Source organism: Pelobates fuscus, chromosome 3 (assembly GCF_036172605.1).
Source record: "Pelobates fuscus isolate aPelFus1 chromosome 3, aPelFus1.pri, whole genome shotgun sequence".
Classification (NCBI taxonomy): Eukaryota; Metazoa; Chordata; class Amphibia; order Anura; family Pelobatidae; genus Pelobates; species Pelobates fuscus.
This window is the reverse complement of record NC_086319.1, coordinates 90,902,977-91,047,155: the sequence shown is the minus strand read 5'-3', so window position 1 is coordinate 91,047,155 and position 144,179 is coordinate 90,902,977. Positions and strand designations below refer to the sequence as shown.

At 40.8% G+C, this 144,179-nt stretch overlaps 1 protein-coding gene across 2 annotated transcripts; it reads right to left on the bottom strand.

Annotated features, from left to right (window-relative positions):
- Positions 1–32,639: 32,639 nt before the first annotated feature.
- SH3TC2 (SH3 domain and tetratricopeptide repeats 2) lies at positions 32,640–134,408 on the bottom strand. 2 transcript variants are annotated; one of them, XM_063447344.1, is made up of 18 exons: positions 134,320–134,408; positions 123,881–124,006; positions 111,425–111,520; positions 105,188–105,315; positions 77,581–77,686; positions 74,195–74,338; positions 72,882–73,092; positions 70,675–70,751; positions 67,430–67,625; positions 62,613–62,746; positions 53,238–53,279; positions 44,899–46,602; positions 44,263–44,443; positions 42,772–42,922; positions 41,416–41,538; positions 40,048–40,198; positions 33,293–33,489; positions 32,640–32,875 (listed from the first exon to the last, which is right to left on the bottom strand). In XM_063447344.1, the coding sequence occupies exons 1-18, from the start codon at positions 134,369–134,371 to the stop codon at positions 32,684–32,686; spliced, it is 4,011 nt and encodes a 1,336-aa protein (XP_063303414.1). In that variant the 5' UTR covers positions 134,372–134,408; the 3' UTR covers positions 32,640–32,683. The 2 variants fall into 2 exon arrangements, with proteins under 2 accessions (XP_063303414.1, XP_063303415.1); XM_063447345.1 differs by lacking the exon at positions 134,320–134,408 and adding an exon at positions 124,120–124,293.
- Positions 134,409–144,179: the final 9,771 nt, after the last annotated feature.

Here is a 144,179-nt window from a genome sequence, read left to right as displayed (position 1 = left end):
GTCCCGTCACAACATTTCGGTTTTGAATTGGGCAGTTAAATATTTCTTACAGTACTTTCATGAACAGATGGAGTCCTAACTAGCTCCTTATTACCCTCGAAAGATGCAGGGCACTCACAGGATCCATCACCAATGCACATCAGTAATTCCAGAAATAATTTGTAATGCTAATTGTGTTGAGTCGCCCTAGAAGGTCCTGTCTCAGGAAGTCCTTTGTTCCCAGGGGACTCTTCGTGCATCATTTGTTGTGAACCAACAAATTTTGAACCATGGAGAAAAAAATGAGAAAACGCTTAGAAAGTCAAGTAAATCTGTGCATGGAACCTGAAATATAATTAATCACTTAAGTAAATATTCATATTTGTATTCTTATACTGTTCTTGATTAACTTGACAATAAGCTACTAATTATTTAAGAAGGTGTATATAGGTATAAACCTTTTTGTATTGAGGCAGCATAAAATGTTGGCTTTATTGTCAGTTATATTAGCAGTTGCCAATATATTCAGCAGTTCTTTACCGTTGTTTAATTACCTACAGACCTTGCTTAGCTAAAGGTTTAGGGAATCTTAATCGTCTAAAGCTAGGATGTTTTGCATTGAGGGCCATTCTCACATATAAAGTACATCTAGTAAAATATATATTGGTAACAACAATATCAAATTATCAAGATCCATTCTATCCACCCTGGAAGGCAATTATAGACTGAGGGCACTGGGGGCATCCAAATTAGAAGGAAATTATAGTGATAATTCTGAAGTACAATTATCCCACAAGGCTGTAGTTAGGTTACTGGTTTGGCCACCCTCTTCATTCTTCACATGTGCATGGTGAATAGAGCCAAGCAAGTTTGTGGTTCTGGAGCTCTGGTCTCCCAAGTTCATCTTACATAGTTACATAGTTACATAGCTGAAAAGAGACTTGTGTCCATCAAGTTCAGCCTTCCTCACATTTGTTTTTTGCTGTTGATCCAAAAGAAGGCAATAAAAAAAAAAAGCCAGCTTGAAGCACTTCCTATTTTTTAACAAGCTAGGAAAAAAATTCCTTCTTGCCCCCAGAATGGCAGTCAAATTTATCCTTGGATCAAGCAGTTATTACCCTACATTGAAAGATTATATCCTTGAATATTCTGTTTTTGCAAGTATGCATCTAGTAGCTGTTTGAACATCTGTATGGACTCTGATAAAACCACTTCTTCAGGAAGAGAATTCCACATCCTGATTGTTCTTACAGTAAAAAAACCTTTCCTTTGCCTTAGATGAAATCTTCTTTCTTCTAGTCTAAACGCATGACCTCGTGTCCTATGTAAAGTCCGGTTTGTGAATAGATTTCCACACAATGGTTTGTATTGGCCCCAAATATATTTGTATAATGTTATCATATCCCCTTTCAGGTGACGTTTTTCTAAAGTAAATAGGTTTAAATTTCTTAACCTTTCTTCATGGCTGATATGTTCCATTCCTTTTATTAATTGTGTAGCCCGCCTCTGCTTTTTCTAGTGCCATAATATCCTTCTTTAGAACAGACGCCCAAAATTGCACAGCATATTCAATATGTGGTCTTACCAGTGATTTATAAAGAGGCAAAATGATATTCTCATCCCGAGAATGAATACCCTTTTTAATGCATGACCATACCTTACTGGCCTTAGCCACTGCTGATTGACATTGCACATTGTTGCATAGTTTGTTGTCTATAACAATTCCCAAGTCCTTTTCATGTGTTGTTATCCCTAATTCGCTTCCATTAAGGGTATACGTTGCTTGTGTATTCTTTACGCCGAAGTGCATAACTTTGCATTTTTCAACATTAAATTTCATCTGCCAGCAAAGTAATATCTTGCTCACATATCTTATGCTGCTGGAGGAGAGCGACCTCTAGGGAACGGGAGAAATTAGTTGTTGTTTTTTTCCCAAACCATTCCCATGGATGGTATACTATGAAAGCAGTCCAGGTAATACAAGTGACTGATGTATATTTATTGGTAGCATTTCATTTATTGCACTTGTGTGTGAAAAGAGCCAGACCAATATAGGGTCTATTGGAGATAAAGCTCCAGATCCACACATTACAATAGACCCACGCTGCATGACTTAATTTATTTATTTGCTTTTGAAATCTGTTGCTGCTTTCAAATGCTCAATTCCATATCCAAAGCATGTGATCACAGAGGCACAGATATCCTCCCTGGCCTAAGTGATCAAGATGGAAAAAAGTGTCATAAAAAGTTTAAACAATGTATATATAAACCTGTATCTTATATATGAGGGCCATGCCCATTACATATAGTTGATTTGTGTCCCATAACTGATTGGATTGATACCCTGTGCCCCATGAACCACAGGCAGTGACCCCACTGTTCTCTCAGATATTTCTCTGTGCATAAGCCTTCTTGTGAATATTAATTATATGCTAAATATTTCCAGTTTATAAATGTATATGATGATGATATTTATAGTTGCTACATCTAGTTGCAGATCAAGATCAGGCTCATGATCTTTTAAGCACAGGTAATTTTCAGCTCCAGGCCCACAAAGCCACTAATTCTGCAATCGGTGTGACATGACTGCGGCTTCTCTAGAGGAGTTGCAGACTGTTATTGGCATTTAGAAAAGCTGTGACATATTTTCTGCAGAATACTGGACTTCAGCTATGTAGAAGGCCTGCTGTAGAAGCTCTAAGTTCTGTCTTCTGAATACTTGTAGTTTCTTCATTGCATTGAATTGTATTACAGCTTTGTGTGATTGATTGTTCTTACAAGTATCTACAGAAAAACAACAGTGAAAACCTATAGCTAGCAAGGTGTTGATTGTGTTTTCATGATGTAACTGTCTTTGTAGAACTATTCCAGTGCGCGGTGGTAGGTAAACGCGTTATATACTCAAGCTTGGATAAACCTGGGGATGACCACTAAACTTTTTTTCTGCATCACTAACTAGATGGGATTAACCAAGGTTAGTCAAATCAATTAGTCCTTATTGTCTCACAGTTCATTAAAACCTACAAATACTTTGAATTTTAAAACTAAATAGCTTATTGTGTGTTAATATACGAGGGTCATCAATTTCCTTGCAGGCGTAATTTGCTAGACAAACTCTAGGTGGTGTATCAAGTCTAGTGGCCTAGTGAGTTTTTCTTCTCCTACGGGATTGTTTGATTGTCCTATGATTTCGAAAGATGAGTTAAAATGCTGGACCGCTTTAACCAGCGCAAACGTTTTTGTTTTCTTACAAGTGTGATTAGCACCTGAACTTCAGTTGATAAAGTGCAGAAATATGGCTCAATTTACTAATTGTTTTCTCTTGCTTATTTTATCAATTTGCTTAAACGAGAGCACCTTTAGCAAATCCATGTTTACTTAATTGATGTATTCCATTTGTATGCAAATATGTGCAGAATTATGTGTATTACTCAGAATTTTCCAGGCTTCAGCTGTTCCTGTATGAATGAGATATTGTGTATGCATGAAGAGTGTCTGAAAGCCATAAATAAAGATTAGATTGCAAAGGTGCAGAAGAAAATAATTCTAGGTAAATAAATTTACCTAGTTTTGCTACTTAAAATGTATCCATGAGGAAAAACGATTTTGTGGCATTACATTTATTTATATATATATTATATAAAAATGTATCTATACTATGTGCAATTTAACCTACTAACAAAAGTATAGATTTTATTTTATTCTAATACTTGACTTCACATGTGGTCCATTGGAGGGTGGTTCTTCCATTAGATAAGGATTAGATATTGGCTGCATTGATCAAGAGTAGCATGCATGGCCTAATTGCATTGCAGTGGGTTAGTGCTATTCATGGTTGTAGGGGAATTGATTGTAGAACAGCCTCACCATATGTGCAGGAAGGTGCCATCCACTTGGCATTAATGCCAACAAAAGGGGCTCATTGAGGGGAAGGTCCTGAGTAGGATTTGTGGAACACTATACTAATAGGAGATTATCCTACATGCCTTTACCTGCAGTTTCGAGCATATGAATCCGTGATTCATGAGGTGGGATATGTGTTCCCATTGGTGAGGAGGTAGACTAATCAAAAGTTTTCACCTAGTGTCAGAATGACTAAAGAAGTGTTAACTTCTTTAGGCATTCTTGCTCAGTGTTTCTTGCTCAGTGATGTTATGATTCTATGTCCAACTGATTCAGACTCCTGTAATTAAGGATTGTCTACTTAACCATTGTCCCTTTCTTGTCCCATTGCTAAATTATTGAGTTGCTCTAGCCTGCCTTAACATGTGTAACCTGGTTACCTTACAGCCGGAAGTAATCCGTCCACTTATTCTGTTCATCATTGGCTAAAGATCTTGGTTCGTATTCCTAACTTCTCAACTCTCTCTACTTTCCCAAGGTCTGTGAGCTGGATAAAGCATGTGCCACCATTTAGGTGGAACGTGCAGACGATCTTTATGGGTTCTGTAACTTCAGATGGTTTGAGTTGGAGGCGGTAGAAGAATGAGAGGGATTATTTAATCAGGGTCAATGGCATTGACAGACGTAATGAAGAGAGGGCCTTGGTGCCAAAAATATTTGTTGGCCCTCTTTACGTTAAGGAAAGGCAAAGGGTAGATCTCCACGTGTCGTACAACTCCCATGGTGCTATGCCAGCTGGAAATGTACCTTTTACCCATCCTTGCATGAATGTATTTGTGAGCAGTTATGTGCTATTGAATGTAAGCATGTTTTTGTATAGATTATTATACCCCTTACCTAAATCCCCCATGAGTGTTTTATAGAGCTGTGCATATAAGTATATTACAGAGTTCCACAATAATATGGTATGGTCAAAGGAGCACCACAGGGTATTTGGATTTACCACCTATTATCGACTATTATCTGGCTGTCCCCGCCTGAGATTGAGCTCAGATCCCACACCTGGCTGTTTGAGAGTTAACCTTTCTTTAAATAAATAAAACAATTACTGATAGTATAACATGCACGGTGTTGTATAAACATAGATCTAAGTGATATGAATACTTTATCCCAAAACAAACAATGATATCAATAAAACTGCCTCATGTGAGTTCTGCTATTATGATCTCATTTACAGTATAATCTAATTCACTTTTACAATACATAATCTCAAAAAGGCAACTGTACACACACAAAAAAATACACTGCAATGTTTATATGATGGCTACCCAGCAGATCATTCTCCACCTGTGGATACAGTGCCAGTTTTTGCTGATCCAATTTTTAGCTCAGAGCCATGTGTCTGTAGTTAAACAGCTGTAGCTCGTGTTTGTTGGCTACCTCTGGTCTGTAATATACAAAAGTAATTCTTGGTGGTTATTTTGGGGGAGTCAGTTGTAATTTTATAAAGTTCCCTAACAATTAATAATAAACCAAAAGAGGCCAAAATAAATGGAAAGATCTTAGAGTTTACCACAGAAATTCCAGATGCCATCTTTAATTGCTAAGGTAGACCATTTTGGTCTTTAATTTTAGTTGCATTACAAACAATTTGAAGAGAATTTTGTGTGCAAAATGTAAAATGGTTTATAAACATTCCTAAAGACCAGCATAAAAAAAACACAAAGGTCGCTAGCATTTGTAGGAGGGATTTAAGTCAGGCACAACTTACAGTCTTAAAAAGTCACTCCAGCACCATGACCACTATTAAGGTTAGCTTTTACTGCTCTAGGCTAAGGGGGCTGGGGTTGAGGTATGTGATCTCTCTAACCTCGGGATGTCAAAAATATGATCCGCTAAAGACATACATTTAACTTACCAGAATTCTAGTTTTCTGATCTCTTGTTTGCTTGGAGAGGAACCCAGTTGAAGTGGAACGGCAACAACTTGCAGACACAGCCTTCCCAGATACCTGGCAGTAATACAGGAACCCGGGAGATCTATGAGGGCATTGGTGTCTTTATTTACAGAAGAAGCAATGACACCATATGATTTCGATAAGATTAGGCAAAAAGAGGCTAAGCAAGTTATAATGGCTTCCAAATCACACACAGAAGAGAAAAGAGCACAGTCAGTAAAAAAAATGGGACTAAATATTTTTTGGATACATAAATGAGAAAAGGGAAGTAAAACAAGGATTAGTTAGTAAAATGAAAGAAGGAAGGTCTAGCTGACTGCCTCAATTAATATTTATGTTCAGTATTTACAGATGAAAATGAAAGAAAGGGGCCTCAGTTAGGAAAAAGGACAAATTAGTAATTTGTTACATGTGAGTTTACAGAGGAAGAGGTTATATTTCAACTGTCAAAAGTAAAGACAAATAAGTCAATGGGCCTGATGGAATACGCCCAAAGTTATCAAAAGAGCTCAGTGGTGTACTAGCAAAACCATTAATGTTTTTTTTTTTAACAGGTGTAGACCCAGAAGAAGGTAGTAGGGAGGAGTCAAGCAATTATAGGCTAGTAAGCTCAGAGACAACATGGGTTTACTTCAGGGAGATCATGCAAAACTAATCTTATTGATTTTTTTGATTGGGTAACTAAAATAATAGATCAGAGTGGTGCAGTAGACATTGCTTATCTGAATTTCAGTAAGGCTTTTGACACTGTTGCACATAGAAGGCTTATCAATAAACTGCAATCTTTAAGTTTGGATTCCAATATTGTTGAATGGGTAAGGCAGTTGCTGAGTGACAGGTAACCGAGGGTTGTAGTCAATAGAGTATATTCGAAGCATGGGCTTGTCAACAGTGGGGTACCTCAGGGATCTGTACTTGGGCCCATTCTTTTTAATATTGTATTATTGATATTGCAGAAGGTCTTGATGCTAAGGTATGTCTTTTTGCTGATGATACTAAGATATATAACAGGGTTGATGTTCAAGGAGGGATAAGCCAAATGGCAAATGATTTCGGTAAACTAGAAAAATGGTCAGCTGACATTTAATGTGGATAAGTGCAAGATAATGCATCTTGGACGTAAAAACCCAAGGGCAGAGTATAGAAAATTTGATAGAGTCCTAGGAAAGGGATCTGAGGAAAGGGATTTAGGGGTAATTATTTCAGATGACTTAAAGGTAGGCATACAATGTAATAGGAAACAACAAAAATAAAGGGTGCGCGAGGTGGAATGGGAGGTAATAAAAAGACAAGTCTCTGAAAATACACAAGGGGGTCTTGGGTAGATCTCCTTAGGTTCTTGATGAGGTCCTCAGTGGTTGATATGAAAAACAAAATTAGACAAAAAGGAAGACCAATAGTGCACAATCGTTAAGGATAGTGTCACGGACAACACAGAAGAGAAAAATGCCAACTCACAATCAGTAGAGCTATGCCCAGCTCTAGGTAAAACAGCATGCAGTGGTACTTTGTACAACGACTCAAATGCGTGTCAGCATATAAAAAACATAAAGGAAAAAAGCGGACCAATGGTACAATAACGTATGACACCTGCAGCTACAGACAAACACTGAAGTCCTGAGAGTGCTAACTTATAATAAAAAGAGCTATAACCAGCTCTGAGTAAAACAGCATACAGTGGTATTTAAACTCCCCACATGTAGGATATCCTTCTGGTGATGTATGGAGTGCAGGATTTATGAAAGACAAAAGCACAAAAGTGTTCTCAGTGAATAAAATAGTGCAAAAGGTAAAAATGAAACGTACTTACAATAAATAGAGCAGCCACACTGCTCTATGAACCAGGCGTGAGTGGAATAATCCCCACCTAAGTATTTCTTTGTAGTACTGGATCTTTAAAACAGTAGAAAACAGCCATGATAAAAGTAGCAAAAAATAAAAATAGAAGGACTGACCATAAGAATATAGGTAGTCTAAAAATACTTTAATAATAACAAATTGAAAAAGCCTATTTTGGGCGAAACGCGTTGTGTTTTTACAAATTTGTTATTATTAAAGTATTTTTACACACACAAAAATTAGGTGAAATGGCGCTAAGCAATATGCACACATAAAATCCCAGTGCGTCTAAAAAACAAACCCGTGTTTTAGTCACCTAAAAACACTTACATATGCAATTTTAGACAAAAGAAAAGGAGGTTCTGCGCACACTGTGGATATTTGATGTACTCTGCGCACTCTCCTTAATCCCTATGTATATTTAGACAAATGGAGGTCATTTAGTTGCTCCAATGGCCATTGGAGGGAATGCCCGCCTGCCAACGTCAAGGCAGACCCCCCTAAGCGGGTCCTAACACTGACCCTTCAGCCTGCTTCCTTGAGCTTCTGGCAAAGATATATATATATAAAGGGTATATATCTTTGCCAGAAGCTCAAGGAAGCAGGCTGAAGGGTCATGCTCCAATGGCCATTGGAGGGAATGCCCGCCTGCCAACGTCAAGGCAGACCCCCCTAAGCGGGTCCTAACACTGACCCTTCAGCCTGCTTCCTTGAGCTTCTGGCAAAGATATATATATAAAGATATATATCTTTGCCAGAAGCTCAAGGAAGCAGGCTGAAGGGTCAGTGTTAGGACCTGCTTAGGGGGGTCTGCCTTGAAGTTGGCAGGCGGGCATTCCCTCCAATGGCCATTGGAGCAACTAAATGACCTCCATTTGTCTAAATATACATAGGGATTAAGGAGAGTGCGCAGAGTACATCAAATATCCAAAGTGTGTGCAGAACCTCCTTTTCTTTTGTCTTAAAGTATTTTTAGTCTACCTATATTCTTATGGTCAGTCCTTCTATTTTTATTTTTTTGCTACTTTTATCCTGGCTGTTTTCTACTGAGGATAGAAACATTTAAATACATAAAGGGAATCAACTCAGTAAAGGAGGAGACTACATTTAAAAGAAGAAAAACTACCACAACAAGAGGACATAGTCTTAAATTAGAGGGGCAAAGGTTTAAAAATAATATCAGGAAGTATTACTTTACTGAGAGGGTAGTGGATGCATGGAATAGCCTTCCAGCTGAAGTGGTAGAGGTTAACACAGTGAAGGAGTTTAAGCATGCGTGGGATAGGCATAACTATCCTAACTATAAGATAAGGTCTGGGAATGAAAGTATTTAGAAAACTGGGCAGACTAAATGGTTCTTATCTGCCATCACATCCTGTGTTTCTATGTTTCTAATCCAGAAAGGAAATGGTGACAGGCAGTAAGATAGTCAGGGCTGGCAGAAAAGGTCAAGAGTCAAACCGAAGGTCAGAAACCAGGAGATCTACAAATAGGAGGTCAACAGTTGAAGACCAAAAGCATTGTTAGTGTCAAATTCAAAGGTCAGAAGCTGAGAAATTTTATCAGGACCAGAAATCAGGAACCAGGAACAAGAACTAAGATGCTAGGAGACTGGAGCAAGCACCAGAACAACCAAGCACTGACCAAGTGCAGTGCTGGAATATTCATAGGGAGACCTTATCATGTGACTAGCCCCCACCTTCTTGTACACGGACCATGCAGTGGCAAAAAAAGGAGGAGCTGGGACCCAATATATATATAGCCTGTCCCTTCAGGAAGCAGCAGAATTACCATGGTCACACTGCTGACCCCTGCGACCGTGAGGCAGAGTAGTCACCTACTTACCTGGATGGCAGACGCCTACTCTGCCGATATATACCGGAAGTGGGTGTAAGGATAGGATGCAGGTGGCATTTGGTGGTGGTGAGGGAGGCTGATCTGTGGTGTGTGTGTGTCTCTCTGTCTGTCAGTGAGTGTGTCTGTCTGTCAGTGTGTGCCTGTCAGTGTGTGTGTCTGTGTGTTTTATTGACATATGGAGTGGTGAGAGAGACATATGGAATGGTTGGGGGGTTGTAAGAAACATAGATGGTTTGGGAGAGACCCATGGATGGGTTGGGTGGGAGAGACACATGGAGGGTCTGGGGTAGGGTAAGAAACATGAAGGGATTTGGATTGACACATGGAGAGGTTGGGGTGTGGGAGAGATACTTGGGGCGTGGGAGAGACATACGGAGAGGCTAGGAGGTTGGAGAGACACATGGAGGAGCAAGTGGGTGAGACACGTGGAGGGGCTGAGGGGGAGAATGAGACATGGGGAGGAGCTGGTGGGGGGGATGAGACACCTTGAGGGGTTTGGGGGCAGAATGAGAGATGTGGAGGGACTCGGGATGGGGTAGAATGAGGCATGTGGAAGAACTGGGGGGGGGGGATGTGACTCCTGGAAGGGCTGGCAGAGGAATGAGACACATGGGGGGTCCCCAGTGCAGTTTTCACACTGGGGCCCTGGTGGTTTCTAGTTCAGGCTTTTCATAAAAAAGGCAGTGCTAATATTTCTGCCTAGTTACATCTCTACTAGCCATCACTCAGATGGCCACTCGAGGTGCTTCCTGGGGCAGTGCTACACAGTGTGCAGCATCTATGTTCAGCTTCTCCATGCTCTGCATGCGCCTGGCTCCATTCTGCACCATCAGCTGCCTCCGCTCTCCCATAGATGGCCAGCCTCCTCCATTTTTCCTCTCCACCTGTACTAAACAGCCCTTGGTTAGGTGCTTTAGTGGGGCATAGGGGAAGCAATTGGATGGTTAGAAACTGTAATAGGGTATAGGGGCAGCACTTGGGGGATAGGGTCTATAGTAGGGTATAGGGGCAGCAATTGGGGGTTAGGACTGTAGTCAGGTATAAGGGCAGCAGCTGGATGGTTAGAAGTTGTAGTAGGGTATAGGGGCAGCAACTGGAGGGTTAGCATCTATAGGAGGGTATAGGGGCAGTCATTTGGGTGGTTATGGCCGTAGCAGGGCATAAGGGCAGCACTTTCATGGTTAGAAGTTGTAGTAGGGTATAGGGGCAGCACCTGGGGGGGTAGTGTCTGTAGTAGGGTATAGGGGCAGTAATTGGGGGGGGGGGGTTAGGGCTGTAGTAGGGTATAGGCGCAGCAATTGGGGATTAGGTGCTGTAGTAAGGTATATGGGCAGCGATTGGGGGTAGAAATTGGTTAGAGGCTGCAGTAGATAGTAAAGGGCTGTAGTATGAGTGGGTTAGGGGCTGTAGTGGTAAGGGGCTGTAGTAGTAAGGGGCTGTACAATGGGTTTAGGGGCTGTAGTAGGGGTAGTTTAGTGGCCTTAAGTAATGGGTTTGAGGGCTGTAGTAGGGGTAGTTTAGTGATTTGGGTAGAAATTGGTAAGTTAGAGGCTGTAGTGGAGAGTAAGGGGCTGTTGTATGAGTGGGTTAGGGGCTGTAGTAGTGGGTTTAAGGGCTGTAGTGGTAAGGAGCTGAAGTAGGGAGTTTAGGGGGTGTAGTAGGGGGTTAAGGGATATATTAGGGCTAAGGTACTGCAACTCCCCCACCCTGAAGCTTACCTTGGGGGAAGGGATGCAGGCAATCCTGTTTCTTGATGATCCCAGGCGCCTTGTGAGCAAATCAGAGCCTCATTTAGGGGGTGGAGCCATTTGTGAGGGGGCGGAGCCGCCTGCAGCTACAGAGCGCCTGGGGGCTGTGTACCCCGTCACCTGCCTTGCCCACACCCTCCTACTCTATTCTGAGAGGCACAACACGCTGGCCCTAACTTGTAAATATGTACCTATTTAGTCTAGCCTAACCCTTTTTCTGTTGCCAAGGATTATAGTGAAAATTACTGTGTGAAAAATGTTAAATGATCATTACATCTACTTTTAATTGACAAAAATAAAGAGCGAGAATATAATAGGGCTACTATAAATAATAATTATACAAAACACAATCTGTAAAACATCACTTGCAAGAAATAGCTTGTTTAACAAAATATATTCTATTTTACAATGTTGTCTGGTTGTCAGAATGTCTCCCAACTAAGGGTTAGATTTGCTTACTAAATCTCAAGTGATGATGTCATGCTGCTTTTTGTGTCTTAAAGGGATACTATAGGCATCAAGACATGTTTAACTTAATAAAGCAGCTTTAGTTTATAGATTGTGCCCCTGCATTCTTAATGTCCAATTCTCTGCCATTTCAGAGTTAAATCACTTTTGTTTCTGTTCATGCAGTCCCAGGAACAGCTCCCCTGGCTGTGACTGACAGCCTGCATGAAAAAAACAATGCTTTCACTTGCAAACAGAGGTCAACTTGCTTTAGAAGATTTTATCTCCTGCTCTGTAAATTGATCATTTATCACACACAGGAGGCTCTTTCAGGGTCTAGGAGGCTATTCACAGAGCAAGAGATAAGAAATTCTAGAGTAAACAGACTGTGCGATAAAGGAACTTAAAATATCTAGATTCCTTTTCAGAAAGTGTTTAGGAAGGCTGTTCAAGTCACATGCAGGGAGATGTGACTAGGACTGTATAAACAAAGTGATTTAACTCCTGAGTGGCAGATAATTGAGAAAGGAGATTGCAGGGGCATGATCTATACACCAAAACTGCTGTATTAAGCTAAAGTTGTTTTGGTGCCTATAGTGTCCCTTTAATTAATTGATCAGTTATTTAGCCCCCTGGTGTAATGCCTTTCTTTTTAAGATTAGTGTTCTTGATTAAGATTAGTGTTCTTGATTACTCCAAGTAAGCCGACTGGTACCGTTATTCTGCTCTATTGACTTCTGACCTTGGCCAAAAAATACTGATTACACTCTTGCTGACTCTTTATGCCAAGTCATTGGCTCCATTATTCCAACTATGCTTCCGACACAACGCTTCATACTCTGGCCCTTCTGTGAGATTTAAGGTTGCCCATCTTACATCTGCTTCATTTGGACAGATTCCTCTTTAACAAACCTTGCTACATATAGGACTTTGCCTTCTGCTACAAACCAGACCTGCAAGTATATATCACGGTAAACGCTATCACTCACTCAGCCTCTGCTCTGACCGAGTAATTTGTTCTCTATCCAGGACTTACGCTGATCCACCCAATTATGACCTCCATTAATATATCCTTACCGTTGGTCTTTAGTACAGCATAACTTATCAGTAATTCTGCCGATTCCTTCACTGTTAGAAACCAACGTGTTCTAATCAATATCAAAGGAAGTTTCATACTGTATATGTTGCGTATATTTATATTCTGTTTGTTGCATTATATCGAGTGTCTTATTTAAGTTATATTTTGATCAAGCCAAAACTCCAATTATGTATGGGCTCAAGTGTCACAGTATGTACCAAAAGTGAAAGTAAAGTCTTTTAATTTACTACGGAAATCATTGTGTCCTTAACACATTAACTACGAGGAAACATGACACTGATCTATAGTTTTATTTCATGAATAAATTTGCACAGTAAAGATGGTATAAGCATTTGTTAATGTCTAGATTTTATTGCGATTTGTACATGTGTACCGAAGTACATCCAGCATCTGTGACTATACATCATTCTTACCGTGGGATTCATTTAAGTCAAAAGGTGGATATGTTTTACAATCTCAGCATTTTATAATATAGCTATAAGGGAATGCTGTTATCTTACAAAATAGCTATGTACATATTCATGTTCTCTAAACGGAGTGCGTGGGTCGGTAATCCTTAAGGAAATGAAGAATAAAAGAGAATATATATTTTTAGCGGTGGTATTGATAAATTTATGGCCGGCTCTTGGATTGAAGAAAATGCCTTTACTGGAAATGGTAAAACGTGGGGTTTACTGGACTAAAAAATACCAAAGTAGAATAGCTGTTGAATGAAAATACATAGACTGCAAGGGTGTAGACCTAATATGCCTTGTGCTTAACAATGTTTAATCATTGGTTTGACATTTAAAACATAACGCAATTGGAACAATTTCTTACGTCCAGCATAATCCTTCCATGCTTAAGCTTTATCTGCAGTGGAAACATCTACATGATAACATTACACTTGAAGAATTTTCACAACTCGTGGAAGAACATTTTCTACCTCTGTTCATTTCCCAAAATGATAGCAGCCAGACAAGAAATTGTAAGCTTACATTTAGGAGTGCACTTTCCCAATAAATCTGTCTTGTTTCCAAAGTATGTATGCTTTATTTCTCAAATTCTCCCAAACACAACCAGATGCTGTGCATCCAGAAATAATCTCTGATACAGTTACATATTTAACTTAATGGGTCCCTTTGTTTTAGCCAAATAACTAACCCTATAACACCCTCCCTACCCCAACATTCTCCTTGAAAAGAATAACACAAACAACATGCTGGGGGGTAAAGCCATCGCTGGCTGTATTTATTCAATACATCACCATGGCATCATGGCAGAAAAACCATTCAAACAGAACGGCCGTAAAATATAAATAATAACCAAATTTAGCTAGGGTGGCGGCGCTGAGGGCTAAACTCCTCAGCCCACAAGAGGATGCAGCTTAACCTAATCCTGCAGCGGAGCAGAGGCATAAGAACGGCAAGGGAGAATCTTAGGTATGGCAACCTTGAACGCAGATTGCAGGCGGGCTCCCCAGCCAGGCCACTGCCTTAGAGGGGGAAAAGTCCAGCCTCCTTGCCACCGTCACTGCCACACTCTCTCTCTGCACCATGCCCTATAGCCACACCCTCTCGCCACAAGAGATACAATCTCTTGCCGCCAACTAACAGCCTTTATAGTATTTTGTGTTTTGGGGTTTTGTTTGCAGCCCGGGTTAGATCCGGGGCAACAGAGCATCATGATAGTCAGCCAGAAAAAGGTCCAGACCAGCAGCGCTGAGGTGGACCCCATTAGGCTTAAAAATCTCAACCAGGTTGGCAGAAAGGCCCAGATGTGTAATGATGAACCCATGCAGCTCACAACAGCCGTCAGGCCAGCCTATTAAGTTTCTTCCGAGCAATGTAAGCGGCGCCTGGAGAAGAAAACCTGCTCAGCCCACAAGAGGATGCAGCTTAACCTAATCCTGCAGCGGAGCAGAGGCATAAGAACGGCAAGGGAGAATCTTCGGTATGGCAACCTTGAACGCAGATTGCAGGCGGGTGCCCCAGCCAGGCCACTGCCTAAGAGGGAGAAAAGTCCAACCTCCTTGCCACCGTCACTCCCACACTCTCTCTCTGCACCATGCCCTATAGCCACACCCTCTCGCCACAAGAGATACAATATCTTGCCGCCAACCAACAGCCTTTATAGTATTTTGTGTTTTGGGGTTTTGTTTGCAGCCCGGGTTAGATCCGGGGCAACAGAGCATCATGATAGTCAGACAGAAAAAGGTCCAGACCAGCAGCGCTGAGGTGGACCCCATTAGGCCTAAAAATCTCAACCAGGTTGGCAGGAAGGCCCAGATGTGTAATGATGAACCCATGCAGCTCACAACAGCCATCGGGCCAGCCTATTAAGTTTCTTCCGAGCAATGTAAGTGGCGCCTGGAGAAGAAAACCTGCTCCACTGAAGCCTGGGCAACACATTGGACCACCCAATCCTCACACCAGATAACCGAGCAGAAAGCCAGCAGAGATCCAAGTAGACAACCTGAGCCAGAGGCCGAGAACCAATTGATGGCGTAAACCACCGACTGGTCAGTCCAAAAAACAATGGACCAGTCGTGGAAACGTGAGCACCACAACTCCACTGCCACCAGTATCGGGAAAAGTTCCAAGAGAGTAAGGTTTCTCGTAAGGCCCCTAGCCCGCCACGAAGGCAGCAAGGGGGTGGCACTCCGCGACCCCTGAAAATAAGCCCCATAACCACAAAAACCCAAAGCGTCTGTAAACAAATGGAGAGACTGGTTGGAGGAAGGACCCGACTGCCAAAAACGGACTCCGTTGAAGTCCTGCAAAAATCACCCCAGATGTATATATCTATACTGGCAAGTGTAGGAGGAAAAGACTCACCGACTGGCGCAGCCACCTGCAATCCCATGTCCGGAGGAACAGTAACACCCCCTTGAGACAATCCAGCCACTGGGGGAAAGGGGCAAGCTGTACCAGTCCTCTGTGGCAACGTAACTTGACCTGCGGACCCTCTGGATATGGTGCAAGCGGAGGGATGTTCCATGTTTCTCAGTACCTCCTGCAAAACAGAAGATAAGATGGGAGTACTGAGAGTAGAGGACACGGCAGCAGCTGGATCAGCAGAAGTAGAGGCATGAGAAGGAGGAGGATTTGCAGTTAATGTAGGGTTAACAGGGTTGAAAGTAGAGACAGAAGACATGCCAGGAGCACTGCTTGGCGCATCTGCCCCAAGGGGAGTGTGAATGGCAGTGATGTTATACCCTACTGCGTGGGGGCCACCCATGCCAGCAGCTGAAGACAGTGGTGCAGCGTTGGACCCACAAACAGTCTAGTTTATAGGGGAGAATGGAGCAAGCGAAGGCAGAATAACAGACATACACCCCCTAGACGCTGCTTGAGAAACTGGCAATGATAGCACTGGTATGCCCCAGCACCCACAATTACTGGACACCCCTAGGCCCAGATCCAAAGGCAAAGGAGAGTTAATGGACCCCACAGCCCTGTGACCCTAAGAAGTAGGCTGCAAAATCTGAGTTGAAGAGGCCTGGGGAATCCTGGACCCAGTAAAGGTGAGTTTAGGCTTAGCTCGCAGCAGCTGGCGGCATATGCCACCCCTCCTCCCCCAGGAGCTCCCAGTTTACCATTTTGGGCCTGGAAGAGTGCGGGAGTGCCGCGTCGAAAGATGCGCACGATACCCTGCACTGCTCAGCATCAATATCATCATTCACAGATCCCCCAAATGGGTAGGATAAATGATTAATCAGCCTAAACTTGCCCGGCTCTTTCTTAGGGTACCACACAAAGGGAAGACCCGAAGGTTGGGAATCGGTGGAACTGAGCACGGACTCGCCATATGCCCCAATAACAGCTCCTTGTTGAGCTTGTCTTCCACCACGTCTGGGTGGCCATGGACCGACTTGATGTTCTGACAGACCCAGGTGACTCCCTAGCCCAATAAGAAATCCAAAGCCCATCGCGGAAACCCCTTAGCAGCAGTTCCACTGCCTTGCGGTTCCTTTAAGGTTTAGCCACGGGAGCATCGCGCCGATGTCCACCGGCGTCCTCACCCTTCGAGACCACGGTATCCCCCGCTCACCTGCTTTTCCCTGCTTAAAGCAGCGGGCTGAGGAGTGGTAACCCTACACCAGGAGCATTCGTGCTTAAACTTACATCCAGTGCCCCACTTGCAATGGCTTTTGTTGAACTGCCAGCAGCAACCCAAGCACCTGGGCAAAGCCAACGTGGAGGGGTGTCCCACCACGCCGCCCCCCCTAAGCAAGAACAACATACCCCCTTGATGCGAGACTGGGCAAGTCTTAATCGCCAACCACAAGCCAATATCCATCTGAACCCAACCAATGGATGGGCATACCGCCAACCTCTGGTGAAACTGCTCATCGTAGCCCCACTAGCTCAACCCCCCATACACCCGACATGCATTCCACACCATATCCTGGTAACAGAATAGGGCCGAGTACTTATCCGACGCCTTTTCCCCCCAGTGAGAAGATTTCTACAAACTCCCCTATTTAGATTTTTTCACGGATCTCCTGACACAAATGCAACCCTAGAGGACCAACACATATAGGCCACGCCATGGGTGGCCAGCGCAACCTCCACGCTCGTCAGAGCCGCTGGTGGATCCACCTCTCCCACCGCGGAGAAGGAAGATTCAGGGACAAGGGCCATCGACATTCCTCCCAGAACGGATGCCCCAGTCCCCCAGAAGGAGTAACCGGAGAAGCATCCCACCCCACCCAAACCTGCGCGTCCAAAGAAGAGCTACGGTCCCACTGATCCAAGAAACCCCAGAGACACCCCACCAGAGAACCCCAATCAAGTTAAAGCTAGAGCCACCCCCACCGAAAGAACAGGTAAATTCATATCCCTCCTCCCCAGACCCGGAATGGTAAGCCCACCCCAGGAGGAAGGGTAGGGCAAGGGGAGCCCGGTAGGCCCAGGCGAAACACCCAGGGAAGGAAGGGGGCTAGCAGAGCTACTACAGGAAGGGGAAGGAGACAGCTGCCTAATACTACTCCCAGCCATCCCCCCTACCTCTGAAATGGGAAACCTCTTCCCTCCCGTGAAACACGCTGTGGCCTACTCACCCACCAGGAGGCCCATCCACCACTCCACCTGCCGGTGCCGCGGGATGCACATGGCGGGTCCACATTAGATGATCGGGCGGAGATCCCGACTGCACAGGAGCGGCATCAACCTGCATAGCCACGGACCAGCCAGCCTGGGAGGTAGTGCTGCTGCCCCTGCTGCGAGGGGCTGGAGAGGAAGACTGGAAACAGGCATGGGCTGCAGCGGACCACCCCGCTGCCTGGGTAGTAGCAGGAGCCCGCAGGGGAGGTGAAACAAGTCTCAACATATCCGAGAGGCCCGAGCCTGTGCTCCTGAGCCCAGAAAAGCCTGTAGTCTCCCCAGGAGTGGTAAAATATTCAGGTGGCTGAGCTCACGACCATGGGGCGGGAGGCGGCAATCACCGCGGAAGCCTGAAGACGAGCCAGCTGAGTCTCTAGGTGCAAACCCCCATCTTGTAAGGCCTCAGCCCTCAGGGAGGAAAGGACAGCCTCGACATCCATACAGAGACCCTGGCCAAAAACAGCACTTGGCAAGCAAATACACAAGGAGCAATTACCACGAAATTACCAAGCTGTTAGAAATTACTCCTCCCACCATTCAACGACCGCCTTACCATTCTATCTATACACTCTACCTCACACGCACATGTCCATGTTCTGTCAAGGCCTTGCCTGACTATTCAGGGTCTTGAATTGTGTAAAATGTATGCAATCTATTAGAATAAGTTAGTGGTACCCAAGGACGGGGAAGAGAGTACCAGGGCAAGTGTTCCCCCTGAACTGTTTTGGTTTGCATCCTTCATCCTTGTTTTTTTTTTTTTTTGTTATGGAGCTGTTCAAATACATACATTAGTATGATTTTGTTGTTTTTTGTTGTAGATTTCTGTTTTACACACATGTACATTACACCTTTTATTTTAGAATTGTTTTGGCATTCTGTGACAGTCCACACGCTGTGGCACATATATTACTGTAAGACTTATTGATGTGAGATGTGTGATATCGTAAAGAATATACATTATTATATCACAAAGGTCCACAGTAATAAAAAACACAGAAATTTGTAGGAGAGCTGTAATATAGAACACACTATCTCTCTCTGCTGCCACAAAATCTCACAGTATTAACCCCGAGTTTTGGCTCTGCATCCATCCCTGGAAGGAGTGGCATAACACAAGTACTAAGTTGAGATGTTTAGATTCCTTTCAAATCCAATTTTGAAATATTAATTAGTTATCCACCTCAATGGTATCATGACACAGAAGGGTTCAATGCTCTCAGATGGTCGTTTGACGATAGGGATTTCTTGAGAGCGGAAGAGTATTGTTTGTTGGTTGAGAGCTACAGGAAGGAGCTGTTATGCGCTCTATGGATAATGCATTGTGTTAAGAATATTAGCTGCGAGAGCAGAATATTATAAAAAAGCATTTGGCATAATAAGGACCGTGCGTAATTGTCAAATCTTAGAACAGGAAAAGGGCGAGGAAAGAATAGACACTCTACTTAGAATTTCAAAAATAATTCACATTACACATTTTTCTACTCTGAATATATCAAACCAATTCTGGGTCAGTATCGACAGCAGGAATTTCGTTTGTTGTGTTCCTCTGTCTCATTTAAGCATTTATTTCTTGTACAAATCTGCTTCCTAGTGTCATGACTTTCATTTTTTTAATGGTGCAATTGTTAACAGCAGAATGACAATATTCCATTATATTTTTATATAGAATGCCAAGAACATTTTTCATACATTGCTTGTGCCTGGAGACCTTTTTTTTTTTTTTTTACATATATTAGACTAGAAATGGAATTCAGATTTATAGGGTAAATTATAAATATAGAGGAAAAACTAGGGGTACTATGGTATTATGCAAAATTGGCAAGGTACGTCCCTGCATCGAAACAAATCCATGCTATTGGAGCTTCATACACCGCCTGACAGTCATGTCCTTGTGGTTTCACTTCATGACTGACAGCCGGTAATCCACGGCCCCTATGCTCCCATAGGTCCTTGATCGGAGGTTAACACCTGTACTACAGCCATCCAATTAAGGCAGTGCTATTTAAACTCACCCGGCTAGACTACACATTCATGTTTGCCCCTGAGGACGGCGTGGTTATATGCTCAAATGCGCGTTATTATCATTATTATCTCCCTTTTAGAGCACTTCAGCACTATGCACCGACACACGATGGTTACATTTTTACTTTTGCTTCTATTTTTGATACTGAGGTAGCATTATAGGCTTGTCACCTCAGATTCAGCATTTATATAGAACACCCTTGAAGATGTTTCCAGGAGTTATAGGGTTTATCAATAGGGATGCCCCATTTTTGTCTCTTCAGTACTTAGAGAGGATCTTACTTGATTTACTTTTCTGACAGAGACTCTACTTATATTATTGATTTTGTCAATATAGTAGTAACTTATTTACTGCTATCCTTGTCATACCTTTTTCTCCTTTTATAACTCTGTAGCTGTTGCTGTTCCCTGTGGGATTGTTTGCTGCCTTTTCTACTTACTATTGGACTTTTGTCTTTCTATACTAGGCTATTTTTAGCCAGGGTTGGGTTTTACTTCCCTATATTTAATAAACATGTGTCTGTGATGGTCTGAAAATTTAAATTAAATGTAGAAATCCACACTTTTAGTCTGGAGATGAGCAACTATATTTTGATTTGCTTTCAATTGTTGTAAGCTCTATCCATTTCTGTCATTCAGAACAAAACCAAAAACCTATTTTACCCCTGTCAGTCACCATAGACTGAGATTTTCCCACTACTTACATCAAATATAGGAATGAACTGGATCATGACGTCAATTGCTAAATCGTACAATTTAACAGATGCTTTGCAATATTGGTCACTAAACTTTCCAAATTTTGCAAATGAAAACTGAATAGCATAATTGAGGCCAGAGTAGCTGGTTTTGAAAAATTCTCTAACTCAGTTTTAGTCAAATCTTGACTGTTTTGTCTATATCCCAAAATAAAGGATAACGCTTAGGGGACCAGTGTGGGCATCATAACAACTTTATTGAAATTAAGGTAACACTATAGGGTCATGTAAACAAACATGTATTCCTGACCCTATAGTGTTAAACCCACCATGTAACCATTAGCCCTCTTAAAAGGAATTAAAACTCACCTTATTTCCACCGGCGCGCAGGTTCCCGTCTCTGACCGCCTCAGTGATGATATTATCATACTTGCCTCCTTTTTTTGCTAGGAGGCGGGGTGGGGCAGGGCCAAACACCGTTTTGGCCAATCAGCACCTCCTCATAGAGATGCATTGAATCAATGCATCTCTTTGAGGAAAATTCAGTGCAGTGCAGCACTGCCACAGGAAGCACTCCCAGTGGCCATCTTTGGAGTGGCCACTTGGAGGTGTCCCTAAGGGCAATGTAAACACTGACTTGTCTCTGAATAGGCAGTGTTTGCATGAAAATGCCTGCATATAATGATTATACTCACCAGAACTACATTAAGCTGTAGTTGTTCTGGGGACTATCATGTTCCTTTAAGTTGTTATAGTGCCAGGTGGTCCCTGGCATTTGCTCAACTTTATGGGTTGAATGGTTGACCACAAAGTCCTCAAGTGCTAATAAAAATCTGAATAATTATTAGAACTTAAAAATGATCTTGAAAAAATTATAATGAAAATAAGTAACTTGTAAATGGTTAAAAGGTTTATAAATAACTAAAAAGCTATTTTCCTAGCTAATCATGGCAGCATCACTTAAGGGTTAGCTCCACTCCCAACAGGAACAGGACAGGAAACAATTAACTAATTAGAACCAGACTGTAGGCGTAAAAGGTCCCTCCTCCCTCTACCCCACAGTCTTTTTTTCTGTCCTTAAACAGGACAAACAGGAATTTGTCTCCTAAGACAATTTCTTTTTTTTTTTAGGTCACCTTCCCATGTGCACCATGGGTTTTTCCAGATGAAGTTCAGCTTCTCTTCATCTGAAGAACTCAGTAATCAGCCTGCAGGAGCAAGACTGCGTTAGGTACATATTGGTATTTGTACCACAGCATGAGGTATCCTTTAAATGGGCTGTAAACAATTATAATGATGTGGGGTTGGTGAAACTTACAAAATTCCCCTTATATGCATCAAATAACCACCTCTGATCCTGGGGAAGAGAATTGGGAGAAGCCTGGGTAATCTCTTAGCCTTCATATGTATCTGAATCATGGGGCTTTCCATGTAAAACAAGAGAGCATGTGTCAGGGTGCCTTCTGTGGTAACCAGAAATGTCCTGCATGGTACTCATCTCTTACAGGAGGAGAAGGATACTCTCCAGCATCCTTTTTCGTTCTCTAGCCGGCCACGATGCCCTGCCCACTTTTATGACGCAGCACGGGTGTGACATCGTCATGATGCTAATGACACGGCCTGCCAAGATGTACGAGTACCAGTGCAACTCATATCTGGTATAACAGTAGTGTACATTTAAAAAAACAACACTTTTTTGACTGTGAAATAATAGCAGTCAGTTTCCTTCACACGTGTGCGTTTCAGGGCCTGCCAGGGCACAGTGTCACACCAGTGCAACTCATATCTGGTGTAACAGTAGTATACATTTAAAAAAAAAAAAAATGTGACTGTAATAGATTGAATAGCAGTTAGTTGTCTGCAAGCGTGTGTGTCAGGCCTACAGCGTCTACTCTGCCAACTTCTGCCAGTGCACAGTGCCACTCATATCTGTTGTCACTGTAGCTTGCACGCATAGTACCACTAATCGAAAAAAAAATGACAGGCAGAGGCAGGCCACCCCTCAGGGGCCGTCGTGGTCGTGGTGCTGTGATTCCCTTTGGCCCTAGAATAATGCCCAGTGTTCAGAGGCCACGTACCCTGAACTCGAAAAGTTCTGAGGACATAGTTGACTGGCTAACACAGGACACCCAATCTTCTACAGCTTCCGCTCGGAACCTTGACGCACCATCCTCCTCCAGCTTAGCTTCGGGCACCTCTCACATTACCACTCGCCCTCCTGCCGCCACCACCAACACTAGCACCGCAGCCACTTCACTTGATATGTCAGAGGAGTTATTTACACATCAGTTGGTAGAAATGAGTGATGCGCAAGCATTATTGCCAGAGGATGTAGATAACAGGGATATTTCTCAGTCAGGCAGCATTACACACATGGACGTACGGTGTGATGATGATGATGTTGTATCCGCTGCTGCTTCCTTTGCTGAGTTGTCAGATACAAGTGAAGCGGTTGATGATGACGATGCGTCTGTGGATGTCACATGGGTGCCCGCTAGAAGAGAAGAAGAACAGGGGGAGACATAGAGGAAGAGGAGACGAGTTGCAAGCAGGGGGAGGTCGTCGCAAGTGGCACAGTCAGACAGCATGCATTGGCACCCAGGGTCAGCCAGACAGCATGCCAATCAACGCATGATGTTGCCACCACCAGAATGCCGTCATTGCAGAGCTCAGCAGTGTGGCATTTTTTTTTTGTTTGTCTCTGACAACAGCGATGCCATTTGCAACCTGTGCCAAAAGAAACCGAGTCGTGGGAAGTCCAACACCCACCTAGGTACAACTGCTTTGCGAAGGCACATGATCGCACATCACAAACGCCTATGGGATCAACACATGAGTACAAGCAGCACACAAACTCAAAGCCGCCAGCCTCCTCCTGGTCCAGCATCTTCAGCCACGTCAACCACTGCTGTCCTCCTTGCCCCCTCTCAACCATCCGCCACTCCGTCTGTCGCCTTGAGCAGTTCCTGCTCATCTGCCCACAGTCATGTGTCTGTCAAGGACATGTTTGAGCGTAAGAAGCCAATGTCACAAAGTCACCCCCTTGCCCAGCGTCTGACAGCTGGCTTGTCTGAACTTTTAGTCTGACAGCTTTTACCATACAAGCTGGTGGAGTCTGAGGCGTTACAAAAATTTGTAGCTATTGGGACACCGCAGTGGAAGGTACCTGGCCGAAATTTCTTTGCACAAAAGGCAATCCCCAACCTGTACTCGATTGTGCAAAAGGAAGTAATGGCATGTCTGGCACACAGTGTCGGGGCAAGGGTCCATCTGACCACTGATACCTGATCTGCAAAGCATGGTCAAGGCAGGTATATCACCTACACTGCGCATTGGGTAAACCTGCTGACGGCTGCCAAGCATGGAATGCGTGGCTCTGCAGAGGAGTTGGTGACACCGCCACGACTTGCAGGCAGGCCTGCTGCCACCTCCTCCATCCTCTTCCATAACCTCCTCGGCTGAGTCCTCTTCTGCTGCTGCGTCTTGCTCCACATCAACGCCCCCCCCAGCTCCCAGGTACTATTCCACATCCCGGATACGGCAGTGTCACGCCGTCTTGGGGTTGACTTGCCTGAAAGCAGAGAGTCACACCGGACCAGCACTCCTGTCTGCCCTGAACGCACAGGTGGATCAGTGGCTGACTCCGCACCAACTGGAGATCGGCAAAGTGGTTTGTGACAACGGAAGAAATTTGTTGGCGGCATTGAATTTGGGCAAGTTGACACATGTGCCGTGCATGGCACATGTGTGTAATCTAATCATACAACGCTTTGTGCATAAGTACCCAGGCTTACAAGATGTCCTGAAGCAGGCCAGGAAGGTGTGTGGCCATTTCAGGCATTCCTACACGGCCATGGCGCACTTTTCAGACATCCAGCGGCAAAACAACATGCCAGTGAGGCGCTTGATCTGCGACAGCCCGACACGTTGGAATTCAACACTCCTAATGTTCGACCGCCTGCTCCAACAAGAAAAAGTCGTTAACAAGTATTTGTATCACCGGGGTGCTAGGACAGCCTCTGGGGAGCTGAGAATTTTTTTGCCACGTTACTGGACGCTCATGCGCAATGCCTGTAGGCTCATGCGTCCTTTTGAGGAGGTGACAAACCTAGTCAGTCGCACCGAAGGCACCATCAGCGACATCATACCATTTGTTTTCTTCCTGGAGCGTGCCCTGTGAAGAGTGCTGGCTCAGGCTGTAGATGAGCGTGAAGAGGAAGAGTTGTGGTCACCATCACCACCAGAAACAGCCTTGCTTGCTTGCTGGACCTGCGGCAATGCTGGAAGAGGATTGTGAGGAAGAGGAGTCAGAGGAGGAATGTGGCTTTGAGGAGGAAGACCAACCACAACAGGCATCCCATGGCAGCATCAGCAACCCTCCCATGTTTTTTGTTTTACAGCTTTAAACTAAACTGTGGGATAAAGGGAGGAGGGACCTTTTATGCCTACAGTCTGATTCTGATTAGTTAATTGTTTCCTGTCCTGTTGGGGGCGGAGCTAACCCAGAAGTGATGCTGCCATGAATAACAGCCAGGAGAAGAAAATTACGGTCGGTATAGAGAAAATTTTCTATATTATTGAATGGCATCTAGTGGAAAAATTGTCACATGAATTTTAGGCCAAAATATAATTTGGAGAACATTTAAAAGTTGTCTCTTTCAATGCAATATTTCCAATTCTTTTGTAAATTTTCACCCATTTAATGGTCAGTAAAAAAAAACTTTTTTTTTTCTTCCATTAATTATGAAGATCTTCTGGTCTTGCAAGGCTACTCTACAAAGAGAGACAAGTTCTTGTCACCCGAGGCAAGCCACCTCGCTTATATACTACGGTCACCTGATGTTGTAGAACTATAACAAAATATCAACTAAATAGTTCTAAAACATCCTACAATCTATCTCGTGGGCACCTCTTTTTCTTTACTTACTATTGTTTAAAATATTTTACATTATAGTTTTCAGTTTAATAATAATCTGAACATTTTGTGTTTTTGCAAGTTTCAAATACTGAATTCTGAAAATTAGTGAAAATATTAATTTCATAACCTTTAATACTGAGAGGAAAGAATTAAAATACTTTAAAAAGGCCAATTCTAAAATAGTTCAAATGTCTACTTTTCTAGATTCAGTTAGGTTGCACACTATTATGTATATTTTTCAGCAAGATTGATTTTTTTAATTTTTTTTTTTAAATCGGCACAGCAAATCACAGACCTTATTTCATTTTAATTTAATACAATGGAGATGTTCTCATACAAATATAGATTTGTTTTATTTATACAGATATCAAAGGGATGACACATCTCGCAAACATATACACATTACATAATATAATTACGTTTACATACATTTATAATAATTTATACATGCCACTGCGAAGTCTTATTCCATTAGACCCAAACTAGGTAGAATGTAATAGTTTCTGTTAAAAAGTATAACTTATTTCATCTCCACGTTCCACTATACACTTTAATACAACATGGAGATAAAACAGTCATATGTGTTTTAAAAAGCAGTAAATGTTCTATCACCCCTTTACAGGTTCCTCAGGTTCACTGGCCAGAAATGACAAAAAGGAAAACATTGCATGTTTTTTTTTTTTTTCCGTTGGTTTCCTCGGGTCGTTTGCCGGTTTGGGACTTTTTTCCTTCGCTCCTCTTGCTGGTTGGGTCGGGCACACAAATCACTCTTTGGCTTACACATGCTTTACGTTCACCAGAAATTAAAATTCGGTCCTTCTAGAACGAACCTATGCAGTGTCATATACAACAGCAGTCTGAACAACTGAATTTTTAAGGACCATTTAGAGGTTAAGACCGAGCGTTAGAATAGTGTGAAATATTTTAGTTTGAGTTTCTGTTGTGTTAGAGGAGAGTTTAGTTACAGCATAGTTTGCTTCAAATATGCAATGGAAAGAAAGTCAGACATGATAAGTAGGAAATTGCCTATTTTGATCATTTGAAGTAATAGAGCCAACGTGTGTGCAGGTAATTGCTGTAACATTTGAGTTGGTGTACAGTAACCGTTCTCGCTGTATGTCCTCAACACCTCTTGGATGTAAAGTCGCTGAAACATCTCTCACATCTGACTCTGCATGATCGCATCACCAAGTCTCTGCTGCACTTGTTTCCAGGAACGAGTTTCCCACGAACGTCCCGCTGGCAATTTGCAGCACACGTGCGATAGGCGCTTGGACACCGTCTGCTTCATTGTCTGAGAGGCGGATAGCACTAGTCCAAGCCTCCTCAGCTCATGCCTTGGCTCGGTAGCCACACGCCTCTGGAAGGTACCCTGGGGGGTAAACACTACGGTCCGTGCTTATGTTCCCTCTGCATTCTTTTTTCACTGCGGTCTTCTTGCAATTCCCCCCCAAATATATGTGTACAGTTGGCCTATTATGCTAATTCCTTGTAATTGTACAGACTTTGCTTGTAATTCATTCACTAGGAAGAAGGCATTCCAAGGAATTCAGCCATGTTTAATAATTAATTGATATCTGGGCCCAAATTATACTTTGGACTAGCTTTTGCACAATCCAAAGTGTATATTGTTTCTTGGGAATTAGATTGCTGTTCCTGTGTATATATCTAACTAAACACGTCAGTACATTTTCCAGCAGTACATAAATAGGGCCATTTAATATTAGTAGCCTGTTCCATCAATCGTAGATTTTTGCAAATTTTAGTGTTTGTATGTTTTAGTTTTTTTGTTACAGTAACTTATAAGCTGTAAAGTGTTAGGTTTCAGTAAGTGGCATACAGTGCATAAACACTTTTAGCTTATAATGGTGTATTGGTCTCACTGTCTGTCTTCCCTATTTTCAATTATTATGGTCTGGGGGGGTATTCACTAAACAACCACATCCACATTTGGCACGATCATATTTACTAACAGCAAATTCGTTTTTTGTTTTTTTTCTTCGTCCCCCGATACATCCTAAGTAAGCTGTGGCTGGCTGTCAGGGTCATAGGTGCCCACTAGTTGTAAATTCCCCCCTGACTTCTTCACCTTAGATTAGTGGTCCCGCGACACCTGGACTCTGATGTGCTTACTCGGCACTCCAGTTACGGTCGGCCTGCGGTACTTCCTCTTTCACCCTCACGTTTTCGATGTACGTTCATCAAATCCGTCCTCTCACACGCTACCTTCCCTTCCCCCTTAGCTGTGGCTGGCGGTCAGGGTCCTAGGTGTCCACTAGTTGTAAATTCCCCCTGGCTTCTTCGCCTTAGGTTAGTGGTCCTGCGAGGCCAACACCCATCCTCATACTTGGAGGTACTACGCCCCTCGGGCCAAATCATAGAGAGGGCCTCACCTGCCACTCCCAGTCTATCTTATGTTTAACTGTGACCGAGAGGCCAACACCCCGCCACAACGTTCAGTGGCCACGTTATCCCCTCGTGCCATTGCATAGATAGAGCCTCTCACTCCGCTTGGCATCTAGCAGGGCCTCACCTGTCACCAAACCTAGTTTTAATTGTTTCGCCTTTTGGCATTAGATAGTTTGCCAGCACGCACACATACATTCACCCACACGCACACATTGGGTCGATTATGCGCTGTTTATTCGTCTCGTTTTCTATTAGGTGTCCGCTGCTCGGCGACTGGCTTGGTTTTTCTCTGCCTGAGCTCTCTGGCTAGGTCTGGTACTCATCGCGCTGTGCCATTTCGGTTACTCCTACTCTCCCATAGCTGCCGCCGTTTCCCTGCGTTTTTTTTTTGTTTGTTTGTTTTTTTTAGGGCCCGATCACGGGCTGCCAGCCTTGTTAGCTCGTGGTCATCATCTTTTTTCACATCTGGCTCTTTTTCCACGCCTGCGGTACGTGTGTTAGGGCCTTCTTCTCCTTTTTTGAGGCTCCTTCTTCGAGTATACCGATACTGTTCCTGCTATGTTGTCTGTGGTTTTGGTTTTGCTTCTTTTGCCACCTCTAACTTGCATCAACTCTACCTATCCGGTTTACAACTCCACATGTTGTACAGGTTTACCATTCATACGCAGTTTCATGTCCTCATACTATACTCAAGGCGTTTAGGTTCCGTAAACTTCAAATTTACAGATTTCACATTAACATCCAAGTATCTCAACCACTATCAGACCTATTAAATGCCTGACACTACGAACCGGGCATCAACTTTCAAGGTACAGAATAGCCGCTTGATCCAAGGAAATTCTGACTGCCATTATAGGGGTCAAGAAGGATTTTTTTCCCAGCTTGTTGCAAATTAGCAGCGCTTCAAACTGGGTTTTTCGCCTTCTTTTGGATCAACCGTTTTTGTCAGTAAGGCTGTACCTAGTGGTAACTAGTCACTTCACTATGTAATCTAGTTTTTGAGCCGCTATACCTGCATTCTTAGTTTTGGGTATCACATACTTTCCCACAGCCACCACGTCCTTCTTGTAGCATTATCTCAGGAAGTCTCACCTATCCATGCAGTCTATTTTACTTTCTCTACCCCCACACTTAGTCTACCCTAGAGAGCCAACACGTTTAACATACCTTACTTCCCCTTGCACAATCAAGAGTGCCGGTTCAAGCGCCGGGCAACTATTTACGTGCTTGGCATTTACCATACAGCTAGGCAATTAGGTTTTGTTGATTGTTTCATTTCTGACAAGTATCCAATTTTTGCCCTCTTTTATTACAGGCCTACCACGACGTCTGTTCCGGCACACCCCAACCGACTTATTTTCCCTTTAATTCTTATACGGCTTTATTTTGCCCCTCACACAAATGTTAAGACTTGGCCTGCAGTTGTGGGAGGGGCATGTTACCCTATTTAAACCCCCTTACTCACCTTCCTCCATCCCGTACGTTTTTTAGCGACTTGCATGTCCCCACCCTCCACTCCCTCTATCTATACTTTCATTACACCTCATGGGGGGGGCCCTCTTTTATTACAGGCCTACCACGACGTCGGTTCCGGCACACTCCAACCAACTTATTTTCCCTTTAATTCTTATACGGCTTTATTTTGCCCCTCACACAACCTAATTTTAACATGAGAGAGTAATATGCACTTCTACTTTACTATTTAAACTGTTCCAAGAGGTTCATCTTTAATTTCATATGTTTCATAATTTCATATGTTTATTTCCAATGTTAAATTTAGACCAAACCACTGAATGAAGCAACTGGTTGTTTTGTGATCTTAGTGATCAGATCTCAAATATAACTTGAGTGATGCTTAAACAGTTAATGTAAATATAATTTTATGAAATGGCATAGTATGACAAACTTGGACATCCACTGACTTGCTTGTTTTTGCATTTTTACTACTGTATGAAGACGTGAAGTTTTGTGTTTTTAAAGAAAGTGATATGAGATAAAGAGATTTTTTAAAAATTTCAGATAGTAGCTATAATGAAAGTTATGGTGAGTAACAAACACATTGCAGTTATCTTTAGCACTCAGACAAAAAAAAAAATAATATTATCCAGAAAGTTACACCTTTTATATACTACAGATTTCAGTTAAATATATACTAACATATCGTGTTGGAGAAAAAATAATAACCAAAACCATTTACATAATTGTCCAAATCATTAGTATTTTACAATTACCTAATTTTGTTTTTTCAACTTAAACCATACAAAAATACAAGTAAACAATTATTCGGTTAATCAAAACAAATGAAGAGTTTTTAGCAGAAGAATACAAATGGGTTTTAAAAGTGAAATAAAATTTCTGATGTTTGGTGTAAATAATACAAAACTATATGTTGTTGTCATTAACAATGATTATGTAAAAAGAAATCAGCTAAGACTGCTCAGAAAAAGAATAACTATACATTGTACTCCTAGTAATTTCAGCTCCATCATGTAGGCGTAAGATGAAATGTTTATAAAGCAATATTAATATATTATACACTTTACACGGGAATAAATGATGACAGACATTTGACATAAAGCAAAATAATTAAAATATTAATATTGAAAATAAATAAATAACAGAACTGTATGTGGTAAAGGACCATAACATATCAACAAGTGTGTATGTATATATACATGTATGTTTACAAATGAGTTTCTATAGTAAACATGCTATTGTGCAACAGTGCCTAATGGAAAAGCATTGGTAAAGAAAGATAATTTAATAGATAGTTTCACATTCTATTCATAACATCGTTAAAGGGACATTCCAGACTCCTAAAGCACCTTAATTTGCTGAAATGTTTTATGTCTGAATAGTGTGTCCTTATTAAAAAACAAAAATAAAAAACAGATTTTAATAGAAGTTAGCACTTTACTAAATTGACTAGTCCTGCTACTTCCTGGTTTCGTTAGCTCAGTGGACATAAACTCAAGAGGCAGGAAATTGCCTTGCAAAGACTTCTCATTGAGGTGCATTGGGAAGTCTGTGATTGGACAGCCACAGAAAGTCTGGGCAGAGTTGGAAGGGGAGGGCTTGCAAAGACTACAGATAAGAGGTCTGCCCCTTTTGCAAGATGCTTTTAGATATACCATATTGACAAAATGCATATTTTCATTAGGGGTATATCTACAAAACAGTAGTTGTTTTTGTATTTGAGCAGTGGAGTGTTTCTTTAACATTTGGTTGGATTGACTGGAACTTTGAGTAGTTGACTCTGAGCACCATTACCTGTCAAGATCCTCTGCTGAGCAACAGGAACGGGGTACTAAATTTTTGAATGTATGCTTAGCTCTTGCAGCAGAGTTCCTCTCCAACACAGCTGTCATAGCATAGCAGTGTCCTTGGTACCCAGGGGCCATTTGCTTCAAGTTGCTAAGCTAATCTGAGCTATGACCCAGGTTCTAAGCAATGAAAATCCCTTTCATATCGTGTTTTCCCACCTAAGTTACACATATGCCACAAAGCCCTTTGGGTATAAAACCCTTTTAGGAATTATGCATTCATATCATAGTCAAAAGGGTCTTCCAGTAGATATAGTGCTAGTAGCACAGACTTTAGTTTATTGTTTTTTACACTAGCAGACAATTATAAGTCCCTAAACATAATCAAGGTATTCAAAATAATATTTTATTGGAAAAAAAACATACTAATATTGATAAACCTATATTATAGCTTTAATATAGGGAATGAGAAATGTTATTAAAATGTGATAGTACAACATCCCCAATGCTGTCACCAAGTAGCGTCCTATGCAAATCACAACTGCTGCTCCCGGACAACATTACCACTAATTTGCCTGATTTCGATTTCAATACATATTTTGAGAAATATCTATTGGATATTTTCCAAGCTCTGTATACACACCAGTGACAATTTGACTTGTTTCTTCCCGTAATTGCTCTGTAAGAGATTCTTCATTAATCAGGATTTCAACAAAATGTTTTCACATCTTTGGAACGGTTTAGACCACTTTGTTCATATATCCTGTCTGGCTAAAAAAAAAAAAACATTTCTAAACCATTTATTTAAAACAAAAATATTAGGTGCTTGTTGTGTTTTAGCAACAAAATAAAATACTTTAAAAAAAAAAAAAATCATTATCCATTTACGAGTGACTTTCAGTGCTGGTGAAGACTTAATTTATCTAATCTAATTTAAAAATTGAAAATTACCTAACTATATTTGAAGAGTTCTTTGAGGTCATTGTATTGTACTGTAAGTTTTAGAATAGATTTCAATTCTTCACGTGTGTCTTGCAGGCATGGTTTATGCAGAATTAGGTTTACCTCTGATGTTTCCATAGGTACAAAAGGTGTAGTGCAATCAGAAGCGACATCATAAAAGAATATTACATTTGGTTCCACAGCCTTGTGGAAAGTTGAAAAGGAGATACCATACAGATTCTCTCAGAAGTTCCCACATGCTTCTAGGAACCTGTACATACAGCTCAAAGGGAATTTGAACCATGCATTCATAAAATCATAGATTTCACAGTTCACATACAAACAGTAACTGTTGGACGCTTTGCAAATCATAAAGTAGAACCATCTGTCTTGTTTCCTGGCTCTGTCAGATTGCAAGAGCCTTGTGCAATACATCATGATCTGTAACTGGCCCTTATTAACAATGACTGCTAGTCATATATTCATCATACATTCAGGGCACAGTGCAAGTTTGGCTTTTATTGTCCACTAAAGTCAGTCATCACTGCGTTTATCCCCCTTTTTTTTTTTTCCATGCATCATACACATTTACTGTTATTGCTGAGCTGTACTTTAAGCTTGACAAAGTCGTCGGCCAGTTCCTCGTCCCGCAGGTAGTTGGAATACAAGCTGGCAAGCCGGTCACTGAGCACCAGTTGGAACTCTTCGTTCCCAATTTCGATAGCAGCTGCCAGTGCTAGGAGGTGGTATGTGACTGCGTCTTCTACATCCTGTCAAGAGAAAAGGATCATCAACTGTGGGAGACCAAATAGACTGTTATTCTCTTTCTCATGTAGGTGTGAGTTGTGTTTCCAAACCTGATGCCATTTTTACACTACTGTTGGAAACCAAAATGTACAAATGTTCATTTTGGGGTGGCCACCATCAAAGTTGTTGTGTCAGTTGTGTTACAGCCCCCTCTCCATTGTACATGCAGGTGTTTGCATGAAATACATGAAAGAATGTGTCAACATGTAGCCAGTAGCAACTATCATCGATATTGGTTAATCTACTTATGTTTGATGTACTGTGTATAAGTGTCTACAGGCTGATAATTCTGCATTTTCCTTGGATCTCTGATGTATAGAGGTAAAGGCCATTTAAACTGTGTATAAAGTTGTAATTTAATTTCCAGACTTGGGATATACCTTTCTTCTAAAAAGGGCGATGTCTCCTAAACGCCAGTAGACCTTCAAGTAATACCCAGCTTCAGCCACATGCTCCATGGGTGAGGAACATAAGGACAGTGCCTTCAAGTAGCAGTATTCAGACACCTCATAAATCTGCATTGAATGGTACACCCCTGCCAAGCGGTGGAAGGCAACCAGCTCATGTAATGGATCATCTGGAACGGAAAAAAAAGAAGGCTCTAAGTTTGGAACATGCACCATAATATGCCACACTGCAAGTTAAAACCAAGCCAACCGGGGGGCGGGGCCTGACCGCCGAGCCGAATGGACGTGGGGCACCTCGGCTCCACAACGAAACCCTCAGAATTGGGCAAAAACTACCCCTTTTCAATCGAAACTCACACTTAGCAACTATTTGAAGGCAAAGGGGACTCAAACACCCACTCGCGGTGTCAATATCGGCCCCCGTCCTGCTGGCAATGCTGACTGCTGGGCAGCTGGGATTGAGGCCTGCCGTGAGGCTCTGGCGAGAGAAACGGCCGATCTCCCGTGCTTAGTCCGGCAGGACCTCTTGCACGCCCACTGAGGGCCCCGTTCTCCCCCCACTGTGGGCCGGGGGGGTTATCCCGGACCCCACTGGAGAGGCAGCGACCACTTACACCACCTGAGCGGCGACACGATAAGCCATGGACCGCATGGCAAAATCCAAGATGGCCGCCGCGCCTAATACAAGCCGGAGACTGAACATCCATTTACACAATCGGAAGCTACAACTCCAAGCACTACCAGCAGACCCAAGGGATTCTATCTGGACTCTCACTATGCCCACACAGAGCAGCGGACACGGCACGCAGGCTGTATTTTTGCACCCAAGGCTGATGCTGGAGGAAGCACAAAAACGACCACACACCTGGCTAGCAAGTGCCGAAGCACTCCAGCAATATATGGGACTTGATGGTGGCCAGGATGCCAGCCGAACCAGCGCAGCTGCAGGAGTAACTAAGCGGCTGTAGATATATATAAATATGTGTGTAACTAAAATTCTTGCAGAGCACTGTATATTATTTAGTCTAGCATACCCCTCTTATTATTGTCCTTGATTTTAATACAATCGATAGTATTACTGCTAACCTGCATAGATATCAGCTAAAATTGCCTAAGCCTCCATGAAAGCTAAACCTGGCTAGCTCAGTGACTCGCTTCCCCCTGGTGGTCAATCTTCAGCAGTGTGGAGAAATCTGCATCTGACATAATTTCACATAAGCCTGTAACTTAATAATCGTATCATACCTACTCAATTAAGCATGTAAAGCGCAGCTATCAAGTTTTATCGACGTGTACCAAACCGGTTATATCTAAAAATTTAAATGTGCTGACTACTCTGCCATAACTTTGTATAACGCTATTGTTTAACCTCTTTCACCTAAAAAATGTATGCATACCCAACTTGCCACAATACTGCTATCATATGTCTATGAGAATCGAGCCTGTCAATGCTGTTGTGGCGACACAGGCACTGTTGTAACTACCTGCATACCAAAAATAAAGAATTAAAAAACAAAACAAAAACCCAAGCCAACCACTAAATAAAATCCTTCTTCAATGTGCTGCCCCCGGGTCCCATGTGATATGAAGAAGTTGGAAAATACAGTGAAAATGATAACTCTCCTTGATTCCACTTACTTTACATTTCTCAGTGGGACGGACACACATCGACGGGCAGACGGACAGACACACACACACACACTCTCTCTAAAGGAAATAATGAAATATAATTGTTATCTTTTTTGTTTAAATGATTCTAGAAAACCCAGTTTGGTGAATAACTCGGAATTTTTCCTGTTCATATTAAACGGACCCTTTAAGTAATTTAGCAGTGAGTGGAAGCCTCTTGTAGCATTGAAAGAATAACATGTCCGGGAATACCCTCCTTAATAAAATAAATGTGAACTACAACCACTATAGCATTCATTATATTAAATATTTATAATTGCATTTGAATGATCTAACATGTAAGGGTCTACACACTTATTGATTCTATTAGACAAGATAAGCTTATCTGTAACTGAAAGTTTTTTTTTCCCTGAAGTCAGTGGGGAAACGTTGATACAATTACAAGAGATATGCTTATCTCATCTAATAAATGTTAGTCCTGTGTGAGAATATGTTTTAATGGTTTATACTAGAATGCATAAGAGGCCTATTATTATTATAAAATATTATTTAATATTAACACCATATGTCTAAGCCTCTGGGGTCCAGCTTATCTATGTGAACTGAGCGTCCTCTGGGTAAGTTATTTAAATAGAAATGAGATCTCTTCATTAGATCCTTTTGTAAATCATGTACTCATTGCCACATTCTGTATGTGAGTTTATTGACCTAGACATAGGTCATGAAGACTAAGCAACTTATGGAAACTTTTAAAGGAAATATGCCTTTATGTTGTACATCGAGGAATGGCTGGAATGGATTTCTATATATTGCTATAATTGTTCTGAAATAAAAGCCATTCATTGCAAGTGTATTTATATTGTAGAGTAGAATGCTATGTCAAACATTGCCTAATGATAAAGGACATGATGGATTGTGGGGTGATGCCCAGAGATACATAAATGACAAATGAAAGTTCCTTATATAGTTATTAATCTCGTGTCTCAGAACCTTAAAGGGACACTCCAGGCACCCAGCCCACTTCTGCCCATTGGAGTGGTCTGGGTGCCAACTCCCACTACTCTTAACCCTGCAAGTGTAATTATTGCAGTTTTTTATAAACTTCAATAATTACCTTGCAGGGTTAACTCCACCTCTAGTGGCTGTCTACTAGACAGCCACTAGAGGGAACTTCCTGACTCATAGCAAAGACTTTCTTTGCTAGAGCATCGCTGGATGTCCTCACGCTGTGTGAGGACCTCCAGTGTCGCTCAATTCCCCATAGGAAAGCATTGAAAATCTTTTTCAATGCTTTCCTACGGGGAGCGCTAATGCGCATGCGCGGCATTGCCGCGCATTAGGTCTCCTCGGTCGGTGGGCGGGATCAGTCTCGCCCACTGGCCGACGGAGTCAGAAGGAGGAGCGGCGCAGAGGAGGAAGTTATTGTCCATGCGTGTCCCTTTGGCATGTGTAAATAATCTTTTATTGTATAATGTCAGAGACTCAGCAAAGGTAATAAGGTTTGAATTTATGAAATCAGAACCAGCAGTTCTGTAAAATATGGCCTGACAATTCCTATAGGCATAGTCAAAGGAAAAATGCATGTGCAGATGGGGCTTCACCGGGGATTTCCTGCCTTTCATTCTTTTATGAGCAAGTAAAGGGATGTACCCAGCATGTTTACTCAAAATAAGAACTCCCAGTTTTAGAGATGAGATTGCCACTTTGGTGTCCTTTGCATTTCTTGTCGTGAACAGAGAAATGCCCTCTTTGGCTCCATGCTGTCCCCTTTAAAAACACTATATCTCTAGACAAATAATTAATTCATCTCCTTACTAAGGATTATTTAGTGGAGCAGAATGTGAAAAGAACGTGCTCCATCATTTTAAACTATACAATTATTCTTAAATTTAGATTGCAGCATACATCACATGGATTAGCTAATTGAATGGAGTACTTTCTTTTCTCATTCCGCTGAACTAAATGCTCCTTCGTAAGGAGATAAAGTTATTTTTTTCAGCATATGAATGGCAAAGTTAGTTTTGTGAACTTACATTTTGCAGAGAACGCTTGTTGCCATGGTAAATCGTTCTCTGCTGTTACCTCTTGCGTTTTGAAGCTAATAATAATAAATACTTGTACTATATTAGCATGTTATTTTAATAACAAATACAGAAGTGTGTATGACTTGCACTTTTAGTAACCTATTCACACGTCCTAAAAATGTTTATGGTTTTTTGAATTATTTGTTGTTATTAAAAGCATGCGTTCAGCTCCTTACTTTATGAGTGTACTCTACTTATAATTATACCAACACATACATTTATAGTTATTCTTACACGTGATAATATTCTAGATGGTTAACAACATTGATGCTAGACAGACAAATATTCTCACCCTACACTGTAACACGAAGCGTCCTATAAGCTAAGTAGGCGGCCGCCTAGTGTGCCTACTTAGGGGAGCACCATCAGTGGCTTTACTGCTTGTCTGGCCGCCCCCCTATCAAGTGGGATTGATTATATTTAGCAGGCCGCGGCGCCCACCGACCACATTACCGGGCACTAGGGAGCACTTACTTGAAGACTAGCGCCCGGTATAACGTTGGTCCAGCATTCACCACAACCTGATATGTCAGGAGCCCTCTCCCAGTCAAGCACCGCAGCAGTGCAAGGGTGCATCATTCACTCGCACCTGCCCCTTGCCCTGTACGTGGGGAAAAGTGGGCGGGAGAAAACAGGAAATGGGGCTTGGGAAAAAAGTGTCGGCACAGTGTGTTTCATAGAATGTGTGTCAGTATGTTTCAGTCAGTATATTTGTGTATGTCAGTCTGCTTGGGTCTGTGTGTGTGTGTATGTATGGGACTGTGTGTGTGTGTATGTATGGGACTGTGTGTGTGTGTGTGTGTATGGGACTGTGTGTGTGTGTGTATGGATCTGTGTGTGTGTGTATGGATCTGTGTGTGTGTGTATGTATGGATCTGTGTGTGTGTGTATGTATGGATCTGTGTGTGTGTGTATGTATGGATCTGTGTGTGTGTGTATGGGTCTCTGTGTATCTACATGGGTCAGTGTGTGTGTGTGTGTATGGGTCAGTGTGTGTCTGCATGGGTCAGTGTCTGTGTATGGGTCAGTGTGTGTGTATGTATCGGTCTGTGTATGGGTCTGCATGGGTCTCTGTGTGTATAGGTCAGCGTGTGTCTGCAGGGGTCAGGGTATGTTTGCATGGGTCAGCATGTGTCGGCAGGGGTCAGGGTGTGTCTGCATGGGTCAGGGTGTGTCTGCATGGGTCAGGGTGTGTGTCTTTATGAGTCAGTGTGTGTTTGCATGGGTCAGTGTGTGTGTGGAGGGGGGGTCAGTGTGAGCGTATGTTTGTGGGTCAGTGTGTGTGTCTGTATGGGTCAGCGCGTGTGTGTGTGTATGTGTGTGTATGGGTCAGTGTATGTAAGTCTGCATGAATGGGTGAAACCAATGGGGCGGCAAAAAATGTTTCGCCTAGGTTGGCAAAAATCCTTGCACCAGCCCTGGTTGTACACTAATTTTAACATTACAACAAACTTCATTTGCTAAAAAAAGGTGATTTTAAGTAGTCTTGTAAAATAGAAAAGTTTTTTTTTTAGTTTTTCTTTAGTGTTCCTTAAGCTGCATTGCATATACTTTGTCTGGGCAGCAACACCAATGCTTAGAAATTTATGCTCTAGGCTCGCCAATTCTCTTTTTTTCTACGTATGATTGGAGTCTGGACCAGATTCCTTTAAGGCTGAGCAACCCGCCCCCTGCTTCAGATGCCCCTTTTGAGGTCCAAAGAAAAGTATAAATTTGAGATGGTTTTGGATAGCAATGGCACATATTATTTTGATGTAAATCAGATATATGATATGCATTGTGAGTATATACATCAAAGCACTATCACTTTAATTATTTAGTTCTGACACTGTATTTTTTTTTTATTGTGTTTTTTACCACATTAAAGGGACACTGTAGGCACCCAGACCACTTCAGCTCTTTAAAGGGGTCTGGGTGGCAAGTTCCATTACCCTTAACCCTGCAAGTGTAATTCTTGCAATTTTTATAAACTGCAATAGTTATATTGCAGGGTTATGTCCTCCTCTAGTGGATGTCTATCAGACAACCACTAGAGGGACTGCCGGCTTCTTAGTTGGCTTTTGGTTGTTTAAATGACACTGGACGTCTTTATGCTATGCATGAGGACCTCCAGTGTTGCCCATAGGAAAGCATTGAATAATGCGGAAAGGTGTAATGCGCTCGCGCGGCCAATGTGCATTAGGTCTCCCCCGCCGGCAGACGTCGCTGGGGGAGAAGCCTGGGCGGAGCCTGACCCTGTGCCGAGAGACATTGGCACTGGATTCAGGTATGTGTCTGAAGGGGTTTTGCTCTGCTGCTCTGCTAACAAACAGTGTTATTCACTAGCTGCTCTGAAAATATTTTCCAACTCAGCTCAAGTCAAACATTGACTATTTTGGCCTCAATTTCACATTTTGATTTCATTTGCTAGAATTTAGAGTTTATTAAACGACCCGGCAAATGTGGAGTTGTGATAAATGATTTTACAGCATGATGAACTTGCCCTAAATATCATTTATGTTCCATACCTCCCAAGTGTCCCTATTTAGAAGAGACAGTCCCTATTTTTGGGCTAAATTCCCCTGTTCCTCTTTTTCTATCTTACAGTCCTTCTTTTCTAAAAGCTCCATATTGTTGGTGTATCTGAGTCATGTGAGAGCAATAATACAGTAATGTGTCCTTAAATACAATACATGCATTTAGACATCATTATTTACATTTTTCTTGAGTATTCCTATCTGCAATATTATCTCATCAATGAGTAACATATTAAAAAGGAAGATAATCAAATGATAAAAGATGAAAAAAAAAAAAAAACAATCCCTAAATATAAAAGTTTAATACAAGAAAGAATATTTGTCAGCTATAATAATATAAGATGAATTATTGGTGATCTGCTGTATGGCATGTGATATATGGAAAACATTGTTATTACACATATGATATGTATCATACATGTTTCCTTCTGTCTCAGAGGAAAACACATTTCCCCACTAAGTTAGTGAGTGGGGCCAACACAGAATCTAGAACACTCACCAACAAGAGTGCTCATCCGGACAGACATGGCAGCAAATTCCAGTGACATCTTGTAATTTCCTTGACTGATAAGAAGCTGAGTGAGTTTGTGGAGGAGTCGAAGTTGTGTTTGATTATCCTCAAGCTTCTTTGCTAGTGGGAGAGCATATTCCTAAAATAAGATTTAAAAAGAAACAGAATTAATCGCATTGTCTGCACTGGTCAAATATGATTTTAAAGCACGCTATCTTAAAATTAGGATAATTTAATAAATCTCTAGTTCTTCATTAATTGTTTAATCTTTAGTGCTTTTCCGATCATACTATTACTTTGTGAATAAAGGGCCGACTTTGGATAGATGACCTATAGGGACTCGTAGATTGCATTCCAGCATGATTGCATCAGTGCATTGCTTTATGTCCTAACCACTGTATCCATGTTTTGGGATAAGGGAGAGTCCAGTCCTGTATCTACATTTATTATATTAGAGAACTATGCAGTGTAGGGTATGTGCACACTTGAGTCGCGGCAGACTGAAGAATGCAAGGTTGCGGTGCTATATAACCTATGAACTGGGTTATAATGATGTCGCTGTCTAATCAGAGCATCTTACTACAATGACATGGATATTTTTTAACATGCCATTATAAATGCACTGTTTCCCTAGTAAAACACACCCTGTATACTGTACGTGTCAAACATTATCCAAATATATCTTAGAGCTCCAAACAACTGTTTTGTCAATGAAAAGAAAAAAAAGTCCTACCCTATTTACATATATACTGAAAATTCAATTATATATATTGACAATGTGTGTGCCATTTGCTTGGCAAAAAAATAATTTGTTTTATATATATATATATATATATATATATATATATATATATATATATATATATACACACACACACAAAACAGGTAGCTTGGCACTCACCCTTTCTCCAGAGTAATCACAATATTGTATGCCTGGGTGCAAACCCGCGTTGTGAATATAAAGAAATGAATGAAGGGATGCACTCTCAGGGCTTCTATGTAGAAAAAATGAATTTATTCCATAAAGATATTCACATCAAAAAATTACCGACATTTCGACCCATTCGGGTCTTCCTCAAGATCGGATCTTGAGGAAGATCTGAACGGGTCGAAATGTTGGTCATTTTTTGATGTCTCTCTCTCTCTCTCTCTCTCTCTCTCTCTCTCTATATATATATATATATATATATATACACATATATATAGCAAAGCAAGCTTGCACCAGATTCTCTTTATAACTTCCTTTACATTTACATACATTATATTGCTAATCTTCCTTCCCAGATATTCTATTCTAAGTTCCACCTATAGATGAACATTCCCTATGTCTCCTTCGATTAATAAAAAGAAGATCACCTTGTAAAAAGGCAGTGCTTTCTCTCTAGTCTTGATCCCATGAAAAAATACATCTCCTGAAGCTTCATAGAGGTGCAGCGTGTTCGCAGAATTCTCAGATTTCAAGGATGCCTGAATGCCAGCCTAGAATAACAGTAACAGTTTAGTATCAAAGCAATAAAGGCAAGCAAAAAAAAAAATAACACTAAAGTTTATGGATTTAAACCTTTTCAACATGCGTTTTGTTGAAGTTGATCCAAAAAGAAGCCAAAAAGCAATTTTCAATTATTTCCAATTGTGATCCGAAATAGAAACAAAATCTTAGTTGTTACAAGTTGAAAGTCCGATTCCCCTTTTGTTAAAAAAAAGATTAATAATGCCAATTTTTTTGTCTTAATATGCATATGCTGAAAAAACCTAAACCTTTTTTAAGACTATTATTCAACTTGATAAACTATTGCCTCTAGGCAGACAACTAGTTAACTGTGTTTCTTACCCTTATTTATATTCTTTTGCTCTTTGGAGAATTTCTTATGCGAAAGTGAAATTGGATCCAACACAAAACCACTTTCAACAAAATCTCTCTGCACAATGGACAATTATCTCTTAAAATTATTATTTTCTTCTTCTTTCTTATGCTTTCCACAAACAATCTAGGGGGATGAACTGATCTAACCAATCAGTGTCGTATCCCTAGGAATAGTGAATAAGTGTACTGGGCATGCCTGACCAATTAATACATTTGCACTTGAAAGATCTGTTCGCCTTGCAACATCCTGACAGGGGGAGAAGAGAGGGAGCTCAGTGTGATACATGCAAAGTAGACTCTGGTGTTGGGGTTCTCTCTCCTGCTACTGTACAATGATGCACTGTTTCTGTCATTAATGGACTGGTGTGAAACTGACATGGGTGTGTATGGGAGAGGCGGAGCCAAAGAAATTCCCCTAGCTGAGAGGCGTGCCCAACAATGCAATCTGTCCCTATTCTAAGTTTCTAAACATTTATACCATATTTTTCAGTAAGTTTTTCTTGCTTTATTGGTTTGTATATTTATTTAAAAGTGTTTGCTTGCTTGTTCAAAAAAAGTAAATCATCAAGTGATTCATGTCCCTTTAAAATAGAACATATTGTGTAAAGAAAAAAAAAGGAAGTATATTATGATTTTTTTTTTTTAAAATGTATTTTCATAAACACAACACATAACAGATCTACCTTAATCCAGGGAGAGTATTTACACTGAAAATTACACCAAAAAAAGAACACATCCAACTGTTTATTATCCTACACAATTATCATTGACCGTGGATTTCTTATGGTAGCTTATTACAGCTTATACTAGTGATTCATGACAAAGGTCTATTGTGCTGTGACACTGACATGTAAATAAATCTCCACCAGCTCATCCTCTTTTAGTAGATAATACAGTCTCCCAGCTTGAAGCCAATTCTCAGCTGCTCTTTCATGTTGGCCTAGATCAATAGCAATCCTTAGACTTTGCTTGGTGTAGTCAAGAGCCTTCCGAAGAGACCTGGAATGAATGCAATGATATGTTTCTTCACTTTAAGAACTGAAAGGATTTCATGAGTTCTGATTATACCAATGAATAAGGAAAATTAATTATTAAGGCAGGAAACTATTTGTTGCGCAAGCCCGGAAAAAGAGAAACTGGAAGAAGCAGAGACAAAGTGATGGTGAATGACAAGTTCATCATCAGGTAACTTATTTCACCAGCACAATATAAGATTGGGGGTATTTACCTTATAATTGCTACTTCCACCAAAATGCTCACTTTAATAGAGTGTCTATGGGCAGAACTATATTGCCCCCCCCCCCCCCCCCCCCCAAATTGAATGCAACACATTCCATTCTGCTTTTCTGGGAAGCATTCACCCTACCTAAGTAAAAGGATCTCTGTCTCCATCTGTCTCCACCTGCTATAGCCTCCAATCCACTACCAGCACTTTATTTATTATACCACAATACAAAATAAAAGTGTCTCGATCCTCTTTTTCCTACAGAGCACCGCAATTCTGGAATAACCTCCAGGACACAATAATATCTTCCTCCAGTCTAAAATCCATCACTGTCACTATATCTCAATACAGATGAACCTGTAGTTAGGGTTTATTATATTTCTTACATGTTCTGTGTTAAATTGAAATATGTGTATCGTAATATTATTTTGTATTTTTAAAATGATATTATACCCTATTGTAACAATGCAATGTCTGCGGGCCCACTTCTTGGCGTAACTACCAGCTCTCTTTTCTTATTTCTGTTTGTGCTATTCTTGTGGGGATAAAGGGAACCTCACCTACTATTTAGTTTAAGGCCTACGCCCTTTCTTAGTTTTATTCTACAGTTTGAGAATAGCTGATTCTAATGTTTATATCTTATTTGATGATTATACAGTTAATGTACTTATTAATTACTGTATTTTACTAATCCAGAAAAAGGATACTATATTAGCAACATTAGATAATAAGCTAATAGAATCCATTGGAACTCTCTTTTATTTGGATTTATTTATTTTGCTCCATAATTCCTCCTGTTTTCTTTATAATATTAACAAAATATCTATTTGTCAGGGTTCAAAACTCAAGCACATATGTCTTAATATGGTGGCATTATTCTGAAGCATTTATATCATCCTAGAAGTATGCCTGCCACTAGTGGCTTATCTGAATATGTTCAGAGCGAAATACCCCAAAGAGTAGTATTGAATTTACTCAATACTATCCTTGAGTCACAGCTTAGAACTTTACAACATATATTATACATTGTACCAATTTATTTCCACTGCACACAGTGCACCTTGTCAACATGTTCTGCTTTAATGATGGGTGAGAGAAATTATAATGTGCCTACCGGTCTGTATTTAGAGCCTGGTACAACAGACTTAGAGATCCCAGCAATTCCCCCTCCTTCTTTCGATCCCTCAGTTGTTGCACTAGCTGGACCCAGTGTTCACAGTAGGCTATATGGGCCCCAGTGGAAAGGGACACATTGCTGTAGAAATTGCACAATTCTTCAGTGATCCTGAGTTGACCTGTACAAAAACAGCAAAAATTCAACAGATTGACATGTCCGGCTTAAACATTGTTATGAAAGATTAAGGTCATGGAAACAAAAGCGACTACAGTCATGGAAGCTTGTGCGCAATTTTTTAAAAAACACATTATTACCAAAAAAAAGTTTAAAACTGGTTTAAAATTAGTTTTTGGGGTTCATGGCCAGATTTCCCAACAATAAAAATGGAACAAATCAATTCAGGTGAAAAAGGTAAGGCAAGGAATGATCAAGAATTGTGTACATTTTGACCTATGCAGTAAAAAACACAAGATCTATGCATAGATTAATAAGTGTAAGGTGATGTATGGGCAGACATCACGTAAACATCAGACATCAGACATGTACGTAACAGAATCTGGGACCGTCCTAGTAATTATTACCATTTCTAGAAACAAAGTCCCACAATATGTGTTAAAGAGCTGGCATACTTACTGTTCAAGTTGCTGGCCTTCAATGCATAGAGCAAGGCTAATTCATAACACAGTACTCCCTGTTCAAGCTTCCTTTGTTCAGTAAAAATTTGTCCCAGCCACTGGAGAACTTGCACCAATTCCCGCTCTGCGTCATCGCTGCCCTGGACATCCATATAAAGTTGGACAGACTTGAGAAAATACTTCTCTGCCATTACAGTGGTTTGGCAAAAAACAGACAGTCTCCCAAAGTTAGCAAGGGCTATGGCTTGGTTTCGTCTGTTGCCAGTTTCAGTTGCCATTTTGAGGGCTTGTGAATACCCTCTCAATGATTCAACAACCTTTTTGTCCATTTTCTGGGCATTTGCAAGCATGTTATGGATGACACCACATTGGGTGGTACTGTCTGTTTGCTGCATAGATTCTAACAGAGGTCCTAGAATGTGACAAGCCTGTTCAAACTGCCCATCCAGTGTATACAACCACCCTAAGAAAAGTGATGCTTCAAATGCTTCATCCTCACTGGTCCATCGACCCAATTCAACTGCTCTCTTGGCGTAAGTAATGGCACTGGGGAGTAGACTATATTGGAGATGTATTTTAGATAAAATAAGGCATAACGTTCTTTGGGCTTTCACATCTCCACTCTCATAAGAACATGATAGGGCATGTTTTAGGTAGGGAGCAGTTTGTGCAGGAATATAATTGCCTTTTAATGAGGAACCAGTGATCCTGGATAAATTTTGCATAACTACCCCTACTCTCCACAACGGGGATGGCATCATTTTCATACCAACAGATTTACATAGTCTGGCCGATGCTAAAGCCACATGAGGCAGATATTTTTTATCAAATAAGTAACTTAATATGGGAATCACGCCTAAAGAAGAACAGACAGGCTGAGAGCATGAGGAAATAAGAAGAAATTGCAAGCGTTCCACAAAAGGTAAGGCCTCATCATATCTACCAAGCTGATGGAGAAGCCTGAATATGAGAAAACAAATTCGAGATTCAAATGAGGTGTTGTTAACAATGATGGCTTTCTTTAGAAGATATTTTAGCACTTCAAGTTCGTGCTCTGAGCTAAAATTATGCTGGTGCAGGCAAGTTAGAAGACTAGCGGCCTTCTCTAGCAACAGCTCCTGCTTGGATCTCAAATTTTGCTTCAAGTAAATAGCACAGAGATTACCATACAAGGCAGCCATAAGGTGCACATCAAGAAATCCCTGCCGCATGGCACTTAAGGCTTCTTCAAAGTAAACTCTTGCCTGGGACAGCTTCATTCTCTTCACACAAATCCTTCCAAGAAGAAAACAACATCGAATGTGAGCCCATGACATATTTATTTTCTTAGCCCAGTTCCGAGAGGTTTCAAGGTAGAATACCAGATCTTCCTCCTCGGAAAATCCATAGAAGGTCGAGTTGAGGAAAGACATGGACAAATCATACAAGGGCTGGAAGTAAGTTTGATAGCCATCCTGATTGAGGAATGTCAAGACTGGATCAAAGACTTCAGAATCTTCCATCTCCCCAGCATTTAAGTCAACAAAGAACTTTGGATCATCAAGATCTTCCTGGCATTGCACTATGAAGCCCTCCACCCCACCTTTCCACTCCGAGTCAGGACTTGATTTCTCAGAGGCACTGCATTTGGACGAGCTACTGACACCTTCACATTCCTCCCAGCTGTCAGACACTTGACATTCACCAAAATTTTCACTCATACCTGGAACACATTAAGGAACAAAACAAATCATAATTAACAATCATAAACATCTTGCATTATTAGGTATTGACCAGCAGAGAAACACAAAACAGTGTTAAAGTTAGGCAGCAGATGCTCCACAAATCAAAATGAAAACAGGTGTAGAAGAAATAATGATGCTTCCAAGACATTTCTGTAGACGGATATATGTGAAATAAAGAAATGATGTTGATTTTAAAAAAGTTAATATTTTAATTCACTTTTTTCAAATCATAGTAATATGAGAGTAATATTTTAGTTCCTAATTAAGGCATATACTACAATCCAATGTTGACAACAGATCAATATTTTATTTCCCACCGTCAAAATCATGCAACTTTTCAAAGTGATCACAATCCAAAATCTGCAAATCATTTTACTGCTGGTAATGCTAATGAAGTCAGAAAACATGAATAATGGGTTAAAACCAAGCCTAACTAGGATTTACTCATTAATCTTTCAATGCCTAAATTGGCACGCCAATAATCCAAGGTTAACAACGACAAAAAAATGTGATCCTTTACAAATTTTCAATCCTTGAAGGTTACAGACAGCCAAGAGCATCAATATTAATAGATTATAGTGTCGTCATTAACCTGTTATGTTCCATATTGTACTGCAATGTACTGCAATGTACGTGTTATATGTTACATCATGGCAACAGCACTTATTTGTCGTTTAATTGGTGAAATGCATTATCAAGAAATTGCCAGCTAATGACTCATAAGGTCAAGAGAAGTGTTTGAGGTGTCAGAGACCTCGCCAGGTGAAGATGGATTATTATGTTATCGTCTGAATTTTTTTTTTCTGCATTTTTTTTTGTTTTTGTTTTTTTAATCTGCTTTTTTAATTTTATTAGACATAAGACAAGTAATCTAATGGTAAGTATTCATTTTTTTTAATTTTTCAGGTATTGTTTATTGCTCCCCCCTCATTAGGGTAAGACAGGTAGGTAGGGTTTTATTTTATTGGGGGTGACTAGGGGTTTGGGGATCCCTTGTCACTTGGGGGAGGTCTTTATTCTTATAATTAGCCCCCACCTATCGCCCATGGGTGAGGGCTGAGGGGACAATAGGGCCCCTATCTGCCGCTAATGGGTGGGGGGCGGGGAGGCGGGACAGCAGGTCCCCCTTGCCCTTCTTTACTTTATCTTATCTTGTGTTTTAAAGAAAACTAGATCAAAAAGGAAGAAAAGAATAACAGATTCTAAGAGAGGAAATGAAGAGGAAGCGATTGGGGAAATGCGAGTTCAGCATGACAGTGCCGATTTAATTGTTAGAAAAGTATTTTCTCCCAATGGCTGTTGCATTAGAGTATGTTTTTCAGTTTAAGGGACACCATAGTCACCAAAACAACTCTAGCGTATTGAAGCAGTTTTGGTGTATAGATCATTCCCCTGCAGTGTCACTGCTCAATTCTCTGCCATAAAAGAGTTAAATCACTTTGTTTATGCACCTTAGTCACACCTCTCTGCATGTGACTTGCACAGCCTTACTAAACACTTCCTTTAAACAGTCAGCTAATGTTTATACTTCCTTCTTTGCAAATTCTGTTATGATTAAAGTTCACTTTAGAGAGCAGGCAATAAGAACTTTTAAAGTAAGTTACATCTAATTAAAAGTGAAACCATTTTTTTTTCATGCATGGTGTGTGAGTCACAGCCAGGGGAGGTGTGGCTAGGGATGCATGGACAAATAAAAGGGATTTACCCCTAAATGGCAGAGAATTGAGCAGTGAGACTACACAAAAACTGCTTCATTAAGCTAAATTTGTTTTGGGGACCATAGTGTCCCTTTAAGTTTGGATAAAGTCAGTATTACCAAAAATTGTTTAAAATGACTGAATTACAACACGAGTTGCAAGTCTCATATGCACTAAAGGCAAATGCTTTTTTGGGAAGTGAATCTATTGTAATCTGTTCTTTGAGAACCCAGCTTTTAGCTATCTGGTTACCTTGATATTCAGTGGACTTTTATGCCCATGCAGATACTGAAAGCAAAAATGTAGGCAATAATAAATCTTGTGAAAAATATCCAGATTTTGACCTCTGAATTCCTTTAGACTTTAGTGAGCAACCGCCTAACTGCCTATTGATAAGTACGTGTTGATAACTTGGAAGAATTGTGGTCTCTGAAATGCTTGTATTTAACATAAGGTACTGGGCAATTTTTCACCTCGCTAGTAATGGTGAGTGTGTTGTTGATATGCATCAGATATGCATCATACACAGCCATGAAAAAATGTAAAATCTTATATTGTAATATAACTCCAATGTGAGTAATATTGCCTTCGCCCCTAAGAGTTAAAAAGGATCTTTAGGCTAAGCTATTACCAAGCAATCTCATATTGTAAAATATTAGTTTCCAATACAAAAGTTGATAATGCAATGGAAATCTAGAGCGGTTTGAGAATGTCAGAGAGAATATAGCAAAGTAGATATATTTAGACACAAACATTCCAAACTAGAATCACACAGTATATAAGCATATTTCTCTTAGCCAAATAATTTCCATATGTTTCCATATTACAGAACTGTCACTTTTTCTTTCTTAATTTCTTTATTTTGGTCAATTTGCATGGTATCATAACATTAGTAAATTATAATATATAAAAAAAAAAAGTCAAAATTGGATCAGCGCTAAAAATGCCACGGGTGTAAGAGTATGTACGGGATATAAAAAGGCAGCACACCTATAAATAAGGGAGTACCCTCCAATCCCCTATAGGAAGAATAGAACAACAAAAGCAAGAAAAAAGGGTGCGCCTTTAATACAGAAGATATATGTATACATAATAAGCAAAAATAATTACAGATAAAGTCCAGAATAATAGTCCATAATACAGGAACTTCTTGCAGGGCAACGGTGATTCGTCTCAAATGTAGATAGTATTTTTCAGTACGCCATATGGGAAGAAGAGCAGAGAGAAAGGAAATCCAATGGTATGGTATGTAAGTATAAATGAGAATGTAAGAATATATAAATATTACTCACAATTTCCAGAGCTAAAATCCAGCTCTGGTATGAAATGCGTGAAGTGGAATGACCCCCACTGAAGGATATATGGAGTGTCAGCTTGTGGTACAATGGTCCAACGTTGGTTCCGGCCGAAAATAAAAAGATAAAATATATAGTGCTCTCTGCTTTAACTGAAGTAAAAATTAAAAGGAAGTATAAAATGTACTCACGATATGTTGAGCAGGCTTATACTGCTCGGTGTATAGCGTTTGGGTGGTATAATCCCCACCTAAGGATTCTTTTGGCGTTTCTTCAGATGGTAAAATCAAAGGAGTCAGGTTAAGGTTAAAATTGAAATAATAGTAACTGGATAAAAGGAAAGTGGCAACTAAAATATATAGGGCCATAATTCCTTTATTATAACAGTAATTAAAAATATTTAAAACAATCTCTAGACGCGTTTCGCCAACAATAGGCTTATTCAAGTAGAGTATAATAAAAACATAAACCTGACTTCCATTGCTTTATATAGGATACCTTAATTAGGTTAGGATCCAAAATTTCCCGCCAAAATGATGTCATCATCATATTAAATCAAAAACCACTTCTTTTAAATCATCTATTACACAAAGAACATATCCCATAAAGAATTTTATTCACTGCAGCACAAAGAACGTCATTTATTTATAGAATGCCCATGCGGTCTCCAATATGTGGGCATGACAACTAGGGAACTAAAAATTAGATTGGCAGAACACTGCAGGAACATCTTAAAAGGTTACGAAAATCATTCCGTATCCAAACATTTTTTAAAACATGGAAAAAACCCAAAACTTCTCAAATGTTTAGGCATCGACACTTGTAATATTCCCTGGAGAGGTGGTGATATTAAAAAAATATTTGAGGCAGCAAAGAGATGGAATGGGCATTTAATCTAAAAACTCTTGCCCCATAGGGGCTTAATATAGACTTTGACCTTTTTAATTTTTTATAAGTCCCTAAAAAATGTATTTAAAAAATATATTTAAAAAAAAAATTTCCTCCCTCTGCTTTCTTATTATTTGCTTTTTTATTATTCACATTTTATCTTTTATTTGTTTTTATTACTTATTTTTATTTATGGTTTTACTGTATATGTCATTATTTTATTATGTACTCATATATTATTTCATTGGATTCATTTTTTTGTTATACATTAGTATGCACATCAGGTTTTTCCCATAAATAAGAAGTCCAGTCCTCTCCTTTTTATACAGAGTCTGGCTCCTTATTTCATATTTCTTTAATATGGTCCAATAATAATATATTTTTTCCCTGCTCCGATATTGTGGCCCGCTCATGCATTCTCTGGGTATGCTGTCTGCCCGTCCACTCGAGCAGACAGCATACTATCATTTCCCCGTTCGCGATCCCTTGACAGGGCTCCTCCCTCTCAAGTGACGCGACCCGCCTGGCCGGCTCTTTCGCATGCGTTCCACCTAAAAGGTGACGCATGCGTTTCATTTACCACGTGACGCGGAAGTAATTTCAGCCGCACGTCACGTGGTTTTCTTTAAAATTAATTCTTATCATACCGGCACCTCGTTTTTTTAAAGGCATATGTGTTTATTTTATATATGTATCTATATGTTATTCACATCATTATAATACTAATTTGATATGTATAAAAGTGATGAGGACGGGAAATTTTGGATCCTAACCTAATTAAGGTATCCTATGTAAAGCAATGGAAGTCAGGTTTATGTTTTTATTATACTCTACTTGAAGAAGCCTATTGTTGGCGAAACGCGTCTAGAGATGGTTTTAAATATTTTTAATTACTGTTATAATAAAGGAATTTTGGCCCTAAATATTTTAGTTGCCACTTTCCTTTTATCCAGTTACTATTATTTCAATTTTAACCTTAACCTGACTCCTTTGATCTTACCATCTGAAGAAACGCCAAAAGAATCCTTAGGTGGGGATTATACCACCCAAACGCTATACACCGAGCAGTATAAGCCTGCTCAACATATCGTGAGTACATTTTATACTTCCTTTTAATTTTTACTTCAGTTAAAGCAGAGAGCACTATATATTTTATCTTTTTATTTTCGGCCGGAACCAACGTTGGACCATTGTACCACAAGCTGACACTCCATATATCCTTCAGTGGGGATCATTCCACTTCATGCATTTCCTACCAGAGCTGGATTTTAGCTCTGGAAATTGTGAGTAATATTTATATATTCTTACATTCTCATTTATACTTACATACCATACCATTGGATTTCCTTTCTCTCTGCTCTTCTTCCCATATGGCGTACTGAGAAATACTATCTACATTTGAGACGAATCACCGTTGCCCTACAAGAAGTTCCTGTATTATGGACTATTATTCTGGACTTTATCTGTAATTATTTTTGCTTATTATTTATACATATATCTTCTGTATTAAAGGCGCACCCTTTTTTCTTGCTTTTGTTGTTCTAAATTATGATTATATGCACGCAGCACGACACATAAAGATGATAACAGTATAATATAGTAAACATGAGGAAGCAAACAGATTTTTTTTAAATTAACCTTCGATAAAAAAAAGAATGGCTAACTAGCAAGTCCTGCAGAGGTATGAGTTGGCCATGTCAGGGTGAAAATAATTACTCAACCATACTAAATCCCCATAGGGCATTACTCTCCCGGAGCATCACATAGAGGCAACAGGTTAGACATCAAGTTTCCCGGGTGGGAGGTGGGATATCAGAGATGAGCGTAAGGCTATAACACAAGGTGGCAGCTATAATATAGTGACACTAGTCATTGTACACAACACTATTCTCTGGATGCATAGACAGAGCGGGAACAGAGTAATACACACAAAATATACTCAATTAAAAAGGAACACAACAAAATACAGAAACATTAGAATGAGTCACTCATCAATAGAAGGACAGCTGTCCACATTCTTTCTATAAAAAAAAAATCTGTTTGAAACAGGGTATATAACTGCAACAAAATGATCCTTAAAAATATTTTGAGGAAGAATATAAAAGGTAGAAACGTTATTCTGCCAGCCAATTAACCAGCCATTTTAAGAACAATCAAAATATAAAATGTCATTGCAGAGAAGAGCCCCAGTCTACATCGATCTATTCCTAAATGGTTTGATATTTAAACGGCGGGAACGACGCACAGGCACTATAATCAACATAAGCATAACAGTAAAGCCAAACACCATCCCGTGTCAAAGAAGAATGTGCTGTAGGAAAGATAGTGCAACAGTATAATAACATTTGTATTTGTTATATCTACAAATGATACTACCACATGTGATAATATATTGATGGCATTTGATTGTTGCAACCAAAAAGGAGAGACAACTGAAAATAGCATGGAGACTTGAATGGTTATTCACTAAACACTCAATGTTATCACATTAAATCTGAACCAGAATGTGGGCAAAAAGCAGACATTTTCAAAAAAAATTCTAACTTAGCTATAGCCAAAGCTTGACAGGTTTAGCCTCAATTGTACTATTTGGATTTCATTTGCTAAAATTCTGTGTTTAGTAAAACAAAAAAACAAGAAACAAAAAAAAAACTGCTAAGTGTGTGTCCCAGCCCAGGTGTTGGGAACTACAGAACTATATAAAGAAGCCATAATGTCAAATCTTGTACTCACTAACTGAGGCTTTGTGATACATGTCCACAGGATCTAGGCCATCTGTAAAAGAAAAGGAAACAGGCCACAAAAAAGCATTAATAATGTACAACTGTTTCTTAGTTTCAGATAAAACTTTGAAATTGATTTGATATCATTTACACATCCTGGTGTAATCAGAGTGTTCATATTCAGAACTCTGAACTCAGAACTCTGGACCTGCTTGTTCTCCACAGTGTAAATAAACATGCAATCAATGCAGTTATCACACCTACCTTCACAATGGGGGAGATGATGATCTATGAAAGCTTGTGTTCTGATAAGTGGCATAAAGATGTTAATGGGAAGTAGTAATCAGTGAAATGTTACTGGCGATTCCATTGGTTTCCATGATAACTGCTCTACTTTTAAAACTTTGCTTCCCTTTTTATAAAATGACATTTTGATATATGTCCTCATTATATACATATCACGGTTATAACAGCTATAACCTCTAACTACTTAAATGAGTGAAAACTCTTCAATATTTTGCCCACAGCTCTTTAGTGTGTCATTGCGACCACCACAAATTCACTTTAAATTAGGACCACCAAATGGGGGGCCCTTATTATTTTTACTTTGTGATGGTGACTAGGAATCCTTATCCTTGTATTTTATTTAACCAGGTCAGCTGCACATAAAGTGGGGAGGTGGTAAGTTCTTGGTTCTCTGGTAGTTCTGGGGGCCCTCAAAATGTTTCATTTTATTTAAAGGAACACTATAGGGCCAGGAACACAAACATGTATTCCTGACCCTATACTGTTAAAACCACCATCTAGCTCCCCCTGGCATCCACTTGCCTCCCTAAAAAGAGAAAAAAAACAAAAGTGTTGCATTTATAATATTGTTCAGTGTATGTGGGTTTTTAAACCTAGTTAGAAGATGAGGTATTGGCCACTTCAGGAAACCGTAATAAGAACCTTGAAATTGTGATAGTAATGTTGACTGCATTTTACAATTGTGCCTCAGCAGTACTCCACTATTTTGGAAAATGTCAATCATCTGGGATCACGGATTCCCTTTGGGGTGAGGAAAGCTGGATTTGCTCAAGTGAATGTTACCTCCCTAATGGTACAAATGGCATAAACATTAATATACACAAAATATGGTTCACTTTATGCTTCCAAACTACAGATGGACCCTTTAAGGAGAAAGTGTTCCCTCTCGAGACACTTAAGTACCCTTTTCGGTTTCTTTCGTCTTTACTAAGCATTAATGTTTTGTTTAACTGGAACAGAGGGGCTGCAAACTAAAATCCACACAGCCACCGAAGAAAAAAGAAGTATTGGTGAATTGATAACTTAAGCACCTTTTAATTATTCTTTATGATGTATATAATGTTAGACCTCAGTTTAAAGCCAACCCCTTACTCAATATTCTGAGAGAAATAACCTGCGTCACAGAGACAAGACATTTAATACTTGATTTGATAAGACTAAACAATTATTTGAGATGGTGGCATAACAGGTCCATATGGGTTGAGTCCATAAGAGGCACTTACCATATTTAATTCCAGGTTGGCATACTTCTTCCTATATTGTTGATATAAGGGCCTTTATATTTGCTTCATCTAACTCCTTATTTCAGCTAATTCCACCATGAAACATTTACATTCATATCAATCACATTTATTATTTTGCCATTTCAGTCGTTTATATATTTTCCATATTTTATCCAATACTTATTTTCATTTTATTTCAATACATTGTTTCATATGTCATTTCAGCCTCTATTTTATCTCATTATCCCCCAAATCAATGGTCCCTCATCTCATTGCCATGCCAAACCTATCATTGTTAGAACTGGGTAGGGGCAATCAGATGAACATCAACATGGAAAATATCTTTCAACCTCATCGCCTGTCAGGCCTAACACTCTAAGTCAAGGACTCATTGTCGTCGTCCCCCAGAACATCCTATTAGGTCTAGCCATGCATCTCATTACTGCTTCAAAACCTATTACCTTTAGAGATTTATCTTAGTGTCTAAAACCTTAGCCATCCATGTCATTGACCCCCGTAAATTCACCCTAAACCATCCATCTCATCGTCCTACATACATGCAAGATCATTAGACTTAAAGGATCACTATAGTGGCAGGAAAACATAGCGGTTTTCCTGACACTATAGTGCCCTGAGGGTGCCCCCACCCTCAGGGTCCCCCTCCCGTGGCGCTGAAGGGGTTAAAACCCCTTCAGCCACTTACTTTAATCCAGCGCCGAGCTCCCTCGGCGCTGGTGATCTCTCCTCCCTGTCCGACGTCAACTACCCCGTCCGACGTCACTGGAGCCGAATGCGCATGCGCGGCAAGTGCCGCGCGCGCATTCAAAGTGTCCATAGGAAAGCATTTCTCAATGGACGCTCTGCGTGATGGAAGTGAAATTCGCCTCCAACGTCGCAGATGCGCCTCTTGTGGCTGTCCGGAAGACAGCCACTAGAGGCTGGATTAACCCCAAATTAATTGAGTTGCTCCCAAAAAGATTTTGTCTCTTTAAGGTGACTATTACACAGGTACTGCTGCCATACTTCGAGGGAAGGTTATTGCTAAAATAATCAAGCTCTTTATTACTGACATCTACATGGTACACATCCATCAATAAGCAAATCATGAAGGAAGTCACCTTAAAACTTGTTTGAGAACAATGAAAGTATTTACTACATTGACATACTATCTTCCTTCTCTTTATGCTTTATAAATTGCAAAAGAAAAACATTCTTCTGTCTATTAATTTAGCAAAGTATTTATTTTTCATATAGGAGTCACAGGTGGCTGAGTTTCAGGGAGATTATTAAATGCAGGGGTTTATTCGCTAAGCACCAAATTACCGGTATAGTAAATTTAAATCCAAATTGCATACCTAAGACTACAATAGTTAAGCTATAACTATAGGGCAATTAGAGATTTAAAAAAAAAAAAATCAGTTTTGCCTACATCCACATTTGGGGCTTCGGTTCCCAATAGATATGTATTGAGTTAAACTCCACAAACCTCATTCTGTTTGATCGTAATAGTCTGCAGTTATCTTTTTTTAACTATCCAAGATAGGTAGAGCAAGCATGTCAAATTCAAAGTCTAGAACGGGCCAAATAAACAAGGTTTTAGTTTATGTGAGACGCAAAAAAATCAAAGTGTAAATTTTCATAGAAACGTAGGTTTTGTTTAAAAATTACAGTATACAGGGAGTGCAGAATTATTAGGCAAATGAGTATTTTGACCACATCATCCTCTTTATGCATGTTGTCTTACTCCAAGCTGTATAGGCTCGAAAGCCTACTACCAATTAAGCATATTAGGTGATGTGCATCTCTATAATGAGAAGGGGTGTGGTCTAATGACATCAACACCCTATATCAGGTGTGCATAATTATTAGGCAACTTCCTTTCCTTTGGCAAAATGGGTCAAAAGAAGGACTTGACAGGCTCAGAAAAGTAAAAAATAGTGAGATATCTTGCAGAGGGATGCAGCACTCTTTAAATTGCAAAGCTTCTGAAGCGTGATCATCGAACAATCAAGCGTTTCATTCAAAATAGTCAACAGGGTCGCAAGAAGCGTGTGGAGAAACCAAGGCGCAAAATAACTGCCCATGAACTGAGAAAAGTCAAGCGTCCAGCTGCCAAGATGCCACTTGCCACCAGTTTGGCCATATTTCAGAGCTGCAACATCACTGGAGTGCCCAAAAGCACAAGGTGTGCAATACTCAGAGACATGGCCAAGGTAAGAAAGGCTGAAAGACGACCACCACTGAACAAGACACACAAGCTGAAACGTCAAGACTGGGCCAAGAAATATCTCAAGACTGATTTCTCTAAGGTTTTATGGACTGATGAAATGAGAGTGAGTCTTGATGGGCCAGATGGATGGATTGGTAAAGGGCAGAGAGCTCCAGTCCGACTCCAGACGCCAGCAAGGTGGAGGTGGAGTACTGGTTTGGGCTGGTATCAATAAAGATGAGCTTGTGGGGCCTTTTCGGGTTGAGGATGGAGTCAAGCTCAACTCCCAGTCCTACTGCCAGTTTCTGGAAGACACCTTCTTCAAGCAGTGGTACAGGACAAAGTCTGCATCCTTCAAGAAAAACATGATTTTCATGCAGGACAATGCTCCATCACACGCGTCCAAGTACTCCACAGCGTGGCTGGCAAGAAAGGGTATAAAAGAAGAAAATCTAATGACATGGCCTCCTTGTTCACCTGATCTGAACCCCATTGAGAACCTGTGGTCCATCATCAAATGTGAGATTTACAAGGAGGGAAAACAGTACACCTCTCTGAACAGTGTCTGGGAGGCTGTGGTTGCTGCTGCACGCAATGTTGATGGTGAACAGATCAAAACACTGACAGAATCCATGGATGGCAGGCTTTTGAGTGTCCTTGCAAAGAAAGGTGGCTATATTGGTCACTGATTTGTTTTTGTTATGTTTTTGAATGTCTATTTGTGAATGTTGAGATGTTATATTGGTTTCACTGGTAAAAATAAATAATTGAAATGGGTATATATTTGTTTTTTGTTAAGTTGCCTAATAATTATGCACAGTAATAGTCACCTGCACACACAGATATCCCCCTAAAATAGCTATAACTAAAAACAAACTAAAAACTACTTCCAAAAATATTCAGCTTTGATATTAATGAGTTTTTTGGGTTCATTGAGAACATGGTTGTTGTTCAATAATAAAATGAATCCTCAAAAATACAACTTGCCTAATAATTCTGCACTCCCTGTATAAAAAAAACAAAAACCTAGCATCCCCCTCTACTAAACTACAGCAGCCCCCACCACTAAATCTCAGTCAGCCATATACTAAATCCCAGCACCCCTCTCTAGCCAACAAGCAGACTCCACTCACATTGCCGCTGTCAGTATGCGACTCCGCAGTGCGGTCTCTGGTATACCCCAAATGGCGCCGTCCGCACCCTGTGCCAAAGCGGATCCTCCCACCACTTCGACAGACACACATACACTGACACATTCACTGACACAGACACACAAAGACACACACTCACTGATAGACACACATCTTTCCCTGGGGTCCAATGGGGATCTTCTATCTGGTCCTCACTGCTCCCTCTCTTGCAGTTAAGTGATGCCGGTATCACTACAGACAGCACGGAGGGCCGCCATCAGGGGATGACAACCATAACGGTTGACACGGGCCCGGCCGCCCGGGCCCCATGTGTAGCGGCAGAATTGGTGCCGGTGCAGTTGCACCGGGGCCCGCTCACTGATGGGGCCCATTGAGTGTCCCACGCACTCAGGGCCACCTGATGGGCCCTCTTCTTCTGGGGCCCGGTCAGCACTGTGGCCATGTTATAGCGCGACCGGGCCCCTTTTAAAAAAAAAAAAGCAGCCGCTGCAAGTGCTGCTGGGAGGAAGTGGTCACTTCCTCCCAGCCCACTCCGCGCGGGAGGAGCGCGCACTCGGCAGTGAGGGAGAGCCAGCCGACTCCCAGTCCTATCAGCCCCAGCCACCCTCCTGCAAAGAAAAGGTAAGAGACAGGAGGGTGGCTGGGAAATGAGCTGTGTGTGTGTGTGTGCATGTATGTCTGTCTGTATGCATGTCTGTCTGTCTGTCTGTATGTTTGTATGCATGCATGCATGTATGCATGTCTGTCTGTATGTATGTATGTATGCATGTCTGTATGTATGTCAGTATGTATGTCATTATGCATGTATCAATGTATGTCATTATGCATGTATCAATGTATGTCATTATGTATGTCTGTCAGTATGTATGTATGTATGTATATATGTCTGTCAGTATGTATGTATATATGTCTCTATGTATGCCAGTATCAATGTATGTCTGTATGTCTGTCAGTATGTATGCATGTATGCATGTCTGTCTGTCTACATGTATGTCATTATGAATGCATGTCAGTATGTATGTTATTATGTATGTCATCATGAATGTTTGTCTGTCTGTCTGTCTGTCTGTATGTATGTATGTATCAATGTATGTCTGTCAGTATGTGTATATGTCTGTATGTCTGTCAGTATGTATGTATATATGTCTGTCTGTCTGTCTGTTTGCCAGTATGCATGTATGTCTGTATGTATGTCAGTATCAATGTATGTCTGTATGTCATTATGTATGTATATATGTATGTCAGTATGAATGTATGTCTGCATATCATAATTATTATTATGTATGTGTGTATGGATGTCTGTATGCATGTATGTCAGTATGTATGTATGTATGTATGTATGACTGTCAGTATGTCTGTATATATGCATGTATGTCAGTCTGAATGTATTGTGATCCTTGTTTGCAGATAGCACGGTCCTCTAGGGTAAACAGGCACAGTTCTTTGGTTTTCATATAATCCAGGCAACGTTATTGGCAAGTGCAAACAGCAACACAACTAAAACATAAATATAACAGGTTTCCCCTTTAAACAAAAACCTAGCTTGTCTGAGCACTGACTCACTTTTAATATCCCTCTCTATCAGGGTTAAACTAACAAAAACAAAAATTATTGGTTTTACCAACCTAGAGTCTCTGTCAGCTCTCAGCACTCCCAGTGCTCCAAGCCAGCCTTGACTGCTTCCTTTCTGCACTCCCAGTGCCTAGTCTCCTTGACTCTCTCACTGGAGAGAACAGCCTCTCTCCTACCTGCTTCCTGGGAGGAAGCCAGCAATCCCCCTTTTACCTGCCTAGCAGGGAGGGGTTTATTCCCACTGCTACAGCTGATTATCTGCAGCTGAGCAGTGGGTTGGAGACAGTCAAAAAAACCCTGGCCTGGATCTATGTCTCCCAGGAAAACCACTAAAATGTGGAGTGGAGCATTGGCCCAAGAATATTGCTGAACTGAAACAGTTCTGTAAAGAGGAATGGTCAAGAATTACTCCTGACCGTTGTGCACGTCTGATCTGCAACTACAGGAAACGTTTAGTTGAAGTTATTGCTGCCAAAGGATGTTTAACCAGTGATGAAATCCAAGGGTTCACATACTTTTTCCACCTGCACTGTGAATGTTTACATGGTGTGTTCAATAAAAACATGGCAACATTTCATTCTTTGTGTGTTATTAGTTTAAGCAGACTGTGATTGTCTATTGTTGTGACTTAGATGATGATCAGATCACATTTTATGACCAATTTGTACAGAAATCCATATCATCCCAAAGGGTTCACATACTTTTTCTTGCAACTGTATGTATGTGGATATACAAATCGGGGAAATCGCTGTCTGAACCTATAAAAATATATTGGATCTTGTGGATATTAAAATCCGGAACCAAAAGTAGAGCAGGAACAAAGTATGGTAGAAAAAAGTATTTATTCATAAATACAATAAAAGGCACTGGTCCAACGCGTTTTCGTTCAGACTGTGGGATAAGGGAGGGTACAGCGGGAATTTTTATGTATGGTATCTGTATTATTATTTTTAACTTGAAAGGTCCCTGAAGAAGTTCTGTTTGAACGAAACGCGTTGGACCAGTGCCTTTTATTGTATTTATGAATAAATACTTTTTTCTACCATACTTTGTTCCTGCTCTACTTTTGGTTCCGGATTTTAATATCCACAAGATCCAATATATTCTCAGTGTGACCCCCCCTACAGGAGTAGGTGGTGGCTATTTCAGAGCGATTTGCCTTCCTACATCTTGTGAGTGCACTCAAGAACGTGTCTGTTATTTTATATATGTAACAGTCTTCACTATGTCTTATTAATTTTTTATAGGTTCAGACAGCGATTTCCCCGATTTGTATATCCATTTGTTCTATTTTGGCACCTATGTGGAAAGTTGCCGTTGGGAAGCTGTTGTTAAGTTAAGTTTATTTATTCATTTTGTGTTTGCACAGTCTATTCGTTGGGAAGCTGTTGTTAAGTTAAGTTTATTTATTCATTTTGTGTTTGCACAGTCTATTCGAGTGTGTATTTTGAACTGTATGTATGTGTCTTATGTCCTCATGCATGTGTGTCGGTATGTATGTTAGTATGTGTCTGTCTGTCACTATGTATGCCTGTGTGTCTGTATATGTGTGTATGTCTCAGTATGTGGGTGTCAGTATGTATGCCTGTATGCGTGTATGTCTGTTTCAGTATGTATGTCTGTTAGTATGTATCTGTGTCCTTTTGTATCAGTGTGTGTGTTTGTGTCTGTGTGTGTATTCCTGTGGGTGGTTTTTGGAGGCGGACCCTGTGGGCGGTATTTGGAGGTGGGCCCCAGGGGGCCCAGACCCTGAGCTGAGTTAGGGGCCCCAAAATTTCTGGTGGCGGCCCTGACAGCACATGTGAGGGAGCAGGAAGACTAAGCTCCCTTGCTTCCTGCTTCCTCTCCGGCCAGGTAAATGTTAGCAGAGTAGGCACCTACAATGTGGAGAAAGCAGATGCCTACTCTGCTTTAACACCAAGCATGTACTCGCGGCTCTAAGGGCCGCAAAAATGTTCATTGTGGGAAGCAAAGTTTGACATGCTTGCTGTAGAGGTAGCAGGGGAGAAGCAGATTCTTCTCCCTACCAGGCAACTACAAGGTGCAGATAGATAACGGAGAGCAGTTCCTGAAGCTTCTAAACAAAACTGGTAACTTGCTTAAGTGTGAATTATTGGGAATTCAAAGCAAATTTTACATTTTTAGACAGCTAGACAGCTTTTGCTATGTTGGCCTAAAATTTGAAATTCAATTTGAATTCAAACAAATTCACATTTTAGTAAATAACACTGCCTATTATTTTTTGGTTTTCAAAATGTGATCTGAACTGTAAGGCAGATATATAAATATCCATCGTATAATGCTATTCAATACTTGGAGCAGTCCTCCTTGAGCACAAAAACTAGAAAAATTACAACTATCCCAAAGTTCCCATCATAACATGCAAATAAGCACAGACAGGCATTTCTGCAGATACTCTTAGCAAAAAATGCTGTTTTAAACACAATATTTACTCTCATAGAGACTTCAGCTTCCAGACCAGAACTTTCACCATGCTGACTAGACCCACAATGTCACAACAGTACAATCCATTGGTGGCTTCCGGTCACGGATACTTTTGAATTCTAGCCCATGCTTGGGTTTAAAAAGAAAGCAGTGCTTTAACAGTGCCCATTGCTAATGGTGTCTACAAAACTTCAGTATAAAGTCACGATGCCTGTCTGATCATTTGCATGACAAGCTGGAAACTATGGGACAGTTGATGATAGATGATTTCTCAAGTGTCTGCAACCAAGGCCTTATTACATGCCAAGTGTGAACGGAGCGTTAACCTTTGTTGGCTCTTACGGTTATAAATACCTACAGATCACTGATTCATGTAAAAGGATTCCAAGGATGAGTTCTGTAGTCTGTGAAACCAGAAAAATAGGTATATAGGATATGCACATGTAGAACACAACATTAGATGGACCTTTGGTACCCACCTAGTCTGTACACAGAACTAATGTTGGTCTGAGAGAGGTCATTCAGAAGCTGCACACAGCTACGTTGACTGTCTTCATCCAGTGAGTTGAGTGCTGACTTTTCCTCCTCACTTAGAAAGAACAAGTCTTTACCCCTGGACAGGAAAACAAAGTGTAGAGTATTTAGAGATATAAAATTACTGCTGATGTTTCAAAAGTATTGACGTGGCAGCTGAATAAAGCTCATGTCAGGCCACTTTCTGTATAATAAAAGAAATGTCCAGAGGGCATACTTATAAACCAGGCTTTTAGGGTCTAGACTCTAGACCAGATTGGGTCTCCCAGATAGATTGGGATCCACCCAAAATGGCTAATACACAAAACATTTAAAAAAAAAAAAAAAAGTATTGGACTCAGTGAATATTTTATTTTCTCAAACTTCAATCTGCATATTTGGGTCATGATACCACCTAAATTCAGTTACAACACTTTGAAAACAAATTTGCCATTTTCTATAGTCTCTGTTCTTAATATATACACTTTATCTAGCAGCCAATTATTCATCTGGTTATTTTTTAATAAGATCTAGAATAGTGTAAAACAATGTAAAAGGTCACAGGTACAGGTTAAGTAGACTATATTTAAGTGACAAAAAGGATAGTGATGATATCTGGGTTACTTTATTAACCCCAATAATAAAAAATATGTTTTTATTATTTTAACAATCTCCTTCCATTGCTCCGGTTCTGATGTTTATGTCCTTCTTGAAAGTGCTTTTGGGGGGTGGAGAGGGGTCACCATTGGCACACTGACTGCGTTCTTCTTTTTTGGTCCTTTTATAGGTTGTGCCGAACTAAATGGTAGAGACATTCTTTGCCAATACTTCCTTTATATTACCTGCATTAACCACGGGAAAGAGGGACATTTTGCTGGGCACTATTTATGAGAAACCATGCATTTTCTTAGAAGGATCCATTTCATCATTGTGTAGTCAATATATATTTTGTTTGGCAATGGATTGGAGAAATCTGACCAACTAAAGACAATTCCTTTTACAATTCAATTTCAAAGCCCCAGGGAGAGGAGTTAACAAGTAGTCAGTTTAACAAGTTAACAAAAGTTAAAAGTTAACACTTGCTTTAAATCCAAAAGCTGAATATCCCTCTTATCATTACAAATTGTACTGTCGTATGTAAGCAATAAAAATACCATATAATTTTCATGTGCAATATTTCAAATCACTTAATAATTGAGCTAACAAAACAGTGTAAAGGGCTTACCGTATCTCATAACATCTCAAAGTACAGCTGGAGCGGTAAGGCCTATTATTTTATGATCTGTTAAATGATTTCACTTATGTCTAAAAGCTTTGGAGATTAAGGTGGTGATACCCTGGATGAATTAAAAGATATTTTACGAGAAAAGACTTGATTCTTATCTTAGTGAATCCATTTGTGTATGCCTGACCTTGTAAATTTCACAATTGTGTAAAGAGGACCTGTTACACCTAAAATTAAAAATACTAAAAAAAAAATAAAAAAAAGAAAAAAAAAAAAGAAATTCTACATCAGTGAAGCACAAAAATGTCTTTTAAAATTTGTAAATGGTTCAGCAGGTTTTAAGATTTGCTTACATTTTTTTCTTCTTATATACAATTCAGCCTGGATGCATGTTTTTCTGAACATTATGGCCTCACATTTAAGCATATTTCATTTCTGCCATCTCTAAAGGAAGTATTACAAAAACTAGTGAACCTGATGTCTGTTTTACATAGTCTTAAATTAGAGGGGCAAAGGTTTAAAACTAATATCAGGAAGCATTGCTTACAGAGAGGGTAGTGGGTGCATGGAAAAGCCTTCCAGCTGAAGTGGTAGAGGTTAACACAGTAAAGGAGTTTAAGCATGCGTGGGATAGGCATAAGGCAATTCTAGACTTGAGATAAAGTATTCAGAAAATTGGGCAGGCTCGATGGTCCGAATGGTTCTTATCTGCCGTCACATTCAATGTTTCTATATATGTATTCAAATGTGAACATTTTGAGATATATTCACCATATCTCTGATAGAGTACCGCCATATCCTTAGCGGCACTCTTCACTTTTCTGTGTCACCCACCCCGAGGCCACCCTTTGTTCCACCAGGACTCTTCTTTAATTTGCCCTGCATGGTGATGCTTCCCACAACATTGGTTTTGTTGCCAGCATGGCTGCGTCTGAATGGAGCGACATCAGCCACCCTATTCCTATACTCCCTGACTAGTGCTAGCAGCACCAGCTAGGGAGTTACCAAGGCAACCGCACCACGTGAGCTGTGCTTGCCATGTGTGAAAAGAAGAAGGACCGCCTGTGGGATGTATTTTCTGCTCTCCGTTGTCAGTCAATTCATTGGCGCAAAGTCTATGCCGAAAAATTGACTTACAGATGGAAGAAAGACCTATTTTTAAATAGTTTTTTTCCCTAATCTTTACGTTTTCTAGCAAATCTGCTAGCACTGCGTATAGATATGCCCGGTACAGTCAAAAAGAAACAGGATAACATTTTTATCTGACAGTTTCTGTTTTAAATAAGGAATATACAATGTATTAAATGTGTTTACTGTGAGACATGCTGTGTAATGACAAACAGCTATTATGATCATGTTCATATTTATCTGTGATAAAAAGAAATATGTTCAGTAATTATAGTCGTGCTTTTCTACATATGTTCCCATCTCAAAACACGTAAACATAGCTGGCACTAGACGTGTCTTTGTTTTCATAGGAGCCACAATTGAGCAACAGTGACACCATGTGACAGAAATTGGAACTTCAGAATATATTGCTTTCTTAGAAGGTTACTCCCAAGAAAAATTCAGGGATTTAGCAAAACACTGTTTTTAAACAGAGTAACCCTAACTGGCTTGGATCTTATCCCAAACGTGATAAGAAAAAGAATAAGGCATAACTAGATCAAGCACAGAGGCCAAGTTCTCCCTGCAGTCAGGGCTACATTAGGACCCCTCATTGCACTAGGAGTGATACAAGGGAGGGACAAACGGAAGACTTAACCAGCATGGAGTGGGGGGCGTGTTGCCACTGGTCGATTGTTACCATCATGTTATATGTGCTGATGACACAAATATGCACTGTATTCACTTTAGCCAGTTCAGAACTCTCGTTCTGGGCTGGATAATAACTCCATCTGCCAAAAGGGTTTTAACTCTCTATGTGCATTGTTTCAAACAAACCTCGTTCGCCATGACCATTTCAAATCACTGAAATTATAACGGTGCTTGGATTAACCCAATAAACCTATAGACTCATTTATAACAATATATCTCCTGGGAAGGAAATTTAAAAGAAGGTTTATTCACTCGAGTTTATTTACTAAAGAGATCTATACACGGGATAATTATTTTACTCTGCAGAATTTAAATATTTCAAAGAAAATTGTAAGGTAAGTAGGATCAAGCACATTCCTTAACTTACTGCAGGTTGTCATTTACCCACATATTGGCATTGGTGATTAGTTAGCAATGCTGAGCATTTTGGGGTTAATTTTAAACTCCTTGCCTTAGTTTCTATTTACCTATAATATAGACCAAATGTATTAATTTTCTGTTTGTGGATGATTGCAGAATAAACGTTTATATTACGAGATATAATACATGAGTGATTTTCAATTTGTGTTTAATATACCACCTCTGCCCTTTATCTCAGTACATCAGTACATCCAGTATACATTGCTTAACAAAGTATTTTTTGTTGAACAAGAATGCAAAATTATATTGATGCCATTGCCAATCAAGAGTAGTATATGCTCTCTGACTCCAAAAGTAATCTAATTTCTTCCTGCATTAATGTTAAGTAAACTATAATAAATTCTAGTGCACTGCCAATAACATTATAATATATATATATATATATATATATATATATATATATATATATATATATATATATATATTTACACACACACATATATATACATATACACACACATACATACATTCACACACACACATCTCCATAAGGTTAGTTCTCATATTTTTAAGATGTGGCAAACTGAAATAGTCACGCTGCAGCAGGTCAGTGATCACCTATTTTTGCCTAAATCTTGCCATTCAGATTTTTAATTTACAACATTTTGGAGTAAAGTAAATAGACTCACATGCTTCTTTTCTTAGTGTTTAACAGCACATAGAAGCTAGACTTGACACACAAATCCAGACAGACAGACTCATTTATTTGCGGTCTGTTTCATGACAAAACGTTACCCTTCTCATTGCACATTTTTTTATTTTATCCTTTTTTTTCTTTATCAGACCTGTTGTTTCTATCATTTTATTTATTTTACCTTAAAAATAAAAGTTCACTTTGAAACCCTTGCAATGTAAAAATCTCACACATATTGTAAGTAAATTCCGATTTTGCAAGGAATAGAACCAATATTTAAAAGGGTCACTGTACAAAATGTTTTATATAATACCTATATAATTAGACCAAATGAAGTAAACTACAAGCATCACATAATCCTTAAATAACATATTGAATAGCATGAACTGCATTTCACTGGATATTCGAATTAATAAACACAGTTAAAATCATAATTGGCAGGAAATGATAATACATACATGCATGGGATTTATTCATTAAGCTGCAAAATGTGGTCAAAAGGGCCATGTTTCAACACGTCACCAAATCACCAATTGTTATTCTTAGCTTAGCTTCTTTATTCTTAACTTCGCTTCTTTGATTTAGATTTGCAATGTATTGGTCAAGTTACCCCAATTCACTTTTGACTTAGTCTTATACTAATGATAATAATAATAATAATAATAATGCAAGGATTTTGAACTTACAGAGCTTTCAAGCAGCTTGGGTCCACATGCTTTGTTTGGACAAAACCTGTGGTTCCATTAGATGGGCTCCTTCCCACCAACCACTTCAGTCCTGGAACATAGAATCCAATCACTTCAATGCTGTCCCCTCTACAGTAGCTGAGCTCATCTGATTCTGTCGCTGTGTGGGTCTCCCGGGCTGTGCAGAGACCCTGCCCTGAACACACAAGGAAATGGTGCTTTTGTTTGCAATGATATACACATACTAGAACATAGATATCCAATGTAGCTGCTTTAAACATATATTCTTAGAACAATGGAAACAAATGGATGAACACAGAAAGAGGTTACGACAGTTGCTTGGTAGTTGGATATTAAATTAGAGAACATATTTGGGGCTACAAGATTCGATCACACCAATCAGGTTCTCACGGAGAAGATGGCTTTTTTGATACAGCAACTTTTCATAAAATGTTTGATTGCTATCTAAGAATAGGAATGTCTTATTTATCCACGGAAATTTCAAATAGTATTGTAAAAAGTTTATTTTTTTTAAAAAAAAGCTCATTCTCATCAGTGAAGAGTTGAAGTTGTCAGTTTACTCCAAAATATCTGCTCACAGTAAAATTACAAATTGAAGATTGTAGTTGTAAGATGACAGTGTCCAGCCTGAACGTGCAGTTTCCATGATGCTTTGACAGTCTTGCAAAGTTCACGGTGGGTTGTAGTTTGACAGCTCCCCTAGCTCCCCTCAGAATTTGTTGGCCTTGCTTTAGAATGTGTTGAGAAGGTAGCAAGAAATAAAATCTCTTGCTATCAACAATTTAGTGTGAGAAAACAAGTCGTGGATAAATAAAATTTCATACGCCTGCCTTACTTTTGTTTCAGTAAAAACCTAAAGTAATGACTCTGCTTTACTCCTTAGTACATTGTTTATCAAAAACATCTTTGGCTACGTTTCTAGCCTTGCACTATTCCTACTTTGACACCAGGGGTCACTGATGATATTATTAGCCTTTTTTATCTTTTCTTGTATAAATACTCTTGATGCTTTTCTTTGCAACAGGTACTCTCTAGGGTTGGGTAATTAGATCTGAAATATTTAGCTGTCACTGAATATTTGCTCTGGATGAAACCTATTTCCTGTTTATAGGATTACTGAGCTGAAATGTGTTGGTTGGATCTTCCAGGCATTTGTTTCATACTAGAAATCTTGCTCACAGGACCATGTTTGAGGTGGCAGCATTATGATGCTCTGCACCACAAGCCACTGGAACCCAAGCTTATCCAATCACAACCTGTACGGACTACAACAACAACACTGCAAGGAGCAAGTGAATCCTACAACCAAGGAGCTAAATAAAGGAAACAAAAGATTCAGAAAGGAGCATTAGGAGTATTGTCTGTATTTCTTTAAGCTGAGCCACTCTAAAATCAGATAAGACACCTCCAAGAAGATGATGACACAAGCCTGCAACACAGCTCTCACAAGTCTGTAACAAAGCTCCTAAATTGACAATCAATCAATGTGTACATCAACATCTGGTTAATAAATAACCCTTGATCCAGACAATGTATTCTCCTGTAGTTTCAGTGAACTTTGCTATCCAAAAGTAGTTTAAGTAAAGTATTTTTAATAAACTTGTTCTCTTGGAGAATGGCATGCTTGTGATCATCCAGGCTGATGGCAAGTGCCATTGTAGTGTCCGGCCACCAACTCTCGGGCTCACCATATTGACTAACACTTTGAGAAGGACTGCAATGATCAGACAAAGCAGGTCAGGGGACTTACATAGTTACATAGTAATATATGTTGGCAAAAGGCTAAAGTCCATCATGTTCAGTCTGTAATAAAGCTCCTAAATGGTTAATAATTATGTACATCTGGTTGACAAATAACCCTTGATCCAGACAATGCTCTTGCAGTTTCAGTAAATCTTGCTATCCAAAAGGAGTTTAAGTATTTTTAGTAAATTTGTTCTCTTGGAGAATGGCATGCGTAAGACCATCCAGGCTGATGGCAAGTGCCATTATGGTCCGCCCACCAACTGTTTGATCATTGCAGTCCTTCTCAAAGTGTTAGCCAATATGGTGACCCAAACAAAGCAGGTCAGGGGATTTACAGTGTTACATAATAATATATGTTGGCAAAACACCAAAGTCCATGACAGTCATCCATTCACACAAAGTTAGAATAAAAGGATAGAATGAAAGAAAGAATAAAACACAACATCATGACCATGTGAGTCCAAGGCAGGAAAAATATTTTCTTGCCAAAGTGGAAAACAGATTTATTTTTTCTGGCATCAACAAGTTGTTAATATTGCCCATATTATCTAGTACAGCCTGGAAAATCCTTATTTTTTTCTACATCCATCATTTTTTCTACATCCATCATTGCACAGGCAGCTGATATCTGTTTCCACCTTAGACACCTGCCATGGTGAAAAATATTTCTGCCCCTTCCCATTCCCACTGTGGTTGGGGGTACCAATCTTAGATGGTTCCAGTCCGCTAAGAGAGGTACTATATTATTCCGGGCCCCAGAAAACTGTTTACAGTTTTTCAAAGGGTATCCATTTTGCCATATCTTTTTTGTCCCATCCATTTTTTATCAGAAGGAGATCAGTTGGATCTTGATGGAATATCTCCATAGGGTGTCCTTCAGGGCATTGCATACCCTTTAAATCCTCACTCTTCCTGTTACTGTTTAGTGCCCTATCTTAATATTTTTTGTTAAGTTCTCATTTCTTTTTTTCTTCTTCTATGAGTGGGCATTTTCGGGTAACAAATCGCTTCCCACCAGACCTTCAGTCCGTCACTATTTTTAAACAGGTACCGTGCCACATTATCACTTATCCTCTACCACTCGAAAAATAATAATATAAAAAGAGGTCTGTTACTCAGATATGTATTTGCAGGTGTCTTCCGATAACCTGATATTCAGTATTTTGTTGCTGCTCTGTAATGTCATGCATACACCTCAATTAAAAAAGAGAATGACAAAAAAAAGGAATGCCAGGATATGTTAACAGTCACCAAACTACCGAGCTACCACATCAAAATTATTTAGTGTCTCTTTAATGACACAGTCTGCGTGCATCCATGTGTGGGGGGGAAATAAATTCACGTTTTTATAAAATAGACTTTGTTGTGTATAATGGGGTACAATGTTTCACTGCTTGATCAGGTACAGGTTTGAGTGGAAGAAAAGGCAACTTTATCATAAAGGAAGGAAATTAGAGGATGCGTGTAACATACTGTACCTATTGTTTGGGACGAGATGTGCCGGCAGGTTGGCTCAATAATATTACAGGCCATTGGGTATGTTTTAAGAAACCATCTGGAAGAAAATACAAAATGCAGTTATAGTGTATGTGTGGTCATTGTTAGCATGCATTATGTGATTTCATCCTTCAATACTGAACACAGAATGTCTGTGTCCAGGGCAAGTAGAGTAAAACAGCTGGCTCCTAAGTGAATGCATTCTTTGCAGCCTGCAAAGAATCCCTGCAGTATACGTGATTATATTTCTCTCCTCACAGAATCCTTCAAGGAAGTCAAACAATTCGACCTACGTAACGTTTTTGAAGTGTGTGTGAGGATAGGAAGAAGATGCCGTTTACAATTTCCCTGCAGATTTGCAGAATGACCGAGTTAAAGGAACACTATAGTCACCTAAATTACTTTAGCTAAATAAAGCAGTTTTAGTGTATAGATCATTCCCCTGCAATTTCACTGCTCAATTCACTGTCATTTAGGAGTTAAATCACTTTGTTTCTGTTTATGCAGCCCTAGCCACACCTCCCCTGGCTATGATTGACAGAGCCTGCATTAAAAAAACAAAATTGGTTTCACTTTCAAACAGATGTAATTTACCTTAAATAATTGTATCTCAATCTCTAAATTGAACTTTAATCACATACAGGAAGCTCTTGCGGGGTCTAGCAAGCTATTAACATAGCAGGGGATAAGAAAATCTTAATTAAACAGAACTTGCAATAAAGAAAGCCTAAATAGGGCTCTCTTTACAGCAAGTGTTTATGGAAGGCTGTGCAAGTCACATGCAGGGAGGTGTGACTAGGGTTCATAAACAAAGGGATTTAACTCCTAAATGGCAGAGGATTGAGCAGTGAGGCTGCAGGGGCATGTTCTATACACAAAAACTGCTTCATTAAGCTAAAGTTGTTCAGGTGACTATAGTGTCCCTTTAAGCACTGGCAGAGAAATCTATTTGTCTAAAAGGTGTAAACCAGTCCTTGAACAAAAGGAGAGGGCAAGTGGGTATTTGTAATCAAAATATAAATTGGTGTTTATAATTGCTTATGGTAATATTTTGCTTTATAATACAATACCAACATAAGCACATATATATATATATATATATATATACTCATTGCTGCAAGAAAATGGGTTAATATCCCACATACACATTATTTTAAAACAAAAAATCAAGAAAACACAGTCCTGCAATCCCATTATTCAACAATTTTAAGCAGTTTCAAGTGTAAAAATAATGCTATTATGCTATGAAAGTTACTAAAGATCTAAAGTATTTACCATTAATCTAGGGACAGAACATTCTACACACAAAACATAGAGCAACAATTTGTACGCTTTGTTTGAAAAGCAGTCTTGTTTGCCTATTGCAGGCTCAAGGGGGCTTTCTTTGTAGAGTACGAAATGTCATGAAGCATGCAAAACACAGCAGGTAAAGAGTACATGGACACTATGTATAGATTTATATGTCAAAGGTAGGACAAATCTGTATAATGTAAAAAAAGGTGTGGTAATAACAAAATCTACAATAAAATTCTTAACAACATAATTAAAACTAAATATTTTTATTTATACATCTTTTATGATACACAAAAGCATAAAATGCAGATCGTTTTTTGCAATATTTACAAATAAGTAAGCAATCGGGCAATTTTCTTTTTCCACTCTAACGTCCAAAAAGCACAGTGCATATTGCTTCAACAACTAGGCAAAGTAAAACTGATAGTAAGAACCAGAACTATTACAGCTTAATGTAGTAGACCGTACCTACAGCTTCTGCAATGCATACACTGCCTTTACTGAAAAAATGCAGTGTTTACATTAATAACTATGGACAACTCTATTAGAAGACCTCCTAGTGTGGGCCTGCAATCTATGAAGGGCCGACATTCAGAGTCTTCCTGCTCAGCCTGAGGACACAGATGCATTAAGCCAATGCATTTGCCTCCAATCTTTACTTTGGGAAAACATATTATTGGCTAAGATCATCTGTAATGATGATCTCAGCCAGAGGAGCAGTGGCACCTTTAAGGTAAGTTAGAGGTAAATAGTCAGAAAACACTAACATTAGGAATATATGTCTGTACTCCTAATGTTAAGAGTATTTCCTTTTTTTGTGATGGTAGAGGGTGATAGTCTTAATAGAAAGTACAGTAATGGTCAGCTTCCAGGGACATCTAAAATGAACACTTACTGGTAGAATGGATGAGGTAATGGCTCCACTGAAATAATAGGCATCAATCCACGCTCTCCTGTGCTTAATGACTGACCTTCCCATGAGGATTCATCACCAATATCCTTTAAGTGCACCACATCATTCAGAGGCACTGACAGGAACTCTAGTGTCTGACTGCCTTCCTCTGTACCTCCAACATCTTGGACCACAGCTCTAGCATAGAAGCTACCTGCATTTCAAAACAAAGAACAGACAATACTCACTTATTTGCTGAAATGTAGAATATGATCATTCTCAGCATAATAATTTTTCTGAGCAAAAGGCAACCTCCATGTGAAAAAAATAATAATATAGATCAGGACTTAAACTTTCAAGTCCTATGCTACTAGGCAGGCATAAAAGTTACTCACCACTGCAAGTCCAGAGGGTCCATGGCGGTATCATCAAGGGTCAATTTCTACCTGCCAGGACTAAATATTAACTTTTACAAATTGCTAGTGGGGAATTTTGAACCATGATATACATTAGATATAATAGTAGAACTGTCAGGAGTTATCTATGATGGTATAGAATCTTCACCTAGTCTCATCTCATCTAACCACTAAGTGACACTAAAGGCATTTTCAGTAACTCACATGTTGTTACAATACTATTAGAGGTTCATTAAATGTGCCACAGTATCCAACATGTTTTTAGCAGTGGCCTAATGGGCCACGAATATATGGAATGCACCACTTCAATGACCTGCTTGTCTGAAAGTCACATTATAGCATAGTACTATGGTTTCCAGACTTTCAGGCAAATCTGGCTCAAGTATCAGGATTATTAAGAAAGAGGGGAGTAAAATACATAGGGGGTTATGTATAAAAATAGTTCTGTTCTGAAAGGTGGTGTAAAGTACTAAACTTGGGGCAGTCACAATGAAAACCAGTGGAACAAGTAGGCACATTGCATAGGTGACTTACCCCCTTTTTATAAATAACTATGATATTTTTGATTTTGTGATTATGTTATGCCTTTATTTTGACCCTTTCGTGTTTCTCTGTCATGCTGAGAAAGGAAAAAAGAATTATAGGAAAACATCTGGAATCTCATTAACAGGGTTAATCAAGACAGACAGTCTTCATTGTCTACAATTTTATATAATTCTAGTCTGCAAAATTGGTCATTAGGTAGGAGCTTATTATTGATGTTGGAGAAGAACCTGGCCTTGTTATCAGGTTTGAACCAGAAATTCAATAAGATGTGGACTGCAACTATATACAAATCCATGCAGGTATGAACAAACTACATAAACATGTTGAAGGAGAAAATCATTGATGTGTTACTACCTTCTTGCAAGAGTAGGCCCAAGTATAGTGTTGCAAGCTCATCTTGATTAACCGAGACCTGGATCTCTGTGTCTTCTACCAAAGCAGAATTCAGCCAATAATGGTCATCAAACAGCAGGTGTTCCAGGCTGCACGCCACAAACCCTAAAAAAAAAAAAAAGAGGTGAATCTCAAAATAGTTTTAACTGGTAGAGGCTTTTTATAAGGCAAACACGTACAACATAAAAACCATAAACAAAGTATGCAAAATTCACCAAGGAAAGGTGACAAATAACATTTTTAATATAATCAGATTGGCTTAGTTTGGGTTAAAACATTCAATGGGCAAAATTGTGATCAAATGTCAACAATCGAAAAGCATATAGATTTAAAAAAAATTGTGAAATGATTTAGATACAATGCACTAGACTAGATTTCTTATTTTTTTTTGTTTTAATAATCTTTTATTACAATATTTTGCATATTTAAAAAACAAACACATATGAGTTCCATATAACATTTGTGATATATCATCAAAGTCTGTTGTTTTTCTTCTTCTTAGAAGCTCATATACATATATGACATAATTTACAACTCAAACATACAACATTTATACCTGGATGGACGCAAGAACTCCCACTTTATATATATATATAAAACTGGCAAATAAGTTTTTGCCAGTTTTTAAGAATACAACTTTCTTGTCTTGCATTAACACTTGTCCAAAACAATCCCTGTTCCATATTACATTGAAAGAGTAGTTGTTCTCTTATCTGTGGCCACAGAATCTTATCTGTTTTGACCTATTTTCTAGTTATTATTATTTTAGTGGCAACAACAAAATGGAATGTTATCAGGGGTTGTTTTTTTGTTTAGTGTCGGCCACTTCAGATGTAACAAAGCAATTTCAGGTTTTATATCAATAACAACATTACAGGGACACTATAGTCACCTGAACAACTTCAGCTTAATGAGGTTGTTTAGGTGAGTGCTACAGCTACCCGGAGCCTTTTTCTTGTAAGCACTGTATTTTCTGAGAAAATGCAGTGTTTACATTGGAAGCTTGGAACACCTCTTGTTGCAGTCAATCAGACGGCCACCAGAGGGACTTCCGAGTTCAGAGGCCCTAAAAAGGCCTCTCGTCCGATGCATTCTGGGTGAATGCATCAGACGGGCTATCAGCACACAAAGCACTGTGAACGCGCTTTGTGTGCTGACAGCCTGTCAGCACTGCTGTGGGCGTGGCTTCAGCTGACAGCTGAAGCCCGAACCCACAGGGATGCTGTCTGGCCACAATAGTGGTTGAAGGGAGGGGGGGGACGGACCTACTCTCCTCCCCCCCCCCCCCCCGGCCCCCACCCCTGAGCGGTGAGTGGGGGCCCTAAAAATAAGGGTGGCACATACTGCCCCCCCGGCCCCCACCCCTGTGCGGCGGGTGGGGGCACTAAAATTATCAATAAGGGGGGACCTATTGTCCCCCCCCGGCCCCCACCCCTGAGCGGTGGGTGGGGGCCCTAAATACAAAGGGGGTGGGGACCCTAGTTAACCCTCTCCCCCCCCCCCCCAAAAAAAACCCTCTCCCCCCCCCCCCCCCTAAAAATAATGAGGGGGGACCCTTTAACTAAAAACCTGTAAAGAAAAAAAAAATAAGATAAAAACAACTTACCATTCGATGTTTTCTTTCTTCTAAAATCTTCTTTCTTCAGCCCCAAAAAAGGCCAAATAAAAATCCATAATAACCGACGCAATAAAAAAAAAAAAAAAAAAACCCGAGCGCAAAAAAAATAATCCATCTTCACCCATGGAGGGCTCCGCGCAGACTGAGCTCCGCAGGGCGGGGGAAGGCTTATAAAGCCTTGCCCCGCCCTGCAATTAGGCTAAGAACACTCTGATTGGTGGGTTTAAGCCAATCAGAGTGCTCTTTGTCATTTTACAAGCGTGGGGGGGTAGGTAGGGAGATATTTTTTGGGGGGGGGGGAGGGTTAACTAGGGTCCCCCCCCCCTTTGTATTTAGGGCCCCCACCCACCGCTCAGGGGTGGGGGCCGGGGGGGGACAATAGGTCCCCCCCCCTTATTGATAATTTTAGGGCCCCCACCCGCCGCTCAGGGGTGGGGGCCGGGGGGGGGGGGACAGTAGGTCCCCCCCCCTTATTGATAATTTTAGGGCCCCCACCCGCCGCTCAGGGGTGGGGGCCGGGGGGGGGGACAGTAGGTCCCCCCCCCTTATTGATAATTTTAGGGCCCCCACCCGCCGCTCAGGGGTGGGGGCCGGGGGGGGGACAGTAGGTCCCCCCCCTTATTGATCATTTTAGGGCCCCCACCCGCCGCTCAGGGGTGGGGGCCGGGGGGGGGCAGTAGGTCCCCCCCCTCATTGATAATTTTAGGGCCCCCACCCGCCGCACAGGGGTGGGGGCCGGGGGGGGACAGTAGGTCCCCCCCTCATTGATAATTCTAGGGCCCCCACCCGCCGCACAGGGGTGGGGGCCGGGGGGGGGACAGTAGGTCCCCCCCCTCATTGATAATTTTAGGGCCCCCACCCGCCGCACAGGGGTGGGGGCCGGGGGGGGACAGTAGGTCCCCCCCTCATTGATAATTTTAGGGCCCCCACCCGCCGCACAGGGGTGGGGGCCGGGGGGGGGACAGTAGGTCCCCCCCCCTCATTGATAATTTTAGGGCCCCCACCCGCCGCACAGGGCGGGTGGGGGCCCTAAATTATTATTGATAATTTTAGAAAGCGAGCTGAGCTGTCAGTCAGACAGCTCAGCTCGCGAACGCGCATTCCGCGCACATGCGCGGTAAAGCGCTCAGGTTCTTCATAGGGCGGCATTCAATGCCGCTCTATGAAGAACGCGATTGGTCCAGCGCGAAGCCGTCCCATTGGGCCCCGCGATTTCGTCATTTTGACGAAAAAGGTGGCGCGGCCTAGAGGGGAGCTCGGCGCTGGAACGGAGGTAAGTTTTTAATATAAAAACACCGATTTTTTTTTTTTTAATGAATGAAAGTTCATATAAAAGCAAGAAGGAAGGCTGGGGGACCTGTCTTTCTTGCTTTTATATGGTGACTATAGAGTCCCTTTACCAATTAAATACAGTTTTTCATAAACCAATTCCCACATTTTTTTTTTAATTATATCACAATTCCACCAAATGTGAAGATAGTCCCCTTCTGCTCTGCCACATCTCCAGCATTTGGGACTATGAATATGCGAGAATTTTGCCAGCCTAGTAGGTACATAATACCAAAATTGGATAAGTTTAAATAATAAATTGACGCATATCTCTTAACTGCCTCAAGCCATTCGTCTGAGTTAGACTAGACTTCATATTGTGCTAAGCATTAGGCAATTTGTCAACTTTGTTACAGCAAAAGGGTATCACGTTCATATGAACCTTTGTATGTTCACTTACCAAGCGAGAGGTAGGTGGTAAACTTCCATATCTCTTCTATAGTTTTAAAAGTGATCATAAACACATCCTTCTGAGCTTGAATTGAGACTAGCCTGGCGGACAGTTCCTGGAATGGATTCAAGTACATAGTGTTAGCTTTGTTTTTTGTTTTGTTTTCCAAATAAAGACTCAAACCTTATGGCTATCGACAGATTGTATTTCAGACCACCAAACTTCTACAGTGATATGCAAAGTAATTCATCTTGTTCTACTTAAATATTAAAAAACAACATTTGAATGGTTATGTTTGGTTAAATATTTTTTAAAAGCTTGTAGGAGATGTAATTTGTTTATCTCCTTTGTATGTTTATTACAAAACATTTATCAAGAGTAAAAAGAACAAAGCTCACTATCAGCCTTGATGAATTATGTGAGACTTGTCGTTGGAGCATGTTGCGGACTGAATTGCCAGACAAATAATTACTCCACCATGCAAAAACTATTTATTTTAAAAAAATTCAAAGATAGCTCTAATAAAAGTTCTCTAAACCGTAAAAGTATGGACTCTGCCAATTACTCTGGATCACTGCCCACACCTGCTGCAATTTTTAGAACACCATGTTATACAATTTGCTCCAAGGACAGGAGTAACTCTGATTATCGGCCACAAATAATGAAATATGTACACGTTTTAAACAAACATCTTTCGTTTTAGATTACCCTTATTACATTAAGTGGAACTACTCTTTGGACAAAACACATTTAAAGTTATTTCATAGTCAAAAAATGTATTTATATATGAAAACATCCAATATGAGATTAAGGGCTTGAGTTTTCTCAACACACTTAATTGTGTCAAACTCATACATTTTATCCCCAAAAATGTAGTCAAAGCAGAGGAATCTAAAGAACAGTATAGGGTTAGACACATAAGCTAAATTGTACTACTGATACACATATGCACACACACACATTAAAGGAATGCAGTAATGGGCGATGTTGGAAATGTTGGCTAGATAACTGGCTTTAAGAACTTTTTACTATTTCTTTTAAAATTATATGTGAAACTGCAAGAAGAAAAAAATCCATTAATAAAATAAAAGTATCGCAACTAGAGGTTCATATGTTATCCATTGTACAGCGCTACGCATTCTGATGGCGCTATATAAATAATACAATAATAATAATAATGTGTTGCAGATAAGACTAAACTGGGGGACAGTTGGTTTCCTCACCGATAATATCCTTCACACTTTATTAAATTATCAATATAAAAGGTTATGCAACGGAGTGTCAAAGAGAGATCATTTGCTTAACTGCAAGGATAACATGGCTCGGGGCTCCTTTAGGGAACAGCCACTCGGGATATGCAGGCAAAACAACATACAACCAGTAGCAGTGCATTGCAGACATACAACGATGGAAGAAAAGAACAGGTACTTTTAAATAAATCATGGCCCACAGTGTAGTTATGAAAGCAATTCAAGATTATTTAGGGTTCAGGAAGTTGTATGAAGAGGAAGGCTTTATGTATAGGTTTTTTATTTTCCTTTATTATCCATGCACACTGTGGTCAAACATTACATGTATTTGGAGCCTGATATTAACGATGGATGTAATATTTGGCATATTATCTAGACCAGGGGTTCCCAACCCAGTCCTCAAGTACCCCCTACCATTCCAGGATTTAGGGATTACCCTGTTGTGTCTGAAGTGTTTTTTTTTTTTCAAAACCTTAGACACAATTGAGTAATCCTTAAATCCTGGACTGTTAGGGGGTACTTGAGGACTGGGTTGGGAACCACTGGTCTAGATGGACACGTCTTAAAAAAGTGATATGAAAGAGTTATTTCAAGCAGCATGACCAATCAAGGTGCATGGAGTTTTTATGTGCAGAGTTTCACTGTGAGAATTTGAACATGCCGAGTTTAAACCCTAGGCTGCTGGAGGTGCAAATCCACCTTCAGCAGCATCATGGGATGTCATCAGCCAGCCCATAACTAGAGTTCCAGGCTGGCTAAAGTCAATTCTGTGCAATTGGTTTTACACAATGTGACATTCATTGGCTGAGAGCAGTCAGCTGACACTCTCAGCCAATGAATGGTGCCTGTCTCAGTTATATCATATCACCAAGTAGCAGGGAACCTCGGAGCCCAGTGAGACACAAGTAAGAGGGCTGTAGTAGCTATCATGCTTGGACTAACCCAAGTATTCAGCACATAGATAGCGATGCACCTTCGCAAACAGGGAAGAACCCATAAGGCAGCTTCGTGGACCCCCGGCCATACTTAGTGTGGTGCTCCATAAAAGGATAGACTCTCTACTGACCTGCTGTCTTTAAAATGACGGCAACACATTAATACACAATCATTTAATCTAGATCCATTTAACCTTCTGCAGAAATATAACAAATGTTTGATATTATTAGTAAGAATTTTTACATTAAACTAGCAAGCCAGCAGGATATAGTGCTGAGCGGAACATTAACATCTGTTTTAGCAGTCACTCACACAGCTTTCTATTCTATTTCATGGCAAGAACACAAACAGCATCTATGTGCAGATGCAGAAAGAAAATAAGGGGAGCGGTCAAGGATAGGGGTTTAGTGTAACACCCTCATCCCGTACCTAAAGCACAAAAAAAAAAAAAAAAAAAAGGTCACCTAGACTGGAAATGTAGGGGATAACCCTAGGGAATACAGTAAATAGTAGAGAACCAAAGGTGTCACTTGAATAGAATGTGACCACAAGGTTACATTTCCAATCCACTCCAATAAGATCTTAAAGGAGAAAATAATAAATAACAAAAGAACTTTATTAGTAACTCTAAAACGTACTAGGACAAATTAAACAGTGTAGCCTGATATGGGGGGAACAGCCCTGAGTGAGATGCTCAATAATAGATAGTTAATAATAAAGCATACCACACTAGTTCCAAACGGGTATGGATTGGCAGTACGAGAACTAACTGAAGAGATAGCAATCTCCCCCTTTATGTGTTTAAGCCCTCATGGAAGTTATACAGCACTGGTTGCGACAGAGCCTAGTGGGATCTTCCAGAAGCAAAAACTAAAACATAAAAGGAATAGTGAGAGATATGCTAAATGGTGAGAACAAAGCACACATGAAAAAATATATAAAAAGAAGGGTATAAGTAATAGGGATATAACCAATTAAATCCACCTCTCTAGGGTTACCAGAGGTCTGTGGTAAGGATATACCTAGTCACTAGACCTTCAGTCTCATGTAACACCTTCATTGATATTCTATGCTTAAATTCAGTTTAGGGAAGAAAAAAAAAATTCCCTTAAATTCGCAAATAGCTGTCTAAATACCAAGTGATATGCTCAATAGCTAATGATTGGTAATTAAGCATGCCACGTTAACTCCACAGGATACAAAGGTAACGATATGAGAACTAACAGAAAAAGTAGCAATCTCCACCTTTGTGTTTATAAGCCCTCATGGAAATCTATATAACACTGGCTACAACAGAGCCAAGTGTAATCATCCAGAGGCAAAAGTCAAAACACAAAGGAATAGTGAGAGATATGCAAAACAGTGAGAAATAAGCACAGGAAAAAAAATACATAAAGTGAAGGGTATATATACAAGGAGATAGGTGATAGGGATATATACAAATGACTCCACCTCTCTATAAATACTAGAGGTATCTGGTAAAGGTGTCCCTAGTCTCTAGACCCTAAATCTCCTGTAAACACTTCCATGGGTGTTCTATGCTTATACTCCATCTAGGGTGATTCCTTCAAGTTCTCAATCGCTGTCTAAGTACTAAAAGACAAAAATAAATAAATAAATAAATAAAGTGAAAAAAGTGCGTGCATAGTGATAAGGTGCTCCATAACGGAGAGACCCGTGACAAAACCCCTTTTTTTTGTCACAGGTCTCTCTGTTATGGAGCACCTTATCAATATGCACACACTTTATTAGAGTTACTAATAAAGTTTTTTTTGTTATTTATTATTTTCTCCTTTAAGATCTTATTGGAGTGGATTGGAAATTGAACCTTGTGGTCACTTTCTATTCAAGTGACACCTTTGGTTCTCTATTATTTATGTGCAGGTGCACTTTATCCCCTTAGTGACCAGACTGTTTTTACATTTTCTTATTGTTAAGGACCAGGGTACTTTTTAAATTTATATGGTGTTTAGCAGTAATTTTCCTCTTAAAAAAAAATTGTAAAATGTGATTTCAAAAAAAAAAAAACACTTTTTCTAACTTTGACCCCCAAAATCTGTTATGCATCTACAACCGCCAAAAAAACACCCATGCTAAATAGTTTCTAAATTTTGTCCTGCATTTAGAAATACCAAATGTTAACATGTTCTTAGCTTTTTCTGAAAAGTTATAGGGCAATAAGTACAAGTAGCACTTTTCTATTTACAAACCATTTTTTTTTTCAAAAGTAACTCAAGTGTAACACTGATAACTGTATATATTAAGATTTGGTTGTGCTCCTTACTCTATTCATATTGTTATGTATTTTGGGCTCTTTAGGGGATAGAGCCTTATGTGGGTGAGCACCCAGTACTTGCTTAGTTTAGCCTCTTTTTGGGGGGGCCAGTTTGTCGTTTAGTGAGTGTGCCCACCTTATCTCATTTTCAGTAACACTGATATCTGTCAGGAATCCCTGAATAACCCTTCACATGTATATAATTTTTTAAAAGAAGACAACATAAGGTATTAAACTTGGGGTATTTTTACTCTTTTCATGCAACCATTTTACCACCAATCTATGCCAAATAAAAAAAATATATAATTATTGGTGATTTTTTTGACACACATAGCAATTTAAAATTACATGTACGGAGAACTTTAAGGGTTACTGACAAAGAACACCCCAATATGTGTTCAGCAACATCTCCTGAGTACATTGATACCCCCCATGTATAAGTGTGTCGGGTTCTCTGGGGGCTAAAAGACCTTATCTGGAGGGTGTGAATTCCTGTTTTCCAACTTGGAATTTTCACAGCTGGTCATCATGGACCCATGTCTTATTTGGGACATTTTTGAAGCCAGTCAATGTTATTTACCCCCATTAAACCATATGTTTTTGAAAGGTAGACACCATAAAGTATTTCAAATGGTGGTATTTTAACATTTTCCATGTCTTTGTCAAACTTGTGGGTAGTCATTTTTTTGAGTTATTGTTCTCTCGCATTGTATTTTAGGCATGGATTCTCAGTTCCTGTTATGTGTTACTTACAAAGAACACCCCAAAAAACATCTCCCAAGTACAAAATTGCTCCCAATGTAAAGGTTTTTGGGGTTTTTGCAAAGTCACAGGGGTCAAATATAGGGCTTTCCACTTTTCCATGTTTGCACATTGAAATTTGTCAGATTGGTTGGCTGGGCCTATGTTGCCTTTGAGACCTTATAGAAGCCCAGGAATGAAAATTAACCCCATCATGGCATACCATTTGTAAAATAAGACAACCCACTGCATTCAAAATGGGGTATGTCCAGTCTATTGTAGTAGCCACTTAGTCACAAACGCTGGTCATTTTATTTGTTTTTTTTTTCATTTTTTTTTACACAAAAACTGCACTTTTACTGGTGCTTTTATCGTCGTGATAGGTTTAACTGTTTTAAACACTCATATTTGTGTTCAATGAAGTCTCCCGAGTATAACAATACCCCCCATGTACAGGTTTTATGAGGGGTATTGTTATACTCGGAAAGGCTTGCCCAATTCAGTTTGCCAGATTGGTTTTCTGGGTCTGGGCTGCCTTTTGAGACCATATGATAGCCAATGAATGTGAAATAACCCCATCATGGCATACCATTTTCAAATGAAGACAACCCAGGGCATTCAAAATGGGGTATGTCCAGTCCATCAAGTGGTTGTAGACTAGAGTAATTGTTCCCTCATGGTCTCATTCTCTCTAATGAGTCAGAGAGCCAGCACCACAAAGGAGAGGTTATTGTGGTCTGCACCTGTCAGAGGTGCACACTACACACTCCCCACTGCAACACAAGAGACTTTGACCCCTGCTAGACTGTCAGAGATCATAGCCCCTCCCCCTGCAAGCCAACACAAGCACTCACACTATACACAGCACACAACACAACCCACCACACACAACCTACACACACACACTTATTATACACAGCCAGCACACACCACACACAGCAGGCACATATCACAAACACTTTGTTGACGACCGTCAAACACTACACACTCAGTATCTACACATTATAGGGAGAGGGTGGGACAATCAGGTTTATACACTAAATTCTCCATTTTCAGAAATTATGTCTGCAAGAAAAACGGAGGGAAAATGTTGTAACCCCAGTCGTTTTGTAGATTTTTTCCAGATCAGTTTTTTTAATTCTCTATTTTTTTCTATTCAGATTTAATTCACAGAGATGTAGAATTTGGTATAACTTTTCAAATATCCAGGACTTTAGATAGGTACTCCAATATGAAATTAGTTTGTATGTGAGGACAAGTAGATTGTAATGATTGACAAGTACATAGGGCTACCAATTTAGCCATTTAAACAAGTGTTTATTTTTTATTTCCACATCCCTGATAAAAGGTTTATATATTAACAGATTAACAACTGCAGATTCTAAGAATGTTGGTACTTGTATAAAGCTTATTCAAATCTAGCTATTCTACACAATAATTATCACTTAAAAGCATTTTACGAACAGTAGCCTTTTATGTAGGTGAACAAATTATTACAGACTTCTGCAATGTTTAATATGAAATTCAAAGATGACAACTTATAATATATATAAACCCTCAGAGTAAGAAAGATTTCACCCACAGTACAACTTAATTATATTAGGTTATTTAGGGATTTGCATCATTACCACACACGATAACCTAGCAGCTAGTCGGTGTGTAAAAAATACAATGCTTTCAGAGAATATAAACAAAGAGGCAGGTCAAAACATAGTACGTAATTACAAAAACATGTCAGATACAACATGTGACTAACAAGCAACAATGTAGTAATAGTGAGGGCTATTCACTAAACGCCGATTTTGCAAAAGGTAGATACAGATATAGTCATTGATTTTAGAGATTTGAAGGGTAATATTTGGGATGTAGTTCACTCGCTTTACAGTTCTGCATAATTTGTCAAACTGCCTCCAAATTAATCCGGATGAGTTCTGCTGCAAAACTCACAAAAATCAGCCCAGCTGGCCCTAAAGTTGCAATGGCAGGTATCAAAAATACATATCCACGGGTGGGGCTTGTCACCGCACCGGAGCGGACGCCATTGATTTGAGCTCCGGCACAGAAAAACCCAATCTGCCAAAATCCAAGAGCATCCTGCACAGACACAGGCTGGAAACAAAGGGAACAGCTGCAGCATCTACTGCTGAACCCGCAGATGCCCTTCTTTGCCGCACCGGGCGCGAAAACCCGAACCCGCTGCACTAAGGCCTACCGCGTGGGCGGCCTGCCTGGAAACCTTACCGGACAATCCAGAGGCTGGGACATACAGGAATACTTGGGCCTCCAAGAGGAAGGTGAGATGGGGCGCAAGACACAGAAACTGCCAATACAAACCCAGAAACAGCACCGGTACATTAGCCATATGCTGACAACTCCCCCCTCGCAACAGGCCCTACCATCACGGCCGGCCTCCCCTGAGTCCTCGGTTGATGAGACTCACTTAGACAGCTCACCTTCAAGCCCACACATTGCGCCAACAGACACGGCAGGGGATCACGGCCCGGCCTCTAAAAGAGACATACAAAGCATGCTAGCAGGCCTGCAGAGTAACCTGAAACAGATGTAGATCTAGCAGCTTTAAAGGACCACTCTAGGCACCCAGACCACTTCAGCTTAATGAGGTGGTCTGGGTGCCAGGTCCTTCTAGGGTTAACCCATTTTTTCATAAACATAGCAGTTTCAGAGAAACTGCTATGTCTATGAATGGGTTAAGCCTTCCCCCTATGTCCTCTAGTGGCTGTCTCATTGACAGCCGCTAGAGGCGCTTGCGTGCTTCTCACTGTGATTTTCACAGTGAGAGCACGCCAGCGTCCATAGGAAAGCATTATGAATGCTTTCCTATGTGACCGGCTGAATGCACGCGCAGCTCTTGCCGCACGTGCGCATTCAGCCGACGGGGAGGAGAAGAGGAGGATCGGAGGAGGAGAGCAGGAGGAGATCTCTCCGCCCAGCGCTGGAAAAAGGTAAGATTTAACCCCTTTCCCCTTTCCAGAGCCGGGCGGGAGGGGGTCCCTGAGGGTGGGGGCACCCTCAGGGCACTCTAGTGCCAGGAAAACGAGTATGCTTTCCTGGCACTAGAGTGGTCCTTTAACCACCACAGTACAAGCAGTGGAAGCGCGCTCCCAAGCTAATGAGACAGGCCTCGCAGGCCTAACACAGGACTACTGTACCTTGAGTGCCCAAGTCCAAAAAATCCAAACCACACAGGCCACAATGGCCAGACAGCTTAACATAATGGACGACAGGGGCAGGAGGAAAAACATAAAAATTAGGGGGATCCCTGAGACGCTTCCCTTAGAAGAATTGCCTCATTACATCAGGAGCCTAGTGGGCTCCGTCCTGTTGGTGAAACAAGCCAAGCAATTCCTATTCGACGGGGTATTCAGGATTGCCAAGTCACCACAGGCACCCACCTTGGCACCATGCGATCTCATCCTCCGATGCTGCTCGATGACAGACAAGCTGGGACTCATGGCCACTTTTCGGGGAAAAACCCCATATGACTTTGAAACAAGCCCTTTTTCAGGATCTAAGCAGAGACACACTCTTATGGCGCAAATCAATGCAGCCACTCACCGCACAGCTGCGGAACGCAGGGATCACCTATAGCTGGGCAACACCAAAAACCCTCTGGGTATTTAAGGAAGGACAAAACTATAAGGCCTAGCTGATTAACCTGAAGCTGCCCCCACCCACCCTCGAACTACGCCCATGGAGGACACAGACGTCCCCACACCCAGAGGGAAACGAGGCAACGCGACCTGACCACAAGACTACTGCTAAAAAGTTCTGTTTTAACTCTGGGACACTTTATGCTATGTTATGTTAATGATTTATTTTACTTAGCCTTCATATACTGATAGCAGGGCAGATTTCACGCAAGTTAATTGCCTTACCTTACCCACCAAGCCGGTAGGAAATGATTGCCACACCCAGAGATTGGGTCTCTGTGCTCGTGTGCACGATATTGCGCCCCCCCCCCCAAGCCCCAAGGTACAGGGGCGCTTCACTCCAAGGAGCCTCCCTACGTGAGCTCATTACTGGTCTGCCCTCACACGCCTTTGCAAGCTGCAAATCACATAGTCAGACCACAACCGCTCACACAGGCCCTACTTCACCCAGACTATATAGACTAGCTGTGCCTCACACATAACAAATGTCACAGACAATAGCATATCACCCAGCCCATGCACACCTCACACCTACTTACAAGACATAAGGCAGCGCAAACCTCAGTGTAACGGCACCCCAGACATAAATGGGTTAAACCGCCGTTTAGAAGATCTTCCCCTTCCAGAGATTTAGGCATAGCTTCTGCAGAACACCAAACTCCTGAACTGAATACAAGGGAATGCTCCAAACTCCCGAACTGCATACAAACTAGCACTCCAAACTCCCGAACTGGAACCCCACAAATAGCTGCTAGCAGACGAATAGGACAAGCACCCAAGCGGCTTACACTCCTAGCAATCAGTCTCTAACAGCATACAGTAAATGCCCCCAAAGACGAGACAAAGCTCCGTGTTGAGGGTCAAGCAGTGAACATACAGAGCTGTTGGTTTATTGTTCTTATATACACATTAGTACCACCCACAGGGTTTTGGAAAACAACCAATAAACACGTACAATACACTCAGACACTCCCACACAAAATCCTCCCCTCTGCCTGTGTGTCAGGATCGGGACAGGGATCCAACACGCAGAGTACAAAGAGTGGAAAGGTACGTATACCGGGCCTTAGAATGGCCGGACTAACGTACCGAGAGTAAAGAATAGTCAGAGGCAAGCCGAGGTCGAGGGAACGAGAAGACAGATAAGCGAGAGACAAGCCGGGTCAAGGGATAACAGAGAAACAGGGTAGTACAACGAGCCGAGTCAAAACCGAAAGAGCAAACTAGAATACCAGAGCACTGAGTGACTAGACAAGCTAGAACCACGACAGGGCAATGAGCTGAAGTAAGGAGTAAGCTTAAATACCCTGGTTCTGGATGGAAATCACGCCTCTGAAAAGTACCGATTGGATATCGGACACTTGAGTGACAGATTGCTCGTGCTAGCGTCATGACGTCACGTATTGAGCGTCCTGCTAGAAAAGGACGTGGATTCCTCGCGGCCGGTGTTTAAGTGACTGGATGAACCGCGAGGAACGGAGGAGACAGCTCGCCTGGACGGATACACCACCAAGTCTCTACCTCCCTTAGAGGTAGAGGCCTCAGGTACCCTGACAGTACCCCCCCTCTCAGATACGCCCACCGGGCGGAATGAACCGGGGCGAGATGGGAAGCGAAGGTGAAATGCTCTGCGAAGGCGAGAAGCATGGACGTCCTCCTGAGGTACCCAACTCCTCTCCTCAGGACCATATCCCCTCCAGTTGACCAGATATTGCAATTTTCCCCTTGAAATTCTGGAGTCAATGATGGAGCTGACCTCGTACTCCTCCCGACCCTCCACCTGAACAGGACAAGGCGAGGAGACCTTAGAGGAGAATTTGTTGCAAATGAGGGGTTTCAACAAGGAGACATGAAAAGAGTTAGGAATGCGTAAGGCAGGTGGCAGAGCAAGGCGATACGCAACCGGATTGATACGAGTGAGAACCCTGTAAGGACCTATGTAACGAGGAGCAAATTTCATGGACGGAACTTTTAGGCGAATATTCTTAGTACTCAACCATACCCTATCCCCAGGAACAAAAACAGGAGCCGCTCTTCTATGTTTGTCAGCGTGTTTCTTGAACAGCGAGGAACTATGTAATAGAATTTGTCGAGTTTGATCCCATAATTTCTTCAGGTTGGCGACATGATCATCAACCGACGGTATCCCCTGAGAAGAGGAAACCGAAGGAAAAATCGAAGGATGAAAGCCATAGTTCATGAAGAAAGGGCTAGAGCGAGTTGAATCGCAAACAAGGTTATTGTGTGCGAACTCCGCCCAAGGAATCAGACCGACCCAATCGTCCTGGTGTTCGGAAACAAAGCAACGCAGATACTGTTCGATCTTTTGATTAGTACGTTCAGCAGCTCCGTTAGACTGAGGGTGATAGGCAGAGGAAAAGTTCAATTTGATGCCCATTTGAGAACAAAAGGATCTCCAGAAACGTGAGACAAATTGAGAACCTCTATCAGAAACAATCTCTGAAGGGATCCCATGTAGGCGAAAAACTTCTCTCGCAAAAATTTCCGCCAATTCAGGGGAAGTCGGAAGTTTAGGTAATGGCACGAAATGGGCCATCTTGGTAAATCTATCCACCACCGTGAGAATAACAGTCTGTCTTTTGGAAGCAGGCAAATCAACGATAAAGTCAATGGACAAACAGGACCAAGGTTTCTCAGGAATGTCCAAGGGGTGTAACAGGCCACATGGGGATGCATGAGATAGTTTAGTCTTGGCACAAGTCTCACAAGCTGCGACGAACTCCTCAATATCCTTACGAAGTGAAGGCCACCAGAAATCCTTGGATATCAGAGAGTACGTCTTGCGAATACCAGGATGACCAGCTATTTTACTTTCATGAAAACATTGTAAGAGCTCCAGTTGAAGTTCAGGAGGAACAAAGTTTCTTCCCTCAGGAGTGTTTCCGGGAGCTAGATGTTGTGACTTCAAGATCTGGTCAAGTAGCGGGGAATGAATTTTGAGACTGGTATTAGCAATAATATTGCATTTGGGTACAATGGAAGACAAAAGTGGTTCAACTGAAGCAGAGGGTTCATATTGGCGAGATAGCGCATCGGCTTTAGAATTCTTTGACCCAGGTCTGTAAGTCAGAACGTAATTGAAATGGGTAAGAAACAACGACCAACGAGCCTGCCTGGAGGACAGACGCTTGGCCTCTCCGATATAAGACAAGTTTTTGTGGTCTGTCAGGATGGTAACAGGATGTAATGTACCTTCCAATAAATGTCTCCATTCTTTCAAAGCCTTGATAACCGCTAGTAATTCTCTGTCACCAATGTCATACCTGCTTTCAGTACCGGTCAATTTTTTAGAGAAAAATCCACATGGATGTAATGGTTTATCAACACCCAACCTTTGAGATAGAACAGCACCTAAACCAGTCTCTGATGCGTCTACCTCGAGCAAAAATGGCAGAGAAGTGTCAGGGTGAACTAAAATTGGAGCGGAAGCGAAAAGCTCCTTGAGAGTCTTGAACGCAAGGAGAGCTTCAGTAGTCCAATTCTTAGTGTCAGCCCCCTGTTTGGTCATGTTAGTGATAGGTGCAATAATGGAAGAATAGCCCTTAATAAAGCGCCTATAATAATTGGAAAAACCAATAAATCTCTGTATGGCTTTAAGACCTGTGGGTAAAGGCCACTCTAGAATGGATTGGAGCTTATCCGGATCCATCTTAAATCCCTCCCCAGAGATCACATAGCCGAGAAAGGTTACCTGGGTTTGATCAAAGCTACATTTCTCCAACTTGCAATACAAGCCATGCTGGAGAAGCTTGTGCAAAACCCTCCTGACTTGTTTGTGATGAATCTCAATGTCACTAGAATGAATGAGTATATCATCTAGGTATACAATGACGCACTCTTGCTGAAATTCCCTAAGAACCTCATTAATCAGATCTTGGAAGACTGCTGGTGCATTGCATAACCCAAAAGGCATGACGGTATATTCATAGTGACCATATCGAGTATTGAATGCCGTCATCCACTCATGTCCCTGCTGGATTCTCACCAAGTTATATGCCCCTCTGAGGTCTAACTTGGTGAAAATTGTAGAGCCCTTCAAACGATCGAAGAGTTCGGTGATCAAGGGAATCGGGTAGGCATTTTTAATGGTTATCTTATTCAGGCCTCGATAATCAATACAAGGTCTCAAAGAACCATCTTTCTTTTTAACAAAAAAAAAATCCAGCCCCGGCAGGGGAGGAGGACCTCCTGATGAATCCCTTGTCTAAATTCTCGTGAATATATTCCTCTAGGACTGAGTTCTCCTTTATAGATAATGGGTATACATGACCTCTGGGAGGCATGGTACCAGGGAGTAGGTTAATTTTGCAATCAAAGGACCTGTGTGGGGGTAAGGTATCGGCTTTCTTTTTGTCAAATACTGCCTTTAAATCTAGATACTGAGGCGGAATTTGTGTCTCTGTAGGATTGTCAGAGGTATTCGATGTATTAGTTAATCCAAGAGGTAAGACCTTCCGCAAGCATTTTTCTTGACAATTCTCTCCCCATGAAACTATCTCCCCTGATTCCCAATTAATAATAGGGTTGTGTCTCCTCAGCCAGGAGTACCCCAGAACTATGGGAATAGATGGAGAAGAAATGAGCATCAAGGATATATCCTCTTTATGCAGGATGCCAACAGTCAAGTTAATCGGTATGGTCTCATGAAAAATAACAGGCTCAAGTAACGGTCTACCATCGATGGCCTCAACAGCCAGAGGTGTCTCTTTTAACTGGGATGGAATAGCATGCTTGGCAGCAAAACCCTGATCTATAAAGCTCTCAGCAGCTCCAGAATCGATTAGTGCCATAGTCTTAACTACTCCCTTCTCCCACTTTAAAGAAACGGGTAACACAAGCCTGCGCTCCTTGTAGTTGTGAATAGAGGACAAAGTAGAAACACCCAAGGCCTGTCCTCTAGAGGAACTTAGGTGCGAGCGTTTCCCGAACGATTGGGACAATTTAGGCGTAAATGACCCCTGACTCCACAATACATACATAAACCCTCCCTTCTCCTGTACTGTCTCTCCCTTTCAGTGAGATGAGTACTGCCTATCTGCATAGGTTCAGGAATACGTAAGTCTTCGAACTCAGAGATTTGAAAGGTAGGCGTTAGTTTAAAGGAGGGTCTACGGGTCCTATCTCGAGTGTTCTGCCTCTCTCTTAAGCGTTCATCAATACGAGATATAAAAGAAATTAAATCCTCCAAATTTTCAGGGAGTTCTCTAGTAGCGACCTCGTCAAGAATTACATCTGATAACCCATTCAGAAACACATCTATATAAGCCTGTTCGTTCCACTTAACTTCTGCCGCCAAGGATCTGAACTCTAGTGCATAATCCACAAGTGTTCGATTGTCCTGTTTAAGGCGCAACATTAATCTAGCTGCATTGACCTTTCTGCCAGGAGGGTCAAAAGTTCTTCTAAACGCAGCTACAAAGGCATTATAATTATAGACGAGTGGATTATCATTCTCCCATAAAGGATTGACCCATCTCAAAGCTTTTTCAATGAGCAGAGTAATAATAAATCCAACCTTTGCTCTATCTGTAGGATAAGAGCGGGGTTGTAGTTCGAAATGGATGCTAATCTGGTTTAGAAAGCCACGACACTTCTCCGGTGACCCGCCATAACGTACTGGTGGGGTAATACGGGAAGAAGCACCTACAGTGGCTACCTCTAGACCTGAGACTGCAGGAGAGATAGAAGGAGTACGTGTCTCCTCAGGTGGATTACTAGCACGAGACAAAAGTGCCTGTAGTGCCAAAGCCATCTGATCCATCCTATGTTCCATGGCGTCAAACCTGGGATCCGAAGAACCAAGCTGACTGTTTGTACCTGCAGGATCCATTGTCCCTGTCGTAATGTCAGGATCGGGACAGGGATCCAACACGCAGAGTACAAAGAGTGGAAAGGTACGTATACCGGGCCTTAGAATGGCCGGACTAACGTACCGAGAGTAAAGAATAGTCAGAGGCAAGCCGAGGTCGAGGGAACGAGAAGACAGATAAGCGAGAGACAAGCCGGGTCAAGGGATAACAGAGAAACAGGGTAGTACAACGAGCCGAGTCAAAACCGAAAGAGCAAACTAGAATACCAGAGCACTGAGTGACTAGACAAGCTAGAACCACGACAGGGCAATGAGCTGAAGTAAGGAGTAAGCTTAAATACCCTGGTTCTGGATGGAAATCACGCCTCTGAAAAGTACCGATTGGATATCGGACACTTGAGTGACAGATTGCTCGTGCTAGCGTCATGACGTCACGTATTGAGCGTCCTGCTAGAAAAGGACGTGGATTCCTCGCGGCCGGTGTTTAAGTGACTGGATGAACCGCGAGGAACGGAGGAGACAGCTCGCCTGGACGGATACACCACCAAGTCTCTACCTCCCTTAGAGGTAGAGGCCTCAGGTACCCTGACACTGTGATACAATTACCTTACACAATGGGTAATGTAATTATAACATGCAGAGAAATACAGTTTTTCCACATTATTCATAACTTTAAAAGTATGCATTCACATAAAACTTACATTTTCAGAATCAGCATACTCCGAATACAGACATACGTCAAAATCATACAAATTGGTCCAGTGGTTCAAAAGATAGATCGTAGACCTTTGTGACCAAATGAAGCATGGCTTTTCTGCCCAAAACCAGCTCCACAGAGTCTTCTATCCTGGAGATAATTGGGAAGCAATCCAATTTTCTCCAAGGACAGAGGCAAAACTCCATTGAACACATGGCAGCAAAAGACAATAAAATACCTAAAAATATATAACTGCAGCCATTGCATAAAACAGGTACATTCAACATATCCCCAGATAGCTTAGATCTGAGCGTACATTATTACTGAATGGTGCTCAGATCTCATACATACAGTTCAATTGCCATGGAGCCAAAGTCTTTCACATAGTCTTTCATTATATGAATGGGCTCCATGACATAGCTATCTGGGGTATCACTATTCAAATAGGGCAAGTACCGAAGGACCCGGCTTTCATGTCTTTGCAGGGGAAAATCAAGCTTTTTAACATGGGGCCATAGTCCAGAGGCAACAGGCGGGCAAACAGGCTTCTCCAATGCAATGTGACGAGATTGGTCTCGTCACATCCAGCGACTCACTCCTAGACAAAGAGGGCCGACTGCTCTCAAAACCGTGGGGGTCCAACCTTAACAGGCTATTACAGGGACGCCAGGTATAACCACCGAGGAAAACCCAGAACGCACCCCTGTCCACCTAGCTTTGACAAAACCTGACCCCAACAGCGCTGCAGACGACCTCGGAGGGTTATAAACTCTTAATGCCAACCTACTACAACTCGTTAAGACCTATCTGACCTTTACCCATATATAAAAAGGTGCAACATGTATGGACATATACCATATTTGAATGTTGAATGTTGAATATTTTGACACGGCTGTTGTGGCCATACCAAACACTTGTATTCTTCACTGCACTGAAAAATAAAGATTTATAAAAAAAAAAAATAATAATAATACATATCCACATTATTATTATAAAAGAAGATAAAATAAGTTGGCAAGACTTAGTATCCGTTTAATTCAATAAACTGTCAATCAGATCATCATATTCCTGTAATTGGCTGTACATGCAAGGAAACATTCAACATTTAGAGTTTGCTTTGTATGGTCATACAAGGACATTGTCATAATTTCCATAGCCAAGTTAAAACACAGCTAATAGTTAACTTCCGGTAAACTTTTAGTTAGCTATTAGTATGCGCCTTTATATGCTTCTTTAATAAGATGAATAATTAATTTGTAACCTAGAGCGTCATTTAAAACAAGATGCAGGTAGTTCCAGAGAGTGCCCCTAAGAATCAGGGGTATTTACTAAAGTAAAAATTGTCAGGAATTCAAAGTGAATTTCATATGCAATGACAAATGAACCTATTTGAAACCATAACTGACTTGGAGAATTTTTTAAGTTCGGCTATTTTGGCCCTAAAATTAAAAGTCACATTTAATTCACCACAATTCTCAATTTAGTAAATAATCCTGTCAGAGTCCAAAACAAACCCTGAGTTTTCCAGAATTGGTAATTTAATAGTAATTGCAGAGTGATTTACAAATGTGGACTCTACCAAATAAGTTCCAAAAAACCCACACGGGCCATGCGGTCACAGCTCACCCCATGCTGGTCATTTGGAACAACCTGAATCTTCACTGTAAGCAGCTCTATAAAGCCCTGCAATATCTAACGAAGGAGGACATTCCATACTGCCGGAGTGGTTTTAAGGACCATAACTATTAAGGACTACCCACCATTTACTCAATAGGTTAAAGGGACACTTTAGGCACCCAGACCACTTTAGCTCATTGAAGTGGTCTGGGTGCTGTGTCCATTTTGCACCTAGTCCAGAGAAACTGCAACGTTTATACTTTGAGGGTCTAATTCTGCTCTGTCTGGTAGACAGTCACTACAGGGCTTCCGGATTCGTAACAAACTTTTGGTCCGTTATCTGACACTGGACATCCTTACGCTCTGCATGAGGACATCCAGCGTCAGATTTTTTCCCCATTGGAAAGCTTTGATTCAATGCTTTCCTATGGAGAGGTCTAATGCGCGCGCGCAGGCACTTTAGAGCCCGCTCGTTGTGGGATGGAGGAGGGGCGGAGCTCCGACCCAGCGCCTAAGGACATCAGCGCTGGGATAAGGTGAGTAATCCCCCCCCCCCCCCTTGCTTACCTAAATATAGTAAAATCTTACTTGTATTCAAGTCTGATGATGCTGCCTCTGTCCCTGACCTGTATGCTTACAGCTGACATCATCAGAAGTGATTATGTGAGCCAATCCTATTGCTTTCCCATAGGATTGGCTGATATTGTCAAGGAGGCACATCAAGTCATACACAGCCCTGGCCAATCAGCATCTCCTCATAGAGATTAATTGAATCAATGCAACTCTATGAGGAAAGTTCAGTATCTGCTTGCAGAGGGTGGAGACAAGGAATGTCAGTGATATTTACTCTGCAGCACTGCCCTAGGAAGCACCTCTAGCAGCCATCTGAGGAGTGGCCAGTGCAGTTATCACTAGGCTGTAATGTAAACACTGCATGTTCTCTGATTATTAACCTGAAGGGTCTAATAATACTCACCAGAACATTTATTTATTTATAAAATATTTTACCAGGAAAGATACATTGAGATTTCTCTCGTTTTCAAGTATGTCCTGGGTCCACAAATCATTGCATTGTTACAGTTAGTGTACAATAAAATACAAAATTAATATACAATACATACAACATTTAACATAGAACAGGTAGGAAAAATATAATCAACCATGACAGGTACATTCTGTTTTGAGGTATGTAGAGAAGGATCTCTTAAAGGACTTTAAACTTAGGGAAGATTTTAATTTGTGCGGGAGGTCGTTCCACAAATGCGGTGCTCTGTAGGAGAAGGAGGATCGGGCTGCTTTCTTTTTATATTGAGGTAGACTAAGTAAAGTGTTGGTACTGGATCGGAGGTTGTAGGAAGTGGGAACAGCCGGGGAAAGCATTGCGTTCAGGTAGGGTGGGAGTTTCCCAGAAAAGCTCTTAAACACAAGGCTAGAAAGATGAAGGGTGCGTCTGGATTCCAGCGACAGCCAGTTTAGTTCTTTTAGCATGTCACAATGGTGGGTCCTGTAATTACATTGTAGCACAAATCGGCAGAACGAGTTATACAATGTGTTGAGTTTATTAATGTGGGATTGCGATGCAGATGCATATACTACATCCCCATAATCAATGATTGGCATCAGCATTTGCTGTACAATCTTTTCCTTTACTGAAGGGCTTAGGCAGGATTTGTTTCTGTACAGGGCACCTAGTTTTGGATAAAGTTTAGATGCAAGCTTTTCTATGTGCAGGCCAAAAGATAGATTGGGGTCTAACATCATACCCAAGTATTTGAAAGAGTGGACTGCGGTCAGTGTGCCATTTGAAATTGTTTTGATGGATAGGTGAGAATTGTGTAATTTGTGTAATTTAGGTACTGTTCCAAAGATCATTGTGACAGTTTTGTCAGTGTTCAGGAACAGTTTGTTTTTTGCGATCCACTTTTCTACCTCTGTAAACTGGTCTTGGAGCACAGCCTCAAGCTGCGGTAGATCGGAATTGCTCGCATAGATTACCGTGTCATCTGCGTACATGTGTACATTTGAGGATTTGCAGACATTAGGCAGATCATTTATAAATAATGAAAATAGTAGGGGGCCGAGAATGGAACCTTGGGGAACACCACACGTGACTGGGAGAGGGAGGGAGTCGCTGTCAGAAATGGACACATATTGCGAGCGTTCCGATACATACGATCGAAACCAGTTTAGTGAATGATCACCAATACCTGAGTTTTTGAGTTTGTGCAGTAGAATGTCGTGGTCTACTGTGTCAAAGGCCTTTGCAAAATCAAGGAAAATAGCTCCAGTTAGGTCTCCTTGTTCCATGCCAGTTTGGATGTCATTGCAAACTTTTAAGAGGGCAGTTGTAGTGGAGTGATTCTGGCGAAAGCCCGATTGATCAGGGGTCAGATAGTTTGATTGTTGGTAATACTCACATAGTTGCGTATGGACACATTTTTCTAAGATTTTTGACAATACTGGGAGCAATGATATAGGGCGATAGTTAGAAACCAAGGTAGTGTCACCACTTTTATGGATAGGCACTACTCTTGCAGTCTTCCAAAGTTTGGGTAAGTATCCAGACACCAAGGATTCATTAATTAGAGTTGCGACGGGTTTAGCAATTGCCGGTGCACTGAGCTTCAACAGCATTGCTGGGATTTGGTCAGGTCCGGACTGGTTTTTCATTTTTAGATTATTAAGATGTTTTTCAATGACACTAACAGGTACAGGTTTAAAAGTGAACTTGTCTATATTGGGCGTTTGCAAATTTAGTGAGACCTGATCCACATTTGTAGTTTCAGGATGTGTGCCATTTATTAGCTTGGCAATCAGGGCAGTAGAGCATCCGACAAAATAATTGTTAAAGGCATTTGCTACATCTAAGGGAAGTTTCAGGGTTTGGTTATCCACTTTGACAGTGGAGGGTTGGGAGTGGATTGGGGGAGTTTGTAGTTTATTTATGACTTTCCAAAAGTTTCTAGGGTTTGAGATGTTATTGTTCAGATTGTCATAGAAATATTGGGCTTTGGCCAATTTTGTTTGTTTTGTGCATATATTTCGCCATTGTCTATACGCACAGTGATCATTCATAGAGCCAGTACGCTTAAACTTTGACCACAAAGAATCACGAAACTGGTACATTTGGATGAGGTCAGCTGTGATCCAGTTCATATGTGCTCCTTTTACCCTCACCTTACGCAGCGGGGCATGCAGATTCCAAATTTGTAGGAGTTCAGACTGAAAGAATTCAACAGCACAGTCTAGATCCGGGATAATGTTTAATCTGTGCCATGGGAGGTTCTTGATGTCCTTTAGAAAGGATTCAAGATAAAAAATTTTGAAGGACCTTGTTATTTTAACCTTGGGAGCGGATTTAATAGCCTTAATTTTGCGCACACAGTACACTAAACAGTGATCACTGAAAGTGTTTGGGAGAACACCGGCCTCCTGGATTCTATCAGGAGAAGTAGAGAGAATCCAATCTAGTAGGGTATGGTTAAGGCTTTTAATATTTATGCGAGTTGGGGAGGAGATTAATTGCGTTAGCTGCAAAGTCTTAAAAAGCGTGCAAGAACTATTATTTTTAGGATTCAGCCAATCAATATTAAAATCTCCAAAGACCAACAGTTCACTTTTAGGGTTTTGAGCAATGGTTTCACTAAGGAGATGGGCTATGTCAGAAAGGGAATGCACAGGGGAGCTAGGTGGGCGGTAGATTCCTGCAACAATGATTGAATTACTGCACGGGATCTCAAGTGTGCCAGAGAGGAAATCAAAGGTTGCAGGAGGATTAAGGTTTTGTAAAGGGGTAAACTTTATGGAATTGTCAACATAAATAACAATGCCTCCTCCTCTCTTTGCTCTGTCATTTCTAAAACATGAATACCCCTGTATTGCAATGGCGGTGTCTGGTATTTTAGTTGTTAACCAATATTCTGAGAGCACAATGATTTGTGGTTTGTAATGGGAACACCAGGCTTGCAGTGCATCTAGTTTAGGGAGTAAACTACGGATGTTGCAGTGCACAAAAGAGAGGCCTTTTTTAGTGGGGAGATTAGGACTAGAATTAGCTGGGGGACCTGGGTTAGACTCCACATCATTTGCAAGGGCGAGTAACATAAGGAATAGGAATTTGGACATCATTTTTGTTTGGGCACATAGTGAATGGGATACTTTATAATTTTGTGAGGTGGGGGTAGGAGGGCTATTTTTTAGAACTCTCCACCAGCACTCAGCAGATAAGTTACAGGAACAAAGCATGCCATGGTGTATGATAATTTGTTTTCCAGTTTGAGGTGTGTGCTTATGCTGGTAGTGGTGTGAACAAAATTGAATTGAAAAAAGGGTTATTAAGAATATCAGTATGGTTATATTTGGATTCATGTTAGTGGTATGAGGTGTGTAGTTGTAAATGAAAAACAGAAATTGTGAAAAACAAAAAGTATATAGTATTAGTGTGTGAGATATCTATTTGTAGGGAGAGAGGTTAGGAAGATTGGAAGGGTGTGATGATCAGTGTTTGCACCTGTCAATTTCAAGAGGTTGAAAGTTGTGTGGGAGACTATCTATAAATGTAGAATTAAGCATGGGGTGGGTGGGCGAGGGGTAGGGTGGGAGGGGCCCAAGTCTTCCAGAAGGCTACCTGTTTCAAATGGCCATGGAACAGCTGATGGAGCTCTGAGTTCTATGCTGGGCTTGGTATGTTTAAAAATCAGACTGTGGGAGAGAGATGTATATTAGGGTCAGATGGGCTAAGAGAGTGGGGGGGGGGGTACATAGATGGACATTTGATTTAAGGTCATTTAAGGAAAAACAAAAGCTAAGATTGAGAATTACAGAGATAAGACAGAGGTATTTAAGTAGGGAAATAAAACCATTAAACAAGGAACAAGAAAGATATATGGGCCTGAGCTGGTTAAACTAACTTAACATGATGGACAAAGACAAAGGTGATAAAATACTTTGCATGATTAGCACAGGCTATAGTTACAAAGACATGAAAATGTATACATTGAAAATAATAAAACTAAATAATAGTCACGAAATATAAAAACATTACACATTCAACAAAATTAACAGGTTATGTAGATATAGAATGAAATGTTCATATACAATATATATAACATATACAATAAACTGTAGTTGTTCTGGTGACTAAAGTGACCCTTTAAAAATCTCCATTATCAGGGAATGGGACAGATGAAAGAATAAAGTGTTATGTCTCATTACAAAAGAAAAATGTAAATTGTTCTTTACACTGGATGTTATTCCTACTCCACATTTAACAACATAACAACATTAACAGGATTATTCACTAAAGTGAGAATTCAAAGTGAATTAAAATTTTTAGATCTAAGTAGCCAAACTGGAGAATTTTTCCAATTTGTCTATTTTGACCTTAAATTTGGCATTTGCGTGGAATTCTCACTTTAGTGAATAACCCTGCACTTAGTAAATGCTGCCAAGTGATGTCGCGAACATAACATTTTCCGTTCGCGAACGTAATGTAATAACGTGCTTTAAAACATCAGGTATGATGTTGTATCGATCAGGTAGTGTAAGGGTTACGCCCGCTTCACAGTGACAGACCAAACTCCCCGTTTAATGCACCGCAAACAACCGCAAACAGTCCATTTGCACAACCGCAAACTCCCCATTTGCACAAGGTTGGATACCAAGCTAGCAATGTCCCGTTCCTTGTCCTCACTGATGTCATTGAAGGTCTCTTCCTCCACCCAGCCATGTACAACAGCAAGGGTCCCCGAAAGGTGACAACAAGCCCCCTGTATATATTTTTTTAAATGTACACTACTGTTACACCAGATATGAGTTGCACTGGAGCCTGAATCAACTATCACTGTGCCCTGGCAGGCCCTGAAATGCACACGTGTGAAGGAAACTGACTGCTATTATTTCACAGTCAAATTTCTAGTTTTTTTTTTAATGTACACTACTGTTACACCAGTGATTGGCCCACGTCATGCCTACGCCCCCAAAACGTTAGTGTGTGGGGGTGCTGGAATGACGTGGGCCAATGGGAGCCTGAATCAACTTTTGGCTCCCACTGCCCCTTTAAGAGTGAGCTCGTGACCTGAGCCGTGCTCCTAGTGCTAGGCGGGCCACGTGACCGGTCACTGCGGTCAGTGCACGCGGCTAAGTCAGAAGAGGAGATCAAGCCGCATGCGGCTCGTGTAGAGGCAGGAGTGATCCAGCCATGCGCGGCTCAAGCTTAGGAGTCAGGTCGTTCTCAGGATAAGGTAAATACAGCCACAACCACTTATCCCAATCACACACCTTTCCTAACGTTCTATCCCATTAAAAGCATATTACCGCCTATTTAATAAAACAGATAGACCCCTACTTCATCCAGGTTACCGATCGATGGTTTGATATTCTGAGCCCTCTCTGATTTACTGTACACGCCTATTCGATATTCCCAAAAATTTTATATAGCATTTTATGTTTGTTTGAGACCACCTTAAAAATATTGGATATCGCTAAAAATCATGATCACTATATACTTTCTCTACAAACCTCTAAAACAAAACAAACTACTCATCCATCCGCTATACCACTTTATCCCACCTAGAACTAGTGCCCAGTTAAAATACTTGACTCTTACTTACCCACACTCAGTCATGCCACACACATTTCACCACTACTCTCACTGAATCCCTCTGACTACGGCTAAATTCATCTTCTACATGAGAACACTACTCCTAAGATTGGGTTGTATCCATGTCTCGGGTCTTTCATTTAGAATAGGGGCAGCTTCGGTCTCCTTCAACTCTGACACTCCAGTGCATATTATTAAAAGATTGGGCAGATGGAAATCCTCAGTCTACAACCGATATATTCCTCATCCCGAGAAAGAAATGAGGAAAGCTTTTAAAAGTTTGGCTTTGTAAATTTGATGCAATGAGTGTGTTTTTCTTTAATACCTTTTCACCCTCTTTGCATGAACCCGATATACATATATTACTAAAATGTTTCTGAACATATATATTATATTATTCACTCACTCACTCACTCGCTGGGCCGGCCTAAGACATCATGCTGCCTAAGTCCAACGATAAATGACTATGGGGGATAATGTATAATAAACACAGGTTACTGGCTATGGGGGGGATAGTGTATAATAAACACAGGTTACTGGCTATGGGAGGGATAATGTATAATAAACACAGGTTACTGGCTATGGGAGGATAAAGTATAATAAGCACAGGTTACTGGCTATTGGGGGATAATGTATAATAAGCACAGGTTACTGGCTATGGAGGGATAATGTATAATAAACACAGGTTACTGGCTATGGGAGGAATTATGTATAATAAACACAGGTTACTGTCTATGGGAGGATAATGTATAATAAACACAGGTTACTGGCTATGGGAGGGATAATGTATAATAAACACAGGTTACTGGCTATGGGGGGGATCATGTATAATAAACACAGGTTACTGGCTATGGGAGGATAATGTATAATAAACACAGGTTATTGGCTATGGGGAGGATAATGTATAATAAACACAGGTTACTGGCTATGGGGAGGATAATGTATAATAAACACAGGTTACTGGCTATGGGGGGATAATGTATAATAAACACAGGTTACTGGTTGTGGGGGGATAATGTATAATAAACAGAGGTTACTAGTTGTGGGGCAGTGGGGGGATAATGTATAATAAACACAGGTTACTGACTATGGGGGAGATAATGTATAATAAGCACAGGTTACTGGCTATGGGGGGTAATGTATAATAAACACAGGTTACTGACTATGGGAGGATAATGTATAATAAGCACAGGTTACTGGCTATGGGGGGGTAATGTATAATAAGCACAGGTTACTGGCTATGGGGGGATAATGTATAATAAACACATGTTACTGGCTATGGAGGGATAATGTATAATAAACACAGGTTACTGGCTATGGGAGGAATAATGTATAATAAACACAGGTTACTGTCTATGGGAGGATAATGTATAATAAACACAGGTTACTGGCTATGGGAGGGATAATGTATAATAAACACAGGTTACTGGATATGGGAGGAAAATGTATAATAAACACAGGTTACTGGCTATGGGGGATAATGTATAATAAACACAGGTTACTGGCTATGGGGGGATAATGTATAATAAACACAGGTTACTGGCTATGGAGGGATAATGTATAATAAATACAGGTTACTGGCTATGGGAGGATAATGTATAATAAGCACAGGTTACTGGCTATGGGGGGATAATGTATAATAAGCACAGGTTACTGGCTATGGGGGGATAATGTATAATAAGCACAGGTTACTGGCTATGGGGGGATAATGTATAATAAACACATGTTACTGGCTATGGAGGGATAATGTATAATAAACACAGGTTACTGGCTATGGGAGGAATAATGTATAATAAACACAGGTTACTGGCTATGGGAGGATAATGTATAATACGCACAGGTTACTGGCTATGGGGGGATAATGTATAATAAGCACAGGTTACTGGCTATGGGGGGATAATGTATAATAAACACATGTTACTGGCTATGGAGGGATAATGTATAATAAACACAGGTCACTGGCTATGGGAGGAATAATGTATAATAAACACAGGTTACTGTCTATGGGAGGATAATGTATAATAAACACAGGTTACTGGCTATGGGAGGGATAATGTATAATAAACACAGGTTACTGGCTATGGGAGGGATAATGTATAATAAACACAGGTTACTGGCTATGGGGGGATAATGTATAATAAGCACAGGTTACTGGCTATGGGGGGATAATGTATAATAAACACAGGTTACTGGCTATGGGAGGATAATGTATAATAAACACAGGTTACTGGCTATGGGGAGGATAATGTATAATAAACACAGGTTACTGGCTATGGGAGGATAATGTATAATAAACACAGGTTACTGGCTATGGGAGGGATAATGTATAATAAACACAGGTTACTGGCTATGGGAGGGATAATGTATAATAAACACAGGTTACTGGCTATGGGGGGATAATGTATAATAAGCACAGGTTACTGGCTATGGGGGGATAATGTATAATAAACACAGGTTACTGATTGTCGGGGGATAATGTATAATAAACACAGGTTACTGGCTACCGGGGAGATAATGTATAATAAACACAGGTTACTGATTGTCGGGGGATAATGTATAATAAACACAGGTTACTGGCTACCGGGGAGATAATGTATAATAAGCACAGGTTACTGGCTATGGGGGTATAATGTATAATAAACACAGGTTACTGGCTATGGGAGGATAATGTATAATAAACACAGGTTCCTGGCTATGGGAGGATAATGTATAATAAACACAGGTTACTGGCTATGGGGAGGATAATGTATAATAAACACAGGTTACTGGCTATGGGAGGATATGTATACTAAACACAGGTTACTGGCTATGGGGGATAATGTATAATAAACACAGGTTACTGGCTATGGGGGGGATAATGTATAATAAACACAGGTTACTGGCTATGGGGGGATAATGTATAATAAACACAGGTTACTGGCTATGGGGGATAATGTATAATAAACACAAACATAAAAAAATGGAAAAAAATTAAAAAAATAATAATACAAAAAAAAAAAGAATGCAGCTTCAGAATGAATTTAAATTGTATGCTGTCTAGGAGGTGGGAGGGTCTGGGAGGGAGGGTCTGCTGCTGATTGGCTGGAATGTGTCTGCTGACTGTGAGGTACAGGGTCAAAGTTTACTCAATGATGACGAATAGGGGGCGGACCGAACATCGCATATGTTCGCCGTCCGTGGCGGACGCGAACAAGCTATGTTCGCCAGGAATTATTCGCCTGCGAACCGTTCGGGACATCACTAATGGATTATTTTAAATGAACACCATAGAGGTGCTTCCTGGCACTGCTATTCAGTGTCTCACTCTACACCCTCTGCATGGAGATACTGAACTTTCCTCATAGATTCAATGCATCTCTACAAGGAGATGATGATTGGCCAGGGCCGTGTTTGGCTTGTGCTGGCTCTACCCCTGATCTGCCTCCTTGACGGTCTCAGACAATCCAATGGTTTCCTATGTGAAAACATTGTGATTGGCTCTGAACACCAATTCTGATGATGTCCGTCAGGCAAACAGATCAGGGTCTGAGCCAGCAGCAGCAGACTGGAGCAAAGGTAAGATTTTGCTATATTATAAGTGGAGGACAGGGGGGCTGGATGGTGTTTTTAACACTATAAGGGTCAGGAATACCTTTGTGTTGCTGACCCTATAGTGTTCCTTTAACCCTTTAAGGACCAAACTTCTGGAATAAAAGGGAATCATGACATGTCACACATGTCATGTGTCCTTAAGGGGTTAAAAATGATTTTTTTTTTAACAAATATACGTCATCATAGACTACACAGAAGCATGTTTACAGTCTTTCAAAAGAGAAATAAGACAATAAATAAAATAAGCATAGGGGAGATATGTGCTAGTAAAAATAAATTATAAATGTAAAAAAAGAATAAAATAAATATTAATAAGAAAAAAAATAAGAAAAAGAGATTTATAACTCAGCGTTCCAACAAATCAGCGTTCCAACTGTAGCCACCAGGCAAACAGGATGAGTTCCTACCTTAAATAGTAACAGCATTTCTTTGTTGTCATTTTCCAGGGCCCAGAGAGTTTTCCTCGCAACCTCCTGCAGTTGGACATTAGGACCCAGTGTGGAGCGTCGCAGGATGGAGAAAGACAGGGAGATTTCTGAAAATAACAGGAAGGGTAGAAGCAGGAGAGGAAACAAGCAGTGTTTATTGGTAACTGTACACATTCTAACAGACAACACCTGGAGCATTATTACAGATTCAAGAATAGCTCCAAAGAGTTTAAGAAAAACAGTTTAAGAATTACCCACAGAGCTTACAAGTAATTTTGAGCACAGAGAAAAGAATATGTTAGTAGAGGTGCTAGTTAATTATATTATGCTGTTCATCATAATAACAGTGATTTATGATTTATAGCTGACAACTATCCCAGATTGTCAAACACAGTCCTTATATAAAGCACAGTGTAGAGGCTTCTAGTTGGCACAACAGTGATTGCAATTGTAATGGTGAATGGAAAAATAAGTCACAAGAAAAAAAGTCAAATTTTACTTAAATACCGTGATCAAACAATGAAGCAATTAAAAAAAAATGTATTACCTTAATAGTTGACTTTGACACGGAACAACATAATGCATATATGAGGGCATTACACAAATGTAAAATAAATTTTTAAAAAGCAAAAAAACAACAACTTTGCAAAGCAAAGTTAGGTAATGAAACAAAGAAATCGAAGTTACTTATTTAGACACAAAACGTGACATTGATTGAAAACACCTTACGTAATATTGTGACATTACAAATGTTTTCAGGGTTTTTAATGTCATGTACCACTGTGTACTGTTTTACCTAGAAAATCCATCTGCTGATATCAATACTTATATTAGCAGGGGCAATTCATCAGGGGCAGCGGTAGAATTATGGTAACTTTTTCTGACTTATCATCTTGTGACTTATCTTCCTAAATTCATTAACATACACCTGGATTCATTGACTAAGTATTGTTACACCTGTTTACAACTTAAAATGCATGCTTATTATTTTGTTGGTTCAGTTCTTTAAATCTATAAAGCAACTGCATTGTTTGATTTTATATATATATATATATATATATATATATATGGAATTCCTCCCCCCTTTGTTTTTTTTTATTTATCATTCTCCCTTTTATTTGTCTTTGTTTAAGCGAATACTATAGTGTCAGAAATACAATCGTGTATTCCTGACATTATAGTGTTAAAAATGCAGTTTAGGTCTCAGGTCCCCTCTTGCCTCTGTTAAAAAGATAATAAAACACACCTTTATTCCAGCTCTGCCCCCATTCCTTCTCTATGGCCGAGATCATCCAAATTGACAATATGAAATACAAAAGCATTGGGAGGCTATTGCGCATGAGTGGCAAATAGTCGCACTGCGCCAATCAGCATCTCTTCATAGAGATGCATTGAATCAATGCCTCTCTATGAGAAACGTTCAGCACCTCGATACAAACGGTGGAGATGTTAAACGTCAGTACTGCACATTGTGCAGCACTGCCCCCGGAAGCACCTCCAGTGGTGTTACGAGGCAGTAATGTAAACACTTCCTTTTCTCTGAAAAGGCAGTATTTACATTAGAAAGCATGCAGGGACATACTATACACACCAGAACAACTAAATTATGCTGTACTTGTTCTAGTGACTATAGTGTCCTATAATGTTATTTGTGAAATATTTTGGGGGGAAAATTCCCACTAAAAACTATTTGAATATGAATACAATCTGCTGTTAAGGGCATGTATAGTAATAACTTTGAGTTTAATTTAATTTGTCCTATGAATTTACAGAGTTTGTGGAGCCATGTTTAATGATAAATACTTGCTGCTCTAAACTTGATCAGCAAAGACTTAATTGAATCAGATTATAGATCACTCTGAAAGAGTAATATTTCTACTGGACACAAGAGGGTGCTCTACTCACATTGTCGTGCAGAATATTTGCCAATCTCTTTGCTCTCAGCAAGATTGTGGGGTATATTACTTTCATGCTTTTGTAGTAATTTTATTAAATACAGGTAATGTAAACATAGTCAGTTTTCACTCAAAGTTGTGTTTTCTTTGTTGCTTTTACCTTTTTGCATTCAAATGGTTGTATAAACAGATTCCTTCCTATATTAGGGCAGCAATTTAAATGTGGTAACTGTATCCATTTGATAAGACAATAATAAAATATATCTTTAAACTGCATTATCAAAAGTAAAATTTTAGTACACGGTTAAATCATTATTTAACATTTCGAAATGTATATATCTTTGCTCTCTAACTTCATACTATTTATTTTTTACAATTAGGAAATTCCTTTACTAAGAAATTCTAGACGCACAGCTGACACAGATTGCACTGTGGCACTCGCCCCCTGATGAGCGGAAATGGGTAGAGATAGAATCACGAATGATGGGTGCGGATCTTCCCCAGTACGCAATGTGGGTCCCTAGGGAACACAGACCTCTGATCAGGGTTACATGCCTGGCAATCTTGAACTCCCTCAGACTTTGGGACTCCCATGGACCTAAATTTGGACTGGCGTCTTCCCCATCACCCCTTATGCCGATACTGCGCAACAGAGCGTTCGCCCTGGGAATGGAGGCAAAGAACTTTAGGAATATAGAACGAGCAGGCATACAAAGGATTAACCATATCTACCAGGGCCTCGAGATAATCACTTTTGACGCTCTTAAACAAGAGAGGCATTTCACACCTAGCAATTTTTTTAGATATTTACAGATTAAAGACTTCGCCAGACAGCCACATATAAAATCTATAGCACATAAGAAACATTTTTCGAATCAATATGTCAGTCAGAGATAATCCCCAGAGGTCTCATAACCAAACTGTACGCACACCTATGCACGGGAACTAAGGAATGGGGGGGACTAGCATATATCAAACGGTGGGAGCGGGATCTTGGGGAGGAACTCGAAGGAATAGAATGGCAGGAGATGTGGGAGGCCAGCAGAAACACTTTGGTATGCGTGACATTACAGGAACAATCCTTTAAGATGATGTTGCGATGGTACACGACCCCAGTTATGCTGCTCAAAATGCGCAAAACCATTACTGTCGACTGCTGGAGGGGATGTGGTGTAAAGGGGACATACTTACACATGTGGTGGGAGTGTCCAGGGGTCGGCAGGTTCTGGAGGGCCATAAGGGGTCTCCTAGCACAGGTGTTTTCCAGAGCCCCGGATTTGGATCCTTGGGTATATTGAATAGATCCATAGAGGGCTGGATTAGAAGGGAACAAAAACTAATTCACAAAGTCCCCCTAGCTGCGAGAAGAGCTATAGCACACACATGGCTACAACCAGATACGCCACACATAGCGAGTGTCAAAGCAAGAATTAGGGAAGTACGCCTAATGGACAACCTGACTGCAAGGGTTAGAGGGACCACAGAGGCTTTCCGGGAGCTGTGGGAGCCGTGGGATGACAGCCCACTGAGCTCTTAGGTGCTCGGAGGGACTTCGGGTGATCGCTTGCCCCTTGGTCCCCCCCCCCCCCCCCCCGTCTCCTTCATCTGGTCCTCAGGTGCCCCGCTGAATACTGCGATTCTTCATTTTTCCTTCTCTTCCTTCTTCACTGTCTGTCTCTACTGTTCTTTATATCCATGTCCTTTTCTCTCTTTCCTTATCTTCTCCAGTATTCCATGTTTCACTTCAGTGAAACTCCTTTCTGTTCTTCTTCTTCCTACTCCCGTATGTTCTGACTAGATCACAGCCCCGGCATCTACGGAATAAGAAGCAGGAAAATATAGCTACAGGGATGTCTTGTCGAAACCACTAGGAAATAAGCCTTGTGAGGTGCCCATGTGTCCACTTACCCCGGCAGAACTTAAATAGCTAACTAAGAATCTAGGTTACGGCCTGGACGCACTATTTGAATAATGCACAGTCATATTTGATAGGCCACGAAAAGGTATCTTCATATTATTCTGGAGACAAGTGGTTGGGAGTGTGCTTTCTAGAAGGGCAATACTGCCATATACGACAAATATAAAGAAAGCACCTTGAAAAATAACAGAGGCATGTGGGTACTGGAAGTTGTACTAATGTGTGGAGACTGTGAATCAATCCTGCTGTAAATACTGTATTACAGATGATCGGAGTTTTAATATTGTTTATTTCCAATATAATTGTAAAAAGTGCTCATACGCAATGCCTGTCTTACGCTCGTTGTAGTATTATGTTACAGGATATATCTATACGAGCTTTGATGGCTTGCGACTTTTGCAATGCACAAATCAAAATAAAGAATAAAAAAAAAAAAAAAGAAATTCTAGACACTTAATAACTTATTACATAAAAAAAAACAAAAAACATCTTTGTGCACTATAAGGCCAGGAACACAAACATGGATTCCTCACACTATAGTGTGTTAAAAACACCATCCAAGCCTATTCAACTCATTTAGTCCTGAGTTGGGCCAGCGCAACTCCCTCTCAGCCTGGCGTGCATGGCATGTCCCTTTTCTCAGCAGCACCCAGCCCATCCACCCCTCTTGGGGCCGCGCCAAAGTTCATATTTCCTTATGTTGTTACGTGCATTGTCAGACTCAGTTTCTTATTAGTGTCTAAAGGGACCAATGGGCTCCAATTAGCCTGGAGCAGTGGGACATGGATGTCTTGTTCTGTCATTAATTAAGCTCCTCTTTCTTTAGAGACATGTCGGGAAAGGAGCAGAGAAGAGAGAATTGCACGGTCTATATACCCATCCACTCTCCCAGCATATCAGTATGTCCCACTGTTCCCTGAAGATTAAAGGGACACTAAAGGAGCCCAGACTATTTATTCTCAATAAAGTGGCCTGGGTGCAGCTCTATTGGTCATCATCCTGATGGCTACAAGAGGAGCTTCCACTGAAATAACGGAAATATTGTTGGTTATTCAATCATAGGCTGGAACCTAAATAATTAGGAGAACTCTACAGCATTAGGAATACAGTTTTAATGCAAGATTTGATGTCATCCAACATGTTGTAATCATGTAAAAACATTATCTGCCAAATTAGTTAATTGGCAGAACATTAACATGTAAAATATATGAATTAAAAATATGCACCTGACACATTTAGAGGTTTAGGCGGAGGGAGAGTGGTAAAAAAAAATTATTATTTGAATAAATGGACAGATTGTGTAAAAAAAAAAAAAAAAAAAAAATTGACATGTTTGTCCAGTTTAGCATTCATTTCACACTAGCAAGTTTAAAAAAAAAAGTCTAAAGCTGTTGTGGAACCTGCTGCTGCATTTGTATTTGTTTATCATACTAACAAAGCTTTGAACCTATTTTCACAAGTGAACTTAAAAATTATAGCGGATTCAATTTCTATTATGGTCGCTGCAATTACATTGGCTCCTATCATACAGGGGAAGGGGGTAATGTAGCATTCAATGAAAAATAAATAAATAAAACCAAATAACGATTATATTACAAACAATGCAGACTGGTGGCTTCAGAACCGTTTCGGTGTAAAACTACTAAAAACGGTCAAACTACATGGGATAGTAGAATCATTGACACTATCCAATCACAGGTTGCAAGTGAGGAAAAGTAAATGCTTAAAACAATGATTGACAGAAAGCTGAGATGGAGGCACCCTGTTGCTGGATAACGAGATATGGATTTCGGCATTAATTTTTTACATCTTACTAATTAGGGGGTAAGGAACGATCTTTATGCCTTTTATGTTTAGTTATGTGCGATCTAACAAGTATAGTACATTGAAATGATTGGACTAGAAAACAAACCTGAATGGTTTTATCCGTGACATATAAATACTGATTTCGGAGCATACAATATACTTTTGTTACATTTTACTTTATCAATGTTCAACAGTATTTATTCTGATATTATATTTGTAGGTGGCTCACCATTTTTAAGAAGCTCAAAAGGACATTCTAAGCACCATAACCACTACAACTTCTTGCAAGGATTATGGAGCCAAGAGTCTTTGGGTGCCATCATCTCCATTTTTTTGTCAATTCATTGTCAGTTGATTTGTCACTTTAATTAAATAAATAAGTAATGTCTGCAGTAATATATTCAGAAGGGTGATTTTAAGTAATCAAATGTTAAAGCATCACAGTAATAATCAACCAAACTTAAAGAAATCAACATATTTCACTAGGATATAAAGTTGATATATAATATAAACTTGCTCTGGTAGCAAGCTTCACTGTGTGTGAATTGCTAAAAAACCTGTTAAGATTTGTGTGTGATTGTACCCTATGTTTATTACCAGATACAAATTCTTCTCCCACTGCAAGGGAGATTGACTCCTTCCCCAGAGTGGTCTCCTCAGCCACAGAGACAAGCTCTGAATCCACCAGGTCATCTATGGAGACAGAAAGCATGGAGACTGCACATGTAATTAAAAATAAATATGGTTATGTATAGTGGAGTATATGATAGCTACTTAAGCATATGAATTTAAACTTACTGTAAATAAATAAAATGATGACTTTACCACTAATCAAAAACAGAACAAAACAGAATGAGCTGTATAAAAAAAATGATAATACAAATTGATGTTATGATTGTACTTTTATTTATATGTATTTATATTCCTCTTTTCGATTATACTTTACTGTTTGAGGGGTGAAAAAACACACCACCTTCAACAAAGACATTTCTAGTTTTACACATCAAAGCCTAGGCGAGAACGAGTCCTTGTTCTTAGGGCTGGTGCCAGGATTATTGGCTACACAGGCGAAAATGCATTTTGGCAACCCCCCCCACACCCCCCCCTTGTCACACTCACACTCTACTCCCACCTGATTATGCGACTCTCATACAGAACATAAGCGCATTGCCCAGCACATAGGAGGTTTGTGTAATAGCCACACAATGGCTATAAAGAGGATAGATAGATAGATAGATAGATTTTTAATTATATTTGTTTGGGGGGGTCGAGTTTTTTTAGGTCCAACTAGGCTCCCTCTTTTTAAGTAACTTGAGTAATCTGGGCCTAAGAGAAGTGGAGTGGATCCTATCCTTGGTGTCCAGTGGGGGCAACTTGGGTTACTGTGCTCTCCTGTGCACATTGTAGTGAAGTTGGGGCTGGAGTGACGTCACACCCTGGCTCCCAGCATCACTACAAGACACGTGAGAGAGCTTTGAAGGCTGTGTGTTAGAAGTTCCCTTGCCACTAAGACAGTGTACATTTTGGCAGAGTAGGCAGGTGCCTAATTATTCTTTAGCATGGGGCAGTTTTAACCCACAACCCCCAAATGATGCATTTGCTGTGTGTACCTACACACTAGGAATTGCGGGAAGCAAATGCATATTTTGGGGGGACATTGTGAAAAGAAATTGCTGATAGCATGGTAATATAGTCTAGGTAGATAGGAGCATACAATCTAGAAACAAAAATAGAGAATGACTCTTAATCTATAGCACTTTCCCAATAAACAGATAAAAAGATTAACTCCAAAGCACCACAGTGCACAGCAGTGGCGTACTAAGGAGCACTCACTAGGCGGGTGCCCCGGCGCTGCACAGGGCTCCCTGAGTTCACACTCATTTCTAGAATGGGTTATAGCAGTAGCGATTTGTAAATCTTGCTGCTATGAGACAGCCCAGAACACTTAGTACTGAGTTGCCTCATATCAAGTTTATCCCTACTGTTCATGTACCATGTGATCCAAAGAGAAATAAAAGAGCCAAAACACAAACTGCTTATCCATAGTCAACGGCTCTCCCAGTAGCAAAACACAACCCTGTTCATTTAAAGTAGATCTGCCACTTTCAGGGGGTCCTGCCCCTGGGTGTAGTGGAAGGTATGTATACTTATCTGCAGGGCCGGATTAACATAGGGGCTGATGTAGCTGCAGCTCCAGGCCCAGGCCCATGGGATAGTATTTTTTATTTTTTTTTACACACTACTCTTAGGTTTGCCACTTGACTGGTATTTTTAAGTATTTTAAGTATTTTTGGTATTTTAAGGCACAGCCTGTATTTGCAGTACTGGAACTTAAATTTCAGGTTCCGGTTTCCGGCGGGACTGAAAGGAAGTGTGCACACTATTGTGTGCACACTTCCTTTCAGTCCCGCCGGTACTGGAACTTAAATTTCAGGTTCCGGTTTCCGGCGGGACTGAAAGGAAGTGTGCACACTATTGTGTGCACACTTCCTTTCAGTCCCGCCGGTACTGGAACTTAAATTTCAGGTTCCGGTTTCCGGCGGGACTGAAAGGAAGTGTGCACACTATTGTGTGCACACTTCCTTTCAGTCCCGCCGGAAACCGGAACCTGAAATTTAAGTTCCAGTACCGCGGTGCGCGCTGTGAAGCCAGCCCACGCTTCAAGACAGGTAAGTAAATATGGGACAGAGGGAAAGTGCACTAGGGGACACTATGGGAGGGGGGGGACACACTATGGGGGGTGGATAATACTATGGGAGGGGGGGAAGAATACTATGGAAAGGGGGGGGACACTATGGGAGGGGGTGGAGAATACTATGGGGGGGGAGGGAGAATACTATGGAAGGGGGGAAAACTATGGGATGAGGGGGGGGGAACACTATGGGAGGGGAGAGAATACTATGGGGGGGAGAATACTATGGGAGGGGGGAGAATACTATGGGAGGGGGGAGAATACTGTGGGAGGGGGGGGAGAATACCATGGGAGGGGGGGGAGAATACCATGGGAGGGGGGGGAATACTATGGGGGGGGAGAATACTATGGGAGGGGCGGAGAATACTATGGGGGGAGAATACTATGGGAGGGGGGAGAATACTATGGGGGGGAGAATACTATGGAAAGGGGGGAACACTATGGGATGGGGGGGGACACTATGTGATGAGGGGGGGGAATACTATGGGAGGGGTGGAAATTTCCTGGAATTTCCTTCTGAAAATGAGGTGCGTGTTATACGCCGGGGCGTGTTATACGCCGATAAATACGGTATATCTTTATGAAGTGACGGAGCCGCTTTAAAAGCAGTATAGCAGCCATCAGTTTCTAATGCAGCACCAAATGCCCCAGGTGATTATTAGAACTGTGGGTGGGCGGGTAAACTATGTATCCCATAAACCTCTGCTGGACATGAGCTATTGAAATGGAAGATCAGCTATTAGCATCTTATTTTGGTCTACGGAGACTGGAGTGGCTCATTCTGAAGTGAGAGGCAGCTGCTTCCAGCTACAGAGATAACCACTAAGCAGTGCACCAAGAGACACATGCTAGTTGCGGATTTATTTATTTTTTCTTCATTTAAAAAAAAAAATTTAATGTCTTTCAATACTTTTTGCTATATTTTTAAAGTATTGCTTACATAATGCATTACATAAACATAGGGTCAATTTGTACATAGACTAATGCTTTAAACAGTCAAAGTAACATTATGTCAGGCATGACAGGTTTATTTTAAACCATGCTTAAGTTTTTTTACTGGGAGTTGCATCCAAAGAGATGTAGAATTCAACTAGGCAAGCGATGACATCTACGTGTGTGTAGTTTTTCCCCCCACTGTAAACAGATGGAAACTGCAGATGCAGAATCGCAATACATTTGCATGGATCTCTTCTGTTTGAGCTACACTTCAATAAGCAAAATGTGGGCACGTGAAGCACAGAATGTACAGCAGGTCTACAAAGCAAAGCTAAAATGAAAGAGGTAAAAGCCGGTGGAAATGGAAGAGGAACAAAAAAAAAAAAAAATTAATCACACATCTCCTACTTTGTATGCTACTTAAATTATGCATCCATTTGCCTTGAAATGATGACAAATTGTAAAAAAAACAAACAAAAAAAAAACACAAACTTACCTCCTCAGCACTTCCATGTTCAGGGTGACACAATCACCCCATGATGCTTTGGGCACACTCATGCTCACTTGGGCATCTATCTGCCCAGAGAAATACCACATGGTCACATGCATGCCAAGGTATTTCCTCAGTAATGCCATGTGTTCTAGCGCACAAGTGTACAACAATGTAAGCAGCTAAATTTATTTCATGTCCGGCATGGTGTGTGCATGTATATAAACATTTTTTTTTAAAAGAGATTATGGAGACTCCTTAGACATGCACTTGAGTTCTGATGGACGCTAAGCAGTCTGCATTAATACAGAACACCCAAGCAGACTTACAGTGTTATTTTCTAAAATGAGAGTCCAAAGTGATTTAAAAATTAATTTCAAATTAAAGACCAAGGTAGCTGTACTGACAGCCAAGCTGATTTAGATATTTTTTTAAGTTCAATTATTTTGACGTTATAGTTGAAATTCACTTTGACTACTCCTTTTAGTAAATAACCCAGTCATGGGAAGAATCTAAAGATATCATTGCAAGTCTGTCTGTTTCTTTGACAGTCTGCAGTTGGTTGTGGATCAAATAACCTTTTATTGTATATTACAAGTATATTATAAACAAAGAAGCCAGCATTAAAAGACAGCCAGGCATAAATACAATAGGCAGACATGTATCAATATTTTTTTGTGTTTTTCGAACAATCTGCAGCTTGGCTGTGGATTAAATAAAGAGACATTGTATATTACAAGTGAGCAGGGGAAAGCAGACACACGGGACAAATATTACACCTCGTGGATTGTTAACTGCATGTAACAGAGTGGAAAGGAATCCTAGGGTTATTGCCGTTTGTCCGGCTCACTGCGGGAGTGTTCTGGGACAGCCAAGACTGACATTGTCTGGACTGATTGCGTGGGTGAAGATTTGAAGAAAAAGAAGTTAAAAAAAAAAAGATATTTGGAATATCTTAATACAAAGGTTTTTTTTTAATACACATTTTAACCTTTCCATTTTGTATTGCATGCTGTATTGCATCCTTGAGATGTAATGTTTGTTTGTTTCACGTGGCTGAACTCCTCTGTTCACTTGTAATACACAATGAAACTGTTGAATTTAATCCACACACACTGCAGACAGGCAGACGAATAATAGACAGACAGGTAGTGATATCCATACTATGTGACTGCCTGAGTAGTCTATTTTTCTAATGCAGACTCCATGGCTTCCAACTCACTCACTCATATATTAACATAGTTACAGAAGCTGAAAAGAGATATGTGCCTATCAAGTTTGACCTTTCTCACATTTGTTTTTGCTGTTGATCCAAAAGAAGGCAATAAACCCAGTGTGAAGCACTTCCGGTTTTGCAACAAACTAGGAAAAAGATTTCTTGACCTCAAAATGTCAGTCAGATTTATCCTTGGGTCAAGATGAACTGTGTACTTATAATGAGAAGGGGAGGTTTTTTTTCCCACGGGTGTGAATTTGAAAGTATTGTGAAAGTTTTGTGGTGTGGCATTCTACAAAGCATTTTTTCCTGAAAAATACAAAGATTTGTGAATAAATACAGCATATTAATTAGGTCAAGACCAATAACATGCATAAAAGTAGTGTTGGTGCCAGGACTGTCCCTTTAATAAATTTACAGTGTATATACATACATACACATAAAGAGGTATTCCACAGTTCTTATAAAGTGTCATATTCCATTATCAAGCAAGCAGTTCTACATTAATCTGATTATTTAAAACCAGGTATTGTAATCCACTACTATACTAGAACTATCATGAACGGGATGAGTCACTGCATTCCACAAATGCAAACGTCATAAGAAAAGTTACAATCTATTTTGCATGGATCACTGAGTCACCAACTGCAGATGGATTAAGTTCCAAAATCACATTTATGTAGCGGTTTACAAACACAGAAAGATTAATCACGAAGCAGACAACAAAGGTGAAATGAAAACATAAATAAGGCCTTGACAAAATGTCCTAGAACTTTAGAGTATGGGCTAAAAATGCATACCAAGCCAAATTGTCCATTAACCATTTGAATACTAGGTTTCCGTTCTTAGAATTTGACGTTTGTGTCAACTCTGCCATTTAAAGTGTTAAATGTGTGCCACGCACAAACTGAAAGGAATATTCTAGGCACCATAACAACTTTATCTAAATTATGTTGTTATAGTACCAGGAGGACCCAGGATGCAATCTTACCTCAGCTGACTGCCCTCAGCCAATCAATGTCATCACTGCCCGGCGGCACTCTGCACTTCCTGAAACTTAAATTTCATTAGTCGGATGCCACCTGGGGGCGTTGGAACAGGTTTGGGGTTAAATTGTTCAATAATGGTTTAATCCCTTGAGGTAAAAGTTGCCAAGGGACTCCTGGCACCATAACAACTTAATTAAGCTGAAGTTGTCATGGTGCTAAAAGGTGCCTAAACTGTTCAAAGTGTCTCTGACACCACCCTGTAAGTTTTAAATGTTTCATAAAGATAAAAAGATAAAATTCTACTGCATTTCATGGTCAGAATCTAGGCTCTATGTTGTCAGAACCTAAGCTGGCAATTCTTAACAAAAGGCAGAGTGCCCGTTATCAAGTTTTTGCGAATTCCCAAAGCTGTCACTAGCAACAGATGTGGGAAACATATCATAAGAGTCTATGGAAAATCCCACTTCATCCTAGCAGATGAAGTATCAGGATTTGAAGATCTTTCACTTCAATAAAGATGGCAGTGCCTACGAGGAAGGGTTCCAGGCAAGCGTATATACACCTCCAGCGTCTACCCCTGGCTACAGCAACAGAAAACAGCATGTCACTTTCAGGGATCTCTACAAAATATGCAAAGACCCCTGATGGTGCCTGTGCCACTTTAATTTGGTTAATTAATCACACACAGTGGCGGAACTACTGGGGTCTTAGGGGTTGCAACTGCGACCAGGCCCGTCACTCTGCGGACCCTGCGACCATGGTGCCTGCCGGCTTCAACCGCCGGGGCCGCATTGAAGGGGGTCCCTGGAAATTCATTGCCATTGGGTGGCCCTAACAGCATGAGCCACCCAGTGGCAATGAATTTCCAGGGGGCCCGGTGAGTGCTGCGGCCCTCTAACTGCGTGACTGGGCCCCCTGAGATTACATCAGAGCTAGGAGGAAGTAACTGCCACACATTCTCCCAGCTAACACCGGGAGCCGTGCGAGAGGAGGAAGGAGAGGAGGTTGAGCCACTGGTCCCCAGGGAAAATCACCCTCCTGCACCTAAAAGCTAGGAAACAGGAGGGTTTCTAAACCATTTTGTATGTGTGTCTGTTTGTATGTGTCTGTATATCTGGGTGTTTGTATGTATATGTGTGTGTTTGTGTATGTGTGTCTGTGTGTCTGTATGTGTATGTCTGTCTATGTGTCTGTATGTATGTGTCTGTGTGTGTGTTTGTATGTATGTGTCTGTATTTATGTGTGTGTGTGTTTGTTTGTTTGTTTGTATGTATGTGTGCCAGTATGTGTGTGTGTCTATGTGTGTGTCTGCATGTGTACCTGTTTGTCTGCATGTGAGGGGGGTGAACACATGGGAGTGGGAGGGTAGATGTAGGGGGGGGGGGAGGGTGTAGATGTTTGGGGGGGGGGGTGCCCAGGGCAATTTTCACATAGTAAGACATAAACACAAACCAGCCACTTGAAAATTAAAGGTATAAATTAAATATGTATCACAACACATTGCACATTTAAACTAATACTTATAAGAAAAGGTCTGGTTAGTTTAAATAATACCAGCATAATACATCTTCCTAGTTCCCTTGCCTAGGTGTCTCAATCTAAGATAATACAATTTGGGCTGTCTTAAAAGTGCCATGTGCAAATCAGAACGGCCTGGCTTCACCTCTACAGAAAGATGGGTTTCCACATTTTAGAATACATGAAATAGGGAGTGGAAAGGTCAACACAGCACTCCCTTTTTTCAGACTTCTGTTATTTTACACAAAGTCCAGCTGTATAATCAGTAGGCTGTGGAGAAATGTCAGTGAGTTAAGACTGATACAAAACAAGCACATTCTTGTAATACAGTGCCTTCATAATCAGTGCTCCAACGCCTGAGCCACAACACTTGCCCAATGTCAGGCTAAAACAACAAATTCTACATGCTCTCTAAAAAAACAAAAACAAAACCCTATCAATAATAAGGTACAAGGCCTTTAATGGATTTATCAGTTTGAAGTGTATCATTAAGAGGTAACTTTTTATGCAATGTTTATTCATTTATCATATTGATACATTATTTATTAAACTGCTGGGTCCATAGGGTTACACCAATATTACACCCACTTAACTAAGTTGTTTCAACCGCCTACATCACTGGTCCTGCATAGAAACACCTTCCCACACATCCTGCCTATCCATCATCACACCAACAAGTTGGCTTCAATGACAGAGTATCAGCAATTGGTAAATTGTCAGCATAGATGCTGTGCCCTCAGCCAAGATTTTTATGCCAAGGAATTAGTGAGCGAAGGAATCTTTCCTTTTTTTTTTTTTTTTTTACAATATGTGTTAGCCCTGGCATTATATTTATTATAAGTAAAAGCAAGATTTTCTTCATTTACTTCAGAGTATTTTTAAGTATTAACTTCATTTTAAAATTTAAGAATCCAGGGGGCGGGGCCGGACCGCCGAGCTGGACGGTCGCACTCGACACCAGCTCCTGCAAGCTATGCCCAAACAAGCTATGAAGCTACAATTTCAAGCAGAAAACCGTCCAGCGACGGTGGTCCCCAGCGGGCTGAGAGCCCTGGATCCAGGGAGAGGCTGGCCAAACGGGCTTCAGTCCCCTGGAGAAGGATTCCTCGTTGGCACTATCAAGGCCTACTCTGGCGGTGAGCGGGGTGGACGGCCGCTGCCCCGTTGCCTGCCGATCAGCGCTCAGCCATGAGTCAGACCTGCGGGGAACTGGCCCCGCACCCCCCCCTTTGGACCGGGGGGGTTATCCCGGTCCCCACCCGTGGAACCCGACCACCATAAAGCATGTGAGGCAGCGCCGCCAAGACCCGCAACCCGAGCACTACAGCCAAGATGGCGGAGGCCGTGTGCGATGGCGCCAAAACCATGAGCGGACCATAAGCACCTACCACCTGCATACACCCTCGGACCCAAGCAAGCCACTCACCTCCCCTATGATTGGAGTCTCAGGGGCCTCCTCCCTCCTCAGGGCAAGGAAACAAGACGACGCACAGATGCATCGGCTGCCCACAACCACTAACGCGCCGCGGGGCCTACCGACACGTGAGGAAGCAGTTGAGCAATCACCCAAACCCCTCGCACGCCGCAAGAACACTTTAAACGAACTCGCCCAGTGAACAACACCCAGCGGGGAGCAGCAGACCGGGCACCCTTCAGCTATATTACTCTTGGGAACTCCGTGACCCGTGGACCTGTGAGAGGATTGTGCTGGACTGTGAAAGAGTCTGGGGCCGGCGGGGAGCTGATCTATGGGACTTGGAGATTAAACCTAGACCCAGGGGTTGGATCAAGCCGGTCTGTGGCATTGGCTGATTAATCAATGTAACATTTCCCCAAGCATATAATGAATACCAGATAGGGCAGTTACAACTGTTGTGTTTTATTGTTTTCTTCTTTTTTAGTTTCTACTGTATTATCCAGGCCAAATGCATGCCCATATGACACTTACTTTTATTGGCGATAACCCACTCTTGATGCTTCACTGTGGCCAAATACTGTGTTTGCCTATATACTGGGTGGACCGTTTCACATTGTTCAGCAGGCTCATTTGCAATCATATATTCAGTTCGGTAGCAAGTGGCACTAGCCTACTCTGTGCAGTGATAGTGCCTAACACATTGAGTTAGCATAACATGCTCTTTTTGCAGGCAGTGTCCCAGCCTTTTAGTTTATAATGTATGATAACTCTATACTTTATTTCCATGATTAGAGGTCAGCCTGTGTAGCGTGGTTTTGTACTCTCCAGTGTTTCTATCAACTGGCTAATCAGTATAAGCATAAGCACTATCACACTTTAGACTATGCTGTTATATCTTGTTTAGCCACGAGCACCAGACCTGACTATGAAGCCTTTGTTACTTTTGTTTATTATATTTTAAAAATGTGCAATTGATCTACATATGCCATATACCGTAACTGTGTTTTTGAAGTGCTTATAACTGCTATTGTGGCATTGCAAGCATAACTGTCATCTCCTGCACATCACAAATAAAGAATTAAAAAAAAAAAAAAAAAAAAAAATTTAAGAATCCAAAAAAGTTGATTTCATTTAAAAACAGGTTATAGTTAGTTTTATTGTAAAAAGTTTGTGATACCCACTAAACTGAAAGCCACTAGTTTTTGGTGTCAAAAAGGGTCTCAGATATCATGTTTATTTAATCTCCAGTGTGCCACACTGGAAAACTGACCAATTAATTTAAAAAGTTAAAGGGAAACTATAGTGCCAATAAAACAAAAAGTTGTTTTCCTGGCACTTTAGCTCCCTATAGTGTTTACCTCCCTCATCGTGGCGCAAAAGGGGTAAAAAACACCTTCTGTCACTTACCTTCTGTCTCTCGGTGCTGGCTCGGGTCCACCTCTGCTTGGACCCAATGCGTTCCTATGTGGATTCGGGTGACGGTGGATGTCCTCATGCATAGTGTGAGGACGTCCAGCATCAGTGAAGCGACCAAAAGTTGCCTAATAACCAGGAAGTCCCTCTAGTGGCTGTCTGAAAGACAGGTGCCTATAGGATCCCTATAAGCCAAGATATATAAACTGGAAACGTTCTCTATCATCATCCAGATTGTTTTATTTTATTTTTATTTTGGACTAGGATTTGAAATTTTTTGACAGCTTCTATTTTAGTAATTATTGAAGGGTAGGCAATGGTCACGATATTAAGAAACACGGATTCATTGTGCACAGTGAAACAGCAAACTTTGAAAAATTATCCAACTCACCTTGGCTATAGGGGTTATGGAAGGGGTGCCCTAAAAGGTAGATCCCCAATGTTATAGAACTACAACTCACATGATTCTCAGCCTATTTCATTCTTAGAATCATGGGAGTTGTAGTTCAACAACATCTGGAGGGCCGGATTTTGGGGAAGCCTACTTTAAATTAAGCTTTCCTGCGGAGGATAAACTCTTTCTATCATTTTTACTGGCTAAAGTGTGAATTGTTAGGAATTTAAAGAAAATTAAACATTTTGGACCACAATAGTCAAACTGGAAACATAGATGACCTGGAGAATTTTTCCGATTCTGTTATTTTGTCCTAAAATTTGAAATGCACATTGAATTCCAGATATGTAAAATTTTATTGAATAGCCGTGTACAATCCATTTTATTGACAATAAAATAGTTACCGGTAACTACAGGATAGCCAATGACCTTGTAGACTGCAATACATAATCTGACCTCTCTGACAATTCAAAAGTCACAAACCTCTAAGGGAGATGCCAAGTTCCAGAAAGGCTAGGATTTAAAAATAAAAAATTTCTGAGGACACATGATATTTTCATTAAATTGGGCAGGGCTTGAAAGTAATTCCTGGCAGTATGTGTGATTCATATGCTTTCACACGGGAAGAATACGAATTTCAAATATTGGGCAGCACCTGAGAGTCAAACTCTGCTACAGTGCATAATTCAACAGCATTTTGAAAATGTAGGGACTCTAGAATGACCTAAACCAAAACCATCTCCAGAACAAGACACAATTTATAAGTGAGCCAAAAAAACAGATTAAAGGCAATTTTGGCACAGCTAATAGGACAGAGCCTTCCAAAAAAAAAAAAAAAACTTCCAAGGATCAAAATGCTCAGAAGGGATGGCTATTCAGAAACATACTGCAATGTTACGATCACTATTCAACTACTGAAAAGTACACTAGATTTAAACAATTGTCTACTGGATCAAATGCAACCTCACATTGAAGTTCAAACCAAGAAAAGAGATGGGTCATAAAACTGGGGGCGTGAGCTATTAAAGACCTTTTGTAGGGTGATGTTAGGGGTAGTATGTAAAGGAAGTGTTAATGATCAGCATGTAGCATTGGTTGTATCATCTAAAGGTAAAATATAGGGCTCTGCACAGCATTTTGAGCTAAAGATAATATATAAGATTACCGTATATATATATCATAGAGGGTCACAGTTATGGGTCAGGGACGGCATCAATGTTCTAGACAGTATTTAGGTTGGAGATGGACTTTTTAAATAAGGGATAAGGATAGCATTTTTAATTAGAAGTAAGGATTAAGACTAAGAACTTTAGGGTTGGAATCTACATCAATATACAAATAAAAAAAAAAAACATTGAGAGCATCAAAAAACATTACACAATGGATGCATCATTAAACGACACCAAAAATCTTGCAGACCCACATAATCAGCTGGGAATAAGATTCATGCGTTGGATCGATTAGTCTGCCCCCACAATTTGCCCACCTAGTTGACAGGACATTGTGAGTAATTGTTGTACGGGCCCAAACAAGACTTGTGATTAATTTCTATGTAGGCAGCAGGACAGATGCTCCCACTATGCAAATCTGTCATATCCCACTGAGATCTTACAGATTAAGTATCATTGAGCCATGGAAGTAAAATACTCTATTTGATTGATTTATTCATTTGCAGTATATATTTTTCTTGTGAATATCTACATCCAACCACAATCTAGTTTTTGGTAATTTTGTTTGTCAGACAATTTCTATAAAAAAAATAAAATGTCATGAGTTGTCTTACAGTCTTTAGGAGTCGTAAGACAGATAACTCCATCCTTACAAAGCTGACTATACAAATATAAAAAAATAAATGTAAAAAAAAATAAAAAAAAGCAGAAAGCAGAACAATGCACCTGCTAACACATTATAACATGATAATGAGTGGCGCAATCTATTTATCAATTGCCTATTAAAGCATTATATATCCCAGAGGCATGCTCACTTGCCTGATGCCATTGTCTCCAATTCCAGACATCTTTCTTTGCGATTTGGATTGCAGCCTTGCCAATGAGACCAGCTGGCCAAGAATCCCGAATCACTCCTGTCCGCTGTCCCTTTACCTACAGTAGACACTAGAGAAGGGAAAAAAAAAAAATATTAAGAAATCTATAATCTGACATGACAACTGTGACAACCAACACATACTGAGATAAACAATAAAATCTAGTTTATAAAGATGTATTACCACATGTTAAGAAAAATATCAGATCCGCCAGCAAATGGATTTAAGAAAAGGAGCAGAGACAAAGGAGCCTATCCTTATGCATTGCTGACAATTCCCTTATCAGCTTTTATTGCTATGTCACGTCCAAATACTCATCTATTTAAAATTGTTATTTCAAGTATATAAGGGGGTGTTTGCAGTATCCATGGAGATCTGCGTGGAGAGAAAGAGAGAGAGAGAGAAAAAAAAAAGTGATGCTTATTTACTGGGAGAACGTGTAGAAGAGAAAGAAGGAGGGCTCCAAAAAATAAATAAAAAATTCATGTCAGGTTACTTACAAAATAAGGAAAGAATACCAAATGACTACACACGTTGCCAATACAAAAATCTCCCTGGGCGTGAAATAACCCCAATTTGAATTCTATAGTTATTCCTGCCTTGAAGCATCTTTATTGCTCAACAGCCTGTATGAAAAAATCAGCTAGTGTCTATATTTATGCAGGAGAACAATTGTAGAGGAAATGGTTTTCTATAAAAAAAAAAATATGTACCAGAGAATCGTGTTGTTGTAAGAATTGTGTCTCGAGTTCCTGTTACTTTGCTACTTTGGGCGATGAATGCAGCACGGAATTTCTGAAAACTCCAGGCTCACTTCCCTAAAAAGATACATAAAAAGGATTCGTGTGTGTGTGTGTCTGTGTGTGTGTGTGTTTACGGAACACTTTAACCCTTTTAGTACCAGACAGTGTGGACAGATGGTTCCTCTATCAGTAACAAAACATCCTTTTTTGTGATCAATTTAAAATCAATTAGAGCCTGCGGTGTGAGGAAAGCATTTGTATGGCACTGCAAATGTTAAATCCAACTAACTGGGTAAGTAAAACAAAAGATAGTATATAGGATAAATAGTCTATAGAACATGACAGAGGATGAGAAAAGAAAGATACTGTGGGTAAATGATTGGGCCATTAATATACATTGTAAAAAACAAATGTTCCATGCTTACAGTATAAATATTCTTGCCCGAGAAGCAAGGTTCGTGCACAGAGGATCAGGTTATTTAATGAGTTATGTTTTAAGAGATCTTCCTTAAAAAAAAAAAAATGTAAAAAAATAAAATAAAAAAAACAATATATATATTGTTTTTTTATTTTATTTTTTATATATTTATATATTTATTATATAATAAAATTTAAAAAAAATAATAAAAAAAAAAGGACTTTAGAACATAGTAATCTAGATTGGATAAATAAATTAATAAATAAAACATTCCTGTCCATCAAATTCAGTTGATCCAAAAGGGGAAAAAAACAGTTTGAAGTCATTTTCAATGGTGTCTTAAACATGGGGGGAAAAAAATCCTTCTTGATTCAAAAATTTCTCATCAATTTGCGCTGTTACCGCCTACATTAGTTATTGTACCCTGTAATATTCTGGTTTTAAAGAAAAAACATCTTGATTTTTTTTTTTTAATCGCTATAGAATTTTATAAAACAACCTATTTTGGTAAAGAGTTCCACTTCCATTATTTCCTGGTACTCCAATCAGTGTTTGTCACTTAAGTGAGGATTGCCTGGAATTCAAAGCGAACTTTAAATTTTAGTTTAAACTGAATTATCTTAAGTCAAAATTGTCAAACTGACTTTGAGAACTTTTCTAGCCTGGCTATTTTAGAGTAAAATGCGAAATTAACTTTGAATTCCTGACACATTACACAATAGTAAATAACTCTGAAAAACCTTTTAAGAGAAACGCCATCGTTTTTGACTCTCATTTTTTATGATGCTGATCTGAGAAGTTTCTATGACATGAACATAGTACCAGCTGAGTTAAATAATGTACTAAACAGTGACAGGAAATGCATTATGAACATGAGAAGTGATTTTTCGATAAGACATCTTACTCAAAATTTGGGTAAGTCCGGGCAGGGATCCAAATCTCAATTGACATCACAGAGTCTGGGAAAATGAGGGGTTTGCCTTCACTTTAAAGAGGAAAACTTATGAATCACTTGCCGTGTAGAAATAGAGTATTCCTATTTCACTCAAAAATTGCCATCAGCTGGGGTTCCCCAATATCTCCTGGCTTTCCAAAAGCAAGCGGTGAATGGTTTGCCTTCGAAGTAACACAACTGTCAAAGTCTGCAAAACCTAAGTGCACAGACTTCACAAAAGTGAGAGTTAAAGAATGCTCACCTAAAGGGATTATTCACAAAACAATAGCCTGGAGGTAACTTCTAAACAAACATGCTAAATCAAGGCTAGTCATCATCAGCATACAAACGATATCCAACTAAACATAACTGATGATTTTGTTCATTCTAGATATTTTTGCCAAATGTTTGGAAGTCATTTCCCATGGCACCCAAACATTTTTGTGGTTAAAGCCCCAGAGTAAAGGCTGTACAAAACCAGGCCTTGAATGCCATACTGTGTCTAATGAATAACGAATCCCACTTCGAATCACCAACTGTGTATAACGAATATTGAATCCCCCTTCAAAACTTCTATTTTTTGCAATCCACACGTCAAAGTGGGGAGGTTCAGAAGCACCGCTTTTAGATACAAAATAGTCTATGCACATTCCACTCTGAAGTCTATGGACACCTACAACCTTCCTTTAACAGAGCTCAAATTCTCCAGGTTTTTTGGGGTCACATTTGAACCAATTCCCAATCAGTTCCTTAATACCCTTTGATATGTCATCTTCCAATTCTTAAAAATTTATTTTGTATACGCTTTGCTACTCCTCCCATATCACCCCAAGTGTAGCTCCTTTACATGCCTTCATGAGAGTGAGATCTAGGTCTCTCAATCTTGCAACCTGAACCAGGACAGCACTCTTTAATCAATAACTAATCAAGAATGGATACAAAAGGCTTAATCTGTGGCATTTAGACCCCTGAGACCAGGACACATATATCATTCTCTCTTTGGCAGGAGAGCCCAGTGCACAGCTCTAGGAAAATATAATTTGTGTTTGGAATGTCCTAATCTATTGAAAGAGGTATGTACACATTTTACTCAGCACCATTTTATATTTCACACTCCTCCCAGATCCACTTTTAGCTTGCTTTGATTTTTATTTATATATATATATATATATATATATATATATATAAATATATTAGAAGCAGTTCCACTGAATTTGTAAAGAGCTTGTCGGTGTACTGCAGGAAACTGGAAAGACTCAGCACCTACCTACCTACTCTCAAGTGTTTACATTTGGAATAGTTACACTATTTAAAGCCTCATGCCACTGCTCTATGACACCATTAACTCTTTTAGAAAGGTTTGGGATGGGAGTCATGGATCAACTAATACCACGCCTTTCCTTGTTCCTCCTCCATTCCCTCACAATTCACTCCTCTTATGTTCTTTTCTCTGGTTCTACATTAATTGTTCTTGTCCTCATCTTTCTGGAGTGCCAAAGGTTGGCTATCCCTTACTTAGGCCATACTTATTAAAGGAAAACAGGTGGTATTCAGGGGCAAACAATTCGATATTGGGTTTATTTTTAGTTTTTGTTTTTTTATTGTTTGCTTTAATCCTACACTACCACCCCACAGGGAACACAATGTAAATGAAAAATGTAAAACTATTAAATTAGTCAAAGAAAAAAAAATCCACAAATAAACAATAAAAAACTTTCACATGTGACAGTACGCACAGCGCTCCCCCGTACTACCAGTCACTTCATGTAGCATGGTTGTGCTGTCAACATTAGAGGGTCTTCTTTATCCTGTACCCGATCTAACAGGAAGCTGCTCACTGGGAGCAGTAAGAAGCTTCCTGTTAGACCGGATAGAAAATAAAGAAGACCCTCGACCGCGGACGGTGCGGCCATGCTACAAAAAGGAGGTAAGAAGGCACGCCAGGAGAGGAAAGGATGGTAAGAGACCACAAATGGACTGTGGGACACACACAAAGGGGCTGAGTTGAGCAAAAGGCATATAAAGGGGCTAAGGAAAGTAAGAGACACACAAAGAATTGGGGAAGACACACACAGAGTGATTGGGGAAACACACACACAGAGATTGGAGGGAGCACTCAGAGGTACTTGGGGAGGGAGACACACACAGAGGGACTTGGGGAGGAAGACAAACACAGAGGGACTTGGGGAGGAAGACACACAAAGATGAACTTTGGGGGGGGGGAACACACACAGAGGAACTTGGGGGGGACACAAACAGAGGAACTTGGGGGACACACACACAGAGGAACTTGGGGGGGAACACACACAGAGGAACTTGGGACACACACAGAGGAACTTGGGGGGAGGGGGGCACAGAGGAACTTGGAGGGGAAAACACACAGTCCCCTCCCCCTAGTGATTATTTTTATAGTTGCCCCACTAAGGGGCACTTTATTAGAATGTTAAGGGGTCTTTTTTTTACTGACTGCTGACTGCTCACTGTTATTACACATACCTCTACTCGTGATATAGCCAATAGGGGCAGAAGGGAGATTTTAATCTCCCTTAATTACTAATACTAAGTAATCTTTACTGAGTATTAATACATTTGTCTGAAAGACCAATCTTGGTCTTTCAGCCTGTTTGAAGATACCTCCCTAATACCATGGGAATTAAGGAGCTATCTACTCGTAGCACAAATCGGATCGGAACCGAACAAAAAGTAACGAATTGCGTCCTAACATGAATGGACAGACTGTTCTCATTCGGTAGTTTTGCCGGCGTTCGAACGGCAAATAAAGCAGCAGGAGGAGAGGTGAGAATTGTGGGAAAATTGCTTTGACCACAGGAAACGGAGCGGACTTGGCTCCTTTCCTGGGTCAAAGCTGGGCAAGCGTAGGAAAAATATATAAGACAATATACTTTGTTTTGAGTTTTAAAGAAAACTAGATCAGATAAGAAGAAAAGAAGAACAGATCCTAAGAGAGGAAGAGAAGAGGAAACAATAGGAGAAAGGTAAGTTTGGCATGACAGTGTTGCTTTAAAGGTATCTATGTGCAAGTAATTCAAAGATCTGTGGTTCTTTTTACACCAAACATACAGGAGATCTCTACCTTATAAGAATATCTCTTAATTTAATTGTGTCACAGAAAATTGTGTTTTGTTGAAGACACCAAACATTGCTGTGTATCATGGTATTATTACTCACTAAATGTCAAATTGCAATGAATTAAAAATAGAATTGCATAATTTAGGTTAAAATAATAATGTGACTATAACTGCGATGGAGAATTTTATAATATGCAATATTTTTGCAATATGGTTTTCAATCCACTGTAATATGCAGGATTATTCACTAAACTGAGAATTGAAAATTATTTCTAAGAGGATTTCAAATGTAAGAACACAATTGCCAAATTGGAAAAGCTCTCTAAGTCACCTGTTCATTCCGTTAAAGGAATACTGTCCCTCTGCCTCACCCATCCCTGGTTAATAAAGGGTTAAAACCCCTTTATTTACGTACCTTATCCCAGCGCCGGGTCGAAGATCCGCCTCCTCCATCCCGCGACAAGCGGGGGCCCAAATGCAGCACGTGCATTAGACCTCCCCATAGGAAAGCATTGAATCAATGCTTTCATATGGGGGAAAATCTGATACTGGAGGTCCTTATGCACAGCGTGTGGACGTCCAGTGTCAGATAACGGACCAAAGGTTCGTTGCGATTCTGGAAGCCCTCTAGTGGCTGTCTGGTAGACAGCCACTGAGGGAAGACTTAGAGCTGCAATGTAAACATTGCAGTTCTCTGGAACTGCAGTGTTTTACATTGCAGCACTAGGTGCAAAAGGGACACAGCACCCAGACCACTTCAATGAGTTGAAGTGGTCTGGGTGCCTACAGTGTCCTTTTAATCTAATCTGGTTTTAAAGTTGAATTAACTTTCAATTTTTACTTTAATAAATAACCCTGTTGGAGTATAGTGAATAAACCAAAAGTGAATTGTTGAGAACTGACCAATGAACTAAAAAAAAAATTAGCAAATCATCTAGTCAGCTATGTTTCCAGGTCAGTTACTAGTGTATTAAATCTGAAGCTCCCTGCTCATTTCACTACCGTTCATTGTTCAGTGAATGGCACTATCATCAATTTAAATGGACACTCCACTGCCCAAATATGAAAACAAAAAGCTGCATGCGTATTAGACTTTCCCCATAGGAATGTATTGAATCAATGATTTTCTATGGGGTTTTTCAAGATGCTGGGTACCCTCATTCAGAGCATCAGGAGTCACTGTGAAATTTCAGGAAGCACCTTTAGTGGCTGTATTTACATTGCAGGTTAAAGAAACTGTATTCCTAATGCTACAGTGTCCATCTGTCTCTGTCTTCGCAGTGCCCCCTCCATCAGGAAGGGGTTAAAAACGTACCTTATTCCAGCGCTGACATCTCTTGGCACTGAATTTGGATCTTCCTCCTGCATGCAAAGTGTGAGGACGTCCAGCGTCGTTTCTCAAAGTAGAAATTTGTAAAACACAAGGAAGCGCCTCTAGTGGCTGGCTTGCGAGACTAAGACACTGGGAGTCAGGGAGACACTGGGAGCAATTCATCTATACAGCAGACTCAAACTGTGAGTAGTTTGTTGGTGATTTTTATCTTATGTCACTCCTTGTGATTTACATCATGTGATGTCACTCATAACTAATTATACAAAGGCTGGTATTTTTTTCCAAGAAAGTTGGCAACCCTAACTACTCTTCACATACTCTTGCTTAAAGGAACACTATACGGTCAGGAATTCAAACATGTATTTCTGACCCTATTATGTAAAAAACACCTTCTAGCCCCCCTGGCCCTCTCTTGCCTCCCTAAATATAGTAAAATCTCACTTGTAGTCAAGTCTGCAGCTGCTAGCTCTGCCTCTGAACTGACTCTGTCTGCTGACATAATCAGAAGTGGTGGTCTGAGCAAATTACAATGCTTACCCATAGGATTGGCTAAGACTGTAAACTAGGAAGATCAGGGGCAGAGCCAGCACAAGTCAAACATAGCCCTTGCCAATCAGCATCTCCTCATAAAGATAAATTGAATCAATGCATCTCTATGAGGAAAGTTCAGTGTCTGCATGCAGAGGGTGGAGACACTGAATGGCAGTGCTGCACACTAGGCAGTACTGCTCAGGAAGCACCTTTAGCAGCCATCTAAGGAGTGGCCAGTTTAGTTATTTTCTCTGAAAAGACAGTGTTTACTGCAAAAAGCCTTAAGGGAATGATTCTACTTACCAGAACAAATACAATAAGCTGTAGTTGTTCTGGGGACTATAGTGTCTCTTTAAGTTTGGAAGCTAAAGAGGAATGTATGGCAACAAAACTTGTGTGGACTGGCTGACAATAGAATTAGTTTAGGTAATGCAGACTTTTGTTTCTCTAACACTGTGGCATGTCCCCTTTCTTCTACACTCACTACATACACTACACTCACTACATACACCTTTACTCTGCCCCAGACTATATACCAGGAACTTATGCCTGCTGGTAAGACGATAAGGAGACAAGTGGACATGTGAGTGCTAGGGGACAGTCCTTAGAAAGCGTGGAGTAGGAGCATCATTTGATGCATTTATGTCAAGTTCAGGGTGCTGCCTGCATAGTATGCCCTTAGTTGGTCAGCCTGCATGATTGACAGGCAGTCTGACATACATTCATGCCAGGCTGGCCTTCCAATTCTTTGGACAAACATGCCCCCTTTTTGGGCATGTTCACCCCTTTTGGCAGGTCTGGTCACGTGATTCGCATCAGTGGCACACCCTTTTACCCTGCCCATTGACTCCCTGCTTCACTGGACACTGCTGTTAGGAGGTATGGATTTACTTAAAGATGAAAGCATAAATTAGAGAGAGATTAGCATAGAGTTTGTGTTTTCGTATAGCTGCATCCTTTCCCTCCAACACCATCTCCATCAGATACATGATGCTTGGGAGGTATGGTTGTTTCAGTGTTTTTGGTCAATAAGATTCTGTAATTAGGCCCATCATAATTGTCAGCTCCAGGCCCACTGGGCTCTTAATCTGGCCCTGCGGACACTGCACCCAGACTATGTCAATGGTCTGGGTGCCTATAGTGTCCCTTTAACAGGACCCCTTTTCTGATTGACAGCCACAAGGGTGCATCAGGGTTAATTTATTAAGGTGTCAATTTCTATTGAAATCTGCACAATTTTGTAAAATGAAAAAAAAAGGACATACTCTTAACTAGAGGCATAACTATAAAAATAGAAATCGACGGACCCCCCATGTGTTTGATCCCCCCCAGCCCCTCCATGTGTCTCATCTCCTCCCCCCCAGCTTCTCCATGTGTCTCGTTCCCCCAACCCCACGATGTGTCTCATTCCCTCTTCCCCCCAACCCCTTAATTTGTCTAATTCCCTCTCTCACTTCCCATTTGTCTAATTCCCTCTCTCACCCTCCTAATATGTATCATTCCATCTCTCTCACCCTCCTAATCTGTCTCATTCCATCTCTCACACCCCCAATTTGTCTAATTCATTCTCTTTCACCCTCCTGTACCTTCCCACTCTGTGTAATGTGGCCGAGCGGTACCCAGACTGACAGGAATGGCTCTCTCAGTGGCACAGGCCGGTGCTGCAGTGCATTGGCCCTGAAGGGATGGCGGCCCACGATCGCAGGGGTCGAGCTGTAGGCGGGTTCCCTGGTGTTGCGTCCTGGTCGCAGCTGCGACCCCTGTGACCGTGGTAGTTATGCCACTGCTCTTAAAGTGCTTTAAATGTGTAGAGTGTCCCTATATAAGGGTTGAACTCAGAGTTGCAAAATCCACCATACATTTCTAGAAATGTATTTCTTCTTCATCCTCCTGGACACTAAGGGAAATCTACTGCCATCTAGTATTTATAATGCATATTCTGCACCATTTAATTAAAGACATAACTCCAAACAATGCAAGGTATGGATACTGGACAGGAAGGTGAGCAAATTAGAAGGGGAAGATGACAATGACGGTTCTGCCAGCAAAGTGGATAGGAAAAAAGTGCACACCAAACTGAGCCCATTCAGAGCAAAACATGCACAGGGCACTTTTCAAATGGGGAGGGGTATGTAGTGGTTATGGTGATTGAAGTGTTCCTGTAAACTACATTCATCCTCAGAGGAAGCATTCTTATAGCTTTCTTTATAAAGAGATAAACTAGTAGCGTTGACCTGTAGGATAAAATGAAAACTGATACCTATGTAGCAGCAGTATACGGAAACAAAGTTGATTTATTAAGTGAATGGGGATCTACTGCAAAAGTGGGAAAATATTGAAAACAATGAAAATATCACACATGCAAACATCTAACAGGAAACGATCAAATGGTAAAGGATTACATTATTTATTTACGTGTTTATAAAAGGCACGAACATTCCTTACGGTTGTACACGAGATAAGTGTGTCGTTTTCTAAACTAAACTCTGGAGTTTATTAAATTAAATTAAAGTAAATTCCACATTTTTGGAAAAACTTGCAGATTTGGATACAATTTCCAACATGACTAAAGTAACTGCTTGCCCAAATCAGTTCTCTACCATTCAGTCAGTGCTTGGTGAATAATCCACAAAGAGAGTTCATTTATTAGAGCAGGAATTGTGAATAATTGACAAGAGATTTGTTTTTTCGTATCAAAAGCCAGACTGGATTCCCCCTCCCCTCATTCAGTGCATAAACATCAGTTTGGAGGTTTTACCGCTGTAACAGGAAAATGGTAAACGTGCAAATTAAAAGAAGGAAGCTAGTTAAGGAGGAGTTTTCTCATCACAGGAAAGCACTATTCCTATTTACGGGATAGTGCTTTCTACATTATAATGCAATTTAAAAGGCTATATTAAGAGATCTCGGGGGAAAGTTGCAGAGCATCTGTACTTTTAGCCCCGATATAATTGTCTTGGCATTGCAAGCACATCTCTGCTTTCCTGCTGAATGATGTCTTAAGATGAAGGAATTAGGCCGGTCAGCACTTACAGAAGACTCCGTTGCTCTCCAAGAAGCAGCACTTAAACCAATTAAAAACAAAGAAAAAGTATTGTGTAACCTGTGAAGTGATCCGCACTCTTATATACAGTTGTTGCTATTGATTTATTTAATGTTTCATACTCGTGGTATCATATAAACCACAGTGCAGCAAAGTGCAGAGGAGAAACGAAAGATGAACAAGAAACATTAAAAACAGACATCAAGTGTCAATTAGTGAGTTAAAGATATAGTCCGAAGTCCGATGATTTTTTTTTAGTGTTTTTTTCTTTTTATGGATGTGCTTAACTAACCTGGGCATCTGAAGAGTTTCCTGAGCCAGGGGATTCCAATACAACAACCCATTGGTATACGGAGCTGTCAAATAGGGCAGACCCAGTTCCCATCTGTACAGGGCTGTGTCATGTCTCTGCTGAGACACAGTCCCTGGTCCTTTAACACAATACATCTTTTGACAGCAAGCAAGTCACATCTGTGGGCTGGAGGAGGGGAATGGCAGAAGGGATGTGGAGAGGGAGGGGTGCTTGTTATATTCATTATGGGTTTCTTGGAAACATAGCCCATGTTCTTGCAGTTTAATTTTGCCCCCGCTGCTTATTAAGGATTCCTGGCATTCCCCCCCATCTGAATATAGGATGATATGCTATTGTTTTAATCCCACCCGTGACAAAAGTATCCACTGTCGCAAATTCTACCTCTTGCGTCCGGACAGAAAAAAAAAATATTTACTTGACACAAAGAAATTCAGTAGATTTGCCCTAACTGTGTCAAGGCATTTTAGACATCACTTGTAACAATGTCTCATCCACTGCCTTATGTCTGTACTTAGAAGGGCAAAATCGATCCTGGACACAAGTGAAATAAATAATGAATTGCTGATTATTTTTAATTGAGCTTGTGCTCACAATTACATGGGTATTCACTAAACGGTGACCTGTCAAGAATTCATTAGGGAATCGTAAATTTCAGACCAAATTAGCCGAGTTAAAAACAAGAGTGACTTGATCTGTCAGGTTTTGTGGGTTTTTATGGCCATGAATTTGCATTTTCCAACAATTCTTGTTTCAGTAGACAAAGTTGGTACTGTTTCCTATTGAAGGGTTTCTCCAAACAAATCCCAGTGTTTTCATAAAGTTTGTGTTAATTCAGTGATTTTATACAGTTGTTTTTATACAACTTTAACAAAAATTAAAGAAACACTAAAACGTCTCTATTCCATTGCTGAGGCCAAGCTCTCCCTGCAACCTAATCCTCCTTGGCAGTGATACCTTCCCCTCATTGGAAGGGTGATTAGTGATCGCAGCCAGGGGGGGGGAGTACGTGGGCGGCACAGACAAAGCCAGTGCCGCCATTGGCTGTCTGACACCAGAATGCTGTGCATGACTGAGTCAGACATCAATTTTTGCACAAAATAAAAATGAGCCAGCCCAGAACTTTGTCACACCACCGGTAGCTAAGGAGTTACTCTCTGTATGTGCACATACAGTCTACAGGAAGTGGTCATAGTGCTCTATGTAAGCTTTAAGACAAGCGTGAAAAGTACTTTTTGCACAAATTTCAAACCTCTTGACATGGGTGACGGGTCCTTACGTTTCTCTAAAAGTTCCTTATTCCCGCTCCCCTGAAAATGATATTGAAGTATGTAGTGTAACCAAGATAAGTAACATCTACAGAGAAATACCATATGAGGTCATAATAGTACTATGCTCCTGTGTATAGCTAACTTAATTAAAGGTACACTATAGTCACCAAAACATTTTTAGCTTAAAGAAGCAGTCTTGGTGTATCGCTCATGCTCCTGCAGTCTCACTGCTTAATTCTCTGCCATTCAGGAGTTAAATCACTTACTGTGACTTACACAGCCTTTCTAAACACTTCCTGTAAAGAGTCATCTAATGTTTACACTTTCTTTATTGCAAATTCTGTTAAATTTAGAATTTCTTATCACCTGCTCTGTTAATAGCCTGCTAGACCCTGCAGGATCCTCATGTATATAATTACAGTTTAATTTACAGAGCAGGAGATAAAAATGTTTAAAGTAAGTTACTTTTGATTAAAAATGTAACCATTGTGTTTTCATGCAGGCTGTGTCAGTCACAGCCAGGGGAAATGTGGCCAGGGCTGCATAAACAGAAACAAAAAGTGATTTAACTCATAAATGGCAGGGAATTGAGCAGTCAGACTGCACGAGCATGATTTATTTCTTTAAGCTAAAGTTGTTTTTGTGACTATAGTGTCCCTTTAATTAAACCATTTACGTGTGACAGTTTCACATCAAGGGGTTAAGCAAAAGAAAATGTCAGCTTTACCAAAACATGGCCTTAATTTAAACCTGCGTATAGGTCATATCAAAACAGCAGGGAGCTTTGAATCTGCCCAAGATACTGGTCATTACAAGAAATAGCCAATAGGACAATAGGATTTCTCCCTTATCATGCATCTACTATTCCAATTTGCCTGACACTACGTCTATTTCAACTCCCATTTATGTCAATACAACAGGAGTAACAAAAGAATCACACAGGTCCCGTCTGTGTATATTTATTTAAAGAGATACACCATGCTGAAGCTCACACAATTTTTGGGGTACATTATAATGCCATATTGGTATTGCCATATTGCCATATCAGCATTGGAATTCCGAAAACTTTATATGCTCACATTACTCATGTTCACTTTTATGTCTATGCCTGTTGTACCTTTTTTTTTTTAACATGGGAGGGCCGGAGTAGATCCTCTCACTGGTTACTATTGAGGATTTTTGATTCACTGTAGTCTTCCTGCACAATTCCCATCCGTGCCTTGTAGTGATGCTTAGTAACACATCCTGGCCGCCGTTGTTCTAGAGAAATTTGATAGAACACGGGCACACACAGGGTGTGCAGAGCTGTGCAGAAAGAGTATAGTAAGAACCCAGCAGTATATTTGTCAGGGTAAACACCTGGCTTGTCAACCCCCCAAAGTACAGGGTCCTTTTTGCATCCCTTTCCTTAGGCGCCCTAAGGATGCTGCCAGGGCCACTGTAGGCTTGCACTGTCCCTGCTTGGGGGCGGTTGCCCATAATTTTATCATGGACATTTGCATACCTGAGATTTGCAGGGGTGGGCCATACAAGGCCCGAGAGCTGTAGGTTGCCGAACTCTGGTCTAAATGGACAACAGAAGACACTGATCGGACATTATGTGGTAGTCTAACTGCCATATATATAGTAATACTTTATTGGATTTAATGACGTACTACAATAAAGACACTGCCACTGAAAGGCTTAACAATAGAGTTTAACCCCTTAAGGACCAAACTTCTGGAATAAAAGGGAATTATGACATGTCACACATGTCATGTGTCCTTAAGGGGTTAATCTAGTTGCTGTGAAACTATTTTAGGGTTATTTGTAGCAAAAATCTACATCATCATCTGCCTCAGTGCCAAACTATGTTACAAAGATTGAAAAACCTTTGAAAATAAGATGCTAACAAGAAATAGGCAAAGTGCATGCTAGGAAAAGTGTATTTTTTATCAAAATTAGCAGCAAATGTATCACAACAGACTGCAAATGTATTGTTACAAAGAAAACTGTTCCCGCATTGGTGGGTAATAAGGTACGGAAAGCATTGGATTGGCTAAAAATCAGCGATTCTGACTATGTCACCATGGGGGCGGAGCTAGCTCCGGCGGACCCGTGCGGCGCTGGAAATAAGGTGAGTTTTAATTGCTTTTAAGGGGGCTGAGGGGGGGCAAGCCACCTAAATGGTGGGTTTTACACTATATGGTCAGGAATACATTTGTGTTCCTGACCCTATAGTGATCCTTTATGCAAGGTAAGGGAATTTACCAAAATACAGTCTGTCTATCTATCTATCTATCTATCTAAACACATACATACAAGAAGCCCAGGGGATAGTGGAAAGGAGGGAAAATGGCAGATATTTGTTACATGCAGAACTTAGTACTCGTAGGTACTAACCACTAGCCATTTTGAAGATGTTCTGACCCAGACGTCTAGCCATCACTATTTGGCCCTTCTTAAAGCCACTCTGAATGTTTCTCTTGCCAGTTTTTCCTGATTCCAACAAGGCTGGTGTGTGTGTAGAAGGGACTGTTTGTTGTGAAGTGAGGGATCTCTTTGTGGTGTACTGCATGTAGCTAGGGGGTGTAGTGTGGGGGCACGTGCATATGTAGAGGGGCTGGAGAGATCATGTGTATGTTTACAGGCGCTGTAGTGTATATATAGGGCCTGTCGAGTGTGTGCATGTGAATCTAGGGGCTGCAGTGTGTGCATGTATGTGTATGTACCTATGTATGTGTATAGGGGTTGTAGGTTTGTGTATAGGGTTGAAATGTGTGTATAGGGTTGAAATGTGTGTATAGGGGTGAAGTGTGTGTGTGTGTGTCCAGACCCCAGGTAAGAGGTCAAACAGGAAACGATTTGACTACTTGCATTGGAGGAAGCTACGGCACTCCTATTACCACAGCCATTACTGCACACTGTAGTACTTATGTTGCTTGGAATCAGGCCCGGACTGGCCATCGGGAAAATGCCCGGTGGGCTGCGATGGCCTACAGGCCCATGCAGGGCAGCACCGGCCCCAAGAAGGACCACTGTCCCTTCAGGGGCCGGAGGTAAGATTTGTGCGTCCTGGGCAGCCTACCTGGGTAGTGGGAGAAGCATGGTCTACGTATACTTTGCGGAGGTACAGACCAAGTAACCGGACCACTGGACAACCAAGGATCTGGACCACCAGCATGCTCATAAGAGGGAGAGGAGTGCAATATATATATTTGAATTATTAAATTAATTAAGCAGCCATATACCCCCTATTAACCCACTACACCCCTGGCTTCATAACCCCTATTTACCTCTATTTACCCACTACACCCCCTGCTTCATACCCTCTATTAACCCACTACACCCCTTGCTTCATACCCCCTATTAACCCACTACACCCCCTATTAACCCACTACCCCCTGCTTCATACTCCCTATTAACCCACTACACCCCTGCTTCATACCTCCTATTAACCCACTACACCCCTGCTTCATACCCCGTATTAAGCCACTACACCCCCTGCCATCTTACCCCTATTAACCCACTACACCTTCTGCCATGTTACCCCCTATTAACACACTACGCCCTCTGCCATCATACCACCTATTAACCCACTACACCCCCTGCCATCTTACCCTCTATTAACCCACTACACCACCTGCCATCATACTCTAGGGGTATTAACCACCACACCCCCTACTAACCCACTATACCCCCTGCTTCATACCCCCTATTAACCCACTACACCCCTTGCCATCATATCCACTACACCCCCTGCCTTCATACCCCCTATTAACCCACTACACCCCTGCCATCTGACCCCCTATTAACCACTACATCCACGCCATCTTACCCCATATTACCCTGTAGCGGGCCCTGAGTAACCCAGCTGGTCACCCCTCCCCCCACCGCTATTAGTGAAATTAAGAGACCCATCTTCCCTAGTAACTGGACGACACACAGTTCCAGGGGTACAACAACCCACTTTATTGGCCATACTTGGCTTTATACTCACACAGGTAAAAGACAATGTCTCCTCCCAGGAGTCACAGGACAGAACTGGAACCCTTGTCCCTTTGTCCATGGTTCCCGCCACTCAGTGTCCCCTCCTGGGGTCCTCCCCCTCCCAGGGGCCTGTGCGTGTGACAGGAACTCCAGTCCCTTTGTCCCCAGTTTCCGCCACCCAGATACAGGATTTCCCACTTCCCGCGGCAGTGGGGCTTCTTTCCAGGACCCTCTATACCTGGGAGTCCCAGCACGGGAAAGACTCCTGCCTCCTGGGCTTCCAGGCACAGAAAGCCTGCCAAACCGCCATTGTCCCAAAAGAGCATCCCCACCAATCTCAGGGACTCCCAGAACGGCAACCATCACAAACCGTCTCAATTCGCAGGTTCCCTGGGTGAAACCAGGCAAGGGAAGCATATCCTTTCGGGATACAAATGCTCCCCTTGGCCGGCGTTCGTCTGTACAAATGGCGGCCACCCAGGGAAGCACTCGTTAGTTACTTCCCTTGCGGTTTCACACTTATGTTGCAAGTTGCCAACGTTCTAATTGATTGGTGTGAACACTCCAAGGGCACTGGGGAGGTCCTCGTTTGGGTGATTCCCCTGGATGGCGTTCATCTAACGAACGGGCTGCCACACAGGGTCGGCACGCGCCAAGGCTTCCCTTGCAGTTTGTGGTTTTCACACCTTGTTAACACCAAATGATGACAACTTTCAGAAGCATTCTGGATTTATGGTGAACATTATGAGGAAGGAGAAATAAGTAGAGTTACATAGATTGGTACGTATGGAGTTACTCGACCTGCCCACATCTGAGGTTCAAAGAGTCAATGTGGTCCCAAACATCAATGAACTCTTTGCAGCCACCTGCAGTGTGCTTTCCTCTGGTTGTTTGCAATTTGTAGCAAGTTCTTCCCTGCCCTTTCCCCAGGATACAATAAACATAACAGACACACATCACATCCTGCAATGCAAGGAAAGACAAATCTTCATACCTTGCCTGTATACTGTGTTTCAGTAAACTAGAGACAGAGGATAAGGACAGTGATAGAAGAGGAAAACAAGCGAACTGCATATATGACGATAGTTACCGTATATACTCGAGTATAAGCCGAGTTTTTCAGCACATTTTTTTGTGCTGAAAAACCCCAACTCGGCTTATACTCGAGTCAATGTCTGTATTATGGCAATTTACATTGCCATAATACAGACTGGGGGGCTGGCAGCGAGCGCTTACCTCTCCTGCAGCTCCTGTCAGCTCCCTTCTCCTCCGCGGCGGTCCGTTCAGCACCTCTGTCAGCTCCCAGTGTAAATCTTGCGAGAGCCGCAGGGTCATAGTGCAGCTCTCGCGAGACTTACAGTGTGAGCTGACAGAGGAGCTGCACGGACCGGCGCGGTGGAGACAGGAGCTGCAGGGGAGGTAAGTGCTCTCTGACAGACCCCCTCCACTGAACTGCCAATGCCACTGGACCACCAGGGAGTGAGAGCCCCCCTTCCTGCCATGTATCAAGCAGGGAGGGGGGACTAAAAATAAAAATAAAAATATTAAAAATAATAATATTAAAAAATAAATAAGAAAAAAATAATAATAAAAAAAATGTATATAACAAAAAAAATTACAATTATTATAATTAAAAAATAATAATAAAAATGCCCACCCCCCACCAAGGCTCTGCATCACACTCTGCATCACACACACACTGCACTCATACACACACACTGCACTCATACACACACACACACACACTGTATTCACACACACACACTGCATTCACACACACTGCACTCATATACACACTGCACTCATATACACACTGCATTCATACACACACACTGCACTCATACACACACTGCACTTACACACACACACTGCACTCATACACATACACACTGGATTCACACACACACACTGCACTCATATACACACTGCACTCATACACACACACTGCATTCATACATACACACTGCACTCATACACACACTGCACTCATACACACACTGCACTCATACACACACACACACTGCACTCATACACACACACTGCACTCATACACACACACTGCACTCATACACACACACTGCATTCATATACACACACACTGCATTCATACACACACACTGCATTCATACACACACACTGCATTCATTATATACACACACTGTAAATAAAAATTAAATTAATATATTTTTTGTTAGGATCTAATTTACCAGTAGCTGCTGCATTACCCACCCTAGTCTTATACTCGAGTCAATAAGTTTTCCCAGTTTTTTGGGGTAAAATTAGGGGCCTCGGCTTATATTCGGGTCGGCTTATACTCGAGTATATACGATATATTTATGTTTGGATTCCAATATTGTTGAATAGGTTAGGAAGTGGCTGTGTGACAGGCAACAGCAGGGCTGGAAAAAGATTTCGTCCCAAGCATTTTTTATCCACAGCGGCCCACTGAAAAGGGGGCGGGGCCAGATACGGTGTGTTTTGTCTTTCCCAATGACAAGCACACCCATTTCAAAGTGAGCATGTTGGTTCAATGCTCTTCAAGGGCAGACCATGCGCAGAGCTCTGGTGAAGAGCTCTAGCATGAGAAAAGGGCCCTGTATTTGTTCTGCACATCGCAAGCAAATTTATTAACCTGCGTGCGTTGTGTTTGCTTGAAACTTGTCTCAGGGGTTTCCATAATTAGGATACTCACTGTATCTCATTTATGGAGACACTATGTTGCTTGCTTACATGGAATCTAGTGTGTGCATAGGGGATCCAGCGTGTGTATGTCAGAAATGTAGTGTGTGTGTAGGTGGTGCAGCATCTGTGTGTAGGGGATCTAGTATGTGTTTGAAGGACACAGAGTGTGTATAGAGATCCTGCGATCTCCCCGGCCGGCATTGGTCCATGGCCACCAGCGCCCACAGGGGATTTGCCCGGTGGCCACTCTGGACTTGGGCATCAGAGGCTTGTAGTCAGTGGAGCATATTTCTAGTTACCAGTGGGGTACTTCAGGGATTTGTACTTGGACCCATTCTCTTTAATGTTTTTATTGGTGATATTGCAGAAGGTCTTGATGGTAAGGTATGTCTTTTTGCTGATGATACTAAAATTTGCAACAGGGTTGATGTTCCAGGAGGGATAAGCCAAATGGCAAATGATTTTGTAAATTAGAAAATGTTCAGAGCTGTGACAACTGACATGTAATGTGGATAAGTGCAAGATAATGCATCTTGGGTATAAAAACCCACGGGCAGAGTATAAAATATTTGATACAGTCCTAACCTCAACATCGGAGGAAAGGGATTTAGGAATAATTATTTCAGATGACTTAAAAGGATTCTCTAGTGCTAGGAAAACAAACCTGTTTGTTCAGACACTTACCTGAATCTAGCACCGATGTCCCTAATGACTTAATGCGCCAATGACCTAACACGCATGCGCGGCAATTGCTGTGCACGCGCATTAGACTTCCCCATAGGAAAACCTTGTTCAATGCTTTTCTATGGGAATTCCGGCGACACTGGAGGTCCTCATGCATAGCGTGAGGACGTCCAGCGTCGTTTAGACGACCAAAAGTCATCTAAGAAGCCGGAAGTCCTTCTAGTTGCTGTTTGATGTGCAAACTGCTTTTTGCACATCAAACATAGTTCATACACACATTCTTGGTTTTCAGCACTTTCTATGTTTATGTTTTATTTTCAAACAGTGTAAGGAGTGAATGGGTCTCGTTAACCAGAGTCACAGAGTGTGAAGCAATGTGTCGAAATCTGCCTAATGACCAGTGTGTACTGTATAATGGCATGGAAATGATAAGGAAATGGTGATTTTTTCCATCATGGCTCAATGTCTAATTTGCAGACAATTAATGAAATTCCAAAGTTGAATCGCTAAAGAGCAGCTACTTTGGTAGTACCAACATTCAATCAGACGATGACACAAGGGGGCAATAAAAACAACTGGTTTTCTGCACCCCACATCACAGACTCCACTTCACACTGGTCCATGAAAGAATAAGTAGAATGGTAATCTCCCCAATATTGGGCAGGCAATCTAGTTGGGAAATGGGGCAACTACTAAAGCATGGGATACATGGGTATCGGAGTGTGTCCTTCATGGACTACTAAATCAAACAGGTGGTAAAATCAAACCGTGGTGGTTGATACTATCTATAATTGTGTTCTATATCGCTACAAAGAATGCAAATAGGAATGTGTGCTGCATGTTTTCGCAATATATATATATATATATATAATTTTTTTAAAGGGACAATCCACACACATACAGCAGTGCTGCTTGCTCACATGCTTTATGTGACAGGATAATCTTCCTTTAATAAAGAATTGCAAAAACATGAGACAGACATGGAGGTTATATTCCCAGTAGTGTTATCTCCACAGAGATATAGAGTGTGATATAGCATCCACTGGGTTCAGTTTACCTGTTTGTCCATGGATCAGAGCATGTGCACACATATCCAAGTACATGCGCATACGCACCTCAAAATTGCCTCTCATTGGTCATTCCCCTGGCAAAGACGGCAAGTCTCTGCTAGAGGAATTGCAAAGATTGCAGACAAGAGATCTGCAGCTCTTGAAAGCTGTTTGTAGATATGCCCCT

Excerpts from the sequence above, each read along its gene's own strand:
- SH3TC2 (XM_063447344.1), bottom strand. The coding sequence starts at position 134,371 with ATGGGTTGTTGTATTGGAATCCCCTGGCTCAGGAAACTCTTCAGATGC. Across the intron at positions 111,521-123,880 it reads ATTGGAGACAATGGCATCAG|ATGACCTGGTGGATTCAGAG; the intron begins GCAAGTGAGCAT and ends CTGTCTCCATAG. Across the intron at positions 62,747-67,429 it reads CCAAGCTGCTTGAAAGCTCT|GGGTAAAGACTTGTTCTTTC; the intron begins GTAAGTTCAAAA and ends TTTCCTGTCCAG.